At 41.3% G+C, this 118,487-nt stretch overlaps 2 protein-coding genes across 4 annotated transcripts; both read right to left on the reverse strand.

The window, feature by feature from the left end:
• Window positions 1-11,821: 11,821 nt before the first annotated feature.
• On the reverse strand, window positions 11,822-26,086 carry TLR5 (toll like receptor 5). 3 transcript variants are annotated; one of them, XM_061991487.1, is made up of 2 exons: window positions 26,032-26,086; window positions 11,822-15,403 (listed from the first exon to the last, which is right to left on the reverse strand). In XM_061991487.1, exon 2 carries the CDS (start codon window positions 15,394-15,396, stop codon window positions 12,814-12,816), a length of 2,583 nt encoding a protein of 860 aa, XP_061847471.1. In that variant the 5' UTR covers window positions 15,397-15,403; window positions 26,032-26,086; the 3' UTR covers window positions 11,822-12,813. The 3 variants fall into 3 exon arrangements, with proteins under 3 accessions (XP_061847471.1, XP_061847473.1, XP_061847472.1); XM_061991489.1 differs by lacking the exon at window positions 26,032-26,086 and adding an exon at window positions 23,608-23,690; XM_061991488.1 differs by lacking the exon at window positions 26,032-26,086 and adding an exon at window positions 18,417-18,465.
• Window positions 26,087-42,720: 16,634 nt separating this feature from the next.
• SUSD4 (sushi domain containing 4) lies at window positions 42,721-117,630 on the reverse strand. Its single transcript, XM_061989638.1, is given in 10 exon segments — window positions 42,721-42,886; window positions 42,888-42,993; window positions 44,192-44,574; window positions 46,128-46,272; window positions 47,098-47,289; window positions 62,744-62,932; window positions 66,279-66,458; window positions 73,547-73,759; window positions 116,801-116,956; window positions 117,267-117,630. Coding segments are annotated over 10 exon segments (2,019 nt in total). The 3' UTR covers window positions 42,721-42,795.
• Window positions 117,631-118,487: the final 857 nt, after the last annotated feature.

Here is a 118,487-nt window from a genome sequence, read left to right on the forward strand (position 1 = left end):
CAGGATCTCAGTCACAGCCTGGCATAAGCAGCCCCGTTGTTGTCCTTAAGGACTGAGGCTGAAGGATGTGAGGTGCTCTGTGGAGGCCCAGGGTCTTACACTTTGCTTCTGCTGCACTCTGGACTATCTGACTGGGAAGATATTGGAACTGACCTATTCCTCGCAGCAGCAGTGGCACAGGCCCCTCTCTTCTGCTTGATCTGAAACAATTAGAGGGAAACCAAAGACATTTCAGCATAAGATTTATCCCCATGGCTTAGCAGCAGTGGTGAACATCAGTGGAGGCTTTACTCAAAGGCTATGTTGACCCTCCTCCTTCTATCCTGTGAATGAAGACTGGGAGTGCCCCACACATTCCCAGTAACTGCCACAGACCCTCCACACTGGCTGTTCCCCCACGTGTTCCAGCCACCCTTCAGCTACCTTCATTTCTTTCAAAAGGAGAACGTCCCTTGAGGCTCATGATGTGAACTTGGTTTCAGATAAAACGCATGTATTCAACTGCAGTAATTAACCTTCCATTTTACAACCCCCCTTTCCAGATCAGCTCCCTACAGGCTAATTTTTCTGTTTGCAGGAATGCGAGTGATGCACAGATGCTCTGTCGGGATACTTTGCCTATTCATTAAGTTTGATGAGATAGCATTTGCACTCTGCCATCTAAGAGTGCTGCCACTTTGTGATATAATTAGTGTTCCTCCAATTAGGATAAATGGCTGTTTCATTACTTTTAAGTGGGTCATTAAAGTGCCATTCCTGTCTCATGCCTCTGAAGCTGACAAGGGTACCTGCACGCTCCTTTTTGCAAAGTCAAATCTAATTTCAGAAGGCTAATGGAGAAGGTAGTGTACTGGTGCAGATGTTGCTGGTGACTCCTCCTGAGAGCAGTTCCCAGGTAGTTGATTTTCCTGTGTGCTTGATACTCTGATTTACAGACGAAACAGAAGTAGCTATTTGCTAAGGCACCTTTTGAAAAAGTTCCTGGAGGCATCAAAAACTGGGAGTTGTTTAAAATATGTCTCAATAAGCTCCTCTTACCATCTGAATTCGTGTTATGACTGTGGAAGTGTGTGGTTGTCACAGGGAAATGACAGAGATTGTGCCTTATCAAGAGCGATCCTTGCATCTCTCTTTTCTCATCCTGCGTTCATCCATAGGGCTGGCTTCTTTCCATGCTATTTGCTTGTAACCAAAGTGTAGCAGCCCCTCCTGTTTCTCAAAGAGACCTTACAATTCCCGAACCTTTAGATGCTGCAGTGATATTAACACCATTTTCTGAGAATTGGAGGGCAGATTTCCAGCCCACATTAGAAAGTCATGACTCGTGTTTTGGGAAGTGACAGAGACGCCCCTTTTGCAAGGCAGATATGAGACCTGCGGGACACTATGGTGGTCTCTTTCTGTAACTTCTTTTGAGATGTGAAATTCATACACAGCTGCATCTTTTAAAAATGCTTGAGGGCACCACATCTGCAGGAGAATAATCTTCATCATTTTGGATATTATTAGTCAGAAGCTGGTCCAGGGCTGAGATCATCAGATTTTTACCATCAAGTTCTAATACTGGTTTAAAAATTTCTCAAGGAGGGCTAAGATTTTGGAAAGCAAAGATCGTACTTCTTGCTGTGGGATTAATCTACTCAAGATGTAGTTAAAGTGCCTTTCTGAAGAAACTAAAATGTTTATGGAACTCCCTGGATACCTTTCTGTGGATGAAACTGGGTCAGACCTTAGACTGCTTAAAATGTAAAAGCCCGTTTGTTTTTCTCTGCAGATGTTTTTGTTTTTTTCTAGTTTTCTCTGGTTTTCAATCCCTTTTGTTTTCTTCTGCCTTTTGGTCCCTGGTTCTCCCTTTCCCACAACTTAATTGCGTAGGACTTCTCCTCCCCAGTTCATCTAGCTGACAACCATCTAGATATTTCGAGACTCTCAGATGACTTATCAAAGCCAAAACACCCATTAATCAGTCACCATCTTACTGATTAGGTTTATTTCTAGTAAGTGTATTGATCCTGAAGAAAAAATTGTTCAGGGACGTTTTTCCCATCCTCCTCAAAGTCAGTGGATACAGGGCAGGCAGGCTGCAGCCATTATCCCCTTCAATGACTTCTCAGTGGGTAGATTGAAACATGCAGAGTAGTCACAAAAGGTAACTGGGAGCTAGGCAGGAGGGATTAGATCTTGAGGAATTTTATTTAATTAACCTTCCTGCTAAAGCAATCACATCTCACTCCTCAGACTCTTACCCTCCTAGCTCATGTTTTCTCTATCAAACTGTGAAGGAGTTTCTTGGTATCTTTGATTTTTAAAAATAAGTAAATAAATTGTGAAGTGACATGAAAGTGTAAATAGATGGACTATATGAAAATATTTACTACTGAACAAACAGTTGCCAGTCTGTCAAAAATCTGTGCAGCTGCTGGATCTCAGTGGGAGGCACGCCTGAGTCTCACACCTTGAGCCACTTGTGACAAAGGTTTGCATTGATCCCAGATGCTACTTTGAAAACTGAGGCTTGATCCATCTCTAGCCTTTGCAGGAAGTCAGAATAAAGCTAACAGCTTCTGGCTAAAATCTCTGTTGGCTTTGCTGTGGATGGTGTTTTGGTGGCAAAGCAGCTTTTATTGAAGATCCTGGCTTTGTATACATATCTCAGGAGAGCAGAATGGTATTTTGCAAATGTTGGTGAATTTTGGTGACAAAGGCATCAAGCACACCATGACTGCTCATCAGGCACTGTTAATGCATGTACCCCGGAGGTTTAAAGATGAAGGTTTGGCCAAAGGTTCATAGGTTCAGGCAGGATGTGCTGCTTTGTCATGCCAACGAAATACAGTCAACAGGATATGAGGAGATCTCTAACCTGAGTGTAAGGGCTACCAAAGGGTCACAGAAAGAAAAGCTGCTGCTTCTATATGTGAAGTATAAGCTGTGTCCCTCCAGAGTGTCTCCTGCTAAGCTTCCTTCAAAGGGGTTAAGCCAAGGACAAAGAGTAGTAAGTTACTAAGTTAAAAACTCTGTGTTCTGAGGTCATCTGAGAAGCAGCAGAATCTACAGCATGGCAGAAGGAAGGGTGAGGCTTTGCTGAGAAGCACCACTGTTGTGCTTCTGCAAGATGTGGGACAGTTCAGTGGGTTTCATCACCCATTGCTATGTCTCATATGTGTCAAATATGGGCCAGTTTCTTGCTAAGTGGCCTGCTACCATGGCAGAACAAGGGAGAAATACCACCTGTCTCTGAAAACTGAGAAGGCAGAACAGCCCAGACATACTGGTTACTTAACAGCTACCTACTTTGTAACATATTTTTCCACAGATACTCCTGATAGGCCCCAAAGTTACAGTGGCTGGTCTCCTTCCTAAGGGCTTGCAAAGACTGAGTACTGCAAACCTGAGGTGAGTCTTGGGGTCCTTCTTAAACCTTGGATCTTGTAAGGAGCCCAAGTGGCAGAAATTATTGTTTCCTAAGAAAAATGTCCCTGACGCTGCTCCCCAAAGTTAGTCGATGGTGTCTGAGCAGGTGTCCCAAGTTGCCTGTTGAATGAGAAGGATAAAGCTGTTCAGAGTGGCCACTGCCACCTCCTTGTTCTGTTGTTTAAAATTTTGGTTTTACTTCTTAAGTCTGGCAACCACCACAGCACCAGCAGAATGGACTGTCTCTGGGTACCTCTGCTAAAAAGAGATAGAACTAAACTTCTTACTCATCTTACAGCACTGTAAAGCACGTAACTGCAAAACCTGACACTTGCTCTGCACAACTCCACTAGGTCAGCATATGTGTTAAGGTCCTTAAATCATCAGAAGATAAAAGAGCTGCCCAGTCATACGAAGCCTGAGGAAGAAGAGCAAATAAGATGCTGTAGTTTTCTGGCCCTTCCTCCTCTCAGGGCAAGGTACAGGTAACAGAGCCACAGGATAGGTCCCCAGCTGTGCGCTGCAGTTGGCTAGATGCAGCCTGGCCTACCTCTCTCTCCAGGGCTGGGCTGTTCTCTAAACAGGGGTCAATCTTCTCCAAATTATTTTCTGCAGCTACTCTCAAGCATTTTACAGGCCTTCCTCTTTCTTTATCTCATAGCTCACAGGTAGCCTATTCCTCTCACGAGGTGCACGGGATGCGTTCTGACGGCACACGTGTCCTGGTGCGGAAACAGTCAATGGTGCCAAATCCTCTAAATACTGTAAAATTCCAAGAGCCAGTCCAAGTCTCCTAAAATAGCATGTCTGAGCAAACTTCCTGGGGACTTTTAAACAGCCTTCTGATGTGTGTGCTGGAGTATGAATGGAACTGTGGATTTCTGAAGTGTCAAGGGGGAGAATGTGTGTGTACCCAAATGAGAATATTATGAATGAGTCTCTTCAGAGAAGAACACTGATGAAAAGGACACTGTTAGCAAAAACAACCACAGAAGTATGAGCAAATACTCGAAAGGAAGAACACCCAGGGGGAGTGGGTTCCCACTTTCTAGAGAACTACATCATTTTCTTTTCAGAAGTCATGCTAAATAGGAAAGACTTTCCAGTTTTAGCAAAACATTAAAATAATGTCTCCACTCAGTGAAAGTTCTTCTGGGTGTGAAGACAAGTGGCAGTGTACTTCCATGGCGGTAGGACAAGCTCATGTATTGCTCTTAAGAGGCGAGTAAGTAAAATAAAAATGTCAAGTCCTTATCTGTTTTGTGTGTTTACGTTGCTCCATCAGCACGGCTGTTAAAATGTCTCTCAGTTTTAATGTGTTGACAATTACAGCACCCTTAGGATAGAGGGCTTGTGCTAGTCTTCCCTGTTGTGAAAAAGATGAAGAAGTGAGGCACAGAGAGGGTGATTTTCCCAAGATTCTTGAAAAGCTGGATCTGTCTCCTTTATTTTAGGTTATTGGCCCCTCATACCGTTCTTTCATTTAGTCCCTGCGTCTACAATACAAATAGACAGTGAGTTGTCAGGGCCAGCATCCTCTGTGGTAGTGCAGCTCCTCTTTCTTCACACTGGAAACGTCTGCTAGCTTCAGGCATTCTTGCAGCTATTAGTTCCCTTGCTTCTCTAGGTTCTTCAGCTCTTTCAAATCAGACTACAGAATTTTTGCAACCCGTTTTCTTTCATGAAGTGATTTGTTTCCTTCTTCAGCCAGAAACTAGGCTCGGAAAACTGCACAAAAATGGAAAACAAGGTGGAAAACCGAATGGGTTTTTCTAAAGCCCCTCTCAAGTTTTAGGAACAAAAAGGAAGAAATTCCTTCAGTATTAAACTAACCAAGGTCTGTCATTCACAGCTTGAGTCTGTTCTCCATCAAGTCACATTCCACATTACTCCTGATAAAGAATTATAAAGACAGAACTGAGTGAAATACCACTGGCTTTATATTCACTGATAGCCTACATTTTCCTCTTGCTGGATGTGTCTCTGAAGAGTATCAAGGGATTTTTGTGAAGGTGCTGGGTGTTCTGGATTTCTCTTTGTTGCACATAAGCTTGCATTTTCCCTTGTGCCATGAGGTCTGTCAGGGGCAGCACTGGCTGCTACATCTGAAGGCTGAGCTGGCATCTTTGTAAAAGGTCGTGTAAAAGGTCTTTGTATGAAGTGCAGTCCACACTTCAGAGAAGTGAGGCAGGGCTGCCATTAATCTGTGAGTTTTTTCAGAAATCTGAGTAGTGAGTATTGTAGACATACCTGGGCAAATGGTTTGTAGCTCTTTCCTAACTTGTATTTAGTCACATAGACGTTCCTGCCACCCCAGCGTGTCAGCAGTTGTCAGTCCTCACTCACAGCACTGGACACTCCTTTTCTGGGTAGGTGCAAATCCATTTGCAACAAAAGATCGTCCAGGGATGTCTGACAACGTGGAACTAGGGATGTTACAAAGCAGTTTAAGTATGAAATTAAAGCAGCTGACACTGAGAATTGCAAGATGGGGTTGGAATGCACTCACTTTGCTGCCTGAGGGCTGTTCTCCCTAGGAAAAGAGTGAGAAATTCAAGGCCTGCTTTTTGGGAGTGTTGAATGTTTACATCAGGAGGGCTGCAGGTGCTGACACTCTTTTAACAAAATAGCTGATCCACGCTGGTATTTCTCACCACCCCAAAGGGAAGACTGCGTGCATAGGCCTGGGGTTTTCCTTTCTGATGGGAAGTTGTGGAACTAAATTCCAGAACATCAGATCTTTGGGAAAAAAGAGGTTACATTTTTTAAATGTTTGTTCATTCCTCATACTTCCTACCATTAATTCTCTCACCTTTTTTATTCCTCATTCACACTAAACTCTTAGGCTTCATTGTTTTGAAGCAACATATCCAAATGGCTTATTCCAAAGCTTTTTCCTGATTATTGATGAAATGTTAGTGTCTTGTGAGCTCTCAAAAGAGAGTTCATGTGTTTGAAAATACTTTGCCATATCCCTATTCTCTCTGCTCTATTGCTGACAATCCACCAGGTGCATCTTCCCCTGGACTAGGCCATATGTCCTCCACCGTTTTTCCTATTGTGTTTAATTTGTAAGCCCTCAACAGAAAAAACAGCCCATGGGGCTACCTGAAAAGTGTTAGCAGCTCCCAGGGAAATGCCCAGTGAACTGTTGCTCCTATCTTGAACAGGCTCAGATCGTCCCAAAATCACTGGCAGTCAGAGTTGGTAACTCTCAATGAATCTTCCGTTAGCTTCTCTTCCCTGTAGAATTAGTTCTGCCCCACAGGGGCAAACTGGTGGATACCATTAAGTGCAGACCTTACACTGCTAATTAGTTCTACAGATGAATAGAAGACTTTAGTTTCCAAGATAATAAAAATGCATATTGTAAAACTACAGAACAGAGCAAACAGACCTGATAGCTTATCCTTTGTCAAACCTGAATTCTCTTCCCTGTGCTGCCCATGACAAAAGGTACATAACTTCATTCTCTCTGCACCACTTCCCTCATCTTTAAAAAGAAGACAATAAAATGCACTTATCTTCATAAGACACTCCTAGTTTCACTATTATAAGATACCACATGTACCAAATACCTACGTGTTGATATTGTATCTAATCACAATGACGAAAGTACATTGCCAATTCAATCTTTAGGAACAGCACCAACAGACTTTATGGCTTAAAATACTTAGTTTTAGGTGGCAACATGAAAAGGTTACACAGCCTGGTGTGTGGAATCCTGACACAAAAACAAACAAACAAACCCTGCCACATCAAACTGTTGCTTTGTGTGAGGATTCTCTGTTTGCTTCACTCCTCTCCATGCAGACTTGAGGCAACCTAACAATTCTGTTCTTACATTGTGGAAGCTTGCATACAAGTGATCAGCCCAGTGCAGTGACTGTTCATAAATCCATTTTTTGCAAGAGGTTGGTGAACTGGTAAAGATAAAGATATCCTAAACAGCAGTGTAGCATTTGGGACACACCGAATGAAGAGTGAAGCCCTCTTTGATACTCACTGATGTTTACATGCCATGCAATTATTATTATCATTGAAAAATCCCAACTTCCTTTCTTTGAACATAATGTCTAAACAGGAAAAAAAGCTAACTTTCCTGTTTGGAGAATTGTTACTTTCAGAAGAAATATATTTTTCTCTTACTTTCAGTTTTCAAAGATTTTATTTTTAATACAAATGGACAAGACAAACAATAGGCTATCTAAAAGGAAGGAAAACCACATGTCTGAAACAGAGTCTGTTATGAATAGATAGTCTTTGCACTATGAAATAACTCATGTCATACCTATACACTGACTTCTGCATATTGGGAAAGGAAATGTAGACTTATTTTTGGCACCCACTACACTTGTATATACACAATACAGAAAGCAAAGATAAGGTTAGGAAGGGAAGAGAAGCCTCCTCTCCAACTGTACAAACAGCAAGAAGGAATCATACAGGAATTGGATTGGCCCAGATGTGCCTAGATGTGATGCCAGCTTGACTATCAAGGCTGAATTTAAAACTTCTGCTACCTGTTTGGCATTCAGTGTTCTCAGTCATTCAAATCAGTGCCCACCGTTGCCTCCTGGGTAATTCTCGTCTTTCTGCTCTTGCAGCATTTGTTTAGTTGATGGAAATACTGGTGGAGCAGCACATACAGTTCTCTCCCAGGTTATGGAATCTTTGACAGCTGCCAGAAACAGCACAGTGGAACTGAAGACCAAGATGCTCAGCTCATCTTTGTGAGGGACAAAACAGAAAACAGGTAACTAAAAGCTATGTATGAAAAAGTGCTTGTACCCAAAAGCAGAATGAGCTGTTTGGCATCCTAAAGGTGTTTGAAATCTTAGAGACTGACAAGCAGCCTAATAGAATAACCACCAGAAGAGGTCTTGTAAGGACTACTGGTGCACATCTGTATGAGTAGTCCTCATATTGTCACTTCTTCAGGTTATTTCATTGCAGTCTAGGCTTAGTTTTGCTGGCCCTGTTTATCAGCAACAACTAAAAAAATCTGGCAAGAGTAGATATATGTGATGTAAGACCACTGCCCAGAGCAGGCTGGAAGCCTGAAAGGCCAGCCTGCCTTCACCATAGTCCTAAAGCTCTTCCTTATTCAAGGCCTGACTAATTTAGATGTGCGTCACAGTTAAGCAGAAGTTGTGAAATACTTGGATTAGTTCTTAAAGCCTTGCCTTGTGCATCAACACAAATGGACAAAGTGTAAAGATGTTGTCTTACAGGGTCCAATACCAGACATTTATATTTGTTTTCTAATATTTTGGGGGTTTTTTTTACACCAGTTTTCTGGTTTTGGAAGCCTTATTTTACAGAATTCCATGCTTGCTTTTCACAGTACTGTGCAGTGCAAAGAAATCTTGCAAATACGTGCTGGTGCTAGTCCTGTTTTAAGTTAAATCTGCTTACTGCACAGGGTATTATGTTTGGTAATGTTTGTAGGGTCAGACCCTAAAGATGTGTCTTGTTCCCTGTCTGCCTTTAATTGCTTCACATTTCCACTTTTCATGGAGCCTGATGGGAAGATGTTTAGACCACCATGTTTACCCTTCCTGACTTCACTGCTTCCCCAGAGACTGGCATGTGTGGTTTCTGCTCTGTTAGCAGTGTCTTCACCACTCACTCCTGCCACTCAGTTGTGAACTCCTCTTCGTCTCTAAGTTTTTTGCCAGACCTTTTGCTATTCACAGTTCCAGCAAGAAGAGAACATGTTAAAGCCATTGTAAAACAATCAGCACCACTTGAAACTGAGAAGGTGGGATCCAATAATCTGAAACCCAGATGGTCTCTGGTGGTGAGAAGTAGGAGAGCTGTCATGCTGAAAAAAGACCCAGAAGTCAGGAAATGAGCTGAGTTAATGATGTGGCACAAGAAAATGAAAGGCAGAGTGATTTTGAGCAAGGTGTGGAGGAGTGTCCCACTCGAACTTGAACTCTCTGTAGTCTTATCTATGCTAGTGTACTCCATTGGGGTGGGAGCAATGATGGATACCAACTCTAAATTAACAAACATGTTGAACAGTCTCTGTGAAGAGGGACTGGCAATTGGGATTAGCACGTGGGATTAGCAAATATAATTGGACAGCACAGTCTGAGACAAGTATGCGTGTCAGGTGGGAGTGGGAGGATATGCCTCACTTCATGTAATTCATGTAAAATGTGAAGTAATAGGTGGGCATATCATTGCTGCCTTCTGTTCCCCACCATGGGAATATGTTTGCAGAATCTGGGTTCTGGTTCCGAATGCCTTGATTCTGAGTAGGAGTTCATGTAGTCTTTGGATTCTGACAAGCTGGCTGGCGGTTGCTGTTGAACACTCCTGCCTGCCTGACTGCTCCATGTTTATGCTATGTGTTGTAATGGAGGGGGGAGGCCTCTACTATTAAATACCTGAGCTGATACCATGTGGCACAGAGTCACTGTCCTCTGAATATTCCCTGTGCCATTACTGCAAATAAATTCACCAGCTTTTGTCTTAATAGCTTGCTTTGGAGCCAGTGACACACTTCACACCCTGTTCTGGACACTCTCCAACAAGTTAATGTCTTTCACTGAGGAAGGTGAGCAAAACTGATGAGAGTATCCTTAACTGAGGAGCCATAAAATAGAGCCGTAATGTTCCCAGTGAGCCTGAAGGGAATCTGATCAATAGTTATGAGGTTGAGGCTCCATCTATGGCCTTAATTCATCAAGTGTAGTCATTCTCCATTTCTGTACAGGATGCTTTTGCAGTTCCTGCTGAGCAAAAGAGTATAAAGTCTGTGCAAGCCCTTTCTTGACAATTGTCATGTAAGAATAGGTGACTGCAGAGTGGTGATCACTCCTATGATCTATTTGAATTAATTTTTGATTGTATAGGATGGGTGATACCAATGGCACAATTTGTTCTGAGAGTTTCAAGCTCGTAGTGTTTTCACAGTGCGTAAAAAGGAAAGTTATTTTGGATCTCTTTAAAATTTGATGCTGCAGTTATTCATGTGCCAGCAAACCGCCTACAATCAGGAATGGTTCACTGGCATGTTCTCCAAAAATCCTTTTACTGCCTTTTGTAGACCCCTTGCAACAGAATTTGCAAGGGGCACATGGGAGCTGGGCTATTTCGATGCTTGAAGAAGAAACCTTTCTACCTCTGTGGTAGAAAGAAGTTTTCCCAGCTACTCCTGACACAGGTTCGATCTCTTTTAAGCTTCCTAAATGTTCTATAAGCATGGAGCAAAAGCTAATCCAGAGGTTTTACTTAAACCTTTATGTAAAAAGTCAGAGCTTTCTAAAGACTGCAGTAAATAGAGTTTTAAGTAGGCACCTCCCGCCAGTGGCATAAGCATGAAGTAGACAGAAGCATTTCCAACGGGATGGAAAAGCTGTGGTTAAAGCCACCTTGGCAACCTCTGCATGTATTGTCATTCCTGCATACATAGGTTAGCAGAAGTTTTAAGTATCTCAAGTGATAGGAGTGTCTTGTAAGCATACAATAAGGTCCTAACTGGAGAGGACTCTCAGTTCACACTTGACCACAGATGTTTTGTGACACTCATTCAAGTATAATTTCTTAAGTATGCTTTTAAAATTCCCATCTCTTACACCGTGTACAGATCCACAGGCTAACAGCCTAGACCCACACTCAGTCATCATGGTACAGATTCATTCCTGCTTTCGCTACCTGTCAGTGGAGTTTTTATGTGAAATACTCCCTGGCATAACCTCTAACTTTAAAGGATGCCTATAAATATTTGTATATGGGAAGGAAGGCAAAAAAATGTGGGACATTTTCATAGAAACATAAGAAATGCAGAGAGTTGAAATGCAGGTGGTCTGCCCTTCCCTGCCAGCCCTGGGCTGCTCTGGAAAGCCAGGGCTGCTGGTTCTGTGTCAGAAGTCCTTCTGCCGCAGTTTTCTTGCGGGGAGGCAGGAGGAGTCAGAGCCCGAGCTGTTCCCTGAGCCAACAGCGACACCCAGGGCTCCCAGCACAGCCCGGCCCTTTTTCAGCAGCTCTTGGCCCCACTCAGACATTATTTTCCAAGGGTTCGCTCTTTGCCGTTCCCGAATGACCACACTGGTTGAGAAGGAAGTCATATTTCGCTGTAGTGAGTTTATCAACAGCAATCCTGTATACTGGTGCACTGAGGGCAAATTACACCAGCCACAGGCACCTCTGTATTCAAACACCTGCATTCACATGAAGTGGATCATACTTTTCCTCCATTGAAATAGTTAAATGGTATTATTTGTTTGCAGCTAAAGTCCAGACAGACAGCTTATAAAACACTCTCCGAGGCCACATGGAAATTATTTTGGTAAGCTTTTGTTGAATAAATGTATAAACTGAGTTGAACAGTCCAGGCAAAGTGCAGGCTCTGTAACTGTGAACACCGAGTCAGGCTTTTATTAAAATGACCCTGAACAGCCTCCTGAAGACACACACCTGAACAAACAGAGGTAAAGTGATTATAGAGACATAAGAGAGTACTGGGCATTAATAACTCCAGAAAATATTTATAGAAGCAAACAAACACCTTAGAATTGATCAGGACACAGGATGTATGGCGAGCAACCGAAATTACACACCAGTTGTCTGTGCTTTCCACTCCCAGAATGCAAAAGCTGGCTGTCAGTCACCAGGCTATTGGCCACATCACCAGTGTACAGCCCAGCCCATGCAGCTGCCAAGGTAGTGTCTTGTTTGCCTTTGAAGCTCGGGCTTGCTTCAGATCTGAAGGGGATACCTGTTCCTCTCTGCTGGGCAGGACGCAGCTCAACTGAAAAAGCACCAGGCTGAAACAGCAGCAAATGAAGTGGACCCATGACCGTAGTGTTACCACCAAGCAGAGAAGTGGTGGAAGGAGATGAATGAAGTTCAAAGTTTTTATGTTCCAGCTGAGAAACTGAGGCTGAGTAGAAGACAAATAAAAGTAATCTTTGTTACACCAGGTTGAAGCGGAAAGGTGCAAAGCACTGGTTTGAAACTGGTCATGAAAAGTCAGAAAGCACAGGAATAAGCAACCCACGAATCTCTGGTCAGTCTGGGCCATACATGAGAGCACACTTGGCCACTCCCATACAGCACCATGGGCTCGCTTTAGGAAAACAACCATGGGCATCCTCTCTAACTGAAACAGACCTACAAGTAAATACTAGTCAGACGAGGAGGACTGAAGTGTCTGAAGCCAAGCATCCATCTGTGATTTAATTATTCTGAAAATGTCTCTCTAAGATAATTGCACTTTCATAGATTTGCTGGTAGCTTCCAAGCTGTCTCCAGGTTTAGTAGGATTTACACGGAAACTGTTACCTTTCTACTTGCTTTTTCAAGGCAAGATCAAGCAAACTTCTGTTTGCCATGGCACAAACAACTGGAAATGGGCTATTCAGAAATCTGTCAACCCAGGCACTATCAGCGCGTGAGCGTTGCCACAGTCTGCAGCTCTATGCCACCTGCTTTCCTTTGCACTTTTTTTTCCTTCAGAATTTCACAAGAAAGGTTATTTAAAAACCAGTCCACGTCTTGATCATCTTCAGGCCACCGCAAATATCGACTCCTTTGCAAAAAGCTCCGAATCGGTTTGTGCTTCATCAGCTGATACTGAGAAAGTGACCCAACCACGACCACAACGAGTACATCTTTCAGGTCACAGAAGTACCTGCTCTGGGCAAAATTAAAGGCTTCCACACACCACCCATCTTTGAGAAACTGCCTGGTCACAACACAAATTGTTTTCCTGCTGTTCCAAATGGCATCACGAATATTGTTGATATGTTCCTCCCCAGGCAAGAAATCTCTTTCCTCAAAGCACAAGGTGAATCTGTTTTTATCAACATATTGTGAATCCAGGCGCTTTAACAACGAATTCTGGACCCATTCAAAGTCATGTTTGCTGTAGCACAGATATGCATCATATCTGTATTCACCTTTATCTGCTGCTTGTGAATGACCACCTGTTATTTTTCTGGTGATGGTTTTATACCAGACAAAACAAATCCCCCGACAGCGAGTAAATATGATGACTGCTATCAGAAACACTAGAAGAGTGACAGAGGTGAAGATGAATACTGAGAACCTGAGTGTCTCCTGGAGTTCATCCTCATCGCAACCATCATACGTCAGAGACGCCAGCGGTACCCCTGCCAACGCAGGTGGGTATACGCAGTACCTGTCAGATGGTGAGCCAGCCAGGGTTACGTTGGTCTCATTTAGCCACACCAGCAGACTCTTTAAAGGACAGTCACAGACATACTTGTTGTGTGTTATATCCAGAATACTCAAAGTCATAAAGACTTCAGGCTCAGGGGACAAAAGCTGGTTTCCAGATAAGTTTAGGTTTGTTAGGCTTTGTGGAAAAAGCCCAAGAGAAAGATGGGACAATAGGTTGGAAGCCAGATTAAGTCTTTTTAGAGATGTTAGACCTCTAAAAATCTCCCGTGGAAGATCACTAAGGTAGTTGTTATTCAGATGTAGAACCTGAAGTTTGGACAGTGGCCTGAACACATCCAAACATAAATCTCTCTCCCACACAAGCTGTAGCATATTTTCACCCAGATCCATATAAATTAACTGACTGTTTTCTATAACATCATCACTTTTCGCACAGTAAGAGAAGCGATTTTGTTTTAAAAAGATATACTGCACAGCTGGAACTCGGAAAAGAACATACAGGTCACCCAGGTTCGACAACCAATTCCTTTCTAAGTCAAGGTGTGTGGCTGCTATTTTTGTGTCATCTACAGTCATTATCTTATTGTCGCCTAAAAAAACAGAGGTCAGATGCAGAAAGGAAGGGAGCTTTTTAATGGCATTGTCTCGGAGATCGATTGTTTTCAGACTTACTAAGTAACTGAATGAGTTTTCACTGATCATCCCAATATGATTTTGCTGTAAATCAATATACATTACATTGTGTAGACCCTTAAAAGTATAATCGTACAACTCCCCTAAAAGATTCCTTGAGAGATTGAGAACTTTTAGGTTGCCCAAGCCAAAAAATGCTTGCCTTTGGATTTGATTTATCTTGTTTTTGAAAAGGTTCAGCAATTCCAGATTACCGAGGCTCTGAAAGATTAGAGAATTAAGAGAGAATATGTAACCCTTTGAAATATCAAGGAAACGAAGACTACTTCTTCCTAGCCCTGCAAATGTATCTTTATCTGGATTTTTTAAGTTATTAAAGCCAAATCCCGAACCCATTGTATGAGAGCTGAATGTTAAAGAATCGATTTGAGTCCCTTTAATGGCAGTAGAGAAATACTGGACTTTCTCTGTGCTCCAGCCATTTTCACTAAGGTCTAGTGAACTAAACGTAATGTTTCTGAAAGGATTTGAGCATTTGGCCCAGGCCGCTTCATCTGTCTTGTACAAATAATTAGAACTGAGGCTAAAAAATAAGAACTGTTTTCCTTGGAAGCTGGTAAGATTGCTTGCACACAAGTTGGATATCTTGTTGTACTTCAGGTTCACAGTTTTCAAGACTGTTAGATTATAAAATAAGGGATGAGGGTGGAGTTTCGTGATTTCGTTCCCTGAAAGATCCAGTTCTTCTAACGACCTCAAGTCTTGGAAGTAACGTTCTTCCAGGATGGAATCTCCAAGGTAGTTGTGAAACAGATGGAGCACAGTCAGCCTTGGCAAGCCCACAAAAGCATCAAGGTCCAGTTCAAGGATCTTATTGAATCCCAAGTCTAAGACACGGAGGTTTGGCAGGTTCCTGAAAGCTCCTTTTGCTATGGTGACAGGATAGACGTGTTGCGTTCCGATTTCCAACAGCAGCAAGTGCTCCAGCAGTGGAAATGAAGTTGCAGTCACTTGTCTGATATAGTTGAAAGTTAGCAAAAGCTTCACCGTATCCTTTGGCACAGGCGGAATGTCTGTGAGGTTGCAGAAATAATAGAAGGACACTTGGGCTTCCGAGTAGCATTTCCTAGATGCACATATATCACCAGCTAGTGATATTCCAAAGACAAGTACTAGCTGACGGCGTAACATCACGGATCTATGTGGAGAATAAAAGAGAAACCAATAAGCATTAGTAGTGTAGCTGGCTATCTCTGTAGAGTACATTTTTAACAGTTACAGAATAAAAGACTATTGTCATACTAAAAATTACTACTGGTTTGGGATTTATCCTTTCTCTGAAGTCTAACAGGCATCGTTTGATGGGCTGGCTGCCCAGAAGTTGGGTCCTAAAGAGATGTGAGCACCTCCTATGACCTGAAGAGCAATCCTCCTTTGCGTGCCTTAAGAGCAGTGCCAAAATCCCACTAGGTAAGTGTGAAAATCTTGGCTAGCTCTTTAATTTCCATCACGGAAGTGCTAATGCTGGCGCATTAGCTTAATTCCTTAATTGGTTATCCAAACAGGCTTAAACGGCTTGGATTACCAAAGTGGAGTGCAGTCATCCAGTCATCTCAACACCGCTCTTTTTCTGAGCCCTCTCCTTGAGAGGGCAATCCTGCTATTTGGAATTCAGATGTGTGAATCAAGCAGAAGAGTATAACAGCCATGAAATATTTTAAGGGGGATCACTTTTGGGGCTCCTCGAGCCTCAGACTACCCCTGCAATGTGAAATTGTACTTGAAAGTGTTGTAAAATGGTTTTGAATGTATAGGCAGTAACGAGGCTGACAGTGAAGAAAAAGGAAAAAAGAAAATGTGGCAGCCTGAATCTGTGCTGCAAGACTTAATGTTTTATGAAATCTACATTTCCTCAACTGCAAATTCCTAAGGTGCATAACATAATTTATGAATCCATTTATTAATTTATTCCCACTCTGGATTTTCCTTGCATTATGCCATCTGTCTGCCTGTCTCTGTCTGAGACAAAAGCCTCTTCAAAGCCAGAAAGGCCCTTTTTATTGACCATGGTAAAGAACACAGCAAATTATTAGCCTAAAAGTAGTTGATTGTGTACTTCAGTTTAAAAAAAAAAACCCTTCTAACTAAGATTGCAACCATCTGCCTCTGCTTTTAAAAACACGTTTATTGAAATGAAACGACAGCCCAATGGAAGAATTTTTGTGACCTCCAGCAGAATCTGCTGAAAAGTTGTTAAGTGTAAATCCTTGTGGAACCAAACCCCCGCTGGCCATTTAACATCTGCAAAGTAAATCTGCTTCAGAGAGGAAAAAAAGTTGGGCTTTGAGACAGTAATTAACATGAAGTAAAGCCTGCTAATTGTTGTTAGGATTTCAGCACGTCGCTGCTTTAAAGCACAAGTGCAAAATTCTGTGCAGAATATTGCACTTGAACTAAAACCGTCTTATGCTTGTTTCCAGCATACAAGCTGGAAAGGAAAAAAGCACGTCAGTAGAAACCACTATGACATTCCCATTGCAAATGCCAAATGCCAGAGCTAGCCATTTTAAAAGACTCTTTGCTAAACAGGAAGTACAAGGATATTACAGTACCATTGAATCTCATAACTGACACAATCTCATTGTACCTGATATTTTTTGGTGGTGTTCTCAAAGTCACCTAATTATACTAAAACCTTAACAACTGTCACTACTAGAGTGAGTCTGCAAATATCCACCCTAGAGGCTCAAACAAACACCCAATGGGAAAGACACACACCCTGCAACTTAAAATACTAATCTTGTAATTTTTTAAGACAATTTCATGGTTTGGGGACAAGATCTGATCCTTGAAAGTAAAAGAGATACTGACTAAAGACAGAGTGCTGAATTCTGAAGTCCTGGCATGCAGATTTTATTCACATCTTGTCTCGGGAATTTAGAATGAGCTGCAAAAAAAAGCAAGTTGCAGGCAGTATCAAATTTCTGTCAAGAGATTTTAACTGCATCTATGAGGAATAATCCCTGCTACTAGAAAATAATTATGTTTTCTACCCTCTTTTTTTTGACCTAGCATGCACTGTTGGAACATTATAAACACTAAACTAGATAATGTTTGTGACTACAGAATGTTGTAGGTTATTAAAATAGACACAACTAAACACACAGCAGGTCATTCAAGGTCCTGTTTACCATTTACTTTTTGCTTGAATCACGAAAACAAAACACCAGGTTTCTCACTGCTATGGCTGGATTTTAAAGTTTGGGCAAAATCAAAGCATCACCAAAAGCATCACAAATAGAAAGTACTTTGGAAGTAAAAATTTATTTAATAGACATGTGTATCAACTTAGTACCAGAAAAAAGTTCAAAATGTTTAGAGTGGAAAGATTAGAAAATGTGTTTGTTTTTAAATTAAAAAATGCAGTTTTAATTATTAGAAAATAAGAACATAGTGAAATATTTCTATCCATTTTTGTGTTTACACCTATCTGCTTTTCCATGTTCTTGTAAGTTAAAGAATTTTCTAACGATCTCTTAACAGTTGTTACACTGCCTTCGCTCTGGTTTGGTGACAAGGAAGATTTCATTTGTAAACTCTTTGCACTCTCAATGTTTTTTGCAGAAGTTATAACCTTTCCCCCTGAATCTTGGCCTTCTATGAGCAGAAAGAAGATGCTATCAGTATGTAATGCCTCTTACTGCTCTCATGGGCACAGCAAAGATTTTTAATGTAACAGAATCCCTCCATTGCACCATTGTGCATTGGCACCTAGAACCTTTTGGGTTCCCAAAAAGTGACCATCATCCCATTCAGTTACATGACTGAACATAGATACGGAGATGAAGGGATGTGTCAATGCTTCACTCATTATTGAAAACCAAGCAATAAAGTTTAGAGAAACAGAGCTCTGCATGTGAGATTTTGTTTCCTTCTGCTGCATTCATGTCAGAAGGGGTAAGCAGTAAGGGGAAAAGTAGCAGTAGGAGGAAAAATCCAGCAAATGATTTTGGGATGGGAAATTCTAAGCAGGGTATGTTTCTGAGCAATGGAAAGAACTTTTACAATGCATGGTAGATAATCTACCTAGATCCCTAAGTAGCAAGAGAGTGCATACAGAATGCAAATAACTCCAGCTCAGGTCTCAGCCCCCTTAGGAACCACAGAATGGTAGGGGTTGGAAGGGACCTCTAGAGATCATCCAGTCCTACCCCTCTGCTCAAGCAGGTCCACCTAGATGAAGTCGCACAGGAACGTGTCCAAGAGGGTCTTGAAAAACCTTTTCATTACCTGCACCAAATAAAAACAAAACAAACCCAACACTAATTTTTCTGCTCATGCTAATTTTCACAAAAACATCAAGGCCGTTTTCTGTAGGTCACTGAATCACAGATGAGGAGGGTACATATAAAATAAAAGCAGCAGGATCTTTCGATGAGTTGTGTGAGAATCTCACCTCTCGGTGCTGCAAGCCTGCTTTAGAATTAAGGATTAAGGTATAAACATGAATCCTACTGCCAAGTTGGAAGGGGTTTTTTTTCTTTTTCCTTTCAGCTCCATAGCTAGGGGTCTTGCTGTTTGGACAGCAAGATGTGAGAGCTCACTTGGAGCCTGCAAGGGTGCTGCTGTGACCCTGATGTCCTTCTGTGAAATATCACTAGTCACAGGTAGCACAAAAGCTCCCCAGAGAGAGGGAAGAAAGATGTAGGATTAAACAACTTCAGGGTGTATTTCTTGCCTGTGAAATGAATGTATAGAAGATAGTCCTCTTTTCTCCCCTCTATACCCAAAACCATTAAGGACTGAAAAGACAAAGACCATCTTATTTGTCCCTTATTTTTTGACCCTATAGTGAGATGGGTTTGTGTATAAACTTATGCTGATTTAACTTTCATCTTCAGTGTACCCCTTTTCTTGTGAATGCTGTGAAAAAATCTATAAGTCAGCTTCTATATGTGTACATCCTGAGTACAGCTAACTGAACAAGAACTGGTTCATGCTAACTACACCGAGTTTGCAGCAGTGTTGATGAATAAGCTTCTAGACAGACTGGTTCCACCGTTCTGCATTCTGGCTAATTCTAAGATTTTAAATAATTCTCTGGTTACAAATCTAATCAGCAATAGATATTTCTGTGTAGAAAAATGATAACATTTCAAAGGTTTCCCTCCTGATTGTTAGATGCTAACAGAAATACATTCTTTTCTGTCCCTCTGTAAAGTTCACCAGCGTAGCAGTCCTGCCTGACAGGACACATTTGCAGTTGTGGTATAATGAATTGGGGGTCCTGCCCAAATATGGCTTCTGAAGTAGCTATGCTCTTAGTATCAAATTGTTCTGATATACCATGCCTTTACCTGGCATCCACCATTACTGACAAAGGTTGCAGGACGTCTTTCCTAGACCAGAGACAACAGTCAGTTGTTAAATCCTTTTGGGATGAGGCATTAACCAATTCCTAGAAGTATGGCCATCTTTCTGTCAGAAGCTGGCAAAGGGTAGCACTCACAAATAGTATCAATAAAAGAAATCAGCTTCAAGTACAAAGCACACGAGTATGAAAGAGCCTCTAGGAAAAGAAAACAATGAACAGGAGGAGTCTGGAAACTTTGGGTAAGTGAGGATATTTTTGCTTAGTTTCAGGTTAAGCCTGACAGTGTAGATCATCTCATCTAGGAGGACTCTGAGACTTCAAAGGGCTCTTGATTCAAGTTCTGGAACAAGAATCCCAACACATTCAAAGAAACCCTTTCTTTCTTCTCTCCTCTTTCAAATCCAGTTTACTTTTGAGAACAAATGTTAGGGGAAAGTTCCCGTCCTGATAGTATTAAAATTTAAATGCCTGATCTTTATACATCTGTAACCTATCTTTGATCAGCTGGCCATGTTGCACAGAAGGTTATGGCAGATACAACATTCTGTTACTACTCAGCCATGGTGACAGGATAAAACTGAGCTGTAAGGTACACCAAAACACACAATATTAGGGCTGAAATGGTCTCTCACAGTTTAGCAGCGTGGGACAGCTGAGCCAACCCAGAAGTGCTGCAGGAGCCTACACAGGGCTCTGCTCCTGACCTGAGACTTGGTATGTCAATGAATGATCTCAGTTCCCATCTTATTTTTGCAGTCCCTTTCTCTTTTCACTGTACTTTGGAGTAGGCATGGACCAAGTGCACCAGCATGTAAAGCAGGTTTAACTCCTACGCTAGCTTGACCATGAATACTGCATTTCTCCTCTTTCCACATTGCTGTTTAGTCTGGATGTAAAAGTAAGCCTTAAGTTACCTGCCTGGGTTAGCTGCCCAGTCAGAAGAGTAACCCCTGATCCAAGTCTCAAGAGTGAAGACCAGAAAACATGCACAAACCTAAGGCAGCCCACACTCTGCTAGCTATCTGCCCTGTCCCTGGTATGTGGCTAGTGCAGCTCCTATCTAACTTCAATTGTGTTGACGCTTCGTGGAAACATCCAAACAAAATTAAGCAGAGTTGGGAGGGAGGGAGGGGAAAAGAAAAAAAAAAAGGCAGACTTGGGGTGAAAAAAAGAAAAAAAAAGGGAAAAATAACAAGCACAGCCCAGTCCAGCCAATGGAAACTTGCCTCTGTTGTTTAAATGTCATGAGGCTTCCTCTAAAGTATCTACAACAGCTGGGCTAGTTACCTATGACTTTGAAGTCTTCTGAGAATAGGTTAATGCTATTGAGGCTAGAGGCTGTAACTTTGGAAACTGGTACCTCAAAGTGGAAGGAGATGCTAAAATTAGAACTGAGGAGTTATCATTCTCCCAATTCTGCAAAACAAGGGCAGGGCCGATTGGATGCATCGTTACGCCAGAGGCATGTGCTGACAATGGGAAGCAGAGGACAGCAACATCAATTGCTAATTCTATACTCAACACTGGGCTTTAAGGATGAAGTCTGGTGATGGATTTTAGCTAAACTAGCATTTTGGATTAAACAACCAAAATCAGGCAAGCAATCCAAGGAGTTTATCTTCCAACTCCTGCTCAGCAAAAAAAATCCGCAGAGGTATTGCATTCTTGGTTGCACAGACAAGCTTCTGCAGACGACACACAAGGTGCTGTGACCGTCCTGGGTTTGGCTTCCTACCAAAACCTGGCCCCAAAAACCCACTACAGTGACACTTCAACATACTTATGTGCATATAGCTTCGTGGTTAAAGCAGTCTCCTTGAATCAGACTGAAGCTTCTCAGACTGAAGAAAGCTAAGTGCCTGGGTCTTCCATATCCTTTAATGGTCTAACTGGTTCATATTATCAGAGACCTCTCCTTTCCTTGGCTAAAGTTTAAAAGAAAATGTCCATGGCTAATATGTCCTGCACTAGAGTCAAAGCTCCACCCTGGGGTGCTCCTGTGCAATGGCTGACACGTACTGTGAGCAGCAGCACAAAAGGTGGTGCAGTGTGGGTTTATGACTGAAAGAAGGGCCTTTTGGATCAGATTTAGGGGACTTGGCTGCCTAAAATCTACTGAAACTCACCTGAATATTCAGAAAAATGGGTCTCAATTTCCTTCTTCAACTCTTAGGTCTCTTCCTGCCATCCAAATGAAGGAATCTCCCTACTCAGTCTTCCCTACCTATTCCCACGTCACAATGCTGTATGAAACTGAGAGTCATTCCTGCTTCTTGGAGAAACTGCAGAAGAAGTGAAACGTCCTCATCTAACAAACCTAATATCATTAGTTTTTCTCCACTCAAGGCAAAAGTTGTGAGTATCTTTCCCCAAGGCTGGTGAAGGACTATTTGTATTTGATGCTTGGTAAAATTTCTCAGGGAAGAAACCCAGAGCCCTTCCAAGAGCACCCTTTATCTTTTAAAACTAACAGAAAGCCTCTTGACAAGAAGTTTGTAAGATTTACCTAGGCCATAAAAAAGATCTTGAGAGATGTATCACAAACAGTGAGCCTGTGTTCTCTGACTGGCCAGATAAAGGCCAACTGCTATTGTGGAAATTTGTATTGCTGCTGTTAGTCTGATCAGATCAAACCTACTTAGTGAAATGAAAACAAAGCTCCGTGCTTTTGTCCAGGCTCTAAGCCATCATAATATATGCACTTGTGCTCATAAAAAGCTGTGCAGTGTAAACACACTTTTCTTCATGGGGCCCTCTAGCCAATTACAATCTAAAAAAGAAACAATTTAATTCAGATGATGAATGAATCACCTTCCACCCCCTCAGCCTCTCCCTGAAGCTGGTAGCATGCTTAACTCAAATACAGCATTTTCCAAGTTAAAATCAGGAAGTGTGTTACAAGGCAAGTGAATACTGTGACAGTTCCTGTCAATGATGAGGAAAACCTGAGGCAATCAGACCTGACAGAACAGAACTGTAAAAACAGCCACTGGTTTGCATAATCAGAAGCTACCTATGGGATGTAATGATCTTCTGTCTGTTCATCACCTAGATTTGTATTCCTTTATTTGTCTTGATATCCCCTCAGACTATATGACAACATCATAAAGTCTTAGAATCATTTTGGTTGGAAAAGAAAGACCTTAAGATCATCAAATCCAACCACTAATGATGTGGGGACATGGTGTGATTCCTCTAACAGTTCTTTAAAAGGAAGCAATTTCCAGAAGGATGGGAAAATAAACTTGAAAGTATTGACTAAAAGATGCTCTGGGCTATTTCTCTGAGGCACAGGAGTAAACTGTAAGGGCAGAGGAAGGGTGCTGTAGCCTCTGACTCCAGTCCCTGGCCCCAGCTCAGTTGTTTTTAGCCACTAGCACTGTTTCCAGCATCTCCTTCCTGAGCAGAGCCAGCCTGCTCTTCTTGCCTGAGCAGCCAGCCAAGAAGGTTGTTCCACCAAAGTGTCCCAGTGCTTGGCACTGGTCGCTCTACCAGCCCTGTGCAGCCCAGGCTCCTCCACCCCTGTTCCCGATAGGGAACGATGATGGCTTGAGAAGAGGACCAACAAGGCTTCTTGTGCTATTCCAGCTCCTAAGAAACGTAAATTCTTGAGTCTCCAATGAAGATTCCTGTTTTCTACAGTTTTTTCTCAACAGAGACGCTTCCTCAAAGCTGCACAAACCACCCGTGGGAGCTCACAGTCACTGCTCGGGTATGCTTGCCTCACCCTCAATCCATGTTGACTTTTTCTTTGAAAACTGTCACGTGAGAACTGCCTGGTATAGACTAGAAGCCACTCCAGGGAAGTTTTGTTTCCCCTCTGTTAGTTTCCATCCCTCTTAGGTGGGAAGGAAACTGTCATTTTGGACAGTGTTTCTCACAAAGTGGATTTAGCTTAAGGACAAAATGCTCTTTTTTTGTGCTTGCGGGATAATTAGAAGCAGCCAGGATTAAAACTCTAACCTGGAAAAGATCAAAGTGATAACAGGAAAGAACTCTTAAGAATGACAGTTGAGTTTTTAACTTACTAGAGGCCAACTTTTACAGATGAGAGAGAAATTCTTGAGGAAGCAGCAGTAAGTGGAGAAGCAGCATTCAGGCTGTAACTCCTAGGGGGACAAGTAGAGCGCGGTACAGCCTTACCTGCAATACTAACCTTTTTGTAAAGCTTATCAGCAGCGTTGTGCCTGTGAAACAGTGGTCAGGCACAGAACAGCAGTGATGGTTTGGTAGCTGGAGTGGTGACTAAAGAGCTATTCAGCAGGGAAAAGGCATGGTTGCCATCTCTGCACTCCTGGCACCCAATCTGGGCACATTAGTTCTTAAGAATCTATTAAAAGAGTATGGAGACAGGTGCCTAAATATGTGGAGCCAAACGTAACAACTGAAAACAAAGAGATGTTTGCTTTTGCAAGTATGGTTTTCATATGTATGTTAAAAAAGCCCACAACAATGAAAAGATAATCTGCAAGTGACCAGTAAGAAAAGGACCATAAATACAGTACAAAAGAGAGACAGAGAGTCAATATGCCCTGCACTTAAGTAAAGTTAGAAACCTGCTCCCCTCTTTCCTGGGATGGGTGCGTTGAAAGGATACCACTGAAATTTCTTCAAAACAGAATTTAGATCAGAGAAAAAAAAATGAGTTAGTGGAGGAGAAAAATGTGGAAATTACACTCACAAGTATAGCTGACCTAACTTTTCACCATACAACCTGTTGTACAAAGGAGACGTAACAAGTGAAGAAGGTAGAAAAGAAGCTAATAGCCTTTTTGAAACAGTTCCTGTGTGAGGCTGTTGGCAAGTTAGCTATGTCACTGACTCACAGTATGGCGGTAGTCCTAGGGCTCACCTGCATAGATATCTCAGGTAAAGTGCTTATATCCTGGTTATCCTTCTACAAGATAGTCCAGCTGAAATGATTCAATGATTCTGTAAGAATAGCTGTCACACAGGCTAACCTGCATGAGAGGTAGGTCTCTGAGCAGAGTGGAAGCAGGAGACTGAATTATACACTCCATGCAGTGTATCTAGAATGATAGGCACCTGATTTCTGAATCTATAAAAGACCTGCAGTCTGACACCCAGGGACTGCCAAGAAAGAAATCTCCATGTTGGTTGTATTTTAAACTCTGCCTCTACCCAGCCCTTTCTGGAGAAAAGTTAGCATTGTCTTCATTTAGCAATCTATAATGTATAACAGCTACACTCAACTCTGTTTTCTGCACAATGCAATACCAAAACCTTTTACCTCACAAATAGCCATTAACTGTGGAAACATTGGTCATTTTAGACTGGAGGCACTCTTCTCTCTTGTTACAGCTCTTTCAACTGAGTTAACAATGTTTAAGAGTCACTAAACCAAAGACACATTTCAGCCTAACATGGGGTTGGGGAATCCTCTGGAAATGAGGCCAAGGGAGGATATGTGCTCTGGACAGCTTCCATATTCTGACTACACATATTCCACCCAGAAACCATCCTTAGAGAACAGCTTGGAGCCCCTGCCTACCGTCCCCTCCGGTCCCTGCCTCTTACCATCTCAATCAACTTCTAGAAGTTATTGCAAAACCACACAGCTTCAAACAGGAAAGTCAAGAGTACCAAAAAGAGCCTGTTACCAATTTGGAGGAGAAGGTATGTCTCATTTGCCCTCAGGAAGACAACAGAGTATGAACTCTCCCATGACCTGGATGAATGCCTCTAGCTACAAGCCACTGCACAGTAACACTTCACTGCTCCGTTTTAAAACAAAGCAGCAGCCACCGCTGCGCTGTGGGTAGGCAGGGTCTGAGCTAGAAGCGTGCCTACATCAAAGCACCCATGTGACGCAGGTAGATTAAATGCTGGCTAATCAGCTCTGTCAGAGTCGGGCATTGCTATCGGCAAAACGCAGGATCCTTCACGCTGGAACAGTGGAGCGAGGGGTGGGGAGCCCCTCTGACATCCAGCAAACCTCACTCTCCCCAGCACTGGTGCAGGTGAGGCTGCGCCTCGTCAACTCCTACTCTCAGATGCCTTTCTGCCTTTTACAAGCTTTACACCCGTGTCTTTTTGCTTTTTCCCCCCTAAAATGAACACAACAATCCCTGTCTGCCTTTGGAGGGGGAGGGGCAAATGCTACTAGCATTTTTTGATAAATAACATAGTGCTTTGAAAAATGCGAAGTGCCAAAAAGTTCTCCTCAGAGTGTGTAACACACGTCTTATTTCTCAGCGGCTGAAAGAGGAAAACCAGCAGGTGGAAAGGAAAGGCGAAGCGCGACGTTCGGACGCCAGCAAAGGCCCCGTGTAAAGCAGCCGCTGCGCCCCCGCCTGCTGCTCTGCCCCGCAGCACCCGGCCCCCGGCCCGGCCCGGCCCACTGCCCCGGCGACGCCCCCGGGCCATGCCGCTGCGCGACCCGGCGCCGGGGGCCGATAGCGGCCTCACGCCAGCCCGCCGCCCGCGCTCACCTCCGCTGACCCGGCCCGGCCCGCGCCGCCGCGGTCTCCGCCCCTGCCTGCGGGGCTGAGGCTACGCCGCCTTCCCGGGGCGGGGCGGGGCGGGGCGGACGGTAACTGCACCCCGGCGCTGGCGGATCTGTCCCTGCGAGAGACGCGCAACCCTGAGAGCGGTCACCGCTTGTCAACCTGCATATGTTCACCCATAGACAGCTGCCGCCTGAGAGCAGAGACCGTTTTCATAGAGCTCGACCTGTATGAGAGTGAGTCACGGCATTCTTTCGGTTGGAAAAGACGTTTTAAGATCAAGTCTAATCATTAACACAGCCCGCCCACATCCACCACTAAGCCGTGTCCTTCAGCACCTCAGCTACACGGCTTTAAAATATCTCCAGGGACGGTGACTCCACCACCTCCCTGGGCAGCCTGTTCCAGTGTCTTAAGAACCCTCTCAGTTCTTCCTAATCTCCAATTTAAACCTCCCCTGGCACATCTCAAGGCCATCCCGTCTTGTACTATCATTCATTACTTGGGAGAAAAGACTGATCTCCACCTCCCTACAACCTCCTTTCAGGTAGTTATAGTGAATGATCATGTCTCCCCTCAGCCTCCTCCAGATTAAATAACTTCAGTTCTCACAGCCACTCCTCATCAAGACTTGTTCTCTAGACCCTTCACCAGCCTCATTGCCCATCTTCAGACATGTTCCAGCAGCTTAGTGTCTAAGTAGTCAGGGAGCTGAAACTGACAGCAATGACCTATCTGGCAGGTAAATTCCCCATTAAGGTGAAAATCCTCCCCAGATTTGAAAACCGGCCACTAAAGAGCAAATTGGGCAAGCGGAAACCAGGCTGAGGAGCGCAGCCTGTGCGCAAGAGACAGCTTTTGTGGGCTTTGCTCCAGTGTAAGCACTTTAAACTGTAGATGATGATCAGACAACTCGGCCTAAGCAATACAAAAAATTGTGTTTGCTGGCTGCTCAGTGCTTGAGCTGTTTCTTCTGGTCTTTTGTGAGTGGAAAGAGATTGCTGATCTCTGTCTTGCTTCCAGTATGGCTGGTTCTCTGATGCACACTTAATCTGACTCAAACTAACTGTAAGCAGCTGATCCTCCACTCACATTCTTATCCTGTTTCAAACGGTTGTTACATTCCATTTTCCTTTATACTAAGTAGAGTACTTAGGCTTACTAAAGAAGTTAAGATAGAGTGACAGATCTGTAGCTGAAGTGACTTATTTGCCTGTCACTGTAATTCTTAAAGAGGAATCCAGGAACGAAAAGGGGAGTAAAACAGAGGACAGGGTAATTTTTATTTAAAAATATAGACAGTAATTTCAATTTTCATTTGGCATTTAAATACATTTTCTGGAAATTGATGCTGTTTGAAAAAGTGGCCACTTGTGAGCTAACTTCTGATCACACTGCTGCTTGGCCATATCTGCAGCAGTAAGATGGGGATTTAGCAACATTGCTTGAGAGTCATAGGTGCCTAAAACATTGCATCTACAATATACATTGTTGTTAACCAAAGCATGACCTAATCTGAACAGCTGGAAATGCCAAACTGAGAGTCATGTCTTAAGATTCACCTCCTAAATAAAATGTGCCTTCACTCTCTTGGGGTTGCACAACTCTCAACCTTTTGGAATTAAATCCCTAAGGCAGCTCTTCTTTGCAACTCCCAAGTTGTAGACCCTTCTCCTACCCCTCCACTCAGATTGCTCCTTTTGGTGCCTTTTTCTTTCTGTCCTTGATATCCCTTGACATCCCATCAGACAGTGATGATATCAGAGGAAATTCTCACTCTTGCTTAAGCTGTTCTGCTTTGTATGGAATCAATTTGTTCAACAAATATGTTAAACAGGGCCTATCCCAATACTGACCCCTGAGAACACCACTCATCATCGGTCTCTTTGACATCCAGCTGTTGACTGCAGCTCTTTGAGTGGAACCATCCAGCCAATTCCTTATCCATTGAGTGGTCCATCTGTCAAATCCATGTCTCACCAATTTAGAGACAAAGATGTCGTGCAGGACATAGTCAAATGCTTTGCAAAAGTACAGGTATGTGACGTCAGTCACTCTTCCCTTATCCACTAGCGCTGTAACCCTGTTGTGGAAATTTGTTGGGCATGATTTGCCCTTAATGAAGTCCTCTTGGCTGTCAGCAATCATCTCCTTATCTTCCATGTGCCTTAGTATAGCTTCCAGGAGGATCTGCTCTATGATCTTGCCAGGCACAGAGGTGAGACTGACCGGCCTGTAGTTCCCCGGGTCTTCCTTTGTTTTCTTTTTAAAAATGGGTTTATTTTTCCCCTCTTCCAGTCAGTGGGAACATCACCAGACTGCTACAACTTCTCAAATACGATAGACAATGGCTTGCTTAGCCACTTCATCCACCAGTTTGGAGATAACACCAAAGTAAGTCCCTGTCTTCATGCTAATCTGGTTTATGTACCTTTCATTACCAATACTTAGGTGATTCCTGCATTAAGTACCGGTAAGTGATTGCATATATATGTATTTTAACGGTACTGATGCGCCTCACAGGTTGCCTGTGATACATTCTGCTTACGTTAAATTAGGTGACAGATTACAACACACTCAGGCACTGAAACAATTGTTCTACGACCAGTGAAAACAGAACCTGTGTGTTTGGAAGGAAGTGATTTTGCTCAATTTGGAATACTGTGTTTAAGCCAAACACGGGGAATCAGACAAAGTCAAATAAACCAGTTTAGGAAAAGTCCTACAGAATTCTGTGAGGTCACATGAGATATTAGAGAAGTATCTGGAAGCACCCTTTGTTTTGTGCAAATGTATAGTATGGAGAAATGGTTGTGATGCTCAAATACACAATGCTTATTTTCTGTTTCATCCTGCTTCTCTCTTTTAATTAAAATTTATTAGATGGAACTGGACACCTGAAGTTCTAATTTCAGAATTACTCTTGGCTGTAATAAATAGGAAAACACAGTGAGTCTGTAGTAAGTCCCATTTCTATTGAGCCCACTACCACAGCACCTCTTTCCAGGTGGTGACAGCAGGTACCAGCATGGGGATTTAGGCATGTTTGCCCCCAGTCTGTGTGTCTCAGAGTGTGTGGATACTTCAGTTATAATCTTGCTATTGTAGCTTGTTGATGGAGCTGGGAAACACCTAGGTTTTTGTGGATCCTGAGAGCTTGGGCCTTTAACTATTTGCCCATATTCACAGAGGGCTGAGATATTTTGTATTGAAGTTACTGAAGGAAGACTTAGAAGCCAGTAAGTTTAGGTTACAGATTGGGAAATGAAAGTTTCTAATCCAGTTTCAGATTGTGAATAAACACTTTGAAGTGGCTGAAGCAGGACTGCTATCCTCTCATGGCCACTGTCTTTGAGTATCGTTCTGTATTATATATAATGTACATTTCAGAATGGAAGCAAGGGGTTCACTGCTGCTTGTTGTACAGCCAGCTACTGCTAACAAGTGGTCATGAATTCACAGAAGTGGTTTTTGCAAAAGCTCCTGCCAAGTTATGGTTGAAAATACAGCCTGGAACTCTTTTTTTTTTAGTTCATTGCATTGACTTCTGTTTTGTTCATTGACTAAACAATGCTCACACACTACTATTACAACTGCAGACTTCTGGAGTAAATCTTTATGATTTCAGTTATTAAAAGCCTCCAAGTTCAAAATGTGTAAATTACAGGGCTCTGTCCAAGATGACAATATATTCGGCTACTGTGCTTATGTAACTCAGAGAGAAAAGGAACAGCTGTGTGTTAATGCAGCCGTTTTTTGCAGCACTGTGCTGACATCTTTCAATGCCTTCTTGCACAAAGCAAGTCATTCCAAATGATGCAATGAGCATGTTGTATTTTGATTACAAATGGCACAACCATCCCATGTTGTTCTGTGACTTGCAAGAAATGATGGAAATTAAAACCAAAAGTTGTCTTTCTGCCACAGTGTCATCTGAGCATGTTAAGCAGATGTGTTTCTTGCTCCTAGGTTGCCTTATACACATAGTATCCAGTGCTGGGCTCCCTGGCTCAAGAAGGACAGGGAACTTCCGGAGAGTCCAGCACAGGGCCACCAAGCTGATCAGGGGACTGGAACATCTTTCATACGAGGAAAGGCTGCGGGAACTGGGGCTGTTTAGTCTGGAGAAGAGGAGACTGAGGGGGGATCTCATTAATATTGACAAATATCTAAATGGTGGGTGTCAGGATGTTGGGGCACCTTTTTTCCATGGTATCTAGCAACAAGACAAGGGGTAATGGGATGATGCTGGAACACAAGAAGTTCCATTTAAACATAAGAAAACTATTTCACTGTGCGGGTGAGGAAGCCCTGGCATGGACTGCCCAGGGAGAGTGTGGAGTCTCCTTCCTTGGGGGTCTTCAAGATCTGCCTGGACACGTTCCTATGTGACCTGATCTAGTTGGAACTGGTTTTGCAGGGGGTTGGACTAGATGATCTCTAAAGGTCCCTTCCAACCCTACCATTCTATGATTCTATGATAGTGAGCTAGACACCTGGCAGGCACCATAAGGGAAAAAGAAAAGACGTCCTCTCCACTATATACGTGAAAACACCAAAAATTAAGAGCCATTTACTTACAGAATGTTACTGTGTCCCAGATTTTTACAGCTTGTTGAAATTAAGCATTGAGATAACCTGATTTTAAGTGTATTACTAATTTCAACAAAATGCCATATATGAAGGGTCATTTATAAAAGGCTTTAACAGACTTTCTAACAAATGGTCATTTTTCTAATATTTTGATAAAGATAACTCCAGGTTAATTGGCTGTTTATTGCTGTGTTTTATCACCAGCTATGATGTCTTCTACTGATGTGCTTTACATGTTTCCAATGCTTTGCGCTCTGTTTTAAATTATGCTACTAAAATACATTAATAATGTGCTATCTTTATAAGCCCCCTTAAAATGAAACTAGGATATAATCTTTATTGAAATAAGACCCAAACAGGTGCTCTCTCTTGTATTTAATGGAGTGGATTTAATACTGAAAAAATGTGCTTCCAGCCAAAGAAGGGGCCTTTGCGAGTGCCGGTTGTGTGAACGACATTTGCCAGTTGTAATGGACTCAGACTATGAAATTCTAATAGCCACTGAAGGTTATCTACAGCAAATGACTACTGCCTTCTAAATTAAGGTCTATAATTGCACTCTAGTGATTAATGGATTAAATTACCAATTTCTTACATATAAGACACTTACCACACATGTATCTTACTGTGCCTTTGGTCTCACCTGTAATGTATAATAGGCGGGTGAAATACACCATCATTTCCCACAGGCTGCCTCTAAAGCAGGCTTCTACCCCCACAAGATCAACGCTGTAATAAGGTCATTATTTCTGGAGACATGTATTTTCAGATCTTTTGTAGGTATAAGTTCCTTTACCTTATGAGTCTAAGTTAGAATGATCATATTAAGTACCAATAATTATTTGGTTTCTTTCCACTTGTATGTCACAACAAATATCTGTGAAAAATCTGTGATCTTCCTGACACATTTCAGCTTTAATATATATATTTTTTTTAAAAAAAGAGCCAGTGTGGGTTGTGTTGAGTGTTTGGGGAATTATTAAAGTGTTTTAGAAAGCTTTATCAAAGCAGAGAACTTTGACCACAGAATGGATAGAATAAGAAAAGATAAATTATTCTCCCTTTATGCATACAGAAAGATCCAAAATGAGCCTCTGCAAGTGATTTTTTTTTTTCCTGGTTTAGGTAGCATCAATTTTGATCTGAATGTGCTTCTGTGAGCTTAATTCTTACTGACATTGAAGCCTTTGGAGAGTCAGGGTTTTGCATTTATCTGCCTTTATAGCCTTGGCTACCACTGAGTTCAATTACAAATATGACTCTGTTAATTTGAGCAAAGAAGAGAAAAGCAAGAGCAGTAAAGTCTAACTAAGCAAAGTTTGATCACTTGATGAAAGTGTTTTATCAGTCTCAACATAAGAACACTTCAGCATATTACATTTTAGCTTGGAAATGATGGTATTTTCATTTTAACACATGTTGAAACCAAGATTTTCATCTGTTGAGATTAATGTGGTCAGATCTTGGTCAAAAAAAAAAAAAGAAAAAAGAAAAAAGGCTCAGAGCTGTGCTTACCCTGCTTTGGATTCTTCAAAAGAAGGTAAAAATATGCAAAAGAATAGTGTCTGAGGAGCTCATTCAGCCTGCTGTGCTTCTCTCCATGGTCTGAGCAGGTTATAGGAGAAAAATGTTACTGCCACACTTAAAATAGATATATTTTATATCTATATATAAAATACAGCCTTGGATTGTCTGACCTGCACAGCTGTACAGGGCTAATCCCTGTTTTGGGCCATGTTGCCAGGCTAGCCAGATGCAGCAGCCCCTTCCCCCGAGGCCACTCAGAGTAGAAGGAGACTTTTGTTTAGGCAGTGCCTGCCGGCCAGGCAGCTGTTCCCCGTATTCTGCAATGAAAAGCTGCCTGGAGCTGAAACCTGATTTTCTATTGACATAAATACCTTTCAAATGTTGAGACTGTAGCAAAATTGGCCCGGGACAGCTTTCATGTTTTTAATTGTCCAGCATTTGCATCTTGAGTGCAGATATGCACATACTCGTGCTGCTCAGGTCTGCCCACAGAAGCCCCCCACGAGTCACACAGCACACGCAGTATCAGGCAAGACGTAATTCCTGCAGTGGCAACAAAAAGAGAGGATGAAGGTAAACCAAAATCCACAGGTAACACCAAAAGAAATGTCCCACAAAACTGTAAAATGGTACATGCTGACCATATGCCAAGGATCTGCATGCAACTGGGATTTAAAAGTCAGCACCTCCAGGGCAACCACGTGACTCCTGTTGCACTCGAGATATCCCTCGGTTAACAGCAGCGTGCTGAGCTGGGACGGCGGGATTGCTCCATTCTGACCACTTCTCTAAAGGTGAAAGGGACACATGAATTGCAACATATCACGTTATAACACTCAAAAAAACCAAAAGGGTAAAAACAGCTCGGCACTTCTTGCACACCCAGGAACATTATTCTTTTAAGGATCTCCAAAATGGTTCATTAGCAAAACATGTAACATCCTAGATAGAAAAATCCTTAAAACAGTTTTTGGGTTTTTTTCACAAGGAAAGATGCCTGCAGGCATCTGAATAATAATCTGACATCTGATTCCAAATCACATTTTTACCAAGAATCAGGAGGAAGTAGTCTTCTACCCAGATTTAAGAGGAAGGACTGCTGGGAGTTCAGGAGTACGCAGAGAAAGTGCTCGGAGTGAGATGTCACATTGTTTCTGGCTTCATCCACACCTGAAAGTCCAACCTTCCCAATGTGAAATGCCTTTCACTTTCATACGGCCTCTTCCTGTGTTTTTCTTACCAGTTTTGCCTTGGATGCAGTTTCTGCTCATTTTGAGCTATTGAAAAATGAGTTTGAAAACGCTGCTCCTAGCCACACCTGTTCCTGCCACTGCAAGTGCTGCCTAAGGAAAAGAGAAATGCTGCTGAGGCTCAGCTTCTGAGACTCACTACTTGTGAAGCAACCATTACCACCAAATCCCATTTGCTGAAAAGAGCGTGGTGGCCATTTTCAGTAACACCACAGACTGCGGATATTTTTCATTTACTTTGTACTTTTGAGAGACTAATGTTGTCTGGTCACCTTTGCTACTTATTTTCCCAGCCAATGCACCAGTATTTGTACTCATCGAGCTGTGTGGGTCAAGGCCCAGCACAATGGGCTACAACAGCATGAACCTGGGTCTCTTTTGCAATAGCATATATCCAGAAACAGCCTCCAGCAGAGAACAGATGTTAACAGAGCAGAATCAATTCTCTATGACCTTGCCAAGGGATAAAGCAGTTGCCCAAGTAGAGCATTTCTCAGTTATCACAGATTTGTGCTTTTGGTTTGGGTTTTTTTTTTTCCATTTCCTACCTTCTTAGAATTTTAGAGGAACGGTTGTGTTTGGCATCGGCACATGTGAATCCATCTGCACTGGGAATTTACAGTCTATTGCAATCTGCTTGGCATCAGTTTCCCTGTAAGCTTTCAGCATATAGATACTGCTCTCCAGTCATTCTTCATTTCTTCCTCTGTGGTCTCACTAGTTAAAGCCTTAGCTTATTTTGCTTTTAAGGTCCAAAGTCTCTTCGCTCTGTGATAGACAAGAATGCTAATCATGTGCCAAAGGTGACTGATTTTGTGTTGCAGCCTGTGATGATTACACAGGACTCTCTCTTAGCAGCAACCTAGGGTGTATGCCTTTCTCACTCACCAAACAACTCTTTTCCGCAGAGCTCAGGTATGTAATTGCACGGTAGAAGGTGTTTCTTTCCAGCAAAAGCATTTACAACACATCATGCATTAAACTTTGATATTTCAATGCAATTATGGGCTAATATACCTTTGGTTTGCATGCTGTTTTTTCCATCCAGAGTCCCAATTCTGAACATGAGATGTGGCTACACAACTGTCAGCTTCCTGTTCCTCAAGCACATGATTAATCTGAAGAGAAAAAAAAGAATGCACAGGGACAACACAACAACAAGGCTACTCCTAAGCTGGATTAGTGGATTTTAAATTTTGTTCCATTTTCAGTGGCACTCACTTTGGAGCTGATGTGAGTTGAAAATGCTCACCACCTCAGACAGCTGGGCCTGAAGAACATGCTGATACAGTGATCTGATAGCGCTGAATGCTGCCAGTGCAAAAACCTAAGAGGACAAACCAAGGGAAAGAAATTACAAAGCACTGTTACAGGGTGAGGCTGGCTCTGCCAGGAACTGTAAATATACAGGTTCAGTGAGGGCTGCAGTGCCCAGCATACCTGAGCAAGCAGGAGCAGCAACATGAGCGGCACAAGATGGCTCCGGGGTCAGAGCACTGCTCTCTCCCCATTGCATGCAAAGGCATGGGTCACCCAGTTCTCATGTCACCCACTGATGTGAACACAGGATGTGCAGGGGTTGTGTGCTGCAAACATGGCTGCTCTCAGAAAGCCAAGGCCCACAGTCATTTCTTGATGATTATTTGGGGAAAAAAGTCCCCTTTCTACTTACTGTGCTCTCGGTCTTGGACCACAGAAGTAAAGTGCACGGGATCTAGTCTTTTTTTGAGGTAATTAAATTATCACCTAATTTCTTGAGAAAGGATACCCACAACCTTTCCTTCTGAAGAAACACAAAATCTAAATTCATCTTGGGTGTTGTTTTTTAAAAAGAAATTCCTTATAGTTTTTAAATGATGTTGTTATTAAAAAAAAAGCATTTAGAAGATGAGAGTGGCAGGTTTTTATTCTTGCAACCAACAGGCAGACCTGTGAGGATAAAACCAAGTTTTAAAACTGATTTTGGAACCCAGAAAATCCTTTCAAGAAAAATCTGTCTACATTAACAGATGAAAGTAATTTCCAACCTTGTTAGATATTCTGGCGCAGGCAGATATTTGATTTAAACTTGCTGTCTCCCAGTGACATAAAATATGGTTTGGTGACACACTCTCAATGAAGAAACTGAAGGTCAGGGAACAATTAATCACTTTCTTGCTCATAATTTAATATGAAGATATTTAGGATACTTAGTCATCCCAAGTTGAAGGCAGCACCATGCTGGATTTAAAGTGTCTGAGGGGAACTCTCTTGCTTTCACTTGCTTGTCAGTGCCTAAAGCAGCAAAGGGCTGTCAATGACCTGGTCAATGATGTTCATGGTCCTATGATGTGAAGGCTTAAATGAATCCAAAGCACCACAGTGCATCAGCCAGCCTCAATTCACTGCAAACAGAGAAATGCAAGTAAAATCAGAGAGCTGAGTGGAGTTTCCAGAGTCCAGTTTTGCTCTGAAGGAGCATCATGCTAAACCCCCTGCCTCCCTTGGGTGGGGGCACATGGCTTCTGCTTTTGGGAGTCAGGAGATGGAGACTCCCAACTGCGCTGTCAAAAAGAGCTCATTAATGAAAGGGGATCATGCTCCCACCTACTTCGTTGGAAACCAAAAGCAGCACATATACCCAAAGCCTTCTGTGTGTAACAGCTCCTAGATTAAAAATTTCAGGGAATAGGAGAATGGCAAACCAGAGAAAAGTAACTGAAGAGGCATCACCACCTTAAATGATGCTTCTTCTTGGCAATTTCCCCCCTACTTTTTCTGTATAACAGAGAGAATATTGTCATCTTGTCGTAGGTATGTCTGTCTCCAGTAGGCTGTGTTTGTGATACATTGGCCTAGCACAGTGAGCCTAATTGAAATGCTGGACTTCTTACGTCTGCCATCATGTCCTTTTTAATGACAGGCTTCATCACTTCTGTAGCTGTATCTACACTGCATGCTGTTGTAAAGTGAATTGACATATACGTGAACTTGGTTAAGTTACAAGGGAATTCTCCTCCCAAGTGGTTGCCCAAAACCCAGTGGAAAAACTAAGCAGTAAGTGTACAAGCAGGCAGCTGACTTTGCCAGTTGGACTAACTCTTGGTTTTCATACAGCATTTCAGTAAAAGCCAATTATGCCAGACTCCAGCAATGTATGCATCAGTGATAGACTGCAGTCATTTATAGTCTCCATCAATGAACAGGCTAAGCAAAGCTAAACTGTTCTGTTAAACTTTCCAGCAAGTAATTAACCCTGAATTATCAACAACAGACAGCTGTGGTAATGGTTATGAAAGAAATAACAGCCGGTTGCACAGTTATTAACACCAGAGTACTGAACAAGGCAGACAAACAGCATGTGCCGCTGTGGAATTAACAGAAGGGACAATGGTGGAAGTGCAATCTCTTGCAGGGCTGTACAGTTCCAGGGGGCTGAGATAGCTGCTGAAAACACTTGTTTTGGCAAGCGCAGAGTATACTCAGCAGTAGACGGAGAGAAGTCAGAAGTGGATGGTAATAAGGAGCACTACAAGTAAATCTAGCCTAATTAGGGTAAAAAAAAAAAAAAATGAAGATGTGAACCTGACAGCTCGGTAACTGGCAACTGCTTAGTTCAAACGATTATCCAGGGGACAAAAAATTCATACTGGAGCACGATGAAGTGGGCAGATGAAGTGACTCACTATGCACCCTAACTGGACTGTACCAGTGCCCATTTTCTGCAACTGCAAGCTCACTGGTTTCTGAAAGGAGTGGCCTCTTTAAAATGTCATTATTTTGAAACACTCTAAAGTATGAGTAAATTCTTAAAAACCTTGGTGGCCATATTTGTATGGGCACATTCACGTGCACCTGTGAATTCTGGGCCAGTGAAAGATCGTGAGCTGACGGGCTTGGGATCGACGCACGTAGATACAGCATGCCTGCAGCAATGTACAGCATGCATGCAGCGGTGTGAGCTCCCCTCAGTGTCCCTGTCTAACCATTTTCATGGATCATTTGCTAGCAGAGTGAAGAGCATCATGTCCCCTCTTGTCCTCTCTGCTGAGAATGTAAATGAGGAAGGCAAATAAGAGCAGCCTCTTATAAGGGAGCGGATGTGTCCTGCTGGGTACTGCACTGCAATTAAGCTACTTGTTTCACTTCCCAGCATGACTGAGATGGCAGAATGAAACTGGAACTGTATTAGTAACCAAAACAACAAAAAAAACCCCAAAGGGGGAAACGAGAGTAGAAGGATAAGCAGAGGGACAATAAGACAAACACATTAAAAGGAAAAAGTGGATCTAAACCAAATCCAAGGCCCTTATTGCAAGCAGAACCAGTCTGACCACTGAAATGGAGAGGTGATAGAAGAGCTGCTAGACCCCCAAACCAGCAAGCTTGCCTTCCCTCACTACTCCAGACTTCCTTTTGAACCAGATGTATTAAGAAAACAGCACTCTCTGTTGTTACTGGAGAACATGGGGAACTAACTCATGTCCCCTGTACTTTATTAAAGTTTGCGTTGTCCCTTCCTTCTCCAGCCTTCTGTTTAAGATATTTTTAAGTTAATCCAGCTGGCTTAGAAAATGTCCCATCACAGGAGGTTTCCCTGTCCTGCCTTGCTGAGGAAAGCTGCTTCAAGAATCCCAGTCAGCCTTACCTATGCAATTTCTGTATGGGGTCTGTAAAAGTCTGCTGTGACACCTAGACAGCAAATACTTTAATCTCAAGTTAATGTCTTTTCTGGTCTTGTTAGATAACGTATCTTATTGTCCTGTAAAAGGTAGGGCTGACAGAATAGGCTGTGTGCTTCTATATAATGGTTGTGAAGAGAGAAATCTATCATGCATGAAGGAAGTTACATATGTTATTCTTGGGGAGAAGGATTTGTCTGTCTGTTCTGGTTGCACACCCTGGCCTGAGAGAGCAACGGGCAAACCAGGGCTGTCTCTCCTCCACCATAGTGCAATTCCTTTGGAAACTGTGTCAAAGGGATTGGACATGTCCTTGGCAATGGGAGATCCTCCTGGGTTTGGGTAGATGTTTACTTGCTTTCTAGTTCTTCCTGCCCTCAAATCCTCCTTGGGAATTCATGGGAGACCAAGAACGGGAGCTTGAGATGTGCTTCTCTCATCTGTGCATCTATCCTCCTCTGAGAGCTGATGTAGGAAGTTGCGTTACCATCTGCAGCACAGCACAGAGATGAGCAAATAGCTTTTGGGGTACGGGAAGCAAGTTTTGCACGAGCATGACAATGGTCTCTGTGCTCCAGTGCCTCACGTGTTGTTTTCCCTTGGAATCCATTCTTCACGTAAATGCCAAGAGAGAATTTACTTCACCTGATGTGCAGGGAGTGTTAAAAGGGCTGCATTCATTTAACTGCCTAAGATAGACACAAAGACCAGAAAATCCCAAATCTGGATTTGTCACAGAACAAAATTCTGAAGTCATTGTCACTTGGGTTTAATTAACAGGATTTTACTGGACTTCAGCCCACACTTCACAAAAAGCTTCTGTTGATGGAATACAGAGCATTTCTGGCTGTGATTTCGATGACCACTGACCAGTTTGCCCAGTATCATCAGTTTGGAATTAGCCTATCTGGGGAAAATCATCCATCATCAGCCAAGATTAGTTCTCAGAAGCTGGAAATCACACAGAAACAGAATGACAAGAGGCCTCAAATTTCACATACTGTATCCTGCCCCAGTGTTTTCCTGGCCCTGATTTACTTAAAACAATCCTTAAAAATCTCTTGTAACAGAGGTTTTGACAGTTTCCTCAGACCATCTCCCCCTCCTTGTAACCATCCCTGTGGCTAGAAGGTTTTTCCTAATATCTAACCTAATTCTCTCAAGCTGCAGTTAAAGCTATTCTTGTCCTACTTGTATGTATAAATCACTCCTTTGCAAAATATGCTTCTTAAAAAAAAGTGTCCCCTTTGGTCTTCTGTTGTTCACACTGAACACTATGTGATCTCAAACATGACCTATGAGGACAGGGTCTTCCAAACTCCTAATAATTCTTGATTCTGTCTGCTTGGCTTCCTTCCAGCTGCTTCACATTGAAGAGGAAAAAATTTGCTCAACATTTGAGACACTTAGCTGAGGCCTTACTAGTGCTGAGTGGAGCTGAAGGATTGCTTCATGCACTTCGTAAATTATAGTTCTGTGTAAATATCCTTGCATTGGCATTTAACATTCTCACAACAGCCAGGTCCTGTTGACTCATGCTCAGGTTGTGATTCACTCCCTGCAGAGCTGCTGCAAGATCCTGGAGCCCCACCTTTTCCCCCAGCACTCTGTAGGTCCAGCCCTCGTTCACTGCGCAGCAATGAAGGCTGACACATCGCCCATTTCTTCTCCTTTTGCAGTTTTACAAATACTGGCAGGATGAAGCCAGTTCTGGTTTTTGCTTCCTGGAGTTCTCAGTATGTACCCTTCCTCTGCTGAAGGCACACAGGTTGTCCATCTTCATTAACATGCTGCTTCTCCCCTCCAACACAAGGGCCTCCGTGGCTTTCTTTTTATTCCCATTCACTTAGCTCAAGCAAAACCAGCCTATGATCTACATAAGACATGTTCATCCTCTCATCTGGTTCCGTTTACGTGGCAAACATACTGTCATGATCCTGCCAGCTCTCCAGTCTGGGGGCACTAGGAGCATCCACCTTCCAGAAGGTTTGGCTGTGGGAGTGCTTGAGTTTGCCCTGAGGTCTTCGGCCAGGATGCTGTGGGGTTCTCCAGGCTGACAGGATACCCATGAAGGGAGCTGGGCAGGTTGGGGGGCACCTGCAAGCAGCTCTCAGCCCAAGGCATCAGCCTGTGGGTCATGACATGGATCCTCTCATAATAATTCAAGATTCACGTGTAGAACAACAAAAAGCAGCAGAAACAGTGCTGTCTTTCCTCCCACATATTCAAGCATGCCAAACCTCCAAATTCAACCACATAAGTGGTCCCTCAAAACACCCTTTCAGGAAATCTTATACATCATAAGAAAAAAAAGGTAAAAACGTCTCTTTTACCTTTGCAAGTTGTATTTAGTGCGGTGCTATCAAAGGACCATCGAGTCACATATTAATACATTAACATTTTCTAGAGTGTTTGCAGTTCTGCACTTTTAAAAATAAAAATGGTTTAATAAGCCATAAATTTACATTTCTTAAGTTACCCTGTCTGGCTCCCTTAACAAAATGACTTCAATACAACACATAGAGCAGTGTAAAGCTGCAAAACCGTAGAGCTCCAAATATTAATCCAAAGCTTTCATAACTGAAATTAATAAATGGAAGCCCAGAAATTTAATAAGGAATGAAATTTCACAAGCTGTTAAAAGACCAGCAAAGACAGGTTTCATAACATTTTATAGGGCATCTAAAGTAAATTCAATACTTTTCAGTGGCATTATGAAAAAAAAATCACTTACCCGACTGTAGGCTTGAGACGTGCTTCAGTTCAAGGTTGGTATTACAGCACCTTTGTCTCATTGCTGGGGTGATGATAATCCTGAACTTCAACTGGTAGTGCAACCACCTCTAGAAAGTATAGGACCTGAAAGGGAAGGGGTAGCAAAGAAAGTACTAATATCCAATAGATACAGCTCTGGGATAAACCTAAAGATACAACAGCAACTGAAAACAGCAGAAAAAAAAAAGCGAATCTTTTGTAAGCAAGAATGGAGAATAACGTGGAATATGTCTTATATTTCACTACCCATCGCTGCATTCTTAGCAATGATACCATAGAATAATTGATATTATTGTAAGAATTGCCTCTCCATTGCACTGTTTTTGTCTTCATTTGCTTCTTGCTGTCATCCACAGTTGCTGACGAGATGTTAGTAAAACACTTGCTCGAATGGTTGCAGCACATCTAGCATTCTACTAGTCTGACTCATGAGCGGGGCCACTAGGTGCTACCACAACACAAATAAATAGCAAAACAATCATGAAAAAAACCCCAGATCAGTTTCTAGGGATTGTTTAGGGCAATAGAGACATTACTAGTTTACTTGGTACATAAAATGGTAACTCAGTCTCACTTGTTCCTTTGGTAGGGATTAGCCACATGATGGCAATCTCTATCATTAACATAACGGTGAGTTCTTCCTTCGAACACTGCTGACGTATGTTTGACTTGCACAGTACCAAAAATACAATGAGAAAATCTGCCTTGGCTTTCAACAAGTCTATGGGACAGCCAGGAATTTTCCTGACAAATAACAAACAGCCTGTAACACCACAAAGGTGAGCCTTTCATACAGGCTTCAGCACAGGCTCCAGTGGAGTGTGCAGAGGACGGAAAAGCCTCTCCAGGAGCCATGCAGTGTCTGGAGAAGCTGCGCCACTACTGCACTTGTCTCACATGCTCTGCTCAATCAAACCTCCTTTCTCCATTAGTAGGTGGATAATGAAGATGAAGCTGCAAATGCCACAGAGCAGACCTTCTGCTGCCATCTCTGCCTTCAGATGGGACCTGCTGAAAGAAGTGAGGAAGGGAAAAAAATGGCCAACTACACACAGCTGGATAAAAGAACTGAAACTGAACTTTATTTTTTTGTTGGGGTTTTTTTTTGGTAAAAAGTATTCTACAATAATGGCTCAGAATACTACCACAAGGTACAGGGACAAGGCAGTGCTCTGGGCTATGACTGTAGATTACTCTGGTATATATATGCGTTTGTACGAGCTTAAGAAAGGTTGAAGCTGGGCAGTTCAACATTTCTTAAGCACGGGTTTCATAATTGTAACATTTTCTAGGTCTCTCATATTATAGCAGGATTTATCAAATGCAATGTAGTCACAGAAGTCTTGCATAAATACAAATATCAATACTTTACCTTGACTATTGTATATTATATAAATTCTGCCTTACCTTTAAAAAAATCTCCAGATCATTATGTGACCTGGGAGTCTTTCCTTTTCTTTCTCTGTAAGAGTTTTTAAATATATATATATATATTTATATATATATGCTATCATACATCAAAGTATATATGAATCCCATCATTTCTGTTATATTTTCTGCAGACATGGTCTGAAACAAAATCACCAACAACGAAATCAAAAGCTTCCTGGTTATCATAGGAAAGCCAAAGAGGATCTTTCCTCTTCTTTTTTTTTTGCATTTCAGTACTAATATTTTTTTAAAACTTGTAAGGATTCTTCATAAACTAGAGGTCCATAGGTCATTTAAAGCAGTCTTTATAAGCAATTTTACATACTTGGACATGCTTTTGTGAGGCAGTTAGTATCAAAATCCAATAGCATTTCTTACAGAACCGTTACGACTTTCTGCGATGCAGATATACATTTCATTTCTAAAAAGCCACAGTTCTTTTCCTACATCTGCTCTCATCAAATCCCCAGGATTCATTCATAAAACTGCTGCTGTTCCAAATGCTGATGCTGTTATCCCCGCTGTGGATTAAGACGTACATCCAATCTGGTGACATCGTCGCGCGGAAGGTTGATAAGTAGGGAAACACTCTCCCCACATTCAGATAGTCTTTTCTATCTCTAAATCCTCGTGATTCATGTCACCCAACAGTGCAATGTGGCGAAGACACGTCTCTGTGCCGGCTAAGGGTCTTCTTCCATCAAAGGAATCTCTAGGGCAAAAAAAGAAAGAGCACTGATTGCTGATTGTAACTTATACTTTTGGAGAGTATTACTATCAGCATTTCTACAGAAACAGAAACGGACACTGCAAAAATCTGATCAAGACCTATGGTATTGCCCATTCTAGACCCACTTACGCTCTAACGCCTATATGAAAGTGAACCTACTGAAACAACTCAGATTTTCAAAAACAAGTTAGGCCACAAAAACCTAAATGCAAACATTCTTTCTACTACATTACACTGAAACAGCATGCAGATCAGGCAGTGACTTTTACTGGCATTATCGTAATTTCTCCTTCCTCTTTCTAGCTGTCCTCTTCTCTTAGTGGTACCATTAAAAGTTAGCTCCAACCCTATGAAGCAGGAAGACTTCCTCCGCCCAGACCTTCAGCCATGCTGAATTTAGAACACTGGGTTTCATCTCTTTGCCTGGTGACTCTCAGTGATTGTGGGGTGCAGGATCACAGTCGCTCCATCTCTACATGTTTCCAAGGAAAGCTATCTAGTTTCCTTAACATGCTGAGCAGTGCCTCAGCTCCATCAGAACTCAATTAAATGATATCATTGCATGCCCATGTTTGATTTAAATGCAGACAGTAATATATGGCAATACATGATCCTATGGGTACGCTTCCCTTACATGGTGACTGCCATGTCCATGGCTTTATGCATACACACCTCAGACCCAACAGTTTGCTGTATGCACAGACGTGATGAATTTGTTAATAAAGGCTGATAATTTGGTTTTGTTTGTTAATAAAAGCTGAGCATAAAAACATAATTTGCTTTTCATTTTAAGGAGATAAATTCTTTTCTTTACTGTGAAAGCCATGGCACATAAGAGAGTTCAGAGTGTAGGTGCTGAGGAGCAGATGAACACACCAACACAGGCAAGATGATGGTTGACTGCTTGGTGACATCTCTGTTGAAGAGACTGCTGTTTTGGGGTTTGGACAGGAACTTTCTGGCCTGGGACTCAAACTCCTTGCAACACAGCTAGCCAAGGACATATTGCAGGCATGAAGCCCTGTGACCATGGAGTTTAAAAAATGTCCAAATTAAGACGTGGACAAAAGCACAGAGGAAGTACAAGCAAGTCAGCTGGGTTTATTCCTGTTCTGACAGTAGAAACAAATGCTGGCTCCCGTTTCTAGACTCATGTATTGCACCTGTGCAAGACTCACCATCTGCAATATCAATCTGCGGGGTCGTGGATGCAGCCTCCCTGGCAGTGCTGTGGGGCATGTCAGTTCGATCTGAGCCAGGGCACGCTGCTGCTTGGCATGCCGGGGATGGGTATAAGCTTGGGAGCAGTTCAGAGGAGTCTGACCTACTGTCACAGCCCTCAAATTCACTAGGCAGCGTGTCTGTGATCCTTGGGCCGGGGTAAGCGGGAGGATTCTGATCTTCTGTCTGCAAAACGTGCCCTTGGTCTGTGGTAGCTGAGTATCTGGGTGCCAGAGCGCTCAGGCCGCTGCTCACAGCTTCATCGTAGGAAGGCAGCATGACAGGAATGCCATCCACCACCACAAAGTCGGGGTCACCCATGGAGCCCTCCTGGTTGCCTCTACGTCAAACACAGACGAGTTATCACAGAGAGCAGGAGCATGTCAGAAGCATCTGGGAGCAACTGCTGAGCTTAAGTAAACAAAACACTTTCTAGTCATGCAAAATGAAGCTACAGGTCATTAACATTCACAGAAACGTTTGCTTCCCAGGTTTGTGAAACTCTGTTCAGGTTGACAGCTGGGTGGAAACTGTTACAATCAGAAAAATGAAACCAATAATGTGAAGAACAATTTCAAGAGGAAGGAAAACAGGTGCTTGGAAGAGATAAGGAACACCATTCACTGTGCTGTGCACGGTAGGTATCACAGATATAAGATCACAGATGTAGTTCACTAGTCAAAGTGTCTGAAACCCTGGAAAGATGTGTATTACAGCCCACGTAAACAGGCACTGGGATGACCACTACTGGATGACAGGGCTCTGGTTGCCAGATTTGTGGCCTCGTTCAGGTTTTACTTTCAAAGGATGAAGGCTTCCTTAACTAGCACTAAGCCCACATGAAAATATCTGAAAAGCAGAGGACAGAAAGGCATTTCAATAACCTAGACAAGCACGGGCTATAAAGCTATCTGTACTGCAACCCACTGCCACAAAGGTCTTCCTAGGTATATGTGTCTACATACATCTATGTGTATACTCCTGTCCGTGTAGAGTATATATATGCACATATATATACATTAAAAACTTACACATTACTTATACAATCTGTATACTTTCATGTACACATATTTAAGACAACAAAGTCCTTTCTGTTGCATTGGTATGGGGACATATTGACTGGCACACAGCTTTTTCACCTCTCCTTTCTGCATATGGTAGGGTAAAGACACAAGAAAAAGCAAGCACAGGACATTAAGTCACACAGTCAAGGTCTACAGCAAACTGAGCAGACTGAAAACTAGACACAGATCTAAAGCCCAATATAGTACTAACTTTGCCTAAAACTCAGCATGGCTACAGTTGTTTTTCCAGTTGTAAGGTGATGATAATAGTAATAATAATACTCACCTACCTGTCTCATGAGGAGTGCTGTGACAATCAATGACAAATGCTCATAACTGCATGATATTTTATGGCAATAAAGGAAGATGTAGGAGATGTTTATGAATCGTGATGAAAATAATACTCACAAAGGGAAAGCAAACTTTTAAAACTTTTAAACATCTCTCCATAGAGAAAAAAGAAATTATTTCTTAAAACTTACATTACTAAGTCAACAGTAGTTAAAAAATTAATTCCCCTAGCACCTGAAAATGAGTATTTAAAAATATTGTCAGCTATTTTTACATGCAGAAGCAGCAATTCTTGGTAGAAGGGTGGTAATTACTCCCAAAGCGAATCTGGCAAACTTTGTCTTCTGTCTTAGTGACAATAAAGGACTACTGCAGGTTTTTGGGGGTGCCCTCCCACACCGGTAGTTCTGCTCAGGGCAGAAGAAGGTAGTATCTGCAAGGCTCGTCAGCTGCTCCATGTCCTCAGCAATAAGTGCTAAATGTGACAACTGAATCATGGTCTTCAATCTTCAAAAAAACAAAAGAAAGCCGTACAAACCTTGGAAGGAAATGTGTCTTAAATTTGGTCTGGAACATCCTGGCTAAAATAACCAGTAGCAGTACTAATAAAACACTGGTAGCAGTAAACGCCACTATTTTCCATGTTGTCAGGAGAGTCTCCTGAGTATTTGGCCAGGTTTGTTCTGTAGCAAAAACACAATACAAGAGTAGTGCTTAACTATTGCTGTTGTTATTTTATTCTAATACTTCAATGATACTTAGGATGAGACATCTTTTATATGTGTGTTTTTAAAGCACCCACAAACCCAACATCATATACCAACAGCAACCGTAACATAGGGCTGCCACTGGTGCAGGACCTTGCTTTTTCCCTTTGTTTTTCACACATGCAATCATGACCTTAGCTTATATACATAGAAATATATCCAGATGTTAAAAAATATATTTGAAGATCTAACAATTGAAGTGGCATAGGATCACTGAGGATCTTGGAAATGTACTCTATTTAGTATCACAGAATCATAGAATGGTAGGGGTTGGAAGGGACCTTTAGAGATCATCTAGTCCAACCCCCCTGCAGAACCAGGTCCACCTCGATCAGGTTGCATAGGAACGTGTCCAGGTGGGTCTTGAAGACCTCCAAGGAAGGAGACTACACACCCTCCCTGGGCAGCCTGTGCTGGGCTGCCAGGGCTCCATCATCCTCACAGTGAAATAGTTTTTTTCTTATGTTTAAATGGAACTTTTTGTGTTTCAGCTTCATCCCATTACCCCTTGTCCTAGATACCACAGAAAAAAGGGATGTCTCAACCTCCTGACACCCACCACTTAGATATTTGTAAATACTAAGAAGATCCCCCCTCAGTCTTCTCCAGACTAAGTAACATCTTAAAATCAGTGTTCATCACTTAACCATGAAGTTTACTAGGGTTTACAGACCAACAAATATCCTCCAGAAAATGAGGGACTGTAAGAGGATAGAAGCAATGCCATCACTGCTCCCTTACCTGTTTTGACACAGTATACTTGGTAGGAGGGGAACCACTCTCCATACTGGCAGGTGATGTACTTGTAGTCGTTGGTGAGGGTGTAGCCAGGATCACAGTAAAACTCCACCACTGTCCCGTGGTTATAACGCTCACAAGGCCGTGGGTGGCAGATGTAGTCTCCATGACTCACCATGGGAGGTAGTGGACAAACTTGGGCAAATAAACAAAGAGAAAAGGAGAAAGACATTAATGCCAGCAAGTCCCTGCTGGGCATCTTCAGTGTGTCAAAATTAATGCACAGGGCACAACTGAGGCTCCCTTTACAGCCTCCCTGCAGTTCTGGGTTTGCCTCAGCGGCTCCAGACCACTGCTGCTGGGAGGTCAGAACCCATCCACCCCAGCAGATGGGGGCACACATCTCCTAGCTGGCAGCACACACCGGTGGGGGGTGCTTTGGGCTCTCACCCACCCCAGCAAACTCTGCTGTCACCTGCTTCTTTAAAGGCCTCAGAGATGGGATTTGGGAAGCTTCCCATCCTCTCAGAGAAGGGGAGGGCGAGAGGGAGACGGAAGGGGCCACAAGATGGCTATATGAGGAGGGACAGGGGCAGTCAAAATAATCCCTCTCCTTATAAAGCATCTCAAATTCAGCTGTAACATCTTATTTTTTTGTTTCATTAACATGATAAAATGGTTACATGCACTAATTAAATTCCTAGCTATTAATTTTAAAAAAGGAGGTTTGCCATCAGCTATGCTGCAAGAGAGGCACAGCATCCAACATTGCTTGAGCACCCACAGTCTCTACCGTTCTAACGTTATTAAGTTGAGCTTAAACTCTGCCCGTGTTATTTGTGTTTTGTTATCTCTGAACAGCCCCACTGATCTCAGTGGGACTGCTGGTGGAGTGAGGTCTTAAATATAACAGAGGCTGAGCCTGTGTTAATTAAGTACAGTGGTTTACACAAGGTTGGGTAAATAGGAGGGAATTGTAATATAAACATGTGGAACTTTTATTGTAGGCCCTGTAATAAAAGTAAATGTCCTCTCATGTGACTGGGCAGATGAACTCAACGGAGAACCGAGGGAGCACTCTCTAGGAAACAGCAGCGGTGAAAGCAGCTCGCAAGCAGTATTTTTATGAGAGGAAACTTTTCCACTGACTAAGTGCTAGTTGATTACTGTTTTCTTAAGTGCTTCTAACACAGACAGAAAAAAAGTCCCTACAAAGTGTAATGATGTCTCAAATGGCTACACACTGACCCAAAAAGGGCTTAAATTACTGGATGGCTTGTTTTATTTGCCTCCAGAGGCAGTAACTAACTGGCTCACTGCCCCATCTACAGGCTGTTCCCTTCACTTCATGCCTCTCTTATGCAGGCAAAACCTACTGCATTGATTTAAATAATGAAAATGCCATCTCTTGGAAGAAGAATCTTCCCAGAAATTATGATTCAGCTGCTTCTCTCTGTGAATCTTGTTACATGAATAATGCATTTCATAAAAAAAAAATACACAGGATATTAAATGAATCTTCAAGAGAGGCTGATTACAATGTGCACCAATGTCTATTCCCTATTCCCTGGGGACATGGTTTTGTTTGCATTTTCACTGGCAAGGCTTAATAATAACTTGAAATCAGAGCAAGTAACTCACATAAAAATTCACATCCTCAGTACTCTGCATACTTTCCAAAGTCTCTGGGTCCACAGGAAAGATGAATGCTTTACTGAGAAGTCAACTCAAGATTGAAAACAATTTTCTTAAGGCTAGAGCAAAGGTGTCAGACTGAAATAGTGGGAAAGCACCTTTTGTCCGTACCAGGGATCATTCTTCTGTTAAAAACAAAATGATCAGTGAAAGCAGTGATTCTGGCTTGCCGTAAGGAAACATGGTATATTTTTACTATCTGTACTTAGAGCATGAGAACAAAGGAAGACAGCAATTTAAGCCTCTGCGATGGCTGCAAGAGAGGTGTAGATGCACAGTACCTTTCTAGCAATGATCAAGTAAAGCACACCTTATCACAAAGCACAACACAGAGAAACTAATTTTCCTCCCCAGCAATGTACTTGCTGCCTCATCCTGAAACTTTTAATATTATTAAGAGACAAAGCAGCCTGCGGAGTACAAAAAACCTCAAAGTCGGTGTCCCGGCAGCATTGATTAGCTCAGGAATCACCCATTTCCAGGCATGTTAAAAACCTGGGGACAACCCAGATATAGAGTTGTCAGTTTATTTACATATGAAGATGTATTTTATGAAAGTTGAAAACAAGAGAATCACTCTTTGTGTAGGACATGTCCCCAGTGCTGAAAAAAAGAGTGCCACGTCTTCTGTCAACACTCTCCGTATTTCAACAGAAATGCTCATGTGTTTGTGCTGCCTGGAAACTTCTGCAAACATCTCTTTCATACAGTGCTGAGCTTTAGAATTAAAGTTGTAAGCAGCTGTACCTACCAATAGTTCTTGCATAAAACACTCTTAAAACCAGCAGATGCAATGCAGCAGGTTTGAAAATGAGGGCATTTAGCTCAATTGAACCAGTGCTTCATTCTTATATCAACTGGACTGTCATTCAGGGGCTCTTACTCACTTAGGGTATCCTTCACCACCTCCTGTGAACTTTGTGTTCAGCCAGTTTCAGGATCCCTCAACATTTGCATGAGCAAACTAGCCCCCATGCACAATCAAGTTCAGAGCCTCCTTTTCAAAATCAAGTCAAATGAGACATATTAGAAACAACCAGAAATTAACTTGCTTTGAGCTCTGGGCAGTTAGTTATACACCCTGTCTCTTTCTTGACTTGCTCCATTCCCACGGTCATCCTGGCCCAAGAACCTTTAAAGTCAGTGGAAGGACAGTCAAGAAGTGGCCTTAGTTTTGATCATAGAAGACCAAGATTATGAAAGTCTGGAGGGCTCCTGAACACTCTCGGTTCCTAAAGACATAAGATTTTTAGTGCAGAGCTAGTTGTCTTACAGGGCCAGGTCCCTTTTTTATGCTAGATAATGGACTATGACACTGCTTACAGAGATTAACGGAATGTGCCAGATGAAATATGGGGGAAAACTCATGTGGCAAATCTAAGCACACTGAAGTTTTCTAGGAAAGTCAAAATTCCCACTGGTCAGCCCTATTGTATTTGGAAATTACAGGCCATGGGCGTCAGGCAAATGCATCAATTCAGGGAATGAAAATTGCCACAAACTGATTAAAATAAAGGTGCACCCGGCAAGCAAAGCTGACAGTGGTATAAATGATAATCATAGAAACAAATTATTCTACTTCAGGCAGTTGTCACAGCTTAAAAAAAGCACTAGGTGCAGTTCTTAAATGACACCGATCCCTTACCACCAGTAGCTCTCAGCATCTTCACTTTGTAAGGCTTTTGGCACTTTAATGTGCTAATTACGACATCCAGCATGGGTAATCCTGTAGTGTCTTCTAACGACTAACATTGAAAGACCACATGCATGTGTCCTTAACTTTGTAGCTTGACAGAAGGATGGGCATAATTCAGGCAGTGTCTGCTGGCAGTTCTGCATATGTGATCCTGGGTCTCCGCATCTGTCTTTGTAGAGAAATTGGCCACAGACTGTAAGGGGACCCACAGGAACTTTACAGCTTAGCATTCTCAGCTGAAAAGCCACATTGTTCATCAAAAAAGAAAGAACAAGTGTGTTTATATGGCAAATAAATCCCTTCTGGGATGCTCGAGATGCCTGTTACTCAAGGAAGTTGAAGGGAGCAACTCCTGATTTGATTTGATGGACTTCCCTGCTGCTCTTAGGAGCTGCTGGAGCTTTGGGCTCCCCTCTGAGATCAGCTATGAGCTTTCTGCTCTCACTGATTTTAATGAAAGATTAGCACTCTCACAAACAGCTTAAAACCTGGGGAGTCAAGCATTGTGTTACAAACATCACCACGTACTGGCTTGGAGTAGAGGCAAAGGCAGGTCTGCCCCACAGCATGACCGTTCCATGCAACAGCCACATCCCATGGACCAGGCTCATAGTGAGGGTGATGCAGGCTGTGGGCACTTACTGCCCAGACACTGGAGCAATAAATGGGGTTCACCCAGTAATTTTTCCTACTCATTGAAGTCAAGAAGCTTTTTAAACTCTGCTCAGAGGAAGCTGCAGTAATTTTGCACTCTTGACATTAGAACTGCAGGAGGGAGGGAGGATTTTTTTGCATTAGCATATTCTCAATTAACATTGATGACACAGAATAAAGATCACAGAATGGTACAGGTTGGAAGGGACCTCTAAAGATCATCTAGTCCAATCCCAAAGATGTCACATCACTTTTTAGAAGCCACTGGTAGAAAAATAACAATGGAGTTAAATACATTTACAGTGCTCAAAACCTTCTTTTAGTCAATCAGTTCAATGGCTAGATGTTTTAGTCTTTGGTCAAAGTAGGCAGGAGGTAAGTTATTCAAGTTTTGTGCAGCTTTTGGACATGAGCCAAAACATAAAAGCAAAAATGTCTTGGAATAGAGGACATTTACTTATAAAAAAAGGGTAGGAGTAAGCAAAAAGCTTATTTTCCACCCTTGATTTTTTTGCATAGTATGCTTTTCACTCTAGCTACTAGATTGCCTTTTATGTAGGAGATTAGTTGCTTGTAGAATCATAGAATCATAAAATGGTAGGGGTTGGAAGGGACTTTTACAGATCATCTAGTCCAAACCCTGTCTGCCCAGATCAGATCACACAGGCACGCGTCCAGGCGGGTTTTGAAAGCCTCCAGAGAAGGAGACTCTACAACCTCCCAGGTCAGCCTGTGCCAGGGCTCCCTCACCTGAACAGTGAAACAGTTTTTTCTGATGTTTAAATGGAACTTCTTGTGTTCCAGTTTCATCCCATTACCCCTTGTCCTGTCATAAGATACAATAAAGAAAGTGATACCCCAACCTCCTGACATCCACCATTTAGATATTTGTAAATATTAATAAGATTCCCCCCTCAGCCTCCTTTTCTCTAGACTAAACAGCCCCAGTTCCTGCAGCCTTTCCTCATAAGGAAGATGCTCCAGTCCCCTGATCATCTTGGTGGTCCTTCCCTGGACTCTCCAGAAGTTCCCTGTCCCTCTTGAGCTGGGGAGTCCAGAACTGGACACAGGACTACAGATGAGGCCTCACCAGGGCAGAGTAGAGGGGGAGAAGAATCTCCCTTGACCTGCTGGCCACACTCTTCTTGATGCATCCCAGGATACCATTGACCTTCTTGGCCACGAGGGCACATTGCTGGCTCATGGTTAGTTTACTGTCAACCACCACTCCCAGGTCTCTCTCTGCAGAGCTGCTCTTTAGCAGTTCGACCCTCAGCCTGTACTGGTGAGTGGGATTGTTCCTTCCCAGATGCAGGACTCTGCACTTGTCCTTGTTGAACCTCATGAGGTTCCTCTCTGCCCAACTCTCAAGCCAGTCAAGATCCCACTGAATGGCAGCACAGCCTTCTGGGGAATCAGCCAGTCCTCCCAGTTTGGTGTCATCAGCCAACTTGCTGAGGGTACACTCTGTCCCCTCATCCAGGTGGTTGATGAAGATGTTGAACAAGACTGGCCCCAGAACTGATCCCTGTGGAACTCCACTGGCCACAGGCCTCCACCTCGATTCTGTGCCATTCATCACCACCCTGTCATTCAGCCAGCTCTCGATCCACTTCACTTTCCACTCATCCAAGCCACACTGCCTGAGCTTTCTGATGAGGATGTTGTGGGAGACAGTGTCAAAAGCCTTGCTGAGGTCAAGGTAGATGACATCTGCTGCTCTCCCTTCATCTAGCCAGCCGGTTATGCACTCATAGAAGGGTATCAGGTTAGTCAAACAGGATTTCCCCTTGGTGAAGCCATGTTGACTCCCCCTGATAACCATCTTATCCTTCATATGTTCAGTGATAACATTCAGGATGAGTTGTTCCATCACTTTTCCAGGGATGGATGTGAGGGTGACTGGCTTGTAGTTTCCTGGGTCGTCCTTCCTGCCCTTTTTGAAGACTAGCATGACATTGGCCTTTCTCCAGTCCTCAGGCACTTCACCTGTCCTCCACGATTGTTCAAAAATGATAGAGAGAGGCTTAGCAATCACATCAGCCAGCTCCCTCAGCACTCTAGGATGCATCCCATCAGGACCAATATACACCATCATACACCTCAACAATTCCCAACCAGTCAACCTGACAGATCTCTCGATTTCTACAGGTATTACCAGCACATGAATCACGTTTGCACTGCACAGTACAGAGCTCTAATTTCAAGCTCCTCATCCTCTCCCATACACACAACACCACATTCTATGACAGTATCAAGGGGAATGTAATGCCTATATCCTATATTCAGTTGATGGAACACCAATGTTGGCATCTTTCACAAAGGAAAATGTTTCTTAATAGTGATGAGTTTGTAAAAAACAACAAGCAAAAAGAAAATAAATCAGCAGTGTTAAAAAAAAAGTAGCTGTTATTTGTGCATTTTAAACGCTAAAGAGACTAAACTGTTTAGAGAACTTACCAATTTCTTTGTTAGGCAAAAAGATCACAATGCAAAAAACAGTAGACAAAAATTGGTAGCTTTTGTGTAATATCAAATAGGGAAATGCATGGGGTAAGAGGGAGTGGATAGTCAACATAAAGAAAAGGAGGCAAAGGAAATGACTTCTGCACTTTAAATATTAAAGGATTTTTCTATTCTATACTTAGATTCCAATTCACAGTGATATAAAAAAAGTATTTTCATTCTAAAATTGTAGAAAAAAAAAATCCCATTAAATGGTCTGGTATTGTAAGTAGAATGGAAGAAAAACTGTTAAACTCAACCACTCATATCCAGTTGAAAGCCTGAAGAAGAAATTAAGAGGTTTCTAAAACGAAGGAAGCAGCAAACTGAGTTGCTTTAAAATAAGCCCTGTCAAAACATCTCAGTCTAGAACAGCTGCTAAATGAGAATTTATTTCTAATGACACTCTTGTGAAACATAAGCAGAACAAGAAGCATTCCTGGAGTAACTTTTCATTTATCGTGAACACCAGTTTAACAATATCCTGATGACACATTCCTAAAACAAATGCTGCCAGCATAGTGAAGGGAGACTAAGTGGAACAAGTGGAAAAAACTTTGAGGCCGTTGAATTTGTGTTTCAAAAGTGAAGACATACTTTGAGGAACTTTTCTGATTACTCATTCCCACAGGGAAAACAGCAGCACCACTAGTAACGCCAGAATAGAAATTTTAGTGGAAACAACTAAGTGAGCGTTTATATATAAAGTAACTCCTACTAAGCCTGACAGTAGACACGATTTAAAGCAACAAAGATACAAGATGCTTATTTTGAAATCTGAAGTTTCCAGCAAATTTCTTTCTCAAAAGCCTACAGGAAGAATTATTAAAAAATATTGTATCCTTAGCAAATCATTTCTAAATTTTTCTCCAACTTAAACTTTCTCAATTACCTAACCTTCACAATGCAACTTAGATGCTTTCCTTTGAAAAGGCACCGATCAGTTAAGCAACTTCCTCTTGACTGTTCAGTGTCAGTGTTCAGTAAGCATCTGGGAACATGCCCTGGGTCTCACGGTTCCAAGCTGCTTGCTCTACCCCTAGACAGTCACCCCTGGGTAATTCTGTACAAGCTACAATAGCAAGCCAAGCCTTTCAATGTGCCCACAGTGAGAAAAACTTTTCACCTTCTATGGAGTGTTAAATGAATTGAATAATTAAGTTTTTAATGAAAAGTTGTTTCTCTGGCCTAGCTTTGACAAACACCATCTTGCTGAAAATCGCTATCACTTACACCACTTGTATGAGCCTAAACAAAACAGTGTAAAATTAGTTTCAAGCCTATTTTAATAATAGTTTAACATCAGATGATTCCTAAATAGAAACAGAAGGTGATTTACAATCATCATACACATAGCTTCCCTGTTACTGGAGTTGCAGGTTGTGGAGCCTGTTTTGCAGCTCCAGTTAGCTGAGCTCCTACAGGAGCATCATGCCAAATGCACACTCGTCCTCAACAACCCTGCAGTTCCCAGCACACCAACCTGTGGAGATTTGATATTAATGCCAGTCTTTAGTTTCAAATGCATTTCACAACATGTACAGGATGAAACACACCCCAAGTGATCTTTCTCCTCTAAATTAAAATCACATATTTCATTTATACTATGAAAAAATGATGATGTTTGCAGCAATAAAGAGCTAGGAGTTCTTTTAGCAAAACACTCATACTTATCTTTAAGGAAATATTTATACTCATTATTCACATGGGAGTGTTTGGAGCACCGTGGTCTCATTTACAGCAGATCATATAAGCTTTCTTCATCATTTGCTTCTAGTTTTGTATCTTTCTTTTCTCATGAGTGGCTGACTTTTATCAGTAAAGGTCCTTTTAGGACACTGAGAAGCAGATGCTGGGCACTACACAGATACCAAACAGGAAGGAATCAGGCAGTTTGAAACTAAGTCAGTCCTTGGGTATTTGACAGGCACCACAGGATAATCCCAGACTGGGTAAAGGTCAGACTGCTTAGAAGTAGAATGGAGGTGAAGGAGGCAGAGAGAGTGCTGTTGGGAAGCTGGCTAAGAAAACCGGAGAGATGCAAGCACCTGTCAGGGATGTCTGAAGAAGCCAGTGCCCTCTGTGAGCTGGACATATTGCTGTTTTTTATGGTTGTTTTTTTTTTTTTTTAATCCCTCTTTCTTTAACAGCTTTTTCCTCTTTGTTTATAAGCAAGAATCCCCTATGTGGTGACACCTATACTAGTCATCAGGGATTGACAGAGAGAAGGAATGCTGGAATAGGCAAGCTGTATTCGAGGGCTTAGCTGAAGACTAAGGAAATCAAACCATACTACCTGGGAAAAGAAAAAGCACAAGGTCCCATTTTCAATGGAGTGGTACTAGAAAAAAAATCAAACACGTTGGAGGTGGGGAGGAGGAAAAACCAGCAGGACATCTTAGCACTGTAATATCACAAAACAGCTTACAAGACTAGGAAGGCAAGGATGAGTTATCTGTTTCTGTTACTTACAATTAGTTAAGTGCTTGCCTATACTGATTGGTGAAACTGTCACCCTTTAAATACTGGGGGTTTATCTCTGGTAGTGAACAAACCTGCACAGCAAGACTTCCTAATGCATAGAGTCTGTAGCTGCAGTTCCCTCCACTTGTGGAAGATGTTCTGTGACTACACTGTGTAGCCAAATTTAGTGACCATGTCTATAAAGCACAGAGGCATTTGATTTCAAGGTAGACAATGTAGTGTGCTTTTCCTTTCCAAGGAGCCCTGACAGATCCAGATAAAGACTAATATGATGAAGCAGCCCTCAGGGAGAAATTCTGTCTGCTTTCCCCCACCTAATCCTCAGCCTATTTAAAGCAGTATGGATAAAACACTACATGCATCTGGCAGCTAATGTGGAACTTCAGGGCAGAAATTACGGCTCCATAAAAAATTGGAACGTCTGTCTGATTCTGGAAATGCTGAGGAGTTTCTGAAAGGTACACAGGTGATAAAGCAGGTGTAAAACAATGATTTACTGTGAAAGTCCTGTGCATCAAGCAGAAACAGAAGACATAAAAGAAACAGATCACAAGTTGTTGTTCTGTTGCTTTCTTGAAAAAAACTATGAACAGTGGAGAAGGCATCTGTTTCAATCACAACCAAGATCAAAGGAGATTTCTGCAATGCAAAAATGGAGCAGTCACTTAGAAATATAATGGTATTTATCTTCTTCAAGCAATGTCTTCAACTTGGAGTCTGCTCCCTAAACCTCCATCCCTTATAACAAGAGCTGTAAAAAGCCCATTTTTGTGTGTCATTCTGTCTCAAAATGTGGTCTGGTTTTCTTTCTATTTCACTTTGCAATACACCTGCTGGACTTAAGAGTTTGGATGATTATTAAGGAGTATGTCCACAGAAGAACGTGATTTGTCTGCCTAGTGTTTCATGTCACTGTGCTCTTTCTGAGCTGAATTATTTCCTGTGCCTCCTCAGCTGCGGGTAAAGGTGTACAGATGAATCTCAGCATTCTCCAACAGCATAAAAATACAGATATTCCAAGTCACTATAAGTAGCTTCTTAAAGTGTTCAACTTCCACACTCAAACAGGATGGCAAGATGAGTATCATTTCTGCACTCCTGGTTGATGAATGGCCTACAGTGCAGAAACAGAGAGAATTATTGATTTACTCTTTTTTTAAAAAAAAACCAAAACAACATCCCCTTCAACTCCTTCATTACACTTGCTCTCTTAGACTTAACCAGAATGTGTGTGAAACACTACCAGCCTATTTTATCCTTTGGCCATCAAGCTAAAGGTGTCACCGCTGTAAAGGAGTAGCTCAAATAAAGGTGCTCACAAATACTGTTGGCTCGTGCTGTGTGAGCATTTACTGCTGGTTGTCGTTCCCAAGTTGCAAAAAGTATTGCTGTAGGCAGTGAATATATTCTGAAACACCACTCTAGTCAGAGCTATTAAAAATGAGGCTATCAATGCCTCATGTTAACATTACCTCAGTTAACTTGGATGACCTCTTTGGCAGTTGAGCAATATTTAATTTATTCTCCCTCCTGCCCGCAAGCTCAGTAGGTGTAAACACAGAAAAGAATCCTGGTATCTATCTCTTAATTTCTTAATACCACAGTGTTTCACAACTTGCTTGTATTGCTGCCCTCTGCTCCTTCTACAGGATTTTTATCTGTTGGAGATCTGCTGCATCAACATTATCATCCCCGAGGATATGCAGCAGTCTGTCATGTTGGAATTTACCTAAAGCCTTCTCAACATCAGCGAAGAAACACAGAGAGAAATCCATTTATACCAATATACAATATCTCAGGCTTAGGATTGCTTACTTTATTCCCATTCCTGAACATAAATTGATTACAGGTTGACTTGTATCTTTTTTTCTCAGTGTGCTGCTGTATGTTCCATCAGCATTTTCAAATGTTCTAAGGGCATTGTTTATCAAATGTAGAACTCAGTGTCAATCACCATTCATGGCATTTGCAATTACTACTTAAGAGTGAGGATTCTTGACGCTCTCCCTGAAAGTATCCTGCATGTAATTGGTTAGAAAGTTTAAGGTACTTTGTTTTGAAATATTGTCTATGGTATTTCACCTGTAACATCACCCTCCTCCTGTGCTCTTTTGTGCTCTTTACTCTCCAGGTCCTTTGTCAGAAATAACAGACTCTCTATATGACTGTCTGTACTCAGGATAAACCTGATGATAAAAGAATTATCAACTTGAAGTTCTGTCCTATATTCTTGCCTGTCTTTCCAGAATATTTTTTTTAATTCGTGTCATAATTTCCTGGTTTTAATTTTCATGAGTAGCCCCCTTTTAATCTTCAGAAATTTCCTGGTGTGCCAGCTAGGTTTTTTTGGGCTTCCCTTACACTTACTCTGGCTTTGTTGTGCAATTTTCTTAATTCCTTCCTTCTCCTATCTTTCATCCACAGTTTCTATAATTTTCAGGATCCTTTCTGTAACTGGTGGTCCCTTAGCACTGTATCTTTTCACCTCCACTCCCAATGAGGTGGTTTAATATACCGGAGTTCAGAAATGCCTTCAGTTTTCTTCTGTGTTTTTCCTCTCTTCTACTCATTGAATCCCTCCTTTGAAGTCTATGCCTCATGTTTCTCATTTTGAATCTACCTGCAAAAATTTGAAATATTTTCTATTTTACATTCTTTCAAGCTTAACCTCTGCTAGAGAATCTGCTGATCCTCGCATGAACAATCAAGTTCTAATATTGCAATATATCTGATTTCCTGTAGGACCGGTTTTTCTGTTCAGCTGGGATGGCAATGATGAAACCAGACACTTCAGACAAGAGGATGATCTCTGTTATTTGTAAGGTCCATCAACCTGTTTTCCCTTTTACTCTTAAATACAAAGCAAGGAATTCCCAATTACACTATCCACACAGCTGCTTTATACTCTGTCACTAGCACTATAATCATATTCTTCCATTCTTTCCTCTCTTTGCCTGCTTCACCCACAGCCTGGTCCCCATTCTTTATAAGAACTATTCCTTATATCTTTTTGGAAGACTTCCAAATGGCATGAACAATAAAAATACAGGGTCCGAATGGTAAGACGTGTAAATCATATGCACATCACATTCCCAAAGTACTAATGTCCAGCCTTTTTTATTGGTTTTTGTTTTTTAAATTAAATACTTAATAAAAGGTTAAGATAAATACTATATTAATATATACTGATATACTAAAAGAACCATTTTCTAATTCTATACATTTCACAGAGTTCCATAGTGGGATGTTTTCAAGTGTTTGCTCTCCTCCAATGTTTTTGGAAGCCATCTCATTTTACAATAAACGTTTATGCCCCCTTTGGTAATCTCCAATTTAGGGTTTTTTCCACCTATCTTTTACATATCTGATTTTACAGAAGGCAATCACTAACTTATATCAGTTTTCTACAGATGGATGATTAACCTCAAACTGGCAATTTAAAAATCATGTATTTTTTTTCATATTCCTTAGATTTTCATATATAATTGGAATTATCTAGTGAGTTTCAGTATAAAAGAAAGATTAAATATCTTATACAAAATTATGGAACTCCACTAGAAAAAAGGATATTAAGAAAGTTAAAGATGAGAATCTAGGACTTAGAGGAGACAAAAATTCAGTGTTAAGATGCTTCATCTTATCCTCTAAATGACTGTAAAATTTTCTAGCACTGGTGAAACAACACCATTTCCTTTACTGTCATTCTCAGATATAGCTGCACCATTTCAGCTAAAGCTTCCCAAATGATTCAGCTTCAGGCAGACTCTTGAAAATCAACCTGAATGTTTTAAATCTGGCAAAGGTACAAGCATTTAAGAAGAGGATCTCATACCAGTAAATGCTTGGCAACCTCAGCTAGAGGCATCCTTATACGCCTGAGCTGTACAAACTTCCCTGATCAGATGGAAACAGCTGTTTCTGAGAAGCCCTTGCATAACTCTGCATAATTCTGCAGTCTTTGCTTGAACTTCAGTACCATGTAACACAATTTTGATGCACTGCCGTGGCTAAAGCAACCATGATTTTAAATATCAGAAAAAACTTGCCTATCAGCAAAAATTAGTCTCTCACCAGAGGTGGTGGAAGCTCTGTGCTTGGCGATATTGAGAAGAAGACTGAACTGAGAATTAGAAAGCATGCTGTATGATGGGAGCTGTGTGGTCCCTGGTGAAACTGTTTATTTAAATGGAGCTATAAACCTTTCATTTAGAATTTTTTTGGCCTGAAAAAGAGGTGAAAATCCATGAGAATGACATATAGCATTTGTGTGATCTCACACACATTTAAGAAACTCCTTCTGTGAAGGCTTCAAGAAGCACATATATCAAAATGAGAAAGCTGTAAGCAGCATTGTTTATAGCAGAATAAAAGCTCTAAAATGATTTGCTGCAGCTTCCTAACAACCGTTTGCTTTTAATCATTACCATATTAAAATACTGAGCAGGAAATGTCATTAGACTAAATTTTTATTTGATCATGAAAATAAGTAAGTGGAATTAGTTTGTTATTTGCAGATTTCCTCTGTGAAAAATACTGCTTGGCGAGATTATACCTCACACGCAAAAGGAATGCTGAAAAATGAGTTTGACATGGATATTCAAGGTGTGGAATAAAAAATGTGCAGGAAGGGACTTTTAGTCCACTAAGAGTAGTGGATTGTACCAAGCTTCCCGGAGACTAGAGCTCCTTGCACAAATCACTTGAACAGTTCGAATGAGGGCACCTCAAGTGGACTTACCCTATCAGGATTCAATTTTGAAGTTCACTGCATACCAGCTAAAGCATGCCTACAGCAGAGTCCACAAGGAGACTTGTCACCAGTAGCCTTTTAGTGACGCTGCTCTCTCTTCTGCCCCACCAGAAGCAGTGAGAGCCCCAAAGCTGAGGTGAACCTGCTCTTGCAAGCATTATGCTCTAGGCCTCAGTCTCCTGTGCTTCACTCAACACACGCACAGATGAGATGCCAACACGAAATCACTCCAGAAAGTTTTAACAATTGAAGACAGCAATAAGAAAGTGATTTAAAGGGAGGCTGGATCTAAATCAAAACTCAGGAGGCCTCCCAGATGGCCCTGATCCAGCTATTGGCACACATGAATTCCCCCATCACAGATCATCATAGCTGACTGGGGATGATAACTTTTGACATTTCATTTAAAATGTAGGGCTGTCAGGGCAGCAGTTCTTACCTCATGTTTTAAGTCATCAGGAAGAAAGAGATGGTCCACGACTTTATAATACAAGCAATAAACAATAAGCAGAGGAGTTTTCTCAGGGATTTTTGACAGGAGTGGAATGCTCACCTGTGTTAAGTGAGGGCAAGACAAACTTTTTCTGCTTCATACCCTTGAGTTTCTGTATTTCAGTGCTCTGATCTTCCTGACTGAAGAACTGTTGTTTTTATCAAAATGTGCTCTTTGGATTAAACCTAACAGGGACCTTCTGATTTTTTTTTAAATGTAGTTCTGTTATAAACAACAAAACCCAAATCTCAAAAAAATGGCTTACAAAGAGCCAATTTGGGATTAACCTTTTATGGTGGGCTAAAGAAATGTTAAAAAAATCATCTTAAGTCACTCCAAAATTACAAAGGCATTTTTGAATTTTAGAACTTGACTTGGGTAAAAAGGAGGATGATTTTACTATTATTGTGCAGTACATCATTTTGTTGATCCTGTTGGCAAATGTTTGCACTTCCAAAATGCCTAGCATTTAGCTCCGTGACATAAGCATCATATATGAATTCCTGCAGTTGTTTTTATAGCTAAATTCTACATGCAGATACCTTCCTTGAAAGGCTTGAAATAGAGCAAAAATGTAGTCCTTTTAGGGGAATGAAATGCAGAGGATGTATATGGATTCCGATGACTTGCTAGGATGTTCCATTCAAGATGCAGTATGAAGACGGAGGAAGGTAGTTGACAAGGTTTTGACGGTGTAGGGAGCATTCCATTCAGTATCTTTGTTTTAAATGTATGGGATGCAAACGTAAATGCACTACAATATCCTCCATTCCAGCACTGCAGCTGTAGTCACAGATTATTCCTTTTGGCTTGGTACAATTTACCTCTGTTTTACACTGAACTGTTTTTATGTTCCTAATCAATAAATTAGCTCACTCACTTTGGTTGCAAATCCTTCCTTAAGGGTCACTGCTATGAGAGACAACAAATATTCCATCACGTAGCACTGTGTAGTACTAGACAATGTTTGCAGCTGGCAGAGCCCATTGAATATTTTTTTATGGAGTACTTTTTAAGTTTGTCATGGAAATCCATTCATATCTATAAGAACTCCGACCATCTGCACACCAATGTGAATTCTCGGTACTTTTATTAGCAAAACTGCAAAGAATTCACATTGTAAGGGCAAAGTAATCACCATTATGAGCTCCCCCTCTTTCACTTAGGACACTGAGAGAGCAAATATTAGTTAGGGAACACCAAGAACTAATGGTGCGGTGAGCCACACTAGGTGGCACGCAACAAAAACAGGCAGGCTCTGCGTGGCCAGTGGAAACAAACAACAGAACCTTAGTTATAGCCTGGAGTTCCAATCATTTAGAGCATGCTGATTTTGCAAAACTGAAAGAGAAACAAACAATAAGACATTTACCTTCCACATCAAGGCACCTAGGTGGACTATCTGACCAGATAAGGTTATACATGCACTCAAGGACCTCTGCCCCTTCTAGTTTATATCCAGGAAAGCATTGATAGTACACCACTGTTCCTACAGGGAAGGAGGCCTCGAACTCAGACATGTTAATGTAACTATGAGGAAGAACCAATGGCCTCAGGCAACCTGCAAATTAAGAAGAGGGAGGTATCTTTTATTACAAGGTGCTTATCTCAGACATCTTCACACATCTTGGTTACAATTCCTAAATTGCAGAGTGCAGTGTTTTTCAGCTTCTCTGCCATGATTGGCATGTGTGCGTGACGTCCCTCAGATACATATGCCTCATTACCCTGTTTCAAATGCTTTTATTGTTCAGCCCACACACTTTGCTAGTGTGGGATTCACTCTCAGCAAATCCAGGAAAGGTTTACTGAAAATGACAGTATTTTGTTTCACAAACATTCACTGGCTTAGCAGATGGCAATTTATTTTTGAGGTAGAATCTTTAACAAATAAAGATTGTCATTTATATAAACCATGAGTTTTATTCCTTCTCTTAAAATTGACAGGCACGTAAATAATCTTTTATATTAAAATGGTTCCTGTGACAAATTGCACAGAGCAGTAAAAGATTTGCAGATGGAAGTAATAATTTTGAAATTCCAGTCTGAGAAGGTCCAAAGGGACATGATTTCCTATGAGTAGTCCCATGATAAACACTGAATAAGGTCTCAGATTAGGTTATAAAAAGTTGAGGTACCTGTTATCACCAGAAATTGTAAACGTAGTCAGAGAATACGCTCTACTTCTGGAATTACTTCTGAGGGATTTGTACCATGGATGGTAGTGAGTGCTGACAGTTAAACAGTCACTAGCCATAGATGGTGCACGAGTAAGCAGTGAATTTAATAGACAACATGACTTTATAACATGTCATTCACATACATTCAGAGTCTGTTTTGAGATGGTTTTTAAATGAGAGTTTGTATGAGAGAGAACAAAATAATTCCTCATGGCCTTAGAAATGACCCTCTGGGTAATACTTAATCCTGTTGATTTTTTTAATTTGCAGTAATGTGGAGGAAAGATGATTAGTAATCAGGGAATGAAAAATAGTATCATAAAGTTATGAGACTAATAGGAGCTGCAGTATGGCAACCCATATATTGTCTCTTGCCACTACTAGGAATTTCTGAATGATGTTCATAGGACTCTCACAATTTTAAGCCTGAGGGAAAAACTAAAACCAGCCTAAGAACTTGTAAGATACTGGTATCTAAAAGATACCAGTACAGCATACTGTACTACCAGAGCAATGGATTTCATAGCTGTTTTACTAGCTGGCTATCTCCCTGCTCAAATAAAGCATCAAACATTCTATCTACTGGCTATTGCTCGTACCCCCTGATCAAGCATGCTCCACACATAACACAAAGGTTCCTGCAAACTGAGTAGCCCATTGAGCAGGATGACATAAGCAGCCTCCAATGGGACAGAAAGAGCATAGACTGCCAAAGCAAGACCAAGCTTACTCTCCTTGCACCCTCATCAGTGAAAATTTTGTCCTACTGGCACAGAATTTTACTGCTTATTGGGCTCCTTTTAATGGAGAACAGAGATTTACCTGAGTTTGTACAAGAGCCAAGTGTTTGTGAAAATGTCTCCAAATATCTCAAGCTTCTTGAAAATTTCACTTTGACTTTTTTTTTTTAAATTCTAAAAATCATCATTCCAGATCAGAAATTATCATTATTATCTCTTGGCAAGAATAGCTTGAGTTTGGATTCTTCCATGCTCTACAATCATTTCCCTTCTGCTCTCGCAGGAAGAAAGGCATCTTGGTGTCATGAGACTCTCCTGCCTGTTGTAATCAAAGGGACACAGAAATGTAATTGACAATCTATTTAGTGCAAGTAGATAAGTGGCTTTGATATTATTAGTGCTTGATATAGCAAAAAAGCAAATTCTGGAGACAATTGTGGAACAGGCTTATAGAATTTGGCAAAATATGGTAGATACTTGAATCAGAATTGCCTAGTCTCTACCTGTCTAGTAGTTAAAGCACTTGGCTCTTGTGCAATTGATTTCTTAACTTTTACTGTCACTCTTTTTATTTTGAAAAGCAGTTAATCTTGAATATTGAGTAGCAGCAATTGATTGTGTTTCATAAGAAATACAACAACAGAAGAAAGCAACAAGCCAAGGGATACTTGGGGTCCTTTTGCTTACCCAGCTAATACTGGCTGTCACAAAATTTCCACCTGGATCTTTGGCAACTACAGTACCCGCACATTAATCTTTTGAATATTCACCTCACCAAATTACCTTAATTAGATGTGAGGTGCACCCACTCTCAAAAATGGGCTGTATACTTCATATTGTCATACACGATGCCATTGTTCAACACGGGCACCTAAAACACTGAGCTATCCTTGTAATGTGCCCAGATTTCTGTGCCGTAGTCTAAGATAACACCTTGGGGGACAGTTTGATGTGCCCCAAACCGAGAGTCCTAATGGTGGATATCCATATAAACTAAGCTCCTCTAACTTCTGATTCAGCTGCTCATCAATATCATCACATCAGAAATGCCCTGAGTTTCACGTCTCACTCTGCCACCATCGCTCCTCCCCTGCCTGCCTGCGCCAACTCTGCAGATTGATGTTAATGCTATAATTAATTGCCTACAGAGAACTGTCAGCTTTAGGAAACAACAGATGGGTTTGAGAAAGTTAATACTAATCCAGTCGAGCCCTTAACACAGAGAGTTAAAATGCCTTGATGCTGTTCATCTGGTCAAGTTGTTACCAAGATGTGAATTGGTTAAATACAAGTCAAAGGTACTAACACACACGTTAGTAAAGGCAACAGCAGCCCAGAGTTAACCGAATTTCCATTGACTAAAGCTGGCTTACTCCCAACCATTTCTCGCAGGCTAAGCAAAACTGGGATCCCAAACTGCTAATACAACTAGTGTTACGGCTAATGGCTTTTCTGGCCAAAATAATTCTGGTGCACACCATACATTTTCAGACAATATCTATGAGTCTAATGGTGTGTGAACCTGATCAACCACTCTGCTGAAAACTCTGATAGAAGAACAGGTTGCAGCTTCTCTTCTCTATGCCTGCCTGCTGCACAAGGCAAAGAAAAGACAACTGCAGCTAGACTCTTTCCAGAAATTAGCTGGTGCAAAAACGTGAAGATCTTTTGCTGAACTTCTGACTGATTTAACCCTGCTTTATTATTTTTTTTAATGCAATATATCTGTGTCAGATTTTAGAGTAGAAACTAAAAGCAGTATTTAAAGTAGTATTTTAAGTATGGGTATGTTCAGAAAGTGGCATCTTCCTTCATGCAGTGAGCAACAGGGAAGAGAAATCAAAAGAATCTTAGCAGCAGCACTATTCAAATACTGTACAGTGGAGCTTATTAGATCACCGACATCCTTACAACTGTGGAAGAAAAGAAGTGGCAAACTATCACAAGGTGCATGAGCTATAAAACAGGATGTGCTGGTGTACTAAACCTTGACAAATGGGTAGGTTATCCCATGTTCCATCGTCTTGACATATTGAAACCATGTTGTCTAAGTCAGGGTAACGAATCTGGAATCCTTCATGACAGCTGATTATTAACTTATCGCCAGTCCTGTATGTCTTGTTATGAATCTCTGCATCTTCAACATGTGGAACAAGGCAATCTGTGACTTCATGAAAAAAAAAATAGTAACTTAATTAAAAAAACATGGCTAGCTATTCAATAATCAAGCTTTTAACCAAAAGTTGTCAGTTAATGTAAGTGCTCTGCTTAAATCATTTGGAAAATACATGCATTTCAGTAAATACATCCTTTCCCTAGTTAACCATCGGTTACAAAGTCCACAGCACTGTAGTAGAAGCTGATGTGCTACAATAATGGACCATTCCCCCAAAATCTTTTAAACAAATAAAATCAAGAGCACTTAGGAAGACTTTTTAATTTTGTCCTTCCATTACAAAATTACACTGCAGTCTGCCTATCCCAAAGTCCCCCGTGTGAAGGCAGACCCTCTGACAGCACTAAGGACAGGACGAAAGAAAAGATAAAATACAGGTATGACATGAGGAACACAGAAAAACTGCAGTTTTAGCAGAGAGACAGATGAAAATCAGGTACAAGTGTTTATCTGGCTCCACTCCACAGGGTTTGTTATGAGAATAACACTTCACTTTAATCTTACCGATTCTGTTTTAAATCAGATAATTTTATGTGCCTGAATCCATATGCCTTTAGATGGCATGCCTTTTAAGGCTCTGAGCAGCATCATCTCAAGTGCTTGTGGAAGACTGTCAACAAAAGAAATTACTACAAACCTCTAGTGATATACAGGCATGGGCTCTATTACCTGTCTGTGATACATGTACCATCACTGTATGTGCCAGTGCCAAAGACACCAAAATACAAAATAAAACCCAGAAGACTAAAAAATGGAAGATGTTGTGGAAAGTGGGAGGAAAAGGCAATGTAGTGTAAAAATCCCTCTGCTAATACCAAGTAACTGAGAGACAAGCCACGAGGATATTAAAAATAGTCCAGGTGACTCAAAGTTCACCCTCCTCATAAACGCAAAGTGAGGAAAAGATAAAATATTGGGAAAACATAATTGTTTGTCTGCTAGCAGTCAATCCATGATAGAGATGGTGATAGAGGTTTCCAGGCATCAAAACCCACAAAGTATTTCAAAGAAAAGCAAGACAATAAAAATATTATAAGCCTGGTTTATGCTGGTTTTCCCCAACACTTCTACCACAGGAGACAATTATCTTAATTTAGGAATGTAGTATTTATTAGATCAAAAGTTTAGGAATCCCCCAAGACTTGAAAAAAAGAGACAGTTTCTGCCATTTTCATGGGCATTTCTCACTAAAGAGGAAGAGGCAACTCAGCATTTGTATTTAGCAATTAACTGTGGGCATGCATCAATTAAAGTGACAGCAACAGCCTACTTCTTTGCTTAGAAGCACAACAAGAAGCAAGATAAACTGTCATTTAGCATAGCACATGCAAAATACGAACAGCAAATACATTTCATAACCTATTTCTTTATTTAGGCAAACTAGAGGATCTGTAATTCTGAGACTCCATCACTAAATTTTGCTAACATGAAGTGGAAGAGTGTTGCTTCCCCTGTTAAAACATTTTCCTTTGTACCTTCCCATTATAAAGATGTTTTCTAAAATACATTGTACTTGGCTAACTTTTAGTATGGGGCCTGGGCATAATACTAGTCAAAAATCCTCTAATTTCTCTTCTTACTTTTAGCTTCTTGGCTGCTGCTGCAGGTACCTCCTGCTGCCTGTAAGAGGAAGGGCTGGCAGTCTGCCAGGCAGTCTGAGAACCTGCAGCAAGACATTTTATTAGAATTTATTCATTTATAAATACCCAAGTCAGGGAGAATGCGAGCCCTAACAGAAGGTTATACAGTGCACTATGATGACAGTGCAGACATCACCTTCAAAGACTGGACAATTTTCTCTCTCTGGCAAGTTAATCAGCAGAGGAGACAGCAGAGGATGCCCTGTAAGAAATGCCGGATGCTAAGCCTTGAAAGCTGTCATGAAGAGGCTGCCCTGGGCCTGAGTGTAAGATCAGAGAGATGGGGTTCCTTCACAGCATCCATGCAGGAAAAGGTGGGAGATAGATGTCAGAAGACAACATCAATCAACAGCTCGCTCTTTTGGTATAATAGCTTTCTGTTGCTATACAAATAGAAGAGGTGCATTTACGTATAGTGCAGTAAAATATTAGATTTCACTTTCAAAGTGGGGGAAATTGATTCCGTAACAATGATCTATTGCAGTGACTTCATTCCCATTATTCCAAGTAACAGCTATAGATTGAATCATTTTAATCAGCTGGGTGTTGCCAGAGAACAATGATAAGTTGCTCATCCTTCGCCAGCGGCATCCTGGCTGACTTTCATAACAGGCCTATTACAAGCCCCAGCTAAACATGAGGCCTATGGACCACTGTATTACAGCTCTTTTTCCTGATGCCTTGTGAGTAAATGCTTTCCCACTGGCAGGATTTGTATTGTTTAGCATTTAGTCCAACATAACTTGCAGTAGCTACCTCTCCACAAACAACTGGATTAGCTGACACAAACTCTGCTTGGAAAAGCTGAGAGTAAGCGGTGGAATTTTGAAATGTCCTGTCCTAGAAAATAAACTTTATTCTAAGTACTTTTCAGTAAATCCGAGGAAGCTGCTAAACCATTTAAGGGAATCCACGGTCTTTAACCAGCGTCGAGCAGCAATGGCTGTGACTTACACTCCTTTCTGGCAGTTTTACATGATGTACTTTTATCTACTGTGTGAATATTAAAATAGGTCAGCAGAAAGAACACCCCAGTTAGGAACACATTTCTTATCTTATCTTGTGGAGGCACAAAGAGGTGAGGCCCAACAGCCTGCAGGTGCAAGGGCTCATCTTGATCTAACTTTGATGAAGATGCAGGAATTCCTGGCTTTAGCAAATCAAGTGTATCCCTCATCATAGGAAGACTTAAGAGTAAAATTTGTTAAATGCTATAGTTATGGTGCTTTCGTTTATGTGAAAACCATTCAACACGTCTCAGAACTGTTTCTTCCAGCCCATGGAAAAGGAGGACCACCCGCCCTCCTCCCTTGACCACAAAGGCAACTCTGAAGGCAGGCATGGAGATAGTCAGACCACCCATGGGCACCAGTAGACTTGTGTCCATTGCAGGGCAAACGCCCTCCAAAAATTGTCCCTGGTCTGTGCTAATCCAGAAGGTGCTTGTAGGCATTGCTTGACATTAGCCAAACCCTGTCATGGACCTTTCTAGCACTGGAACAGTATGTACCATTGAAGAACAGTGATCTGGCCTGTGCTCTGGCCTCTTTTTTTCACTAGCCTATATGTAAACTGAGTTGCAGAGGTCCAGTGCTCCTATATATCTCACTGTACAGAGGTTTCTGAATTAGCCTTGAGTATATCTAGCCATGACATTGACAAGTTGGAATGGAGAGGAATAGGGAGAAAGGATCAAAGGAACATCATGAAGAATGGGTTGAATGCAGGGACAGCTCATCAGGACTGTGTGCTCTTAAAAGTAAACATTTAAGATTTGTCTTGTCTCTTGGTTTTTGCTAGTGTTAAATCCAGAGTACTGTGTTAGTGAGATGGTTCTGTGGATGCCAAACACAGTAGTTCAGTGTATGTGAAATAACACTTTATTGTCTTTGCTTGTATCACAATAGTGCACAGAGATTTCACCTAAGATCTGTGACTGTTGGGCTAAGTTTGTGATCAGGCTTAAGAATCAGCAAACACTGGGCGAGACAGACAAGGGACGAAGAAATAAAAATATTTCGGTCATCTCACGGGTCTACAGACAAAGAGAAACAAGTGCTAAATGTCACACAGGAAAAATGTAGCCAAACTGTATTCAGTCCACTACTTTCACTGCACGTTTATCATCTCTGTCAGTGGGAAAATGAGGCACTGAGGACATCTCAAAATCCACCTGGTGAAGCACTGGGAGAGAAAGGCATAGCTCTTTGCTTGGTTGCCATCTCCATGCAGACTGTAAATTTAGATTCAATCTTAGGAAAGAGGTATCATTTGTTCCAAATAGGGCAACAGTCTCAGCAGCCACATTATCACAGTAGGAGAAGATTAGATTAAAGTGTGAACAACATGACATATTGCTCTTAAACAGTAAATACAAAATTCCTACCTTAGAGTTTCGGTATTTATGTGCATAACAGTATTAGAAATTACGGAAGTCACAGTCACAACATGCTATAGATCAACACGAGGATATAACTCTACGCACACAGATTTTGGACAGAGCATTACCTAGTCATGTACCTTCATTCTTGTATGACACTTCAAATCTCCTGCCAATTAACAGCAAATGACAGAGCTATAAAACTGAATTCCTTGCATGAAGAACTCCAGGCAAAAATGTAGTAGTTTTTAAATCAATTGCATTCTGAAACAAGCTGCTTTACTTCCTTTGGTAAACAGCATTAATTTGTGATTAGAAATTGCTCTAGAATTTTGGAAAAAAATAGAAATTTGCTAGAAACACATAATAAGACCGGAATGTAAAAAATCCATAGTCATAAAATTACATGTAACTGTCCTTGATTGAATCCAAACTCCTGACATTAAGTTGAACTCCAAAGCATTCAGTGTTTTTACTGTTTAAGTTCAGCTGGCAATATCTGACATTTACATAGACTGCGATGAGAGGTGTGTAAAGCACAGCATAGCATACATGGCAGTCAGCCCCCACCTTAAACCAGTACATGCAATATAAAGTTTACTTTGCCACATGACAGCTAATGGTGAAAGGTGAAACATTAACTTTTTAATTCTCCAGTAGTTGCTACAAATTGTAAATTTCTTTTTATATATTATTACAGAATTTCTTCAGTGAGGACTTTTATGTACGTCATTAGACAGCTGAGAACTACAAATCCTTGTTATAATTCCTCCTTCACTGTTGTCCAGATGTGCCATGTTCCCACACAGCCTACCTCCCTATCGTCGCCCTCACTCATGATTCTCCTCCCACTGCACAAAAGGATCACTCTAGAAAGCACTTAAGCAAATGCTTAGGTCTCATGGATCACCACTGAACCTCTGCTTACTATTTCCTCTGAATCAATGGTTGGATTGTGAGTTGGAAAGAAGAATTAATTCTATCATCTTTTTTTTTCTTCCTATTGCTAAACCCTAGGATTGTTTTAATAATACCTGAGATATTATTATACCATTAATCAGGAAAGTTCTTAAGCACTTGCTTCACTAAATCCTAAATCAGGGTCATGCACTCTTCATTACAAATAACAAAAAGCATTTCTGCGTATGCCTAATTTTGAGCACAGAACTTTAATAAGACTAATCACATAATTACAGCTACTTTCAAGCTTGACCAAAGAATTGGCTAGCAATCTTTTTAAGTGTTCTGTGCTGTAAAGTAACGATTATCTCTTAAGCAACTGTTGTCACATCATGCATCACAATCTCATCTTTCAATTTCTTCCTTTTTGGAAAACACTTGTCTCCGGTGTTCATCGCACTGACATCAGTGGATGTTTTGCTGTTGATGGCACACTACGATCAGAAACCTTCTCCACAGATTTCTGCTGGACTGGGGAGTGCAGGAAGAGGTTTGAGTACTCGATAAAACATGTTAACGCTTATTTTAAAAACGGCAGTGAATGCTCCAGGTACTATTTCAGAGATGCATATCAAAATTCCTAGAAGCTATCTGTAGTCATTAAGAAAATAGATTTTCCAAGCTTTGTAGCTTTTTCTGGTAGTTCAAACACTCAGCGTAGACATATTCTGCTGTCACTCTAGACATATTTTTTCTTAAATAACCATTAGATGAGAGACAAGGGCATTTATGAAAGGTGGCTGTAACAGAAGAGAGTGTCATTTTCATACATGACATTGTTCCTTTGAAGCTGAGTCACGCCACCATTATGACTAGGTATGATTGGCCCCCATTGCTCTCACGTTCTATACATCAGCTGTCATCTCAGTGCATATCATGATACAACTCACAATCGTGCCTCTCACATCTCTGTACCCTGCAGCCAGCTGTTCCCTTCATGTGTAACTCCTGAGCTAGGTCCTCCCAAGCCTTGCTTGCTCCTGCTGTAGACCGTCCGTTCATGCACCCCTGTCTGGGCACAGGATTCTCATGCACATCCACTCTTCAGCATAAATAAGTACTTGCAGTTTTTATACATGTTGAGCAATGCATGACCCTATGGGGTGTATTTATGAGCCACATCAGTCTTTGACTATTTCTGAATGGAGCCCATATATTTATCTAATTTTAAATCATGGAAGGCATCCTGAAATAGAATTTATCTTGTTGCACCTTGAAGGTAACGCAGCAATGGCTAATGACTTCAGTAAAGTCACAAAACTGAAACACACACTTGGTTTAACTAACACCTTTCATGACTGTTGGTTTTAACAGCTCTGTTGACCAAAAATAAATAATAATAAAAAAAAATCAAGTTACATTTTTAACACACTTGGTGAAATATCTCATTTCTGCTGCCTGGACACATTTTGGCTAAAATTTATGCTTACAATATTCAAGTTAATTCTGCCTCTACTTTCTTCATCTAGGAGTTAGGTAATTAAAGTCCTCATTATTTAAAACTAAATACAAATTTAAAAATGCAATACAATAAATAGGTCTGTGCCATTATAATCTGAATTATCTCAAAGTAAACTTCTGCTGTGACTTCAAACTTCTGCAGTATTTGATTTTCCTACTTCCTTCATGCATATTTGATTTTCCTACTTGAATCATGCACGTGTCATAAAATATAATTGTTTAAAGCTTAAAAATTAGCAGGAGCAGTAGCACTGGAAATGTATATTTTCCTAGTAAAATATTGCAGAAAGGAGTATTAAGTGGGCAGCTGTAATAAATAGTTACAAACAAGTTTACTTACACTGGAGGTTATTTTTTTCCTCTCTGCATCAATTTGTAACTAGTTAAAAGGAGAAATGTATTATCTTTTTTCCTTCACACCTCTTTATGTCTCTTTCAACACATGCATGTGTTCACACATACACACAACCTCTTATGGTATAAATGTAGCTGACAAATGGGGATTATAGATGGGAATAAGGTATGTGTCACATAAAACACAGTGAAATGGACTCCAGTCATTTGTGTTTTGTGCTGAGACACAGACATGGTATATGGACAAATGCCACCGGTGAACTGTTTTAAGAAAACTGACTTACCTTCTTGTAGGCACACAGGTTTATCACTTGGTTTCCAGCTCAGGGAGCCATTAAAGTGTCTCACACAAAGTTTTTTTGAAGTACCATTAAGCCTGTATCCTTCTTGGCAATGAAACCGGACCACCACACTTTCAAAGAAGACACCGGCACTGGGTGTCTTGTATCCGTGTTCAGGAGCTCCAGGATCAGCACAAGCTTGTAGGTCATCAAATCCTATGTGAAACAAAGACACAAATCAAATTGTGGTCATTTACTCCTCACTCTTCCCAGGTTTTTCTCTTTGACGTTTCATCTTCATGGGGGCCTCATATTTTACATTAATGACCACTGGCAGCCCTATTTAAGTACTCCACACTCTGGAGATGATCAACCTCCAGCTACAGCAGAAATACTCAGGTGACAGAAATACTTCTTCCTTGTCATGCAGCTTACTGAGGAAGCCAGGTCAACCACATTCCTCAGTAGCTGACCTGGATAAAAACAAAGTGCTTGACTCGGTGTACCAGTGGGGATTGTACAGTAATGTATCTGTAATTACTCTTGGGGACTATGGGATTTTGGAGGTCTGGTACAGTCACTGGAAAGAATAATAATGTATCAGAAGTAGAGAGGAAGACGAAATAAAGAAAAGGGCATGAAATCTAACTGCCAGCCAAACATATAGAAACTAAAACCGATAAGCTGCTGGTAGGTAGGGGGAGATTTCAAGCTGGGAGGGAGCTCTACCACAAGGAAAAGAAATACTGATGTTCAATGTATGTCTTTCCCCTCTCACGTTGGCTTGGCAGCCCTACCAAATTCTTGAAACACTGTTATGGCAGCGCTGTATTACTGCATTGACGCCAGAAGGGAGTTTGTAAGCCCTTTACTTCCAAAAAAATAACTGTAAAATAACAAACAAAAACCCAACAGTTGCAATCATAAAATGCGACTGTTTATCACTTTGTCAAACTCATTTCAATGCCATTTGCATAAACTGAAGCTTTTTTTACTGCAAAGCAACAAAGGTTTAGTGCAGCGTGGAGCAAGTACTGCATACTGAAAGAGCAAATAGCTTTGCAACAGGAACAGTGAGAGGGCAATTAATGCCGGTGGGAGGGATGCCTGGAAAATTTGAAAATCATCACATTGTAGCTTTAATGTTTTGATTTTAAAAGAATAGTATCAGAAAGCTCCAACTAATTCCTAAGGATGAAGTGTCTCCATGGTACATTCAGAGAGAAGGAAGATATTACAGTAGAAGACTTTTCAAAATAAATCTCCTGAGGCGAAATCATCCCCTCCACCAAAGGGCTTGGTGTGACGCTGTGGCAGCCAAACGGAGAGTGCTGAAGGTGGTAAAGGGCTCTTGGAATTTGAACACTGAATTTCTCCCTTCAGTTCCCTGGCTGAAAGCTGCCAGTAGAGAACAGAAGTGCAGGGCAAGCCGCTGTGTTTTATGCCCAATTATCTGTCCTTGCTAGCAGAGGCAGGGTACACTGTGGGGGATTGCATTTTCTTGACTCCATACATGGCTGATTTCATGCGAGTCCAGGTCACTGTGCTGAACTACCCCACCAAGCTGTAATTTCCAAGAGGTAACTTGATGGTCAGAAGCCAGCCCAAATACCTGCGTGCCATGCGTGCTGGAGAGAGCCAACATCTACACCCAGCCTCTGCAGCTCTGGAGTGCTCCAATACCTGGGGCACTTCACCTAAAGACATTTCACTAGTGTCCCCTCTCTCTGCACTGCTGAAGCAGCACAAGAGCAGCAGATAGTCTGCTCTTACGCGGTTTTGCTCCCCCATCCAGTGAAGTTTATCATGAGAACTGAAGGGTCAAAGCAGTAGTCAAGTCCAACAAGTCTCTGAGATTCACGCCCGCTCCTCTGCCACCTGGCTCAAGGCCTCCAGTGCAAATTGGCCAAGACTCTATCATTTGCTAACATGATGAACAAGGAAAAATGCAGTCATTATGTTTGTAGGATTATACACTGTAGGCAATACTTAATAATAGAGAAGAGCTGTCCGTTTTTACTGGAGATTAAAAAGAAGCTTCTTATGCTTCAGGCAGTAAACCCATATCCTTCAATAAAGCCTGTGATGATCTTAACTATTTTCCATTAAACCAAGGGATAACATGACATTTAGCTCAATTTTGTTACTTCACTAATCTCAGAATTTGCAGTCAGGCAAGGAATATTATAAAACCACCTTGAAATGTGTGTCCTTCTTACTAGCTACATCAGGGAAAAGTACACAATTGCTTGCTACTATGCCTCTGCAACAAAAGAAGAAAGGTGCATAGGTCACATAAAATTTGCCTGGTAAAAAAATGAGCCAAGCTCATTTATCAGTTTCCATTAAGGCAAATATGCAAAGTTAGAGATTTTGGGACTGTCAGCACAAAACCCAACACAGAAGGCAAGAATGTTGTTTTTTTTCCCCTAGTGCAACCTAATTCTGAGACCTTACTGCCATTTTTCTGGTGAATTTTCCCAAGCAAAGATTTTCATTTGTCCCAAGGATCATTTTGCAGTAAGTTGGTCTCTTAGGGTTTTTTTCTCAAGTGCTACTTGTGCACAGACAAATCTGTCCCCGGGAGGAATTCCCAAGAAGGAACTGGGACACAAATGGAAAAAAAAAATGAATCATGTATCCTCTAGTTTCTACAAAGCCAGTAACCAGCTGTTACTCAGCTACTGAGTAAAAGATGACATATGGAATCAGCAGAGGATCACTGCCTCCATGCAGCATTTTCATGACTTGTTCCTGAAGCAAGGAAGAAGGAAAAGGCCTCAGGGAATAGCCAGTTAGGTGGATCACACACACAATACCGTAACTTCCCATGGTATGATCATAAAGGCAAAACAAACAAAACCTCAACCATGTATTTTCTCCATAGTTATTCAACAATAGGCTTGGCCCAAATCTTAGTCCTAGTAAAATCAGTGTAAGTCATTTGTCTGATGAGCTTCTTTTTGAAGATGAATATGATTCAGACACAAAGTGGTGAAGCCAGTGCTGCGCCACTTCTTCCTATGCTTTGGCTGAGACCAGGAGGTATGTGAGGGAGGTATAGTGAGGTTGCCCATGTGCCCAACATCTTGCAGCGCACAGAGGGCACTGCAGGGCTTTTGAAGGGGTCATTATAATCTAGAGTAGCCAGGGACTGCTATGATTTTCACCCAGGTTGCTCCTCTCTTGCACAAGAGGTGCGCCGAGTATTTCAACAGTTTATTGAGCTGAGAGCTATGTCCATCATTCACTTAGAATTTAACTGTGAAATTTCTGGTACAATACTCAAACACAATAATGCTGAAAAGACTGCCAAGGACTGCCATCTTCCAGTTGTCCTTAATATCAGACTTCGTCCCTTTACATAATGATCCTTTTCATATAATCTCAGTTAGTTAATCTCCAGCCTATCAAAAGTCAGTAAATGCAAGTCTGCAATGAGATACAGCTTGGTAAATTTTCTTTCTTTTTAGTTTCTTTCCCTTTTCAAAGCTAGGCATTTCAAAACAGCTACTCAAAGTTGTAAGACAGAATTTTTATAATGGCAGGAGTAATCTCATGTTACAGATGGGGCACCTTTTGCTTTGGTCCCTTTAGAATCTGATGAAAGTAGACAAAACATTTTTCAGCCAGAGCCACAAGATATGTCTTTGGAAAGAACTATAAAAGTCACATAAATCAATCTTTTGGTTACAACAGAAAGGTGTTATCCTGCAGGAAAGAGTATATAAAGAAAAACTTGGAACTACAATGGATTCTCTTTCTTCACAAACCTTTCAATGAGTCCTTGGGGAAAAGAATGACATTTTACTTTGACTACTGGACTTTTTCTCATGGTTATAGAGAAGGAAGAGGGAATCATCAGCACTTACTTCTAAAAAATATACAACACACTTGTCAATAAAGCAGTAAATTTTCATGTTACCTATACAGTAAAAAAGCAGTGAGGTCAGCAGCCATCATCATAACCAACATCGCATCAGAGGCAACAACTTTATGGGATGCTATTAAATAGCTTTAAATCCCTAAAGTAAAGACTACACCATTACTGCTGGAATTGACTCAGTAATTAAAATATTTAATTAATATTAATTAATATTAATATTTAGTCTAAGTTGCAGACTTTATCATGTCACCATGATACAGATGGATGTTGTGTAAAATACAATGAACAGTAATACCTTCTGACAAAGTTAATGAGTACATAAGGTCATCATCACCAGTAAAACATGCAGTTGACACAGAATATATTTGGTTGTGGTATTTACTGTCTTTTTACTGTTGGACCAACAGGAGGTCATCAGGAAATTGCAGTGCTCTTAACCTGGACAAAACACAGGCAGCTTATATGGGTTCCTATTTTACCTAAATTACTTGGTATTCTCAGTCAGATAAAAATTATGTCAAATTAATCAGAAGACTGAAAAATAATCAATGCCTTCCTTGGGGTATAAAATGAACTATTATAATTCATTTCAATGGACTGTATTTCTAGGTTGCTGCATTATATGTTCTCAAACATATAAAGTTTCATGTCACCTCCGTTGAAAAGCTTGAAATATTGGAAGCCAGGGGAAAACTATATTTGTGATGTAACACATAACAGTCACAGTTGAACTTCAGATATGCCAGGAAAAAAAAAGGCAGGAGGAAGATGAGAGCTCCCTCAGCTCTTCCTGTCATTCTCTATCTCAACACATCTTTTTCTCAGTTTCCTCTTTTGCTTTCCTTGTTTCCCTCTTCCCTCACCTCCAGCTTTACAGCTCCTTGTAAATTCCTGGTGCTGGCAAGGTGATTTCTAACCTAGATTTGATGGACTTCTTCTAAAACTGTTTTATAGCATTTCACTGACACACCACTGATGCATGTTAGCTCAGAAATGGCTGCACCCATTCTTGAACACAGACATCACTTTCATTCTAGTTTTGTTACATACACGCAGAGAGGAAAAAGTGACATAAAATGTGTAATAATATTAAAGATATACACTATTTTCAGTATTTGTCTTCAATAGGATGGAGAATAGGCTTCTCATACAGCAGCACCAGCATTTGAGTTCTCTAAATCAGAAAGTCCTTTTTATCTCAGTCAGGGGTGGAGGGAAGGATAGGCTTTGCAGCCTGTGATAGGACCAGACTGCCTTGATGCACACTTTATAAGTAGTCTGTAAACACTGCAGGAGCAGGTTATCTTGAGCCAGCTCTCAGTAAAAAGCTATATTAGCACTAAAGCAGAAAGGCCACAAGTGCAATCATGCCGAGGGCCTGCTTGTCTTGTACAAAAGAAAAGTCATCTTCATCCCTTTCAGAGCTTCTGCCCTGTTTCTGTGAAAACCAGGCAGCCATAGCATTTTGTGCCTTTGGCTGTTTTTGCTTCCTCACTGTTGATGACATGAATTGAACTATCCACATAGCTCTGTAACAAGAAAAGGAAGGATGTGCTTTGATTAGCATCTAGCCTCAGAAATGAAATGAAATTATAAACCTGAGATTTCATTAGTGAAATGCCTGCTAAAATCTAAACTCCTTTTAATCCCTAGTGACCCTTTTAAGGTTCACTAATTCTTAAGCTTCCCTGAGACTTCAGCAACTTTGAAAAACCCTGCCCTGTTTAAGATGTGAATCACAACCTCCCTTGCTATCCTTGCAGAACACACTCCCAGCTCCCTGTGCTGTTGCATATCCCTCCTCACTTGGCTGAGCTTTATCCAGGGCAACCTAACAAGCCATTGGAAGAAAAAAAGTTCTAATTGCTTTGTAGGAGAAACAGGACAGCAAATAATACCTCCAGGGGGTGGATACTTTACTTAAGCCACAAGCTGATCTATATAATCAAGAACACCATTAAGTTTTATTCTTCTTTATATAACCAAAGAGTGTCACAGGAGAAAAATAAGAAAATCAGTGTGCAACGCAGTTCATGAACATCAAAACCACCCATCTGCATGAAGAGCATCAGGCTTCAAGAGAGGCAATTCAAAAGGCTGAAAGGTGGCCTCACTTGCAATTTCCCTTTTTTCCTATCTTTCCATTTCATGTCCTCTTCTCCCCCAAACAGGGCCTCCCACTCTCCTTCACTCCAACCCACCTGTAAGATAATTTACTACCTGCCTTTGTACCCTCCTGTTAAGACCTCCATGCTACCAAATCTTGCTCACCATCACGCTCACCAACTCTCTTTCTCCTCTTCTCAATGAGCACTTAGAAAGGAGCACTGAGTTCAGAGATGCTCCTAAGAGCGATGATCAGTTCAACCTTAAAATCCCTATTCAGGCATGACAAGTCCCTGGGCATTTCTGTGCTAAATCAAACTGACATTCCCCTGGAAAGCCTAGGGATTGCTGTTCCCTCCAGAATGGGCACAGGGGAGGGAACATGAGGGGCCATAAACAGCACAAAGCACACACAGAGGGCAAAAGAGGCCACAGTGGAGCTGCTTCTGCCTGGGATCTCAGCAGGGAGAAAGGCAACAGCATCAGCAGATGAAGAGGGCAGGTTCAAGGGCCCTAAGCAGGTGATTGCAGATGTAATAAGAGCATCTTTATGTTAGGGGTCAAACCTCCAATTAGTTACTCCAATTACCGTTCACCACTCAGGAATGATAGCACCCCCCAGCTGGTGCTTGACCAGTGTCATACAGCTGGCAATAAGCTGAGTTTTCTATCAATGGAGGTGATCACCATTTTTAATTTTGAATATCAATCTTGATACAGGATTCACAGGAAAACACTTAAAATTGCTGGAAAAAAAGAGGATGGTTTAGAATATAATCAGAGTAGCAATTGAGTAAACACCCAGGAAACTAAAAAGATGCATTTGTTTCTTCTCAAAAATAAGTTTCTTCTCATTAACATCTTAACAAGCACAGGCCTGTACCTTCAATCATAACTTCTCGCAACTAATACAGCTATGTCTTCTTTGTAAATAAACCATTTCATTTATACTGCAAGAAGCACTTGTTGCTACCAGCCTTTTGTAATCCAACAAGTCTGACTGCATAATTTATGAAACCTTATGAAATGTGATATGCTACTGCGTGATCCTCTAAACCTCCTATCACTTAAATGAAAAACAAAGGGGAGAAAGTAAATCTGCTGGTGGTTCTGCTAACAGAGCGCTATTCTTCTACCTTTTTATTTCAGAGTTACCATGGCTATGCTGGAATATGACTCAGGGTGAATAAAAGCTAATTTATCACACAAGAAATCCCCTAACTTCGTCCCAGTTCCTAAACATTTTAACTGGGTATTTAGTTTTTAAAAAAAGCCATTGAAAATGACAACACTTGCACAATCTTAGCCCAGCTGATATCAAGCATTAAGCAGAAATAACTAAAAACCTGAAGCCAGAGTTTGTTCAGCTTTTGACAAATATAAGCCCAATACTTTCTTCATTTCCATTAATCCATTAGTTTTAGTAAAACTGCAAACTCTACCAGGAATTTATGTACACATTTTTCTTTTCTGTTCAGTGAAAAAGCAGCAGGTGATAATGACTTCTTCAATTTCCATGTTACAAATAATATTTCACATTTTTAAGGTAACTTAAAATATAAAATGTGCTCAAATAAACTTTTTTTTAATGCACATCTTTTATACTCAAGGCATTTTTAACTACTTTAAAATAATTCTAAAATGGCAGTTCTGTGTTTCTTATCTGAACCCTGAGGATCTATGAACTCTAAATTAAAAAAAAAACAACAAACAAGAAATTCCATCACAAGAATCACAGAATCTCAAGGGTTGCAAGGGACCTTGAAAGACCATCTAGTCCAACCCCCCTATCAGAGCAGGACTTGGTTATCATTTTTCTTCCTATTCAAAAGCTACAACATAGGTTCACAATGCTGCTATGAGTAGAAAAAGTATATTTATGGTACATGTATGAAATTGCACAACTCCACTCAATGTTTAGTGTATTAACATCTGTCACCATAATAAAAACAAGGATGCAGTAAATGCACATTATGCTCTGTATACGCTTCAATAAATGGGTCCATACCTAACATATCTTCCCCTTCCTTATGCTGATAAGGCATTCTAATAAAGAAGTCAACTTGTGCTTGTTGAGTGGTGACCCATAAGGAATTAAATATGTACAAATCCAAAATATAAAATGTTGACATAACTTATGGAAAGATCTCCTTTTTACTGACGTAAAATGAATAAGTGAGCTCATTACTTTTACTTAAATCGGTCAACCCCACTTATATTTTCATTCTCACATGTAATATTTTATATATTGTATGTCTAAGGATTTCATTGGACTTGCAATATTGTCCATGTGGGAATCCAGCTTTAGGTCACTAAACAGGATTAATAATGACACAGAAAGCTGCTAATAAAAAAAAGTGCCAAACAAAACAAAAACACAGCCTCATAATTTCGAGAATGTTATGAGCCTGCTGTGTTTTTTAAAAGCAGCATCTAAGTATTGTTGTTTATCTGTCTCATATTTTTAGCACTCAGGAGAAAATTAATTACCATTACCAAGAGCTAGTTTAAATACTTTTAGTCTAGACAGGCATCCCTTAGGAAATATAGCAAAAGCCCATAAAAAAAATGAATCATGAGCTAGTTACTATAGTAATATTTCTTCTAGGCCAATAGCACAGAATATTATTCATCATAGCAAATCCAAAGTAATGAAATGTCACTGTTCAGCAGAGATCCTTGTTTCTATAAGATGCAGAAATCAAACACTCAGAGGTGTGAGTTGGGGGTTTGATATTTATGGTCTAATTAACTACAGACTTCCCTAGATAATGCTATATTTTATTACACACAACAGTATAGTAATCCAACAATTTTTACTTTTCATCTGTGCAACAGAAATTGATTTTATACTTTCCCAAGAACAGGCAGAATTGGATTTAGGGACAATCAGGATTAATGTGTGAATACGATAATGTCAAACTTTTAAATAAAATGTACACTGGAGAAGGCTGAGAGACAAAGGATTAAAAAAGTTGGTACGTACACCATTTCCAGCTTTTGCACTTGATACCTTAACACAAATCCTGTAATGCTTCTGGACTCTCTGAGAGCTCTTATGCCCCATAGTGATTTTTTTTTCTATATGCACATACCCATGAAACCATGACCTTTCTTCTTAGTTCGGGACCTCACGGCAGCCATCCGACTTTCATTTACCTTTTCCTCTGTGTATGTTTTGCTTGCTGGTACTTACTTGGCTAGCCTTGCAAAGTTGAGATGTTATTTACCTACAGGTCTAGAAGATGTAGAGGAAGACAAGGTGGTTTGGCAGGTTTTTTCCCATACTTTTATTTTCCACCTTTTTTTCCACATGAGGACTGCCATTGCGCCTTTCGCACTTGCTTCAGATCACAAAGCAAAGCACTTCTACTCAAGTAAAGCTTTTAGAGAGCAAGCAGATTATATATACTGGGGAAAAATACCTTGATTGATTTCGGTCCTACTATGGACCCAAGGAAAACTTCTGACCTCCTTCTATATTGAAAAATGACTTCACATTCCTGTGTTCTGCTAATACTGTTAGTGAATAAAAAGAAGATGAAGTTGGCTTGTTATTTTCCAAGAATGATAAACCCACAAAATTGTATAGAAAGGAAGTGGAAATCCAATTGGGCTCTGCTTTTTACTTAAATTACTCTTTTAAAGTGCTCTGTCTCACAAACTATTCTGTCCATACTGAAAAGACTGGAAAAATCAGTAATAGGTTAAGATGATGCAGAAGAGTATTTTTTCCTTTATTTTCAATTCCTAATTGAGTTCAATTTAATTTCTCAATACAAGTTAAAAACTCCCTTAAAATTTGTTCTGTTTAAACACCTGGTCAGGAGTGGGATTGTTAACAGCAGGAAATCCACTTGCAGAGCCGTGTCCACTAGAACTCCTTGTCTGACCATTTTCCTAGTACAGTCCTACCCAAGGACCTCCCAATGGCTGGAAAATTATGTCAGGCTGCTCACAGCATCAAAACAAGCAATTCACAGAGAAAAGTCACAGAAGAGCTAGTGAGCAAGATGGAAACATTTATAATTAAAATGTTGTGCCACTACAGAGCCATCATATTTAAATGCCTAAGAACAAAATCCCAGAAAAATGACACTGACAAATTTCACTGGCGCGCTCTCAATTTTTGCAGCATCATCAAAAAATCATCAGTGTGTAAAGTCCCCTTTGGCCCAGATTTCCCCTTTCAAAACAATCTGGTTCCTCTCTAGCCAGTGTCCTGTCAATTCTGCAATTCTTCTATTAATCCAGATCTTCACATATACTTTCCCTGGTGGCAGTTTATGAAAGTCAAGATAGATGATACCTGCAGCATTTCCCTTCCCTGGGAAACCAGCTGCCGTCTCAGGAGATTAACAGGTTAATCTGACACAAGCTTTCTTTAATACATCTATGCTTTATTTTATGTCATACCTCCAAGACTTTTAATCTCTCCACCTTAAAAAAAATCTAAAATCTTGTCAATTATCAAGTCTTTGATTGCCCAGATCATGGGATTTTCTCTTTTTCTTTTTTTTTTCCTTTAATCTGTGGGTATAACAGATTGTGTCTGAGGGCACTATTGAAAGTCACTCCCTTTCAGTGATGGATACAGCAGTGAACTTATGCAGAAGAAGAGGAAACTGCGACAGCAGGAGCAACTTGGCAAAGGTACAGAGATGGGATGTAGTGACATGCAAAAAAATGTTAGCCTGGAAGCTGACTGACAGCTGTTTGGAAGGTGATACCACTAGAAGGTAAGAGAGAAGGAGATGAGAACACATGAAGAAGTCCAACAGGGTTCCCCATAGGCTAAAACAGCGATCTGGAGAGGGACAAGAGGGAAGAGAGGGAGGAAACCCTCAGTCACAGGAAGCAGAGCTGTGAGGATGGGCAGTGCCTGAAACAAGAACAGGGCATCAATCACAGGAAGAAGCCTGGCAGGACAGTTTTGCCAGCTGGCAAGATGCTATGAGAGCCTTCCCAAGAGTTAATGGCCTATATTTTTGGACCCACAGAACCTGCTGTTCGGGGTTTCTTTTTCTGCTGAGACCTCTAAAAACTACAGACTCCATAATGTGCTCTGCATTGACAACACTGAAATTGAGACTGTCAGGTCAAATCTAATACATTTTATATGATATATACACATTGAGAGTAGTCAGTTGAAAGACTGAGAGTTATGGCATTCACGTGCACAGATAATAGGTAATGCTGATTTACCTGATGCTCAAAACATTTTCATAAAAGCCAATCTGAAAATCACATATACTGGTTAAATTTAAAGACTATGGGCTTTTGTTCTTCAGAAAGTATTCACATCACTCTCTGTTATGAAATTAGAGTCTCATTATTTTTAAGGACTAGAGGAAGAAAAAGCTGTTATTAAATTTTTTATGGTACTGTAACTTGATTAGCTGAGAGCAAGGAAAGGTCTAGAACTAGCAAAGTGATGGTTCTTTGTTCTTTTTCAAGGGACAGAGTTTTAACCAGATAAACATACAATTCATTTAAAACTTATTTTTCGTAACAGATATTAATTTGAGTAGTTCTGCAGCTTGTCTTTCCCCAGAGTGTTAAATGGTTCTTTTCAGAGCAACAGTTGAAGCAAACCTAGTTAAAATAAAAAGCAGATGCATACATATGCTTTGTGAGAAACAGGCAGCATATCCAGATTTATATGTGTGGCAGTCCCCTAGGATGTCATAATTGTGTTTGTTCTTTTAATAACTTTAGGCTCCAGTGATCAGAATAAAAATGCTATGCTGAAGCTAATGTTTCATCCTTAGTTCACCTCACTACCCTGAATGATATAGCAAGCAGACTTAAATAAATGCAGGAGTCTGTTTCCCTTTACATGGACTTCAGCCACGCACATAATGGGGTTGCCTGATTTAATTCAGGGTCTCTCTTTTCAAATCTTACTTTGTTTTTAGAAAATATTTGGCTCAGCCATTTTTTTTTATAACTGCACAGATTTTCAAGCCTGCCTTCCAGCTCTCTGTGAATTGCAGCCTCCACTGATACAAGCAACACATCAGGCTTCCAAACTTGCAAAAGCAGTTGGGTTATTTAGACAATTACGTTCTTCCTAATTATTATATCCTCACTTTATGTCTACAGCCTCTTGCTATAAATGTAGCCTAAAATACTAAGTTAGTTAAGCAGCTTATTAAGTAGGCATGGCCTTTCAATCTCTATTGTCATTATAGCATGCCAGTACTAATCTTATGATTACAAATGATCTTTTACTCCTATAACCAGACTACAGATTATCTTATAATGAAGACAGGCATACATATTACCAGTTTACATGAAGGGCACAGAAACAAACAGAAGTAGGGCATAAAAACCGTGAGCTAATGTCATAGTGGTAAGTACAAATCTAAACCCCAATCAGGCACTACCTTGTCCAATATGCCTTACTATATTATGGATAAAAGTGACCTGAACATACCTAAATATATTGACACTTTCAGTTTCTGACCACCTTAGAACGGTTGGGTTTTTTTCATAATCTGACACTGTCTGGAACCTCATTTGAGACTAGAGATTAATTGCTTTAAGAAGGTCAGACAACTCTTGCAGGCCTTGCTGGATTAAAAGCCAGACTAATAACTGTAGTTTGTTATGCACAAAATTCACAGGTATTTTTTTGCCTCCAATAACTCAAAAAACATTTTCACAATAAAACTCTGAGCTTGGCTGTTGATAATGCTGGTGGAAGAACAACATGGATATGGCTCCTGCAGCATTTTCATGACCATTGCACTATCTTTGCTCTTCAACATTGCCAGTTTTACTGACCTCCCAAGAACAATAATGACCCTTTCTTTCCATACCTCCTCTATCTTCACCCAGCCTTCTTCCATGGCTCTGTTGGGTGTTACTTTCCAAAATCTCTCTTAAAATATTTTTCTTTCTTCCTTCCTCTTTTACTTGATGGGAGTAACCCACCATGTCTTGGCATCTAGAGTTTGGTGCCAAAACTACCTTTCTAGAACTACCTCAAATCCTCACTATTCCCAGTAACGTCTCTGTTTTCATGTTAAACTCTTCCAGGACCCTCAGGGCACTGATAGGCCTTAATGGCACTGACTGGCCTAACTTGGACCCTCCACTCACCCCCTCTGCCCATGGTCCAGGGAGCTCCAGGTAGCTCAGTCCAGGGCTATCAGATGTTGTCTGGGCTATGCTTAGGTGTGCTTGTCTCCAGCCTTGTCTCCGGCCCTGTCTTTTGGGTGGACCTTGGACCCATGTTGTAGCCCTGTCTCCTGCTACTCTGACTGGGCAGGCTTGGGACCTAGTTTGTCCCCTGTCTGCACCTGGGGCTGTTGAGGGACCCCATCACTGCTCTGCTGACATCCTGTCAGACTGCAATCTGGTCAGTGTGGGCACAGCCTCAGTTCCCTTCATTGCATTCCTTTCCTTTCTTTGTGAAGTTCAAGCCCTTCATCCTCTTCTTCCTCACCATATGTCCCTATTTTTGGTTCTTTCTGTGTCCTACCTTTGTTTTACATTCTACTCAGGACATATTTTTTGCTGCTTTGTTTTTTCTCAGGTTTGAATTTATCTTTCTGTGACATGTCCCTATCCCCCCATTTTTCACCCATTCATGTCCAGTTGTTTTTTAAACTCCTTCTCAAAACCTCAGTTATCTCATTTAGCCTTCGCTGGGCCCACCTGCTTTCCACTTTGAGGGTTGTTCTCCATGAAGCCTTTGGGTTTAGGCTATAAAATCCAAAGACAAGTAGGCATCTTACCACACTTGGTGGTTTCCCATGCAATCTTCCCTAATTGTGGCCTGAAATTTTTAACCTTTTAATTAATTTCTTTGCATTCCTGGAAAAATTCCACAGATACTTTCTAGATTCCTTCACCTGCAATTAATCTTCTCTGAATGTCACCATACCTAAAAACAGTGAGAGTGCCATTGAACTAGTCTGTCTTTTTGTTAAGAAACACTTGTTCCCAGTATGAAAAAGAAGCGTCTCTGCTCCTGATTTCTGTTGCAAGCCTTTTTGTAGCCCACATGCTGCTCACCAAAGGCACATCAATCATCCTACATCAGGCATGAGTGACCTCCACAGGTAGTTACGAGCTCCCACGCTGAGATATCGCTACATGGCATGAAGCAAATGGCTTGACCTAAAGGTCTTTCCCACTCATAAAACATGCCTGTCCTTCATGCATTTAGACCTACTGTTCTCATAAAGTGCAGCATCTTGTGTCCTATCAGTAACATGTTGAAACTAGGCATGGTTACAGGAATGATAACTTTATGTTGTTTTGTTAAAGTTGAGATTAAATGAAAGGCTAAAGGACATATATACAATAGTTTATACATAGTGTAAAGCGATAAATGCCAGCTTCATGTATAGTAGCTGTCTTAACATGAGACAGGCAACTTCTTCCTTAGCCCAGATATTACTCAGTCATTACAAGAAGGACAAATATCACTTATTATCACTTGTCAAAGCAGTCACCCAGAGAAGTATCCTGGATGTTTTGCTATGGTAGGCTTGACTGAGTAAGTACAATTCTGCGGACCCTACATGTCATTCAGAAAGGAGCTGTGATGACGGACAGGGTAATGCACCACATGCACACATACACATTCACATACATGAACATAACCTGAACTTTAGCTTCAATCAAAAGAAGGATCCTTCTAGGGGGTCTAGCTAATTAATTTAAGTTTGAACTTAACTTATTAAATGCAGTTGAAATGGGACTTTCTCAGAAAAAATATGCCAACTAAGTAATGTTATTGATTGTGCCTGATTCTCTGAGAAATAGAAAAGCTAAGTTTCTCTTGCATGACCAGCACTTCATGAAACAATCCATTTCATAGCTTACTTTATGCCTTACTAGATGTTATGCCTTATAACTCAGCTAATTATGAAAATAACTGGATACATATATGTCCTTGTATGTTTTAAAACTGAGAATGTTTCTGACGTTACAGACACAATTATGCCTACAGTATACCACATACATAAGCCTAATTTGAAATGAAGATTGCGGTAAAATGACTGTACCTCATGGAAAAAAAATGAGGAAATTGCTACTTCTTAAAGCCTTTGTATGCATTTCTGGCTTGAAACACCTCAACTCTCTCTTAGGTGGCAAGGGGTGTTGACTCAACTTTAAGAATCGTTCTACATGGCATGGAGGAAATAAAAGAACAGATACTCCAAACTGGGATGAATTCAGCTTTAAAACAAAATCATTTAATCAGTAATCAGGTAAACTTAATCTGATGCCAGAAGCCATCTTGTTACACTCAGTTTTGAAAACTAAGCATGCCCAAACAAGGAAGGAGATTGTTTTCGTGTGATTTACAACAGTAACAGTTATATTATTTTTGCTGATGACATTGTGCAATACAATATCTATTTTGATAGCAGGCTTCTAAAGCATTTTAATCTGTCTCATCTACTGTTACAGTCTTCAGCGAAACTGTGAAATTCTCCTTAGAATCAGGACTGTATACAAATCCAGTAATAACCCACAATCATTTCTCCATTTTGGTTGTATTTACGTTGTAGATACTAGGCTTTTCCAAACTTCCACCAAACAGCATAAATTTGCCAAGTATATAACCCAGTGGGCCATTTAAAGGGATTTTGCTGTAAATTATGACTGCTATGCTTGTGGGCAGCTTTCGATACCAGAGAATGGAAGAGGAGAAGCAGAACATGAAGAGAAAGAAGGGAGCGCCGAAACCTTTGTTTATGACCTACAGCAAATGGGTGAATTGGACTGTGTAAGTTCTCTCTGTACCAACAGCAATAGCACTACTTATAACCAGCCCTTGCTTTGGCAACTGAGAGGGTGGTGTCAATATTGTTAGGGTGTCAGAGGCTGCCTGGAGCCCTTTTTAAGCTAGTGTCTGTACAACCAAGCTATTGTGGCTTACCTAGGTAGTGTGTGGCAGCTGAGCTGCAAAAACAGACTATGCATGCTCTTTGCCCATGCGACAAAATGCATTAGCTACAGCATCCAGACTATTTGCTAGGTGGATTCCCACCAAACAGCAGAACTGAACTGCTGAATTATTTTACATACGCTTGGAAAGCCTGGAGAAAAATAAGCACAAAAGGAGTTACTAATGGGAACTGAGTGATGCATTTTTGAGCGCACTATTTAAATAACCTTCTGGACTTTACAATTCTATTGAAAAAAAAAAAAGGGTCAAAAGTTAAAGTAGTTTCCAATGCTAAGTAAGACAAGAGGCCTAATTTTTTAGATAATCAAAAAGAGAGACTGTGTTTTCACTAGGTAGATCTCATGCCCTGTTCCTATCTGAGCATACTACTCAACAGCAACAGTAAACAAATGTATTAAATTAAAGCTCATATTGTGCTGCCAGTCCTTCAGCTATCATTGCAAGAAATTACATTTTCCCCCTTCAGTATGAATCTGCATTGTTGCTCCTGTACAACAGCTGCCTTATTGTTATTATTACTGTTTCTTCTGGTTGGGACTTTCAATCTTACCAGGTACTCTGCTTTTTTTCATCCTCCTTTTTTTAACAAACTAAAAGCCAAGTTAAGTTCACGTGGCCACCAGAGGGAGCCTCTGACAGCCTTCTAGAGAAGAAAAAATCTATTGAAAGTGACAGAAATTAATGAAAATAATTATAGTTGAAAAATTCTGTTCTAAGAAACAGCAGCTTTGCCTTCAGACCAAATTCTATTTCAGCGCAAGGTTTTGTAAAAAGAGCTAAATTACAGAATAACGGGTTCCTTTCAATATGGAAAGCATGCAAAGGAAAGACAAGAATCAGACTGGGATGAGAACATTGATTAATAGTTGCCTCATCTAAAAATGCAGCAACTCTTGAGTCTTGGTAAGTAGCTAGAAGGAATTCAGATTACTCAAGCAAGCCAGCCTCTTGCAATCAGATACTGATATATATAAATACACTACGGTAGTATAATAGTATGAAATTTTCACTATCTAGACATAACCTTTAATGGATTTTGCAAAAGAAAACATATAGCTTGTTTCCTATTTATGAACCCTGTGTGTACATAAGTTTTATATGCCTCACAGCTGCCTTGCTGAGCAGATGGATGAAAGCGGAGTTCTTCAGAAGACAGCAGAGCTTTCTCAGACCTCTCAGCATCTTGCAAAATTCCCCTCATATTCCCTAGACAGCTGACCTTCAACATGACATTAAAAATATGAAGTATTAAAAATTCGCTACTGCAGAGTACCATTTGTGTTTTATATTCTATTCTTTCCATGGCCCTTCAGAAGAAATCTGCCTTAAAGGATATATCGCTTAGAGGATGAAAAAGGATATATGATGTTTGTATCTGGTATCTCCAACGGTACATTTATTGAAATATTCATCACTTGTTTTAGTCTGTGAACTACTTTGGAATTGCTTATGCTGTTTTTGAGAAGATGCTCACCATATAAAGACTTCATATGTTGTTATTCTTAACTATCATCCCTTTACCCAAGAAATTTTGCCAGAGGAGCTTTACTTCACAATGACAAGAACTTATGTTTTAGTTTACTTAGGCTGGAACTGGGACATTTCCCTTTCTCTTGCCTCTAATAGAGGAAAATGTTGCCAAGCACATACTAGACAGAGTGTCAGATGATGTATGGTACTTGCTATACTCTCTTGAGATGCTCCTCTTGCATGCAAAGAGACTGAAGTTCTGGATTTTTCTGTTTCATAACTCAAGTAAATATCCTACTGGAACCCATGCTGGTAATACTGATCAATTGAAGCTATCTTTCTTTCATGTATCTGAAATAACTCTACACTGGCAACCTGGGTTAAAATAAGTGATAGTCTTGAGAAAGATCGCAAATGTTTATAAGGGGCTCAGATATAAGAGGACTGGAAGAATAAACATAAGAGCAAGTATAAGTTCAGCATTTTGTAACCTGAGGGTTTTTGCAGTCCAATGTTCTTCCAACCTCTTCTAGTCTGTATTTAAGTAAGCATGACTTTAAAGAGGCAAACTGATGCTTTCCTTCTTGTTGCTCTGTTCTGACTACCAATTTTCAGCAAAAGAGTAGCTCCTGCCTCAGAGTCACACCCAGTCATTCCTTCCCTCAGGTTACCAAGGCAAGGGTACACCTCTCTTCTCCTGCAATCCAAAGCTCGAAATGCATGCGGTGGGATAATATGCAGTATAGGAATACTGAGATACTTTTGCAAGCACCTAAATGAGTTTTAAGCATTTGCAAACTCTGAAAATTAATTAATGCAAAAAGTAACACATTGGGAAGAATCAGATATTTTTCAAATCTTGTTCTAGCATTTCCTGAAATCCAAAGCTATGAAGCCAGAGATAAAACAAGGGCACTGAAAAGAAGGATTCCTACTCAAGCAGTTTTAGTTACAGGCATCACTACCAACTCCACCTTTCCCAACACAGCACAGCCCCTCTCGACTACACAGCTGCTCATCACACCTAATAGAATCATGGTTGTATAATCAGCGCCAGCACCAGGCACTTGATATAAATGTTGATGTCATGGTGATTTTTAAAAACAACATTTCTATTAACATTCTGTCTCCAGCTTTCCCAGCTGGCAGACTGCAGACCATTTCCCAAGATGTTCCAGTTCCTCCCTGCAGAGCTTTCTCATGTATCTTAATAATAATTCATAACATTTCTGTTGCACCTTTTCCTTTGACTCCCACTGACATATTCAGCTGTGACTTTCAGAGCAGCAGTAATACTGTTGCAGCTGTGATTGCCTTCAGGATACACCAAGGCAACATTTGTAGGGAAAGGAAATATATTTTAGTAGACCAATTACCATGAGGATCCTGACTGATCCTGCAGTCACACAAAGCCTTCCTCACCAAGTCTGATGTGTTGTCACTGCTACAGTTATGAACTATAAAATATCCATTTAATGGCAAGCTGGCCAGAATATTCAATTGATTGAGAATATAACCCAACAAGGTTGCAAGACTTAAAAGTTTACCAAAAAAAAATTATTTAGAAACAGAAGCAAAATCTAATCAAATGAGAAACATACTTTCAAAAGCACCTCTCCTTCCCTTCTCATCACAGAATTGCAGAATGGTAGGGTTTGGAAGAGACCTCTAAAGACCATCTAGTTCAACCCCCCTAGTAAAGCAGGTCCACCTAGATCAGGTCGCACAGGAACCCATCCAGGTGCACAGGAATGAGTCTCATCATTAGTCTCTTCACTGACCTCTTTCAACTTTTGAGATATATATATCTCTCTCTATGGATCAGTGAGTAACAATTTCAGCTTTATGCAGAGAAATAAAAGACCAATAAACACATGACAGAACAAAGAAAATAATTTCGATCAATCTAATGCAAAAGCAATAAGGGAAAAACTGAGATAAAATCACCTTGATCTGTTCGAGCATTACCTCCCCCCTGCCCCTCCCCAGTTTCAAGAACAAGTACAGAAAAAAGATCACATGCTGACATAAATTAGCCTACATCCAGTACCATACAGACAAGACCAAAATACAGAGAATAAACATCAGTGAATACAGACTAAAAAGCATAAAAAAAGATTTTCCTTTTGGCATGGATGTAAAGTGTTAGAAAGTAAAAGAACAGTAGTCTTAGTACCAAGGGACTGCAAATTTCTTCCATTGCCCCAGCAGGAACTTTCCAGCCCCACCTGTTTTCTACAACCAAGCACTGTTCAGCTTCCAAGATCTCATCCAAAAATGGCATCTTTGCTGAGACTGTGAAAAGTCATGACGAGACCTTGTGTGATGCAGACACCTGAGCAACTGAAAAATCCATTTTACATTTGTGAGGACATTTAATATTTATTTAGATGGCAGCAATCTTGTGTCATTTTTGAACTAAGGTCAGGAGCTTAAAATATAACTGTTTCTTTATCCTTCTGTCGAGATTCAAGGTTTCAAGGCCATCATGGCTTCTATGCAAGCACCTATAAGAAGCTGCCAACAGAGTAGTCATTTTACATACAGCAAAAATGTTGTCTCTGTATATTCAGAATCAGATATGCATCAGATCAGAATCCAGATCAGAATCTTAAAATGCATATATGTCTATGAAATCAGTAATTTTCCATCTCATTACTTAAAACCATTCAATTGATTTCTGTGTCATAGATGCTACTCACACTTGAGAGACCTTTGATCCTATCTATGCCATGAAGAGGTACATCTAGGATTGATTGTTAAATGCCTAACTCTAATAACCAGCCTATTCCAATAAAAGCCAGTTCATATGACCTTCTGCATCTTTGTTTAACCAAGCCGGGAACACTCCTGCTAAGCCATCTGTTCCTATAATGAAAGCAGCTACACAAGGACATTGAAGAATGTGAGCTGTGCCTTAGCAGTTTGGTCCTACTCGCGCCAAGGCAGCATACGGTCATGTTGTGCGTTCATAAAGACACCAAAGGAACAAATTCTTCCTAAATTCAGCTGAGGATAGTAACTAGACTATGTCGAAAACAACTGTGTCAGTCAAAATAGCAATAACAGTGGTGATAATAGTAATAATAGACCACAATAGCACTGCCATACATAATGTCTCTATAGCTTTTTGATTTTCTAACAGTCATTCATTTTAGTTACCTTGCACTACAGACCTTTAACTCTGGATTGAAAGGGTTGGTAAATTGTTTCACCTTGATGAAGTACTATATTCATTCAGGACTAAAGTTAGCAGAGGTACAAAAGAAAAGGGATGAAAGGTAGATTACATACTGCCAGAATTAAGTATTTCTTAAGCTGTATTTTCAGGCTGGAACCATTCAGGCTCTTGAATACGAGCAAAAAATACATATATATACCATATATGTGTATTACACACACAGATCTTCTTGGATACACATAAAAATAGCAGGTCTCAGATCTTCATCTACTTCTTTCTGTTAGAAACATACCTCGGCCTTGCACCCAACTTGCCACACATCCACGTGCTTTGGATATGACCTGTCTATTGCAACTATATAATGTCTGTATAACAGTGTGTGTGTCACACACTTCCTGTGTCCTCAACAGCAACTAATACACAAGTTTGATATGGACCCTTCCTCTGATGTGTGTTGATGTGTGGTATATCACAGAGTAACAGAACTGTTGAGATTGGAAGGGACCTTGTGATCACCTAGTCCAACATCCCAGCTCAAACAGGGTCAGTCAGAGTAGGTTGCCCAGCACTGTATCCAGTCAGGTTTTGAATATCTCCACAGATGGAGATTCCACTACCTGTCTGAACAACCAGTGCTTGGTCACTCTCACAATGAAAAGGGTTTCCTGACGTTCAGAGGCCATCTCCTGTGCTTCAGTTTGTGTGCATGGCCTCTTCTTCCATCACTGGACACCAACAAAAAGAATATGTCTCTGTCTTCTTTGCCCTCTCCCTTCAGGTTATTTTTACTCATCAATAAGACCTCCCCCTAGCCTTCTCTTCTAAAGGCTGGACTTCTCACATGAAACCTGCCCCAGTCTCTCTTTCTTCCTAATGCAGCCCAGGATACTATTGGCCTTCTTTGCTGCAAGGCCATATGGTTATGGTTAGCTTGTTGTTCACCAGGACCCCAAGCTCCTTCTCTACAGAGCTGCTTGCTTTCCATCTGGTCAGCCTCAATCTGACTCAGGATTTTTAAGCATCTGAATATGGACTTCCCTTTAAAATGTTTGCTGCACAACACCAGACACAGATGCAGATGCACAAATACCAAGAAAAGGTACTTTAGACAACGCCAGGCAGTGGAATTTGTTACAACTAACTATGAACTGCTGATGAGTCAAACATGAGACTCCACGTGGAAGTCAGCTTGCACTACTCTGACTTAAAATACTCCTCTCAGACATTCGCACAGGATCAGAACAGACAGATAGCCTTCTGCTTTGAAAACATCTCCCTGGTGTAGTTTGGTAAGATTCAATTCTGTCCTGTACAACAAGAGAAGATAAATTTCCAGTGAACATCATGAGGTTTTATGTCTCCTGTGAAACACAGCTGATACTCCTATTTGTGCATCCATCATTTCAAACACACACATGAAACTTTCACTGAACTATCACAATTCCCACGTCTGGCCAAGGAAGAAGTGAATCCTTGAAAATATTTTCAACAATTTGCTGCATTGTGGAGAGTGCTATCAATGAAAGGCAAGTGATGGGTAGTCTGCTGCAGTCTGGAGTCTCTTCTGCATTCTTTACTTGATATCCACATGGTTTATGTTATTAAAAATGCTTCTTCCACTGATAAGTCATTTATGACTCAAAGTCACGGCCAAAGCGTGCGACATCTTTCTCATCTTTTGGCTCAATTATCGTATCACACTATCCATGCAGACAGACAAGGAAGCTACAGATTTATAATTAAGGGAAAGAAAAGCATATTCCCAATGACCTAGCAGAATTTCACCTCTTGCTTTCACATATGGAATATGATTAAAACTTACCATTACCATAATGAAGCAAAAGACTCACGTCACAATCTAAGTTTTTCTGTAGGAGTTTTCCCAATGAGAACAAGTGAAAAAAGCATCAAGAAAATAATTAGCTTTGTCGCACTCTTGTTTAATGTACTGAGGAGGCAAGCGGGAATATATATGGTCAGCAATTACTGGTTTTGTCTTTTTCTGCATAGAAAGCTCTAGTGTTGGACATGTTTACAGATTAGAAAGGTACACAAGGGCAAACTGAGTTTAAAAATGCAAAAGCCCAAGTACATGGTTCACATTACTTCTGCAGTTCCATCTCAACACAAAATTCTACTGAAAATCAGATAGATTTTTGTCAGAAGACAAAGCCAACACTATAGCTACTGATTTCAAGGATACATGTAGGCACAAACAGTGCCTGAAGAAGCCACGTGACAAAGCCATAGCAAGGGACAGTGTCTATGAGCAAGAATGGTGACTACTTCAGAATGAAAGGAATGCTTTCATGCACGTACAGAAGACACACTCCCATATGCTTTGAATAAAGGAGAGGTGTTCATCCTAAATAATCAGTCTTAGGAACCATCACCTGCTCTGGCAGAGTGGCTAGAAGATCCATGCTTAAATAAATACAATTTGTTTTATTTAAGAAATCACTACGTTAAGCAAATGTCTGAGTACACATGTACATGAAGAACTGAGGAATGAGTAGGTAGAATACAATATTTCACTCCACTCCAGAAGTCCATTGCATGAAAACCCCACAAACCCAAGTCTGGAGCAATTCCACAGCATGCTAAGAACCTGCAATTTTGCTGTTAAACTTGATGTGTGGAGCAAGATTCATTAGTGGTCTAACAAGAGGTGAATGTACTCATATGGCACAATTGGTTTTGATAGCAAGGGATACATGATCACAGGCTGTGGTAGAGGTTTTCAGTTCAGAATCAATGCCCAGATGACAAAGCCAAGAGTCAGGAACTGGACTCAAAAGCAAGAGGACAACACTAGGAGCTACCTAAAAGATCAAGACAATATAGGCACAGTCCATGCTTAGTAGGCACTCAAATCTGTGAGCATTTTGTAGACAGAGGAAGCAGTGTGGCTGAAGATGAGTCTTCTCATGGGTTTGGCTAAAGGGATCAAATTGTAACTCTAATGTGTGGTTCTTAAAATTTATCCATTTAGAAACTCTTTTGTCTAAGTTCATTCAACTCTAGCATATACAGCACTGACAAATGACCTTTATAACATATAGGCATATGAGAACATTTATTAACAAACTGTCAGATTTAATATTTTCAGTTGTAGCTGACTCATTATGCAACTTGAACTTTATATTTAAATAGAGTGCCCGCACACAGTATGTCTCCTGGTATTTGCTTTGTTTTTTTAAATATGTTGTTAAGTGAAAAATGTTCTGCTGTACAAACCAAAGATGTAGAACACAGTAAGCTACCGTCAGTCTGAAAATACATACTAGCTTTTCTAACTGCTATATTGCATAAATATATATTTAGAGTCTGTTGAAATGTAGATTATTTATATAACACTTCACAATAATACTGTAACACAGATAATAAATGCTGTAGTAACAGTACCATTTTCATGTAAATGTGTACAGAACGTCTTTTTAAAATACACTCCTCTTGTCTAATATTCTTACGAAGATAAAACAGTTCAGAAAGCACAGTGCTACTTTGCCATGTAGCTTTTCATCTACATAAATTCTCATCAGCTTCAATTTTGTAAATATAATGGGCCAAACAGAGCTGTGTTATAAATCCAGAACTGTCAGAATATTCTGTAATTAGTATTTCCTGCCTTTGCAGAATACTGGACAGATGGTCACGTTTTAAAGAGATTTCAGTACAGTGGCCAGAAGTCATTCCTCACTAATGGGGCCACATGATTAAGGTGTCTAGGTCAGGATCTAGTTTTGAAAGATGGTAAAAAATCACGATGTTCATGGACTTTTACTAGAAAATTGGAGTAGACTACCTCTGCAAATTAAGTCCTTTGCTTAAATTGGTGGTCTCTGGTGCTTCTTTTCATGTTAATAACATTTGATCTTCAGATAGCACCTCATGTGTCAAGGCTCAGCCCCAGGCAAAGATTTTACCTTAAACGGGAAAATAAACACTTGAAGGACAAAGAAACACAAGCTGTTAGTTGTCCAAATAGAGTGCAGTCACAATACAGCTTTCAGAGAGACCAAAGATCTCTTCTGCTCAGTTTTATAAGCTACAGGATCAGGTAAAGCAGAAATTTTTGTCATGTAGGCATTAGCCTACTACAACTGAAGTCTACTGAACAGAAATATCAATTCCTAAACTGGCATTAACCAAATTGAAAAGCTAAATTTTAGAATGCTTTCAATGTGTATACAGTGTCTCTAGAAGTATGATCCCAGATAGAAAATTCTGAAACTGAATTCCTCTACTTAATCGTGACATTTTACTCCCGATGCAATCCAAAGCATAATTCCTGTGGTCTTTACTGAGCCCGGTAACATTCAGAAAACATATGGGAGACCTCAACGGCTGCCCTGTTTGTGACAACTGAGTGACAAATGTAAAACTTTCAGGCACGGGAGAACTATTCACTCTCTTGGCCTGTTAAGTACTGGCTCTTCCTTCAAAACTGACGACAATTATTAGGAATTAGTGTCAAGTGGCCTGGGGTTATGAGACAGATTACTGTCTCATAAGAGCTCAATAATAGAAGGCCTTCAGGTGAAAGCGACTTCAGATTTGGAGCTAACAAGTGATGACCTATCGAAGGAAGACAGATCAATGATCAAAGTACAAATCCCTGTTGTACTCTGCCCTCTTGAACAAGCAACCATTCAATATCTATTTTCCACTTTTTTTACAAGTCAGCCTTTCAAACCCCTGCTCCTATTTATGGCTGCATAACTTTGCATTCTGTATTACACATGTATGAAGGACAGGATTATTGTGTACAAGCACATTTTCCCTCAAGCAATGCATACAGGAGTGGGCATTCACATATGTGTGAGGTGTATGAGTGCTGACCCATATTAACATTTTTAGTTTGTCAGTGGATAGATCTGTGAGCAAGTAATCAAAAGACAGGTTGAGACACAACAAGGAAATCTGTCCCATCTTCAGTATTGAATCAATCGTGTGCTGTCAACAGAGATTTATCTCACAAAGAGCTTGAGTCTTTTAACAGGATATTGCCTTAAAGGCCATCCTGTTAAAAGAAATTATATAAATTAAGCTGTTTCTCACTACAGTATTACATCCTTTATTTAAATGCATAACAGAGGAACAAACAAACAAAAAAAATGCAGCTGTCCAAAAATGTTAGCATCCAGGTCTGGAACTCAGTGACCACTGCTAAAACCAAGGTGGCTGGGAGCCTTTCTGCAATCAGCCTTACCCATGTCAGGGTTACTTATCTGGGGTTTTTTTCCCACCAGCTCAGGTTTTTGCATCCAAACAGCATACTGCAGTTGACATAATTTCTTTTCTCTGAAGAGCAGAGAGAACAGAAGTCTTCTGAGTTTTGCTTCTCTGGCTGCTCAGGGGATCTGAGGAAGCAGGGAGAACAGATGGGCAAAGTAGCATGTGCAAAAGCATCTCTGAACCCAGCAAGTCACTCAACAGAAGACTTAGAAGGGATACTTCAGCTGTCACATTCTCTAAGGTATCAGATAACATTTTTGGTGCTTGGTTTTTGTGAGGGTTTTTTTTTGACACCACAGATATTTTTATATATTAAACCTAAAATGAGAATATCTATGGGACTCAGTATTGACAGCATTCTGTTAGTTCAAGAAACCAAAAGGCTCTGTCCACTGGGTCATAATTTATAATCTTCCAGAAAAGGGCATTATGATTATGATGTGACTCCAGAGCTGCCCAGTTCCACTCACAGAAACCACTACAGTTAGCCTGGGGAGGGTACAACTGAGTTCTCTTCCACCGTGACACTTTATTTTCAGAGTCTGGGAGGCTCCTCACAAGAAGAAGGATTTACATCCTAGCAGCATTTAACACCCACGGACTCTGACAGATTTAGCAAGAGGTACAGTGATTCAGTACACAGAAGATGGATTAAAAATAGTGACGTGGTGCCTAAACTGCCTCCACCGTATCTCTGAACACTGACAATGAAGCCACTTATGACACTTGAAAACTACATGTGCAATTCCGATTGCATGTCCATGAGCAAAGATCATGAAACATCCCCTGGACATGAATGTAACGTGGCCAGGAAAAAGACACCCTGGTAAAAAGGCTGGATTGTGCATCTAGTTACTAAACAAAACCAGTATGTCCTGTTCCAAGTATTACAGCTTTAAAAAGGAATGAGTCAAAAAAGCAAGGAGAAAGAGGCATAGCATACGCTCAGTGGCATCACAATGCCTCAGGATATCATAATGGATACAGGAGAGCTCAGATATACAGAGACTGATTCTACTTCCACTATCTGTAATCAGTATGTTTGTCCTAGGATAAAACAAACATCCATAATCAATACTGAAGGAGTGCTGGACTGTGCCTCATATACTTCAGCCACCGATCAAGCAATAATTCATCCCTGTGCAAAGCCTACCCTTGTAAGTCTGCCAAGGTCAGTGTCACTTTAGGTTAGCAGCTACTGGAAGTGCTGGCTACGTTAAAACTGCCTAGAGCAAGCTTTAAACCTACATACCCGACTTCTTTGACAAAATGTCCGTGTCTTACTTTTTATAAGTTTGCAATCCCCTGATAATGCAAGGCACGTTCTTCCCCCATATTCCTTACTCTCTGTCCTTACTTCCCTTTTTGGCTCAGATACATCTTCCATATGTAGCATAATGAGGCTTGATTACACAGAACATACTAGTATCGCTCAGTTGACATTCACCATCATATGTCCTGCTTAAGAAATAATTCCAATTAGATTTAAATACTGGTAAGGGATTTTTTTTTTCCAGGAAATGGTTACTGTATGTGCACTTTCCCACTGTGATTAAAAATGAAATAATATTTCCCTCAACTTAATGTACAAGCAGTAATCTCCTAATTAAATATGCTGCATCACCATTATGAGCTACAGTCTGACACAAATCCCATGAAATCTAAATGCAGATGTTTTGCTTTGTCTTACTCTTAGCAAGGATCTCAAAGGCTGTAGTACCTCTCTGATCTGTCTTGTACCTCTACAGTTGCTTGGGGTCTTAGTTTCACTGAAAGTTCATGGACTTCAGTTCCTAAGCCAATTCTTAACCTTCAAAGTCATCAAACTGCTTTTCTCAGATGTAAGCATTTTCGGTTTTACTTCCAAAACTGACAGTAATACCACTCACCTTTGCTGAGAAATTCAGTGTTAGAAACTGGAACTGCTTGGGTGCCACAGGGGATTTTAATGATCAGTTAATTCCCCAGGTAACCCCGTCAGGAAGGCAGAAGCCATGCAACCTGCTAGGCTTTGTCATACTCTGTAAGATTAGGACTGAAAGCTTTCAGAAATCAGTGTAATTTTCTAAACAGAATATTGATCAGTTATCCCACAGGAAAACGCAATTCTTCACTCACTGTATCCGTGCTACCAAATGTTCCACCTCTGAAAACTATTCTTTAAACATAAAATAATTAGCATTCTGAAGGAAACTGGAGAAAAATATTTATGCTTTGACTAGCACAAACCAATCCAGACTTCTGTGTTTCTGTATCACTTAAATCAAGTCCCTTTTCTACTTCAGCTCTTTCTAGCAATAGTTCAAGTGGCAAAGTCTCTATCCTTAGAAATACTAAAGAAGGATCTGTACTGTACAAGAAGAGTAGAGAGCCATTCTCTCAAGGAGTGAGCTTGTTATGAAAAGGAACAGATGCATAACATCTTGCAGAAGTCTGATTAAAACCAGAAACATGAAGGTTAAACCTCTCAGCAATATCAGATTGTTCAACAAAAGACACAGCTGGTATGGGAAGATGAACCTTTGCTCCACTGTCTCCCTTTCAGAGCTAAAAATAATAGTGAGTCATGTCAGTAGCAGTGTTGGTATTTAGCTTTACAAATTCAGGTCATTACGTTTATATGTACAGAACCATTCCCTCCCTACCATGGATCACGAAATGATCATAAGGACATGAGCACTTAGGAACTGGGCACCAAACAGCCCTTGGTTTCAAAACTCAGTAGGATAGTTGAAGAATAAACAAAAATAATACAGTCAAGTTCAATAAAAGCATCAACATTGAAATTACAACCAGGAAGAAACGGGAAACTATACATAAAACTCTGATTAGTACATCCCTTTTTTATCCATCAATCCCTTTTTTATCCATCTAGTACATCCTTGTCTTTTTTTTTTACTTTTTTGGTATTTCACATCATGGCAATATGAGTATTTTCTTTTAAAAGCTAGCTGAGCTAGGCAGATAGACCAGGTGATCTGCAGAAGTTTGCAGGGGAGACAGATTACAAAAGAAATGTATTAAACATTTTTAAGTGCCTTGAGATTCCCAGAGAATCTCCCAGAAAAGGCACCAGTCCATCTGTTTGTTTGATTTTCAGGTAAGTACTTTTGAAAACAGATCAGAGGAGGAGCTAAACAGAGACTGACAAAGTTGTAAGGGAACAAGAATGAGTGGTCTTGAGAAGCTGAAAGGAGAGGCTGTATATCCAAATGGACCACCATCATCTTGTGTTCCAGAAATAAGATATTTTTGTCATTCCTGCATGTAAATTCAGTTAAGGCACTGATTTAAAAGTGTTTCATAAGGCTAAATCTGTTCATCTCATACAACCTCCACTCATCCCTACCTCCTTCCTTCCCAAGGTCAAGTGTAGCAGATAAACGAGAGGACCCAAATTTGCTCTTGCAGGAAATTTAGCAGTGCTGCTGGCATCAGAGACCCCATGGCCTGAATCACTGCCTCATAGCAAGGAAGGGAATTCATGGGAGAAATGGAAAGCTGGTGAATAGGAAAATCACTACATCATCCTATTTCCAAAGATACTCAGATGAGGGAAAAAACAGCAAATGGTATTTCCAAGCTAACAAATAGCAATATCATATTAACATTCACAGTAAGCTGCCAGTCTCATTGGCTCCTGAAAAGCTGCTGCAGCTCCCTGTATCGCTTTGGTTTTGTACTTCAGAAGAGATTTTATGATAACAGAATCACTTGACTGCAAGACAGAAAAACTTGGCACATGGGGAAAAAAAAAATATTCTTACAATGTATATATAGATACACTACCAAAGGACTTTTTCCTCTCCATCAACACAACAAAAAAATTAAACTGAGATTAAACTGAGATGGCAAAAAGTGACCACAAACAGCAAATGCGAAGAGACAACACAGTTACAACTGTAAGCAACTTTTTCCTTGGAAAAAATAATTATCACAGTTCAGATTTATAACTATTTCCTCCGAAAGCCCACATTTACTGTGTCCAGTTCTGGGCTCCCCAGCTCAAGAGGGACAGGGAACTTCTGGAGAGAGTCCAGCACAGGGCCACCAAGATGATCAGGGGACTGGAACATCTTTCATATGAGGAAAGGCTGCGGGAACTGGGGCTGTTTAGTCTGGAGGAGACTGAGGGGAGACCTTATTAACATTTATAAATATCTAAAGGGTGGGTGTCAGGAGGTTGGGACATTCCTTTTTTCTATAGTAGACAGTAACAGGACAAGGGGTAATGGGATGAAGCTGGAACACAAAAAGTTCCACTTAAACATAAGAAAAAACTATTTCACTGTTCAGGTGGGGGAGCCCTGGCACAGGCTGCCCAGAGGGGTTGTGGAGTCTCTTTCCTTGGAGGTTTTCAAGACCCGCCTGGACAGGTTCCTATGCAACCTGATCTAGGTGAACCTGCTTCTGCAGGGGGGTTGGACTAGATGATCTCTAAAGGTCCCTTCCAACCCTACCATTCTATGATTCTAGGCCAGAGGGGCAAATGGATCCCTTACCTGCAATACTAATGCAATGCCACAAAATCTCTTTAGCTGACATAATACCAAGCTACTTGAAATGAGTGCTCCTTTATATTTATTTTCATGTTTTCAAAATGTTATCATTCTAAAAATAAATGTTTTAAATACAACTTTTTTTCAACCTGCTTTAACAAGTTAGAGCCCCATAAACTTGGCCTGGACAACATACTAACTTTCTGAACTGCTCCAAGTACAGGGTTTCTCAGCCAGCCTGTTGGAAGAAACAAGAACACTCTACCACATGCAGAGATGAAAAATGCACCCACTAGGAGCATCCAAGAAACATACTTCCTATCACATCAAGCCTACTGCAAAAAAGCATCTCTCATCCTGGTTTTGACAAAATTCCTCTCCCCACAGTGACTGCAATTTATCTGATGGATTTCTCTTTGAAATGAGGAATGAAGTCCTGCTCTCTGATGTTACTGTATATGAAATAAAAATGAAATGGAATCTAAATATACCCAACACTATTCTGCTCTTCATCCCTCACATGAATCCAATATCATTCTTGTACCCAAAGAGAAGCGTTGGAAGCAACGCTCATCCATTTTGCAGTGTAAAAAGCAACCTTGCAAATGTTAAGAGCAAGCATACGAAGCTTGAAATGACTATCAATGAGACTAGTACAGTTTTTACAATTTCATTGCTGGAGATTATGTTTAGTTTCTTACTCTTATTCAGCATATACGCACACATCCATCCATCTATCCATCTCCACATAAGATTAATAAGGACATGCTTAAGTGCATTGGCACATGGGCACGTACAAAATCAGCTATGTACCCCTCCTTCATCCTTCCTTTATAACCAGATGCCCCTTCTAGTCCATGTGCCCTTTCCTGCAATTTCCTCCACTGCACCTCTTACAGCCTATGTGCAGTAATGTGCCCCATCGTGACCCAGTTTCAAAGAGATCATGGGTTTAATGGGCTTCATCTATGCACCTTTTGCAATAATTATTTTGTATTATTTTGTTTGGTGAATATTTTCACTGGGATATTTCCTTTGGACTAAAATATCCTAGCCTCTGCGAACCAGCCTAGTCTTGACACAATCAGTCCTCGACTGTACCTTTCTTGTGCTCATCTCTAAAGACAGACACACTGGATAAGCGCAACAGTGACAGTTGATGCACAGGCTATCAGCAGTGAATGGCTCTGCTAGATATGAAATATGGATTCCTCCATCTGGACAACCATTTCTGAGTGTCATTCTACAAAAAGAGAGGAGGCTAAAGCCTCAAACAACAACCCTGCCCATTGGGTTATGAATCATGGAGCAGAGAGAGTGGGAGATTTTTTAAATGTAGGCACTGCACTGGGAAAGGTATCTGAATGCTGTCGAAAGACCAGATTAGAACAGTATAAATTGCAAAAGGACACCCAAGACATAAAAGAGGGGTGTAATCAAAGTAAGGTAAATGGAGGATGTTGTTGCTTCTGATAAATCTATACCATTGATGCTTCTAGTTTTGTCTCTTACCTGCTGCTGTGACTGAAGGGCTTGCTGAGGAGCTCAAAGAGAGGTGGGACATCAGAAGACTGTAGTAGGGCTAGTTACAGCCATGGGGAGATGACAGAGTTGTGCTGAAACAACCATGTTATATACTCCAGCTCACCTGCATAACTCCAAGTGGTATTAACCCAGAGTTATATTTAACAAAAAAAGAGGCTGCATCCTCCATACTTCCCCCCCTGACCTCACAGAAGAACCTCACATCTCAGAGAAGAGGGGAAAAAAAAGATGCAGAACAGAGAGCATGTGCTTGTACGAGTCAGTGGTAGGAAGAACTGGCCAGGATGATTACCTCTGAAGGAGGGAGAGAGTAGGAGTTAGTATTGCAGACACTGTAGCGTGGTACTCCTCTAGAATGGCTGTGATTGTACTTTTGGGGGTCACGGCATCCCTTCAGAGGACAGAAGGATGTTCCACATTTCACAAGACCAGGACAAAGTCTGTGTTTTCTCATTTTTACTATTGCTCATGATAACACCATTTTATCTTTATTCCTCAAGATTACTGCAAAGCTGGTAATTGCAATCAAGCTATTTTATAAGTCCAATTTACAGGAGACCAAATTATTTATTATTTATTTTCCGTTCTAAGCAGATTGTTTGTTTTCTCTGAGTAATATGATGTATACAAAATATCCCTAAAAATGTCAACTAAGTGGAGAGATACAGAAAAATGACTGTCTCACAAGCACCCATGGCTTTCAGAATACAAATCATTATTACACAAATGCAGGAACAGCATGACAGGCTTACAAAGAGTATAACAAATAGATAAAAGACAATATTCTATGTCATTAAGTTCTTACTAAAAGCTAAAAGATTTACTCAACTCCTGTTGACTTCAGTCCCCACACGATCACAGTCCTCCTCTTGCTAATTCAGCTCTTAGTGTTGCTCTATCTCTCAAATTCCACTTCAGCCTAAAAAAGCAACTCATCCCCACATACTCTTTAATTTCCCCCCCTCCTCCCTGTGCCAGTCCAGATTCCTAAATGACCCTCATGATACCCACTATCAGTACTCATTTCACTGGGAATAGGAACTCAGGAACTGGAGGAGACAGCCCTAAGTAGCTGCTTCTAAAAATTCCCGTTTAAATTGTTTGTTTGCAAACACACAAGGAAGTCTTAAGCTACTGACTGGCTTTTGTGTGGATCTAATCTATTACCACGGGGCTATTCAGTATATACAACTTCACTGTCTGAAGAAGTAAAATACAAATTCACTTGGGTGCAATTTAATGTGGCAAAAACCATACTGTTTACATCACGATCAAGTACAAGGAGTTGGTCTAATATCCCCAAGGAGAACAGACTGTGTAAATAAGCATCTTTTACAGGAGGGCTTGGAGATTTATTCCTGATTCTTTCCAACCGTGACTTTGGAAAATCCTTGCAAGCCCTTCCAAACTAGCAAGGCAAAACTGATGTTTTTGATAGCTGCTGGTAAGACATCTGATTTCACGTCAAATACAAATTTAGTTGTGACCTTAACTGAATTGGAAAAAATGTAAGTTCCACCATGAAGAACCACAGTGGCTCCTCCTATGTTGGTAGCAACAATGAACACAGGACAGTTGCAGCTAAACCTTAGTTCCCAGACCAATATCTAAGTTTTCGGAGACAATTTGCTGGGCTGGAACAGTCGGGATTCTTCCTACTCTGACCCAGGGAAGTAGCAGTAGCCATCAGGATGGCCAAAGACACAGCACTGGTGGATCTGCACTTACAGGCAGCACAGTGGAGGAAGTAACACTTGGGAACCCCACACTGGAGATGTAAATCCTCAGGGTCTCCTATGTTATCGCAAAGATTCAAATCAGACTTCAGAAAAACCTTTTTATGGTTGAGTGAAGGACTGTGATGGATACTTGGGTGGACTGTACAGTTTCCAGCATAAAGTCTTGAATGAAAATTTCCCTGAGGTATGTTCTGTAGGTTCTGTTCTGGGCAGGAGGATGAATTACAGATGTTTCTGAGGTCTTTTCCAGTGCTATTTCTATGACTGCTCTCAAGCCTATTTGTCCCAGCTCCAGAAAGATGGAAATGAATCTTTTGTTCAACAATTTTTTTACTGTACACATTCACTGGTGCAAGTGACAGAAGTGAGAACAGGATGCCAGGTTTACAGGCTTCCTTCCACTTCTAAGCATCTTCTCATCCCTCCCAGCACGTATGGGAGCTTTTCTCTTGACTCTGTATTGTACTCTCCTGTCTCCTGACAGATCAACAACTATGCATGCTGCTGCCTTCCTGCAGTACCAAAAAAGAATATCTGAAGGCTCTGCATTTTCAAAGACAAACTCTTCTTTTTAGCGTATTCTCTAGGCCTCCAGAATGAGAGCCCAGTCACACACTGATTCTCCTAATTCATGTGTGTGCTATACCCTGCTTTTTCTTTAGCAGTGTACAAGAGAGATTATTTTTAGGATGCTATCTCATGATACCCTTGATAACCCAACTTCTACATAATCTAACCCTTAGTATCCCAACCTATTTTTTTCTTCAGTCTATTGTAAGCCCTCTCTTCTCTTTTCAGTTTCCAAGCAAACTTCTTTTTACAGATTTTGTAAAGTTTTATGAAGTGCGGGATGTGGCTTTACTTAGAAACTCTGCTGCACCCTTAGCCTTGGTATGCTTCCCAACTCTTCATTTTGCATCGCTTCACGACCTGCAATAAGCAAATGAAACTGTGAGGAACCAGCCACTATACCCATTTCATCCTTCCATGTATTTCATATTACACCTGATGTGTTCATAAGCAACTGGTTGTAAGCTGAACTAACTTTTCCCAGGAGCACATTACATATCCACTGATTTCTAAACTGCTAGGGCCCACATACAGCAATGGCACTCATGCCAGTCTGCCTGAAGCGATTTGGATGAGTTCCTATGGGATCTAGGTGGTCCTGCTCTGGCAGGGGGAGTTGGACTAGATGATCTTTCAAGGTCCCTTCCAACCCTTAAGATTCTGTGATTCTGTGATACTTGGTCATGCAACACTCTTGTCCTCTATAACTGCTCAAGTACGTTAGAATTATTTATAGATCACATGATTCCCCAGAAGGCTGTGCTGCCATTCAGCGGGATCCCGACCAGCTTGAGAGTTAGGCCGAGAGGAACCTCATGAGGTTCAACAAGGACAAGTGCAGAGTTCTACATTTCAGAAGGAACAACCCCACACACCAGTACAGGCTGGGAACTGACCTGCTGGAGAGCAGCTCTGCAGAGAGAGACCTGGGAGTCCTGATTGATAATAAGCTAAACATGAGCCCGTAATCTGCCACTGTGGCCAAGAAGGCCAATGGCATCTTGGGATGCATCAAGAAGAGTGTGGCCAGCAGGTCAAGGGAGGTTCTTCTCCCTCTCTTCTCTGCCCTGGTGAGGCCTCATCTGGAGTACTGTGTCCAGTTCTGGGCTCCTCAGCTCAAGAGGGACAGGGAACTTCTGGAGAGAGTCCAGCACATGGCCACCAAGATGATCAGGGGACTGGAGCATCTTTCATATAAGGCTGCGGGAACTGGGGCTGTTTAGCCTGAAGGAGACTGAGGGGTGATCTTACTAACATTTACAAATATCTAAATGGTGGGTGTCAGGAGGTTGGGACATCCCTTTTTTCTATAGTATCTAGCAACAGGACAAGGGGTAATGGGATGAAGCTGGAACACAAAAAGTTCCACTTAAATATAAGAAAAAACTATTTGACTGTTCAGGTGAGGGAGCCCTGGCACAGGCTGCACAGAGGGGTTGTGGAATCTCTTTTCTTGGATGTCTTCAAGACCCACCTGGACATGTTCCTATGTGACCTGATCTAGGTGAACCTGCTTCTGCAGGGGGGTTGGACTAGATGATCTCTAAAGGTCCCTTCCAACCCTACCATTCTATGATTCTATGAAATGCCTTTCTAACCTTGCCCTTTCATGTAAACTATGATCACCAACCACAGGATCAAGCAAGGCAGAAGTACCATTACAATTAATAGCTGCTTTGCACTATAAGAAATAGCATGATGTCATTTTTCAACTCTAACTTATAACATAATCTTATATCTTATTACTCAGAAGAAGATGTTTTCAGCATCTGGAAAAATGCCACATGCTGTCTCAGACATAAAGGAGTCAAGCAAATAAACCACACTGGAAAAACTCCCTCTGTGATTTGCTTAAGTAGCAATTTCTGTGAATAGAAATCTGCTGCTCATTTCAGAACACAGTCACAGCTAAAAAACCCTTTAACAAAGGCTCTATCATACAAACATGGATTAGGAATTTCCCTGAATTCTATTTAGAGAAGAAAGTGACAGATGAAGATCCAGAAGATCTTTTTCCAATCTATGGTAAGATCAGTTGTTTACGTGAAATGTGTCTTTAAGTCCTTTAATCTATCTGTAGACATTTCCCCATATATGAAGGGACATAATAAAACTTTCTTTCCTTTATAAAGTGCTTTGAACTCTATGGATGATAAAGGTGATATTAAAAAAGTCGTTTACTTATCATTATTGTTACTATTAATCTAATACAAGAAAGAATGCTTGTCATTTTTTTTTTCTTGTAATGTGATACAATTAGCTAAAGTAGTGGCACTGGCAGAAAAGCCTCATATGCTGGTCTCTGAAGTTGATCACATTGGCAAATATGATACAGAATACAGAAATATTCCTGATAAATTCTGGAACTCCCCTACAGAGCAAAAGCTTTGTATAGTCACAGAACCACAGAATGGGAGGGGTTGGAAGGGACCTCTAAAGATCACAGCCCCCGTGCTCAAGCAGGTTCACCTGGTACATCAGGTCACATAAGAACACATCCAGGCGGGTTTGAAAACCTCCAGAGGAGTCTTCACAACCCCTCTGGACAGCCTGTGCCAGTGCTCTTGTCATCCTTACAGTAAATAAGTTTTTCCTTAAGTGGAACTTTTGACGTTCCAGCTTTCATCCATTACCCCTTGTCCTGTCACTAGACACTACAGAAAAAAGTGTTGTCCCATCCCCTTGACATTCACCTTTCAAATACTTTTAAGTATTAATGAGGTCCCCCTTCAGTCTCCCCTTCTCCAAGCTGAACAGACCTTCCACAACCTTCCTCATAAGAAAGATGCTCCATTCCCCTGATCATCTTGAGGGCCCTGCACTGGACTCTCTCCAGCAGCTGTCCATCTCTCTTGAGCTGACGAGCCCAGACACAGGACTCCAGACAAGGCCTCACCAGGGCAGAGGAGAGAGGGAGAAGAACCTCCTTTGACCTGCTGGCCGCATTCTTCTTGATGCATCCCAGGGCAGACTAGCCTTCTTGGCCACAAGGGCACATAGCTGGCTCTTGTTCAGTTTATTATCTACTAGCACTCCCAGATCTCTCTCTGCAGAGCTGCTCACCAAATAATACCTTAACAACGAGCAGAAGAGCAATCCAGGATGGACACTACCCAATTAAAAAGTTGATGTGATTAAGGAGTCACCCACCAACAACTTCTTCAACTGTTTTCAGCAAGTAGAGAAAGAAACACCTCCATTTGGACAAGTTTCATCTGCAGCCCAGCTGTTCAGGAAAGTCATCAGGAGTCCCCTCTGAAAAACAGGCTGCCAAACTCAGTGTCCACAGAAATGAGGTAAGATAGTCAGAAGGTAAGTACGGATGTTAAAAGCTGCTGCTATAAACCACTCCACTGTGAAATCTAGTAGATGTACATCCTGTAATTGGTTTCATAATTCTATGCTTGTGCCACATCAAAGAAAGTAGCTGGGAAGATGTAAAACCAAGTGAGGAGATGTTGGTTTCACAGTTAAATTGCAGTTGGTTTCACAGAATTTGCTAAGACACATGTACCTTCAGCCCCCTTAATATGTTATCAAAACAAATTTTTGCACTTAATCGGATCAAATACACACTAACCTGCTTTATCTCTCAAGCTCATTTTCTAAGTTATGTTCACCATGAAGTGCAGCACAGTTTTTCACTTACATTTGTACTGGTGTAGAGCAAATATGGATTCGGGCCACACTTTGTTGTCCTTTCCATGCCTAAAACCTCACTGAAATGCACAGCACGAGTGTGAGGTTTCCTACTTTTAAAAATGGGAATCTTCTTGTAAAAAAAAAAAAAAGAAAAGAAAAAGAAAAAAATGATCAAAATCAAGGTAGACAATATTTGGAAAAAAATGGATTACCCAATCAACACTATAGAAAAAAATCCACATGAAGCTCTAAGTTAAAAAAGATAACATCTTCCTAATTCTGGTAAGAATTAATCTACACAACAATAACAAAAATCATGAATGTTAAATAACCTTTTACTTAGGTAAACTTTAGTATATACTCTCAAAATCTCTGTTTCCCAATCTTGTAACATTTTCTTTGGGAGGTTCTCAAACTACCTCATAACATGCCTGTGAAATACATCACTTATCTACTTTACAGACGAGAAAATCAAGCAAAGCGTAATTAATTCATTCTTCTAAAGTTGTAATCATCCCTAATACAGAGATCAAAGATACTCTACTGTAATTCTGGGAATAAGGGAGCAAAATAGAGAAGCGAAGTTAACTGCAGTCTTGGAATCCCATGGTAAATCAGGGGTAAATTTCCTCCTTTCAGGGTGCTAAGAAACTGTTTTAAGATTTATCTGTCAAATATGTCTGCCTCTCTCAAGGCTGTAGGCAGAAGGATGTGCCACTAAGACAAACAGTGAGCTACTATCCCACAATGTCACTGGTGTTGCCACTTGCAATCAAAATGGCTACAAAATAGTCCTTAACTGCTAACTTAAAGTCTGCAGTGAGGGGAACTGAGGTTGTGTGACGCAGATCAGATTAAGGATAAGATTGTGTCACGGTAGGAAAAATCTGTTCCTTTCAAAATACTGAGCTTCTCCAATAAGCTGCAGGTTAAAAAGAATCCTGCAAAATAACTGATGGTTTCATCAAATGTACAGAGAACTCGAGGCTGAAACGTCTGTTTTGCTTGACAGGCGAAGCAGATGCACTGAGATGAAGTGAGTAAAATACATTAGCTACAGACTTAGCAAGAGAGTATCAGAAAACATCCTGATTTTTTAGAAAACCTTCTTTACAATCTCAAAAGTATATGCAAGGCAGTTAAGGTGAATCTTTGGCTGGCCTCTCTTGCCAAGAACAACTGCAGGTTGACAAAATATAAGCCCTATGGTGAGTCTGTATCATCAGCAGACACAAAAACTTGTATTACCCCAAGGAAACAAGTCCAACATCCTCAGAAAACTGAAGGAAGTTATTTTGGTAGCCATTACATCCAAAGGCAGTAGTTAGACACTATAACCAAGGCATAACCAAGACTTTAATCAAATGCAATAAAATCACAGAGCGATAAGAACTCAGTTTTGGTCCAGATAAAATAAAAAACAAAACCAAACCACTATTCTGCATAGTATCACTAACATTCTGTGTGTTTGAAGGCTTCAGAACATGCCAGATTTCTTCACCACCAAACATGATGTATAGTACTTCCCATTTTAAGAGCGCCCAACAACGTAAAAGGATGTTGCCTGCAGGACATGCAACCAGGGAAACCCATCAAATTGGTCCCAAAGCCAAGAAAAAGTAGTAACATAGGATGGTAACAGCTGCCCAGTTAGCAGCCCTCCAAGATGCAGTCTGGAAGCTACAGGGAATCAAAAGCTGAATATAAACCATATGTCATATAATGACAGCAAAGGTATCCAAGATGTCTAGGCAGGAACAGAGCCTCTAAGGCACAGGCAGCTATCCCTCAGCACAGGCAGCTATCCCTCAGCTCTGCTCAGTGCTGGTGAGACTGCTGGGCAGCATATTCCACAGGGATGTGCCTCCATGGTCCAGCAAGTTCATGGTCTGAATGACCAGCAATTTAGAAAGTATGATGTAGACTTGGGACAGGTTTGGAGAAACTGGAGGCATCCAGTCTTTGGAGGAACCAGAGTCCACAATTCTGCAGCAGAAGACTGAAGAGACGGAACAGAACACGAAAGACAGCTAGAAAGCTGAGGAGCAGCAGCTCTGCTGAATGCCTGCCAGAAACAAGATGGGAAACAGCAAGCTTAAACAGCAGCAGGAATACTTCAGGTGATGCCTTAGGAAAACCTTTCTGGTGCAAAGGCTGATGAAGCACTGGCAGAGGATGCTCAGAGGAGAGGTGGAGACTTTTTAAAAAGATTAAACAAACATCTTGCAAGAACATGAGTACATCTGGCCCTGCTTGACACCACAGGGTGATAGTCCATAGCTCTATCCAAGCCTACAGAGATGCGTGTTGCAGCCCTGAGCCTCTCCAGAGAGCCATTCAGAAGACACTGCAGAAGAACAGAGCTCACCTAACTGATGCAGGACATTAAAGGAGGCACACATCCAGAAGACATCTGGGTACAATGGCAAAATACTAAGGCCACAAAACCTCAAAACTGGAAGCTTACTGAACTTTTGTTCTCCTTCTTTTAGATTGCTCTCCCCCTCCCCCACAATTTTGACATAATTCCAGGAATTTGAAATTCTTGTGAAAATATATTCCCTCGCTACTACAAGTTTAACAGTGAGCTCTGTACAATGTCTTAAAACTCTGAAATAACTTATCATCAGCCCCATCCACTTGTGCGTTTTGTTTTTCCTCTTCCTAGCCTATCCACCCTGCTCCTACTTCTTATTTTCTTTCCTTTTGGTTTTTTTTTCCTACACTACAAAACTATAGCGAAAAGCAAGATAAACAAAGATGATTAGATGAAAGCCAGAAGCTGAAGTATGAGAGATTTGGTATCAGCAGAGTTAAATACATCAGGGAGGAATGAGGTTTATTGATAGCTGAAAGGTTTGTTCATTTGAGTTCACTTCTACTGCAAATTTTCTGCTAGATCCACTTTTGAGAAAGTCAGAATGTAATAAACAGAGTTATTCTCTGTAGGGCTATTGACAAGAAAAAAAAGAGTTATAAGTAGTATTGATTTGGGGTGAAATGGTAGAATGTGACAATCAATAGAGCTTAGTCAGATATAAAATAGGAGTCACACAAGTCATGACAGGATTATTACAGGAGCCAAATCCTGGTATCAGCTAAGGAAGGGAGGAAGCTACAAACGGGATACAAAATGTAAGCCGCGGATTGCTTTATAGAAAAAAATAAACTATTCATTTTCATTTTTTAATGTGAGATAGATTTTTATTTCAGCATATTGTCATTGCTGGTTTTTTTAAAGCTTTTGAAACAAATTCTTTCCACCTCCATAGTATTTTCATTAAATGTCATCAAAGATCTCTTGAAATCTCTGAGAGAAGTATGATTATCCTTATTTAAGAGATAATGAGAAGACAGAAAGAGACTGGGGCTACGTTCTCCAGCGCAGTCAGAAATGCCAGACATCTTTTTTTCTGGATACACAAATCCATAAAACAAGAGTCCTACAGAGATAAATTTTTCTATGGTCCCAGGAAATCACAACTTTGGTCGATGTCAACAGCCACTTACAAGTTCTCACAGGCTCTGAGGCCAAAAACTGAGGCTTCACAGCGAGCACAGTAAGCACAGGAAGCTCGATCACAGATACAAGAGAGCCTAAAATAGAAGGGATCCTAATTTACAGTCCTTTAATTACAAAGCTCATTATTTTTACCACTCAAATGGCTCAGGGTGAAAAAAACCCAACCACTATATATCCAATCACATGAAAGATCAGTACATTTCCAATATTTATATAGTGCCTAACTTAAAAGCACGACCAACATTGGAAAATAATAGCAATAATAACTTAGGAAAAACAATGAATATTTTTTTCACTGGTTAATATTTTATCCATACACAATCCTCCAATGTATTGCCTTTTCCTAGACTCTGGACCAAAAAAACCCCAGTTCTTGAAAGATGCTAAAATACCTTACAAATGGAATCTCATATAGAATTCGTTACGGTACCAAGGTGAATGGCAGCAGTGTTAATAATAATCAACATCACAGAAGAATTTATTGCAGGCTACAGTGAAAGCTACTACATTCAAGGGAGACATAAACCACATTTTGAAGAATGTCTTAAGCTAATCAGCTAAGTAAACGCTGACAATCAAACTGTGAGATACACAGCCTGGGGGAGGAGGGGGCCTTGGAACAGTCTCTTTTTTATGAATGGGGCTCTAAGAAGGAGGTTAGAGAAGGACAGGAGCTCACACGACTCCAGTTGTGAGGAAGGCAGAGGACAGGCAGAATGGCATCACCAAGCTGAAACGCGAGCTGGCCAGGAAACCAAGGGAAACGCAGTTGCAGTGGGGGAAAAAAGCAACCATTGATTTCTAAAGAGGGATTCGTAAAGACTGCAACAGTTTAAAAGCTTGTTTAGCTGGAACCACATTTGCAGTCATGGGATTTCTATTGGAAAATGGCATTGTCATCTCCAGACAGAAAATTAGGACTGACTCCCATCAGGAGAAGCATGAATGAGAGAGGACCTTTTGAGGTCTTCTTCAGCTGTATTTCTGTAAGTCTGTATTCAGTGACAGAAAACACATCTGGATCGGAGCTGCTTGGGCTTAGGCATTCAAGTTAGAAAATTTTGGCATAAGTCTTTGGCACGAGAAGAAGCCCAGGCAATTTTTATACTGGACTCCATCTGCCATTAGTGATGCAATTCAATCATAAAATGGCTTATTCCCTTAACACAAATACATAACACCACGCCGGAGTAGAAATGTGAAGCTGCTCTCATTATCACAGCTAAGTTCATCTTACAGCAAAGCAGTTTACTTTAAGACTTTTCCAGCAATCCAAGTCTAATTATGGAATCAATTTAAAGCAATTTTGTAATTAAATGTACCTGCTGAAAATATCTCACAGGCTCAATAATTTAAAATGATAGCGTAAAAATGTAATTAAAATGAAAAAGGCCAAGTAAGGCTGGGTCATTCCCCCACGAGGAGAGCGCTGAAGGACGTTGCATTTTCAGACCCAAATCGCCTGCTTCCTTCCCAAATTCCTCCTTTCCCCAGCCGCACGGGGATTTAGCACTAAGAGTCACCTGAGAGATGCCGGAGAGGACCGCGGTGGGGAAAGGCTTTTTCTCTTTTTTTCAATTCTTTTTTTTTCCGATTAAAAAGGCAGAAAACCAATACCATATGCTGTTTCAAAATCATGCTGTACTTACATGGAGCTACTGCTCCCGGGCAGAGGGGCCGGGTGAGGCTCCCTCCTCCCGGGGGTCTCCCTACGCAGGGTGCCGTAGGCTGCGCGCCCCCGCGCCGGGGGAAAGGAGGGGGGCAGGACGGAGCGTCGCTTCGCTCCCCTCGGAGGGCGCAGGGGGAGGAAGTTTTCCCTGCTCCCCTCCTCCCCGGGGCCGGGGCTGCGGGGCAGAAGGGGAAAGGGTGGTTCGGCCTGGGTGCCAGGGGGAGCAGGGGGTCGAGGCCGGGGCCCCTCACTCACCGCCCGCCGCCGGCCCCGGGCCGAGGCTCAGCGCCAGCTGCAGCCACAGCGCCGCGACCAGCGCCCGCCGCCGCGCCGCCGGGAGGGCACCGCCGCCGCTCGCCTGCTTCCCATGACACATCTTCTGCCCGCCAAAGGCATTCGGTTCGCCGCCGCCTGCAACAAGAGAGCCGCTGTGCCTCTCCGGTGCCCCGGGGGCTCAGCGCCGGCTCCGCCGGGCGCCCCCGCAACCCGCGGCGCGGCTGCCCCCGCACCGCCTTTCCCCCACTCGCCCCCCCTTTCCCCTCGCCGGCCCGCCTCGGGGCACGCACCCGCCCGCCCCGCCGCGCTCCCAGCCCCGCAGCTCCCCGGGCCGTGAGCCCCTGCGCTGCCCCGCCGCAACCCCCCACCGCTACCTGCCGCTCCCTCCCCCCCACCCCTCCCTGCCCCGCCGCCCCACACCTCCCCAGCCAGCGCCGGCGGGCACCTCCGCGGCTGCTGCCGCCGCCTCCGCAGCTGCGGCTCGGCAGCCTGCCGGGGCCGGGCGGGCGCACACGCACAGCCGCACGGAACCCGGCACACGCAGGCACGGCTGGCCCTACCTGGGAGGGGGGCAGCAGGGAGCCGCAGCGCGCACCTGCCCGCTCCGCGCGGCCGCGGAGCGGAGCGCCGCCGCGGGGAGGGAGCCTTGCGCTGCGGGACCGCCGGCGCCCAGCGGCAGCGCGGGCAGCCCCGCCGCCGCGCACACGCATGGCAGCCACGGGCACGGCTGCGGCGCCCCGCCGCGCTCGGCACGGCACGGCGCGGCTCGGCGCGGGTGTCCCGCCGCCGCTCCGGGAGCGCCCAAACATTTCCAGGGATGGGGAAAGGCCAAGTTAAGGCTCGTGCTCTCGGTAGTTTCTGCTGGCTTTCATTTCAAAAAGGGGTTCGTGGTGGGCAGCTCTGAGGGAGCATCTTTAAGAGGCCCTTGTGCTTCATCAGGTAGGCACAAGGCTGGGTGTGAGATACAGGGTATCAATACTGATGCCAGCGCAGTGCAGAGTGAGATGGTATATTAGAAAGTGCTCCTGCTCATCAGCCGGCACTGGGGAAAGGCAGTATGCCCGGGCCTGCCAGATGAAGCAATTTGTCTGCTAGGAAGCAGCACTCAGCTGGATTTAGTCAATCTGTGAAATTCACTGCCACGAATCACTGAATCAGAGACACCGTCTCATGGCTTAAGCAGCTCTGGTAGAAATTCATGTTTCGTGGTGCCATCTGCAGTGCACCGAGTTAGGGGCATTGCCCCTTTACCCTCGGCCAAGCATTGCGGGCCATCCCTTGAGGGTATCCTCTAGCTGTGCAGGCTGCAGAGATGGTGTTTGTGAAACTGATGAAGGTGTGTGGCACACTGCTGGGATACAGCAAGGGGAAGACCAGGGACAGGAGAAGATATGCTTATGGCAAAAGATACCTGGGCTGGACACAAAGCCATACCCAAAGATACCCAGGCTCCTACTAACAGTGTGTGGAAACAGCACATGCCAATGCTTCAAAGTTAAGTGTCAATATTGGGTAAGGTATACGTACAGATGGAGTTGTTTTAAAGGTATAGGTACAGTTGGAATTGCTTTCAAGGTATATTTACAGCTGCAGTTGCTTTCAAGTATCTCACAGCTACTTGAGCCTGTCGCTTTCAAGTTAAAGGTATTCAAGAGGGATTTTAGCT

The sequence above is a fragment of the Colius striatus genome, chromosome 2, assembly GCF_028858725.1.
Source record: "Colius striatus isolate bColStr4 chromosome 2, bColStr4.1.hap1, whole genome shotgun sequence".
NCBI lineage: Eukaryota > Metazoa > Chordata > Aves > Coliiformes > Coliidae > Colius > Colius striatus.

Coding starts and splice junctions, on each gene's coding strand:
- TLR5 (XM_061991487.1), bottom strand. CDS start 15,396: ATGTTACGCCGTCAGCTAGTACTTGTCTTTGGAATATCACTAGCTGGT.